A 144,179-nucleotide genomic window follows, 5' to 3' on the forward strand; every position below is an offset into this window, starting at 1 on the left:
ACAGGGAGTTATTTTTAAATCTGGAATTGTATTTATTTCTGATGGGGTGGTAAATGCATCTATGCAGCTATTTACATGTGCAGAGAATTCGGACGTAATTTATTTTGCATAATTAGTGGTGTTGTCAAGAAGGAAGGGACTTTTTTGAATTTAACGAGGACAGCTCTCAGTTCTAGTAGATTAGTCTTGGCATAATATCTAAATACCAAGGAATTGGAAGATGTTTCTATCATCAGTCATAAGGTGAATGGGACTAATCTGTGGTCTGATTTGACCAGGGAGGAAATTACAATTGGTGGAGAGGAAAGCTGCTACACATTGGTAAGGGCCAAGTCCAGGATTTTATCATCGGTGGTTGGGGTGTAGACTAACTGATCCAGAGAGTTTGTAGGGATGAAATTAAGAAATTGTTGGGCATACATGTTTGAGAATGAATAAGTCTTCCAATTAACAGGCAGTTAATTGAAGTCTCTTAAGAGAATGATGTTTGACTTAATGCATAGGGATGCCATACTGATTAGATAGGAAGTATGGGAGGAGGGGGACTTAGAAAAAGACCTACAGTTAGCTATGATATGATAAGGGTTTCTGTTAATAGTAAATTGGGCTTGGAGGCGTTCCGGGTCACTATCTTGTCTAAAGATTCTGGAGATTAGATGTGTTTAGAAGATTATGGAGACACTATTACCTTTAGTGCCTTTATCTAATGAGGTGGGCCTGAACATGTGGTAGGCACTGAAACCCTGCACTGATAGAGTGCCCTTATTGGTCCTGAAACAGGTCTTTGTGACAATGTATATATCAGCGTTTTCCTGAATAAGGAGTGCTTATATGGAGTGGATTTTTTTAGTAAGGCTCCTAACGCTGAGAAGCAATACCTTAATCCTATCCAGATTCTGCTTTGGTATGCTGGAAGCTTTTTAAGACTGACATTGATGAATAAAGCACTAAGGAGGTGAACCAAGATTTAGCCAACATATAAAAGCCTTAGGGAGATAGGTGCAGGTCATCCCTGGCAAAGCAGTTAGGACTGCTTATCATCTCCTCCCAGGCTGAAATATATTGCACCCCTTTAGAATGACACCAGAAGAAAATCCAATTGTTTGAAGTCAATGATCTTTAGTTCGTAGTGCAGCATCATTCTTGGCAATGATAGAATGCTGCTTAAGGCTAGATTAATACATGCCTCAATCACACATTCTAAGAGCTTCATCATGTCTTTCTTCATAGGTGTATACTAGGCTAATGATTACTAGGTCCCTTTAAGCTTAGCTGTGCCACCCAAATGTGACCCACAAATCTGATTTATATAGGGGGTGATTTATTGATTGCCTTTATCCATCACAGACATAGACAGCAGACCAGAGGTGAATTTGCGATTTATACATCCATTGTCCAAGTTGCTCTTAAATAGGGTTAGGGAGGAGTACTGCTTCAGATAGATGGGATGTCTGTCCCAGAGAATGGGAATTCTTTTTGAAACATATATGTCTCTCCAGCACGTTCTGTTTATGTTGCAAAAAAATGTAGGTCTTTTGCTCTAATAGTTCTGATGCTGTTTGTTTTGCAGATGTACAAAACGCTTATCAAAACAAGGTCCAGCATTTCCTTATGTTCTAGGCAAAGAGCACCTCTCAATAATATGTATGACACAGAGCAAAGAGACAGGCTTTGAGGTGAAATCGTAGGCCATTTTGTTTACTCTCTATATTCTTTTTGAGAGAAACTTTTGTGGACATTCCAGTTGTTGCATGTGTCTGGTCAGGTACATACCAAAGGGAGCATTATACTCTATGGTGAGTCTGATGAGGACCAAGTACAGTGGTAAGATGACCATTCTGGATCTGGATGCGATGTATAAGCTGAGCAACATAGAATGATTTTCTTACTACCTTGAAGACATGTTGATTGAAGGCTAGATTATTATCTACAAAAGTTTCCAGATCCCTGACTAGTGAATCAACTTTTAGGGGTGCTTTGCTGATGACATAGTTACCCAGGGTGGCTGATGTCCCAAAAGGTACTATAATGCATTTCTTGGCATTGAGTTTTAAGCCATGGCTTTGACACCAAGCATTTGTCTGTGTTAAACCTTCCTGAAGAGTGTTATCATCTTGAGGGGGATTCAATGACTGCTTCCAGTTTGCAATCATCTGTGAATCTGGTCAGCCAGATACCTTTGACACTGGCTTTGACCTCTAAGAAGTAGATGCCAAAAAGGAAAAGCCCCAGTACAGAGCCCTGATGTACTCTACTGGTGACTGGTCTCTTTGTGGAGGTGGCCTCACTGATCCTAACCTCCTGAGTCCTACCTGTGAGTCAGGAAGCTATCCAGCATCTTAGTTATGTAAGTTTGTTGACAACTATATAGTTCTGGGAGGTATGTGTCAAGTCAAGTCATTTATACCCACTTGCAGCATGACAATGTCATATGTGCACCTGTGGTGCAAGGACTTGAGTGCATGTGTGATGTGGTGAATCTTGGCACCTGAAAGGCAACTGACTGTGACCCTCTTCTAGCACTGCATGGTGAGTCATGCATCTGTGTATCTCACTATGAAGTCGCTTATGACTATGATATTGTATTGTGTGTCGGTTTCCCTTATGGACTTTTGAAAATAATCAGTGTGACTTTTAGATGTTTGTTGCATGGTAGGTGCTGCCTGTTTTCTGTTTGTGAAGATGCTGAGGGTACGTGTTTCATATGTTACATTTAGGAGGCCATTGTGGTTTGCTTGTCAAGCCACAGTTGGTTAACTCTTATAAGGTTTGTTTAAGTTACTTCCTCTGTATGTCAGCTACCCAAGGATGTAATAGTAAGCTTCTAATCAGAAGTTTATGATCATCACTGTAAGTCTAATAAATATTAAAAATAAAGTTTTACTGGCAAGAAAATGTAGTGACTTTTAAGACTTTCTAAAATGCCTTTAAAACATATTTTGCAGGGAGACTCCCCCACCTCACCCCCAAATCCTCCAACATGGAAGGATGAATCATCAGTACCCCTGCTATGTGTCAGTACTATATCCAAGATCATAGTTCCTTGAACATCAAGGTGCTGCAACATCAAACTTAGTATATATCTACCATAGTCACACGTTCCGTCACTCTTTTTGAGAATCATGATGCATTCTTCAGAATTTTAATAGGAACCAATACTATAAAGACCATTTTTTGATGAGATTAAGTTTTTAGAAGTGCTGGGAATTTGTTGTTATTAATAGCTGGTACATCTTTTTTCCTTCTTCACTGAAATTCCTCTACCAATCATATTTAGGTCTTAGAAGCTTATTAATCATGACTGACCAGTGTTTGGGGTATGGTTTACATCACTATGGCAGGTGGCCTGTATAAAAGGACCAACTGTCTGCTATAATCATCTGTCTGAAAATTGTCTCACATCCCTTTGGTGCAGAACAGGTGCAGATACTCTGAGAAAGAATACCGGTATTCTAACTAATCAGTCTGATAAAGGACTCAAGGCAAGCACTGAATATCACATTGATTAGGCACTGTATAAAGTGAATTACTTTACTCTGTTTCCATGAAGTGGCAAAATGATGAGCATTTCACTCTTTACAGTAGTTATCTAAACACATAAACCCACACATAGATGAAAATGAATTAAGTACATACCATTTTTATTTCAGTCATTTTGTTTTCTAGTGTTCCTGGTCATAAGCAAATTGAAAAAGATACCATTCTTTATTGTTTGCAAGTCTTTACTGACAAAGACTACATGACATCATTTTATAAAGCCTTTACATAGTAGATAATTCCTAACTGTGATGATTAAATACTTAATCATTTAAAGGAGTTTGGCAACCACTTAATATCAGATCATGCAGTGTATACATAACAGAGGGAATACTGTTTAATATAAAGCTTTATCATTCTCACAAGACACAGTACTTTCACAAGTGTTTTGATGCCCACGTCTATTTATATCTCAAGCACTAACCAACTACTAAAATAAGGATGGATGGTCATAGCAATGCCACAATTTCATGTCAGTTCTGTAAAACATATAACATCAAGGAATGAAAATATGTTAATTTTAAGCTATACATCTAACCCCTAAAAGAAATTTAACCTGTATAGGTTCCTAATCCCTATAACCCTCCAATTTTATAACTGTCATATAATGGGTATAATTACAAATGATCTAGCTACAGGAAGCTTTGTGTCGTGTGGTACCCTTTCTTCTAGAGTATTCAGTCTAATTAAAGACATCTTAGAGGTTAGACAACATTTGCAGAGTCTCTGTGTTGTTTCCTTGTCATTCTGACAAGCCCGCAGATATTGCATGTGTCAAAGTGGAGAAATATGTGTAGAAATTAAGATATATATTTGCTTTAAAGAATTTATAAATTTGAAGGCAAATAAATTTTAAAGGAAAAATGTTCTAAATGTAACCACCAGGAATACTCTCCCTTCAAAGAAATGTGATAGTGTAGAAAGCCAAATGTGCTTCTAAAATGTAATATTATTATCAACATTTTCGCTATTGTTATTAGTTGTTACCCAGTTCTGTTTTTGTCATACATTACTACCTACTCATTAATGGTAGGCAGTCCCCTCATATACAATATTTTGCAATATATAATAATCCTACAGTAACTGAAATGAGTGTTATTTACTTAACTATATTAAATGCAGGGTTCATGCTGCATAAACATAATTAATTAATTAATTAATTAATTCTTAGTGTCTCTCCTGTTTTACATTTTGCTTTATTGTGTCCTTGTCTTCAACTAAAAGGGACTACAGCATGTGAAATATTTCAGCTCGTCCAGAAATTGCTTTATAGATTGGATATTGACATTCCCAATATAATGCTGGTTAAAGACTAGCATGACATGGGAGGTGACAAAAAAATCAAAATACATTGAAATATCAGGTTTACAGAAATTATGGAGTAATCCAAAACAAGACTGGATATCTGATCTAAAAATAACTTAAGACTCCCACATTAATTAGCTATCAGTGATAGAGATATGCAGCTTTTCTGACAACAGTTAAGGTTAATTGTCTCCTTAAATCTTGCATAAGCTTTTTCCTTTTTCCAAATATTTATATTGCTAGGAGAAAAGGGTCAGTAAGACTTTCACACCTAACAAGATTGCACACACATACACATACCCATACTCACAATATTGCTACCGTCTACTGCATCATACACAGGATGAACTCATCAATTTATTGCTCTGAGCTGATGTATCCATTAAAGCAAAGAGAGGAGATATATCTACAGCAAAAGAGGCAAGGTTGTTCCAAATAAGTCATTATACAATGACCCCCCCCATTAATATTCAAAAACGTGCACACTGATTGGCCAGCCCAACCAGCATGCCTGTTGTAAATCCCACAATATACCAACGAAAAAAGGTCCAGTTACCTGGACTTCTTTCCATTGGTATATTGTTTAAATTTTATTTTTATTTCTTAAAAAATAAAAATAAAATCTCTAGCCCCAACTCCAGACATACCAGAGAGGCAACTTGGACAAAATACTAGGGAAATCAGGCTGTTGTTGTTGTTGTTGTGTCTTTCGGCTTTTACCGGTTAGGGGTCGCCACAGTGGAACTCCGGTCCGCTAATGATTGGCAGTAGATTTTTATGTGCAGAGTTGCCAGCCCTGACGTACAACCTTCAACGAAGGTGCGCCCATTCACGCATGTCTCCACACAGAAGACGCTCTAGCTGAGAATCGAACAGGACAATGTCTTACTGTGAGACGACAATGCTACCGCAGCACCACCACCACAGTACTAGGGAAATCAGGTACGTTATTTAAAATTAAACACACATACCTGATATTCCTTGTATTTCTTTCATGTTGTCTCTCTCCTACCCCTAAACTGCCCTAAAGTTTTTTTTTAATTAAAAAAAAAAAAAAGCAAACAAAAATGGAGCAACGAAGACTTTCTTTTCTCTGTTGCTTCCATTTCAAAGCATTGATGTACTGGGTATGCATGGGAATGTAAGTCCCATACACATGCACACACATCAACACAAGGAAGCAGTATACCACTAGCTGCGGAAGAACAGTAATGCACCATTATGCAAAGACATTATTTAAGAAATGTAAGTATTTTTTTTCTTAAATAATGTCATTGTATAAAAGCAATAACTGACTCTGTGGTTATGGTATATTGAAATTTACCCATGGTTGGCTTTATTTAATCACTTTGACTTCACCCTCATGATTAAACCATGCCAACCATGGGTAAATCTTCAATATCAAACAAAGTCCTATGCACGGGGGAATGCACGGTCCAAACCATGTAAACGAAAAACAAAAGTAGACCAGCAAGAGCAGACACAGATGTAGAAGTAATTCAGTCCTTTATTAACAGACCGGTTTCGGCATAGGTTACCTTCTTCAGTGTAGGACAAACAAAAAATGCCCTGTAAACATATGTAATATATACATAATGTAAGCCAATAGGCAAACAGAAATCATAAATATTCATGAGACACTGATATTGTGGAATACCAAAGAATGCCTTGAAAATTTTCTTCACTCAAAAACAGGGACTAACATAAAAAAGTCAGTGTAACACACAAAAATATTCATGAACCATTCATAATGTGAAATACAAAAGATGCCCTAAAGCTTTGTGTACTTCACAAAGAAGATTAATGCAGAAAACCAAAATAGCACCAAAGTACCAAATAAATATATGTAAACATATTTTACTAAAGGGAATGCACCAAAAAAAGACTGATACCAGTGGTAGAAAATTATGAACCATATAAAAATTCAATATTGTAGGTTGCAGGTTAAATATTCATCAATGTAATGGTAAAAAATAATTTGAGGAATTAATCCACAAAACTGTCATACATTGGATGTATACATCGTGATAAATAATAAGAGCCCACAAAATGCAATACAATATCAATATATCATAGAAAAGAAACTGCAGATATTCATAATATAAAACTGGACATACATTATCCATCAATGTTTTAAGCTGAGGAACTCAGTAAAATGACTCACTTTAGATGGTCATTGAGGCCAGGAGAAAAAAGGCCCCCTAAAGTGATTATCCAGTATTTCTCTTTATGATCCAAGAGACCATGCCAACCCTGTTTGTGACTACGATCGCCTGTGATACGATCAATAATCATAAAACTAAATTTGGCTTGTGGATGTTTGAGAGTATGTTGGTACAGGGCATTAGTAGTTTTGTGATTTCTAATATCACTGCGATGTTCATTAATTCTAGATCTAAGGGGCCTGGAAGTCTGGCCCACATAAAATGCCCCGCAGTAGCAGGTTGCTAGGTACACAACCCAATCACTACCACAGTTACCAAATGTTTTAATGTTGTATATTTGGCTGGTATTGCGGCTTGAGAATTCCTTAGATTTGTTCATCAGTGAACAAGACCCACAGTGGCCACAGGGAAAGGAACCAAATAACTCCACCCCATGTAATGTAAGTTGTTTATGGGTGGTCCCCCCACTACCTATGTTTTTTTTTAGTGAGATAAGTATGAACCCAATGTTTTGCCTCGTTTATAAGCAAAACGACATTTTTGCCCCAAAAGTGATCTCAATTGATCATTGGCAAGCAAGATATTCCAGTGCTTATCAATGGTATTCCTTATCATATTGATGTTTCTGCCAAAGGTAGTGATAAATCGTAGGGGGGTTCCCAATGTAGTATTATGTTCCATTTTGTATTCCAACAACTTTTCTCGGTTGATCTGGTTGACCCGGCACCTGGCTAAGTTTACATCTTTGCTGTCATAACCCCTGCTGGCAAATCTCTGACATAAGTCAATAGTGGCTGATTCATATTCAGCATCATTGGAACTAAGGCGCTTAATACGCATGAATTGTGACACCGGAATACTCCTGATAGTGTGGCGTGGGTGCATGCTGGAAGCATGTAGCAAGGTGTTATATTGTGGGTACTTACGGAAAACCTTACTCGATAATGTGAAGTCCTGGTTTCTGGAGATTGTGACATCTAAAAAATTAATCGTATTCTGATCGTATGATAACGAAAATTCCAGTCCCCATATATTGCTATTAAGATATTCAACAAATTCAAGTAAGTAGCCCAAATCCGCACGCCACACTAACCAGCAGTCATCCAGATAACGTCGCCAGATGTCCATTTCAACCTGATAAATGTTGTGTGAATTGTCATAAATCATGTACTCCTCAAAATAAGCCATAAAAAGGTCAGCATAAATGGGAGCGAAGGATGCTCCCATTGCTGTACCTTGCAATTGCTAATAACACTGGCCTTGAAAATAAAACACATTTTTATTGAGTACATGTTCTGACAAACAAATGAGTAGGGTATTGAACCCTGGTGTGTACAAATTTGCCCTGTTAAGCCAATATTGAAGCGATTGTAGGCCTGCCCAATGTGGAGTACTGGTGTATAAAGCCTTAACGTCTAAGGTACACATATACCATCCAGGTTCTAACTGGGTATCCTGGATAATCTGTAAGAATTGGGTTGTGTCCTGCAACCTAGCCCTGACCAAACCAAGCAAAGGTTTGAGGTATTTCGTAAGAAAGGCTGATAGAGGTTCCGTAAGTGATCCTATTCCAGAGACAATGGGCCTACCAGGAGGTTTACTAAGTGATTTATGAATCTTTGGCAACAGATATAAAATCTGTTTACGGGGTTCTGATACTGACAAAGACGAAAGACATTTTTTAGTAATGATCCCCTCCTCAAGAGCTAGCTTTAGAAAAGAATCAATTTCCTCTTTGAAATGAGGTGTGGGATCTATAGGCATATGCATGTAACAAGTTTTGTCTGATAGTTGTGACAACCCCTCCTGTATGTAATCATCTGTATTAAGAACCACCACAGCACCTCCCTTATCGGCTGAAAGTACTGTTATATCCCTATTATTGCATAGTTGATCCAATGCCAACCTATCACTTGAGGTGAGATTATTTTGTAACATAATATGACCATAATTCTCAAAATGAAGGTCCCTCAATATAGATTCCATAAAAATGGAGACATGTTTATTCATAGGTGGTTGAAACAATGATCTACCAAACCTAAATTCATCCGATATATGTGAACTATCATCAGCAAAAAACAATTTTAAATTAAGGTTACGACAAAAAGCCTGCAGATCCTGGATAATATGATATTCTTGGGAGAAAAAAGCTGGTATGTAATTGAGTCCCTTGTTCAATAAGGCTGTTTGTTCCTCAGTTAACAATGTTCGTGAAAGATTCAAGACATTTTGATTAGGTACCTGGGCTAAAGCTAACTCAGAAAATTGTTGAGTAGACCCTGAAAAGAGACGTCAATATACCACACCACATCATCGGTTATTGCTTAAATAAAACTCTGCCAGCCATACAGCGAGATCCTCAGTCTGGACAGCTACAAGAAGTCCTGTTTTTGCCAAGTTTCCTTCAGGAAAGTGGATGCTATCTTCTGAAGACCACTTTCCATTTTGTAAACTGAATGAAATGGAAAATAAATTTGGTCTCTTCCCAATTCATATGCTTCAGATGCACCAACTCATAGGTTTAAACTCTCTAAATTTTGGACATTAAATTCAGGTACATAGAAAACTGGTTAACTGTAGAGCAAGTGTATTTCTTTTGTAATAATTGCAAAGCATAATTATTTAAATAATGTTCATAATGACAATTTTAATAGTGCAATAAACTATATTTTTGTATAAAAGCAGCATGGTGAACAGGCATTTTTTAACTTAGATTGTTATAAAACATACAACAGCACTGGAAAAAGAGCAAGAATATGTACTGAGCCATAATTATTTTTCCTGAACCTTATTTACTAATACTTTTGGTATGGTCCTGTGACAATAGGGACATAACTGCTGCTGAAACATTACCATTATGTTTTATTTGTTGTTACAATAGCATAAAATGGGAAGCTTTGGATCCAGACATTTGATCAATCCTCAGTGAGAGTGTATATTGCCAAGAAACATGAAAAAGTAGTGTGTGCTATATTTCTGATTGCCACTGTGTGAACAGGTATTGGAAACATTTAACTCTTTTACTTTTGATGAACAACAGAATGGTAAAATAATAGTAAATACAAAAAAAAATTCAGGAATTATTCTAAACCTCAAAAAAATTGCCTTGTATGCAACATCGTGCTTTACATGGCAAAAGGTCCTTCAGACACCATAAAATATTTGCTCTCCCATTGATTCATTAACAGCCCCAGTGCAAGCTAAATGGCTTGCACTAAAAGGCACTGCTCCCACAATGTGGTACATTGTAATTCACAGACAAATTAGCCTCAATGGGAAAGACCTCATTATGGGTTAATCTGCATGCCTCTGAATCAGTTTACTTTCCACAAAGTGCAGATCAACACTTCCTTTGTGGAAGCAGAAGCACCCCCATCACTCTCACACACTGTAACACACACAGACCCACACACATACACACACACACACACACACACACACACACACACACACACACACACACACACACACACACATACCATGGACTCCATGCCTGTTTTTGTGTCAGATTGTCCATAATGGCTCCTTTTCTCCTGCCCTGGTAATTCATGGACGATTACAGCAAAATATATATTTGTACAAGTGTGCAATGGATCCATGTTGCAAAACATCAACAACATGTACATACAAATGAGGAATTGAGGCATTCTTCATAAATAAAGTATTCACTCAGTTTACCTTGCATATACAGGAGTTGTCTTAAGGTGAGATTGTGTTAGCAAGGGGATTATATGAGAGAGAAAGGTAGGTATGGAGCTGTAGCTCAAGGAAGAAATAAGTTTGGCTTATAAGTAGAGAAGGTGTGTTAAAGAGTGTTAAAGAGAAAACGTATAAAGGTTATAATAGGGTGAGTGCAGGTAGTAATTTTTTTCAAGTAACATTTTTTTTCTCTAAATTTGGTGTATGTGGATATGTTGCAGGTATCAGTTTGTAGAGTGTCTCATAAAGTAGGTCCAAGAACTAAGAATGTGCTAACAGTACATGGAACAAAGTTTGTAGGACTGGGCAGTATAGCCCACTACTGGCCTGATAGCAAAATTCCTACAGATTATTATTTATAACAAGACTGTGGCTTAGTGAAGGAGTACTATCACTATAGTTTGCTTTTAATGTTTTTCAGTATTTCATTGGTATCAGAGATATTGCAAAGAACTGCATCACAAGCAAATAAATATATGGAATGTGTAGTAAACATAGCTGATACTGCATTAGTTTGGATTAGAAACAAAAAAACAGTATCAGAAGAGACTGATATAGCTGCTAAATACATTAAAACAACATAATTTCAATTTAAATAACAGAATGTGCAAATTAAGAGTAACATATCTGGGATACAAGGTCATATTTTAATGTCACAGGGACTAAAGCCTGAAGCAGAAAATGTCAGAGCAATTGAGCAAATGCCAAACCCAGAAAACAAGCAGACATTATAGAAGTACCTAGAAATGATATAATCTTTGCAAAGCTTGTACATAACACACCTGGAATAACTATTTCTCTAATAATGTTGTTAATCAACAAAAAAAAAAAAAAACTGGAAATATAGCAATGAAAAAGAAAATATATTTGAAATATGTCAAAGCTTAAAAAAAGACCCGTGGTCATTAGCCTAGTATATACCTATGAACTTATACACCTATGAAATGCTTAAGAATTACATGTTAAAATACTATTATGTGAAAGATACAATAACTCTGATTTTACAAGAGAATAGACCAACTGATTATTGGTTATATAGATTTATAGATTTATAAATGAGAGCTAAAACAGTGAATTTCTGAAGATCCATAAATGCTAGGAGCATCAGACTCTGCAAGCTACTTTCTCCAATAGTATACTTCAGAACAACATAACTCAGCTGTTAGCAATAGTGGGTAGATTTGTGAAGTCCCATTAAAATGTGTATAACAAAGGCATTCATATGAAAATAAGCCATAAATTATTGGAATTATAGTCATAAAGTCTTTAGAAAAGGCATCTCTGAGAAAGTAGAGGATGTTACTTAAGAGAAATATTATTTGAGAAGTCAAGTACAGAGCAGGCAAGGAACTACACATAGCAAGCATTTCAGTACAACATATTTAGCAGAGATGCAAGAAAAAATTCTAGAAAAGGAATTATAGATTTTCAGTAATATTGCCATAACATTTCCTTGAAGAAAAGTAAAAGAAACCCAAGGAAGTACTAACATTGAAAGATGCCACAATAAGAGCTGCCCTAAGAAAGCTTTATAGCTAATGAATAACATTGAAGGGATTAATGTTCAAGGCTGACAAAGTAAGAAGTCCAGATCAAATGAGAAGCTATATGCTTAGGGGACAACAGAATTACATACAGGAAAAGCAAAACACAAAAACAGAAGGGGAGGTATTTTGTACTAGCCCACAATATTGACTTAGATAAAACAAGCAGATCTGGATCATCTGCAGTGCACATTATACCATTATAACAGTTAAGAAAAAAAATGTTAATCAATGTAGTCTAGGAACATTCAAATAAGAAACATCATATGTGTAGAGTCAAGTGGTCACTGATTTGTTACAGTTCAAAGAAGCCATGTATCACATATGATTATTAGTTCAAAGTTCCCTGAAACACTCAGACTGACAGGCACAAGTACTAGTGTGATTACAGCATTAAATCTGATATTCCTTAAACAGAACATTATATCTGGCAATGGTGTGTAATGCAAAAGTCAGGAACTCAAAAGATTTTGGATGAGTGGAATTCAAACATAAAACGTACAGTCTGTTTGACTGGGAGGAACAAAGACATATAAAGAGAACTATCAAAACATTTACACATCTCATGCGAAATAGAAGAAGCAAGATCTATGAAGATTGTCATATTATAATCTTGGAATAGATGAATACTCCATTGCAAGAACTTTATATCTCACCAACTCAGTTGTTAATAGGCAGAGGACTGAATAACAAATTACCTACTTCATCTGCATTAGTCATGCCTGAAAATCAATGCCATGTAAAGAAAATGCTGGAGAGAAACTGATACAGATAGAAATGATATTACTGTGACAGACACCATAGTAACCTATGATATTTACAACCTGGAGGCAGAGTTAAAAATAGAAAAGGAATGGGAAAGTCAACAGTTTGAAGCTGAAGTAGATAGTGAAGCAGCCAAGCCAAGAACCTATGTTGCCCGTGAGGAAAAATGGAACATATGAGGAATCATAGACATATTTATGAGAAAAATATGTCAAACCCCAGAGAAGATGAGCAGTCAGAAGTGCCAGAACCAGAACTGTTTCAAGGGAAGAGAGGCTGTGAGAACTATAATACACGAGTTGTGGAAAGACTCATTTAGTCATTTCTTCAATGAAGGTTCTAGTGCAGCAAGAACTGCCCCAAAAGAAAGATCAGGTGCTCACAGTGAACAGCCCTGTTAAATCCTGAAGACTTGTGAGAGTACTGAAGAAACCAAATATATGGATAGTTGGTGACTTGATCATAATGCCAAAGACTAAACATAATATCTAATAAAATATATTTTGAATATATACAGCAATATTTCACTCAGATGTAAACATCTCATAATATGCTTAGTTAAGCTTAATTTAAAATTATTAGTATAATGTATATAATCTCATTTGTAGATATATATATATATATACATACACATATGTGTGTTGTGTTTGTGCATATACATATACACATATATCCAAGGCAGGGCTAGCCATCTGGTGGTGTGAACCTTCGCTCTAAATGATTGCCACTGTTGAACTGACACCCTGATCCCATGAGCAAAAAGAGCAAACATGGGGATAAGGGTTGTGGCTGGATGGATGGACACACACACATACACACACACACACACACACTACACACACACACACACACACACACACACACACACACACACACACACACACGTGTGTATGTGTGTGTGTGTGTGTACACATATAAAAAGTGTACACACCCCTGTTAAAATGCCAGGTTTTTGTGATATAAAAAAATGAGACCACAATAAATAATTTCAAAACTTTCCCCACCTTTAATGTGACCTATAACCTCTACAATTCAATTGAAAAACAAACAAATATGTTAGGAGAAAAAATATAAAAAATAAAAAACATACAATAAGCTGGTTGCATGAGTGTGCATACCCTTAAACTAATACTTTGTTGAATCACCTTTTGATTTCATTACAGCATTCAGTCTCCTTGGGTAGGAGTCTATCAGCATGGCTCATCTTGACTTGGCAATATTTGCCCACTCTTCCTTGTAAAAGCACTCCAAATCTGTCAGATTGCAAGGGCATCTCTTGTGCACAGTCCTCTTCAGGTGACCTGACAGATTTTCTATTGGATTTAGGTCTGGGCTCTGGCTGGGCCATTCCAAAACTTTAATTTTCTTCTGGTGAAGCCACTCTTTTATTGATTTGGATGTATGCTTGGGGTCATTGTCATGTGGAAAGGTGGAATTCCTCTTCATCTTCAGGTTTCTAACAGATGCCTGAAGGCTTTGGGCCAAAAGTGACTGGTATTTAGAACTGTTCTTAATTCCCTCCACCTTGACTAAAGCCCTAGTTGCAGCTGAAGAAAAGCAACCCCAAAGCATGATACTGCCACCACCATGCTTCACCGTGGGGATGGTGTTCTTTTGGTGATGCAAAGTGCCGTTTTTGCGCCAACCATACCTTTTGGAATTGTGCCCAAAAAGTTCAACCTTGGTCTCATCAGACCATAACACATTTTCCCCACATGCGTTTGGGAGACTTGATGTATTGTTTTGCAAATTTTAGCTGGGCCTGGATGTTTTTCTGTGTAAGAAAAGGCTTCTGTCTTGCAACCCTACCCCATAGCCCAGACATACAGAGAATATGGGAGATTGTTGTCACATGTAGTACACAACCAGTACTTGCAGAAATTCCTGCAGCTCCTTCAGTGTTATTGTATGTCTCTCGGCAGCCTCCCTGAACAGTTTTCATCTTGTTTTTTCATAAATTTTGGAGGGATGTCTAGTTCTTTGCAACGTTACTGTTGTCCCATATTTTCTGCACTTTTTGATGACTGTCTTCACTGTGTTCCATGGTATATCCAGAGCTGTGGAAATTTTTTTTGTACTCTTCTCCTGACTGATACCTTTCAACAATGAGATATCTTTGATGCTTTGTAATCTCACTACAAACCATGGCTTTTGCTGTAGCAAGCAACTGAGAAGATGTCAGGAAAATCCTACTAGGACAGCTGAACTTTATTTGGGATTAATCAGAGTCTCTTTAATTGATGGCAGGTGTGTATCCAAGAAGACTGAATTCTGTAATTAAAGCAAAAGATGCTTCAACAAAGTATTAGTTTAAGGGTGTGCACACACGTATGCAACCATCTTATTGTATGTTTTATTTTTATTTTTTATATTTTTCCCCTAACAGATTTGTTTGTTTTTCAATTGAATTGTTCAGGTTATAGGTCACATTAAAGGTGGGAAAAGTTTTGAAATGATGTATTGTGGTCTCATTTTTTTATATCACAAAACAACTGGCATTTTAACAGGGGTGTGTACACTTTTTATATCCACTGTACATATATAAATATACATATATGTATGCAAATACATATATAGGTTCCCAGAAATTCTTCATGAAATGAACTTCTCAAAGTGAAAAAAATGCCAGTACAGCTGACTGAAAATCAGCCAGTTGCATGTACCAGCGTTTTCCTCGGTGTGAGATTGTGGTACAGTAGGACTCAGGGAATTTACTATTTCCTAACTGTATTGTAATCTTAGAGTTGGTATATATAATTAGCAGGGGTTTGGGGGGGGGGGCTTGTCCCACTATAAAAGAGTAGATTTTGTTTTTCTTTGAGTTTTTGGGATTCAAAGTATTGTATATTTGAATTTTTGGGATTCGAACTGTCTTGAGTGTATAACAAGCATTCCAAGTTTTGATACTGTGTGCATGTGTGTCTGTGTGTATCTATATATATATATATATATATATATATATATATATATATATATATATATATATATATATTATTTATTTTATTTAACATTTGTTAACCAAGAAAGTTTTACTGGTACAGAGCCTGTTTTCAGTGGAGGTCTGGGGAGAAACGCTCCAGATGCATGTCTTTGGAAATATATCATTAAAAGGGTTATATCATACATGGTATTTTTGCTGTTGTATCCTTTATATCCTGTATACATATCCTGTATATAGCTTTAAATGATGATGAACTAGCAACAAAACACTGTATGTCATGCAGTATACTTTCATCTAGACTGTATAGTCTGAATAAATACTTCATGGAGGTATTCACACATATACAATATCCATCCTACAAACCCACATGCATCACAATATTATTGTTATTGTGGGACTACAGACCAGCATTCAATCAGTAGCATCTGTCTGCAAATAAACCCACTACTCACTACAGGCCCGACCAATCCCACATAATACACTAATTACTTGTAGGTAATAAGATTCTGTGGTGGGATATGACAGCACAAATAACATTCTTGTAATAATCATTATTAAATACAGCTAAATATTACCTTTCAGTCATGTAATGGACAAACTCTGTAGTGTTCTGTGATTAATCATATGTATTTTAAGTGGACTGTGTAGAAAGGCCAGAAATGAAAAAGTCTGCAGCATATACAAAGCTCAGCAGGCATGGCTGTTTTGAGCAGATATCACCTTTCAGTCAGGCTGAACATAGATCCATGATGGAAGGAGTATAGTATATCTACATCTAAATGCCTCCCATTCGGAAAATTATGGAAAGAACAACATTTTCTAACAGCAGCCATTTCACTGGTGATTCACTCATAACCCTTGTGGCCAAACTGAATGGTAGAAATGAGCCAACTCATAGTCAAAAATAGTCTTACCTAACTATGCTAACTAACTCATCTAACTATGCTAACTCATCTAACTATGTTAAACCGCTAGTCCTTCCATTACTGAATTAATTGTATTTACAGGTTTCACCCCCTAGTACTGGAAACCAGTAATCTCACATAGCACGTTACCAGCTGTATGACTTGTTTAGATTTCATTGAATAAACATGTCTTGTGTTTAATCATCTTTACAGCCGTTACACAACCAACAGCCTCTGCCATGGTAAAGTCTACCTAACTTCCAGCTCTTTGGGATACAAGAGCATGGTCAGTCAGCCTTACACACAGGTGAGCTAGGCAGCCACCTAGGGTGCGATTCAGTCAGAGGTGGTGTTCTGACTTTTCTTTTTCTTTTTACCCCATGAGAAAAAAAGTGATATCTGTTCAAAACAACCATGCCTGCTGAGCTTTGTGGGTGCTGCAGACTTTCATTTCTGGCCTTTCTCCACAATCCACTTATAATACATGCTATGAATCACACAGCCCTACAGAGTTTGATGCTGTGTGAATCATTGTATACTTCATAGGTGGGTAAGACCAAGCAGAAACTTTGAACAATGTAAATTAATAGCTAGAAGAGTGATGGGACTTTGTAGTCCACAATGGAGTGAGGATCTGCAGTTTGGTAGGTCTGGAAATCGAATGCTGTGGTGTGGCTTGCTGTTGAGTTCTCTCTATTTTTTTTTCTTTTTATCCCTGGAACCAGCAGGAAAACAGATTTATACTCTCAACTGTTCCTGATTTTGCTGCCTGCAATGCCCAAAATTATTTCATACTTCTTATTCTTCAAAAGAAAACCCCTGGCAGGAAATCAGATTCATGTTCTAAACTTTTCCTGATTTTTGCCACTAATAATACCTGACAGTAAGGGATTCATACAGTTTCTGAAGGTAAGGATGCAGCATGTGTATGTATATTTGTGCATCTTATGACAGACCTAGCTTGTAAGAGGCAGTGTCAGTATGTGTGTGAAATATTTGTGCATCTTGTGATAGACCTGGATTCAGTGTCAGTGGTTCAACAGGTAGCATACTTGCTTGTGGTAATGGAAAATTAGAAGACTATGGTTGTGTTTCCACCCTCAGGTGATTGGATTATTTTTCCATTACTGACACTGCCATGCAGTATTGGGGGGGGGGGGGGGTTGTACTTCTAAGTGTGCCATCCTTTAGATGAGATATTAAAATGTGCCATCCTTTAGATGAGATATTAAACCAATACCTCTTGTGTAGGAATTGCTGACAGATCAAGTGGATGTAAAAGAGCCCATGGCAATTACTACAAAGAGTAGGGGATTTTCCCTAATGACCTAGCCATATTTTCCCTAGCCAGTGTAAATACCATCTTGGATTTTTTCTGAAAAGAACCTACTAGCCTAATGGGACTAACCTGGCCCCCGAAGGATAAATAAATGGATAAAATTGCCAGGGGCAATGACAGTATGTGTGTGCATGTGTAAAACTCAGTGCATCTGTTTTAGACCTGGATTGTCAGGGCCAATGTCAGTGAGTCTGTGAATGCTATTGCAAAACATATCACTCGTTTATATCTGTGGACTCACGTATTATTCACAGGCATGCACAGAACTCATCTGGGTAGCACCTATTTTTTCACAAGTCATTCCCTAGGATTCAGTAAACTCCATGTAAACTTCAAGCAAAGCCAACACGGAATTTACATGCATGTGCGGTGATGCATGGTGAGCAGCAGTGCTCACTGAATATTCATGCCACCCCCTCATTTAAACATAAATAAGGGAGGTTTTGTGGCCAGCAACTCTGTTGCAGGCCATGAAACCATGTAAGTGAGCACGGATAGCAATCCTCTTTAAGTCAGAGCACTGAAGGTCTGCTGTTTTGCTGGGAATGCTACAATGATCACCAGGGCTTAACAGGTAGCTCTCAATCTCTTAGTGCAAGACATCTGGACAAAGGTCAACATAATGGGAGGACAATGACCCAGAAATAGGGACATATTTGACATATTTGCTCTTTAGAAATGTGCTAGAATAACCAGGGTCTTGTGTTAAGATACATTCTCTGAAGGATTTGAAGTGTGAAACTCAAATGTATGTAATTATAGAGTCATATCAGTCCTGAGATCATCCAAGTGATATTGCACAAAACCACAAATTTAATAAGGAACACACCAAAAGATATATAAGGCAACAATCTGGACATTCTGTGAAAATCTAGACAGTTGAGAGGTATGATTATTAAGTATATGGTCCAAACACAGTACAGGACAGTGTATCTACAGTGTAGAGTATTATGAAATCCCATTCCTGGCATTCTGTACTGAAGTTGTTGTGTAAATGATCTGTAAGGGTACATGGACTGCCATGTGAAATAAATACTCAGGGGAAGTGTGTACTGAATAGGGGCACACAGATGAATTTTAGGAATGAACACAGGGAAAGAGGAAAGGTGAAACAACCTAATGTACAGCAGATGAGGGCATGCCAATAGAAGAAGGCTGTAGCAGCAACACTAATCACATATCAATCTTGTACAGTAGGAACTGTACAGTGAAAATGTGTATTATGTGACTGTCACACAAGGTAACATAACAATGGGGAGGATGTCAGTGTGAGATAAGCATCCTTACATGAATCATGCAGAGGACATTTATCAGGGATGTTACATATAAACTGGGGTAGGGTGCATATTGTGAAACTGTGCAAACTAATTTGCCTGAATATGTGTAATCTCAGCAGAGGTCCCCATCAAGTGGGATACAGGTAAAGGCTCATGAACAACATTAAAAGATGCACACATAATCGTGGACAATATCAGAATAATACCACCAGTAATCTCATGCCTGTGACATTACATATGTGATTTAGTTATCAGAGATGATTCTGCACAAACACACTTGTACAACTATTACAATACATCCATACTCTATGAGGGTAATCACGCACATTGCCCTGGCACTGTAACATCTGCTGGAGGTGTTAAGAGGGACACTGCTATACCTGTATGTGACATTATGATCAATACAGGCTAGTTGACTGGTTTGCATGGCATATATACATGGCACAATCCACACTGTCATGAATGTTACCTATTCCATTAATGTTGCACAACAGCTATGTATGTACTGTATGCATCACCAGAACAGGTAGCACACATGTATCTGGTGTAACAACTTGATGGGGGCACCGCACCATCAGTAAGGTTTATGCCACAAAAAGAATACCTAGGTACGGCCAGTAAGATGTGTGAAAGCTCACTGTGACAAAGCTAATACACTTCAGTTACACATCACTGGAAAATGTGTAGGGAGGTACATGAGGAAGGATACATTGTACTCAGTTTTTGGTGTGATGATGGCTGTGAACTATGCAGGTATTATGGCCTCTCATGTGGATGTCCTTCACATACTCAGTATTTATGCTAGACCTTCCCAGGGGTGTGTGTGTGCGTGTGTGTGTGTGTGTGTGTGTGTGTGTGTGTGTGTGTGTGTGTGTGTGTGTGTGTGTGTGTGTGTGTTTGTGTAAAAAACAAATCTCCAAGAGTATGTGTGTGTCATCTACTTAGGCAGGGACATGAAGCACTGGTTGGACAGAGATAGTGTTGGAGGACTTGGCTTGGAACCCTGACTAAGGACTCAACTCTATAGTTGTGCCATCGGGGACTCTTACTGGGGATCTGGAGAAAGAGGGTGAAACCAGCCCCAGACTGACTATGGTCTGTGTGCTCTTAAGGGAAACTGCACTTGATGCAGAGAGCTGCATCTGGAAATACTGTGTGTGCACTTATCCTTCCAGTGTGCATCCCCCACTGGTGCCAGTGGTGAGGATTGAGGCTCCTTGACTACTGGTTCAGTGGTGGAGCGTCACAGTCCACACTTACAACAGTGTACTCTTGGTCAGTTAGGATGTATTGAATGAATGCTAGAAAAGGCAAAGTTGGAGAGTATATGCTGAAATTTTCATCTTGCTCATAATTTGTGTTTAGACCATTACTGGATCAAACGTTTGGAAAAAACAGCTTTAAAATGCACCTCAAAGCTTCTATAACCATGTGGCTTCTTGTGATCTATTGACCCCTAACCTCAGCTTAATTTAATTATTCATTACACCATTATTACTGTGTATTCTTGGCTAGCTAGGGTGTGCTGAAAGGATGCAGAGAAAAACAAAGTTGAAGAGTAAGACTGTATTTTTTCCTTAGGCATGATTTTTGTTCAGGCCATCATTGTATCAAAAGGTTTTTGTGTGAAAACCTCTAAAATGCCCCCCAGAACATCTAGAAATTTCATGCCTAGTGGCTTTCAAACCCTCAGTTTAATTCAGTTATTTCCTCCACAGTTATTGCTGTAGCATGTGGCCCAGTCAGAATGCTCTGAAGGCAGGAAAAAGCTGAAATGTAAGACAAACTGGGCAAAAAGGTAGAAAAAAGTAATATGAATAAGAAAAGAAGGCCACAGGGGGACACCACAGATCCCTTTCACCTAGTGTGCCATTTCACCAAAGGCTAGTCGTGTAGTGGAATTTAGTTGTGAATACATCCCAGCTCTCCTGGATTCAGCTATCAGCTTGGTCACTAGAGGACCTGGCCAGGGACAGACAGAAATAATGAGGCAGGGCTTGCTCACTTCTGCCTAGAGGAGAAATGTGGTGTACATACCTGGGGGGTGCAGACTCTGTAGACTCCTTTCTAACTGCAAAGGAGGGGGACAAAAGCTATTAACATGACACCTATCATTATAGTCAGAGACACACTCATTGTATATAGTCATTGCATGACAACACCTTGCAAGAAAATAGGCCCATACAGTGAAACTGGTTAGGACTTAAACTAAAAAAAAACATAATTCTCCAAAAGGAAAAGCACCATTTCTGCTATGTATCCCTTGCTCCTAGGAAGAATAAATGGACCATACTGCCTTTGGCTCCAGGAGAATAAATGAGCTGATTGGGCAGGTGGGAGAGGCTTGATGGTAGCAAAAAAAAGTTCAGCAAGTCCTATATATCATTATCACCCCTCTGTCTTTCAGGAAGCATCTCCACTCAGGAAAAAAAGGTCAAGACCACTTCTTGCTAATAAACTGATGTACAGATTTGCAGTAATTGATTCTACATACATCATATGCAGTGCTACTCTACTACATGCCATTTGGGTATATTTCCTCTAATCAGTGTAAGGGGTGATTCTTAAAATTGTAATGTTCTGCATCAGAATTCAATATAATACAGTCTCTGCATTTAGGCTGATCAAAAGAAATGGCCCTCTGCATTGTAGGGAGCAACCCTACCACCAAACACACACACACACACACACACACACACACACACACACACACACACACACACACACACACACACACACACACACACACCCACACACACACACACACACACACACACACACACCTACCCAACTTAAATATATTAACTCAGAGGTGGTACAAACTTGAACAAAAAGAGGAATAGCTGGATTGGGAAATAAACCAGTCTACCCTATTTCTTCATTGCTGTGCAACATCTCTGTTGACAGAACCGCTGAATCAAAATATTTAATTTCATACAGCTGCAGTTCTAAGAAAAGAAATTCAGCAAACTCCATTCAAATAACCAATTGCAGGCCACTCTAAACTATTATCTAAGCCTGGAATTATGCTGATAACCTGCTGAATGCTGAAACTTATGTCAAGAAATAGCTGTAATGTCAAATTACCTAGGAATACCACTTCCTGTTGGTCTAGGAGTACTCAGTTTTCTACCATCATTACAAACTTTTATCCTAATGTACATATAGTTCATAAGTATACAATTTATGATTCTCTCTCTATTTCCCTCTCTCTGTCTTTAGTATTAGACCTATAGTCTGCATTCTGAATATTATGCAACAGTTGACATTCGGAAAATAGAGGATTATGAGTGGGTTGATGATCATAACCTGCTTATTATGTGCTGAAGACATGGATGCCTAGAAATTCATCTCAAGACAGAAGCTTGAGAGGTCAATCTTAGCATCCATGTTGAGGACAAATAATAAAGGATTATGATCAGAGACCCGATTGTAGTGTGTGGAGCTTTATCTGTCCCACATATTACTATTTACAGGAAAAAAAACTCAAGTGTTTTGCTTACTTTCAAAGCTGTATAGCACTTAGTGAATGCTGTAACAAACACAGTATAAAAATTGTATCATGCCCTTTATCTGTCCAGATTTTTGCTTCCTATTTTTGGTTTGCTCCTCATAAAATCTGTGGCTTTCTGAGAAATCACTGAGGAGTGAACTTACTAAATAATGACGTACGTTTCAGTTTCAGACTTCATATCCTTCACGAAATACAGGCTAACATACATCCTGTTATTCTATCAGTTATCTAAGTTTATAAATCAGGGATAAATTATCAGCACAGACAGCAGGCAGAAACAAATCAGTTTTTATTCTGCTGCTGTCGTTTGCTGGTCAGTAATAGAATATTTGACTGTCTAGCATGAGACCCAATCTTAAGTTTATCAGAGGGGTGCTTAAATTTTTTTAAGATCAAGTCTCGCACTATAGTAGTACTTAACTGATTTGTCTTTTTCCAAATATCGGAGCACAATCACCATGCTCCATGCACTACATATTTTTGCACAATCCTGTTAAGTACATTTCCTTTGTCCATTTCAGAGAGATCTTTTTCAAACTTCATGGGCTTCATATGGAAACACTTAAATGTTTCAAGCTTTTAGTTCCTGTATTTACTCACATAAAAAAATCTCATTGGACTAATGTGCCCTACTAAAAGGAAAAGGTAATTTACTTACCTTAATAAGGAAAATTCAAGTGAAGTCCTTACTACAGGAATCTATCATAATAAGAAATGATTCAGCTAAAGAGACAAGGCTACTAATATGCAACAATCTCACTGTATGCTTCAACAAAGAGAGAGGATAAAGGCAGGCTGTTAAGGGTAAGATCTACCATGTTTAACTTCAAACTGATATACCCCAATAAAGATGGCACCACTAAACTGTAAAATGAAAATATGATGGCACCCAGCTTATGGTGTGCAATTTCCCTCTTCAAACAAGACAGTAATAATAGCAGAGAGACCAGTAATAACTCCCAGTTAGACCTTTAGAATATGAGACCATATTGAATCTGTGTATCAGTTCAAGTGTCTGAGACCTGCTAAAGATTTGTCAGCAGAAAAGCAGCCTAGATTCTCAGAAGAGTGGTGTTTAAAAATTTAACTGCACTCACCCCTCAATTATATTAACAATACAGACATATAAGATAGATAGATAGATAGATAGATAGATAGATAGATAGATAGATAGATAGATAGATAGGTTATCCTTATCACAGTTGCTGAAATTTAGATATTATAGTTTTGAGACTGCATTTCACAAGTTATCAGATCACCAAACTTTTAAACATAAATTCCAACCTTCCTCCCTTCTTCATTCTTTATCTAGCATTTTTTGAAACTTCACAAATTCCGCATCTTGGATCCAATGTTTACTGCAGAATGTAAGACCCATAATTTTCTTGAAGTACTTCACTGAAATATTCCACTGGGTACAATTCTTACAAGTTTTTAGAAGTTTTCCATGTTTCTCCTGAAAGGTGGAAGCATCGCTGAGAAAACACCATACACATACACACACACACACACACACACACACACACACGTGGGTATATGTGTATATATATATATATATATATATATATGTATATATATATATATATATATATATATATATATATATATATATATATATATATATATATATATATATATATATATATATATATATATATATATATATATATACATATACAAAATGAGAACCAATACACAGCAATTTCATAAATCTCTTAAATGTCTGTTACAAAACATTATAAATCGCAAAACCTCCACAGCATAAAACATGCAACCTATAATCCTAAGAACTTTGAAGAATCTTCCAGTTCAAGAGAGGAACACATCATTAGCAATACTGACTCTCTCACCTGGGCTCACTCTTATTTTATCAACATGGGCCTCCTGATTGATTGAACCTTTCACCAAGGTGAACACATAAGAGCTCAGATCCTTAGATTAAGACTGTTTACATATGATTTTAAATGTATTTAATATCTCAGGACAAACAAACTCACCTCAAGATTTTGGGAATCATACCATTAACCTGTCCTCAAGCTAGGAAGAACACACTAACCTAAAATCCTGCAGACAAGCTTCAATCTTTAATACATATTATAAAACACTTATGTTAATGCTAACATACAGACACTCATCATACATGTCTTGCCTACATGAAGCAATATTATGTTATCTCTCATGAACAATCACAGGACATTATAAAAAAACACTAGTCATGATGTCTGACACTCAGATTAATGGTATTGCAATATCTGACCTGATCGCAGATGCAGAAAGCTCTCTGGTACTAAGTAACTTCACCATCTACATGGTATATCTGGCAGTTTTCAGTATACCCCGTCAGTTTATTACTCTACTGCTATTGATGTGTCTATCTTAACATTCATATTCTTTTATTGAGACAGGCCCAATGTGTCTGGAAATGTTCAGTTTTTTCCAGGACCTCATTAAATTCAACAATATCATACCCCATTTCTATGACATTTCTACCATCGCCTTGCGAGAACTTTCACAGTATTGCAACAATCTAAAGCCTCTGTTCATGCATCTCATTACAAATATGCAGCTACTGCAACAGGATGCTAAAGAAGGCCAGCTTGCATCTCCCCACATCCGAAACTATAGCACGTTATCATATCTCTCAGATGTATCAATGTTCCCAGTGTGCTATCCTTTTTCCCTTGATTTAATCTTGTTTTACACAGTATGACTGAAAGCTGTCTTGTCTTATGCAAACCAATCAAATGCAGCAGAAATCAACCTTGTCAATGTAGTGCTGCTTAATGGCACCATATGTTGCTAGGCAGCACAGTCTGACATTACCTTTTCTACCTCAGTGCGTTCAGTGGGTGTTTTTGTAAGCAAAGACTTTTCCAATCCCATAGGCTGTCTCTAAAGATGTACTATGACCACTGACTGTGTTTTCTGCTGTTCAAGTAGAGGTAATTTCTTTATACTGGTTATCCCAAACTTTCTTTGAACCTGATCAACACCATCCTTCATGGGACCGTTTTGGGCTTTTGTTGGTCCTGCACTTCATCCACCTCCTCTCAGTCATTACAATATTCTAATACTACTTTATGAGTAACAAATTCGGGATCTACATCCAATAGTTTACTTACATTAATCTTCTGTCTTCTCATCCTGTTTGTGATATGCTACCTGTCAAGGGTTGCCTCCTGACAAAGGGCTTTATGCTTATGCTTCGGAATCACAATGGACTACACCTGCAAATTCCTAAATTCTCTACTGCTTCATTACTCTCGATAGCTGTACAGATGAAGAAGAGTCGTCAGAATTCCTTTTTTCCTCAATTATAGTGGAACAATGTAACCTGCCCACTCATCAACACTCTGAACTTGCTCTTGTAACAATTATGTAATGGGAAAGCTGAGCCCCTGCCATGGTGCTCTGGCTATATAACCTATAACTATACTGTGGGAGGGGAGATCCTCCCTGAGTATGGTCTAATTGTGCAAGAATCCTGCCAGGAGCTACTATTTAACTAATGCAAATTACCCAGGAATAATTCTCCACATCAGTAGCATTGCTGCTTCACAGCAAGAGGTTCTCCCGTTTGATTCTCAGCTGTAATGCGGGGAGTGCCTTCTGTGTGGAGTCTGCATGTCCTCCCCACGGTTGGGTGGGCATTTGAAAGACATGCGTAAATGGGCGTGCCTTCGTTGAAGGTTGAATGTCGAGCTGGCACCTTGGCGTTTGTGAAAATCTACTACCAATCATTAGCGGACCGGAGTTCCGCTGTGGCGACCCTAACCGGGAAAAGCCGAAAGACAACAACAACTTTACACTATTTAAGTAAACAGCTCCCATGTTCACTGTATAATTTAGATATCACAAGTCTGACTTAAAATTCATATTAAATGTTGTATTCCTTATGACCAACCTTAAAAGAGGAACTCAAAAGCCAAACATACTTGTTAAGTCTATATTTGCATTCAGCCATGTTAATGATCCAAATGTTGTCTTAGTTTCTAAAAGACTTTAGGTTCCTACATCCCCCCCCCCCCCAATTAAAATGTAAGTTAGAAATATGGACTTGGTGTCAGTTTAGGTCCACAACAGCACTGCATCTTGTCTCTACAGTCTGAGTGCCTGGTTAGAGTGAAGTGAGCAATGTCATATCATGACGGTCACTTATACAAACAGGCAGCAGAAAAGAAACATAGATATTGATGGCAAATAAGGGTCACATGGTACATCTAGTCTGTGTGTGTGTGTGTGTGTGTGTGTGTGTGTGTGTGTGTGTGTGTGTGTGTGTGTGTGTGTGTGTCTACATGCATGCGTGCTTGTGCATGTTTTTTTTTTATTACTGGATAAACTGTAAGTTGCACTTTTCTAATAACTGATTCCCTTGCCCATTATTAAAAGGATTGACAAATATCTGTCTTGCACAATTTTGAATTCACTCTTAGGAAAACCATTCCAGTCAGCCTCCACACCCTCTGCAATAATACTTTCCCAGATTTCCAGAAACCAGCATCCATATAGTGTGTTTTTGGTTTCATGTTTCATTTTCTTTGAGATATGATATTCATTTTGACACTATGGATTGCCCCACATTAAACAGAGGTTCCTGCCTCTATTTCAACCTTCCTTCCTCAATACTGCAAATGTTGAGCTCCTTCATGTTACTAGCTTGATATGCCCTTTAATGGAGTCCAGATACCATTTTTGCAAGGATATTACAATGATTTTGATCTAAATGTGTCTCCTTATTTTTTTTTTATCAGTGTTAGTATATGTTCGTACAGTGCCAGATATCCACTGATAATAAAGGTTTGCTAACAATATCTGACGAACTGATATGGTAATGTTTTGTTATATCCGTGTATTTCAGAAGCGGGATTATAACAATGTTATGCAATTTTTAAAATATTTGGAAAAAACAAAAGATCTGCAGTCCAGAATTACTCAATGTTTGCTGGCCAAATCTTATTCATTTTCCAATTATTCTATAACTGAGTCTGTCACTCTGTCAACTACCAGTCAGTGTATCTGTTTGTCTGCCCCTATTTTAGTCCCGTGATGGTGCTATGTAGAAAAGTGTACACAATGAAACAGCTGGGATGTTACATTTGATAGATGTAGATGATGTAGGTTCACTGACAGGACAAAGCTTGGAAGTGGATGGCATGATGGTAAGGAGGAGGCTGGACATCCTATGTATCCAGGACACAAGAAGGAAGAGGAGTGCAGCAAAGCCATTTGGCTTGGGATCAAGTCTACTACACATGAGGAGTACAGGCTAGAAATGGTGTGGGAACTGTGGTGAGAGAGATGCTTCAGAAGACAGTGAGGCCATGAGGGATGTCATCAGAATTAATGACAGACTCATGGCAGTCGGACTCCATTGTAATGATAGGGCAGTATTCATAATTTTAGCCAATGCCCCACAGCAGGGTTGTGATAGTGAGGAAACGAGTACATTCAAGTAACAGTTGCAGGACCGAGTAGATAAAGCAGGACAAAATGAATGTGTGCTGATAGTGGATAACCTGAATGCACAAATCGAGCCAGACAGAACAGGATATGAGGACTATCTGGGTCCACATAGATGGGGTGACAGGAATAAAGAAGGAGAGGCCATTCTAGACTTTTGTTTGGCAAACAGCTCAATGATAACCAACTCATGGTTCAGCAAGAGAGACAGTCACAAGATCACATACAACAGTGGCCAACATGCAACTTAGGTAGACTTCCTCCTAGTAAGGAAAGAGCAGTGGGGTATAATCAGCGATTGCAAGGTCATCCCCAGTGAAACAGTTGGCCGATAGCATAAACTACTGGCTGCCACAATCAGCTGCAAGCAGTGGTCAGAGAAGGCTCTAAGGTCAAAAGAGACTAGGCTGAAAACCTTGAAATTACCTGGAGACAAAGTACAACAGTTGAAGGAATTACTCAGAGCTCCAGCACTTCAAGAAGACGAGGAAATAGATGGAGTTGAAAAATAATAGCAGCAACTCAAAACAGCATGTGTGAGGACTACAGAACAAATATGCAGCTGAGCCAGGTTTGGAAATAAGGTACATAAGGAAAGCTGGTGGTGGAATACAGAAGTCTCGGAAGTCATCAAAAGAAATAAGGAGTGCAGGAAAAAGTGGGAGACAGAAAAGACCAACCAGGCTAGGAAGGAATACTGGTTGGCTAACAAAGAGGCTAACATATGAGCTGCAGTAGCAAAGAAAAAGGTATCAGAGGCACTCTACCAACTTTTGGAAAATGACTCAGTAGATGGCAGAAAGAAACTATATGAAGTTGCAAGGCAAAGACAGAAAGAAAAAGAAGATACTCAGGCACCCTTCAAAAACTGATGCCAGTAACAACCCTCTCACCAGTCCACTGGATATCAAAGGCAGATGGAAGGAGTACTTCTAGCAGCTTCTGAATGAAGAAAAACACACAGAAGCTGTACTACCCCAGAAACAGCCTACAATGCGAGAAGAAGATGAGATCACTATAGAAGAAGTAAGAACAACACTACAGAAAATGAATTCAGGGAAAGCAGATGCCTCAGATTAGGTCACAGCAGATATGATAAAAATGATGGGTGACATAGGGGAGAAATGGCTCCTGAGGGCACTCATAGCAGCATAGAAAGAAAGGCGTATTCCAGATATCTGGAGAATAAGTATACTAGTGCCAGTGTTCTAGAATAAAGGGACATTCACTGCTGTGGGCAGAATAGAGGTATCAAATTCCACTGCTCAAAAGTTCAGGAGAGGTGAGTGAGAAATGAATACACAGAGTAGCAGAAAGTAAGATGGAAGATGTGCAGTACAGATTCAGTTCAGGATGCAGCACAACTGACCCAAAGTTTGTAGTGAGACAGATAGTTGTGAAAAAGCTAGCGATGAGGAAAGAGTTCAACTGGGCATTCCTAGACTTGGAGAAAGCATATAACAAGTTCCCAAAAAAGCTGCTTTGGGCAGTCCTGCTGTGTTTTAGAGTCCCATAAACATTGATAGAATTAGTGGAGGCTATGCACAAGGACCCAATGACTCAAGTATGAATACTGCTTGGTCTCAAAGAGGGGTTCCCAGTGGGAGTGGGTATACATCAGGATTCAACTTTGAGCCCATTGCTGTTTATACTGATGATGCACTACATCAGAAAACAGGCTGGAGGGGACAGATCAACAAAGATGCTGTATGCAGATGATGTGGTATTACAGACAGACTCTAAGCAAAAACTTCAGCAAAGGACAGAAGAATAGAATGCAAAACCGAAGGCACATGGGATGAAACCTAGTACAGATAAGACATATGTAATGACATCAACCAGGGAAAATCAAAAGAAGCTGAGAATTCAGACAGAAGGGAAGACAGTGGAACAGATTAATAACTTCAAGTTTCTGGGAGGGGTGTTTGAGGGGAAGGTAAATCTGAATGAGGAGGCCAAAGCTAGAATCAGAGGGGCTGCAGCCAACTGGCACAGATTGTCAGAGGTAGTGTATAAAAGGAGAAGGTCAAAGAAGATGAAAAGTAAGGTATACAAAAGATGATGCAACCAGTACTACTGTATGGTACAGAAACCTGGGCAGTAAAGGCGGAGCAGTTGAGAATGCTAGATGTGATGGAGATGAGGTGCCTGAGATGGGTGGTAGGATGCACACTAAGGGAAAGCCAAACAAATAAGGATGTAAGAGCAGAAACTAAAGTAGCTCCAATTGCAGAAAAGATCAAAGAGAACTGATTATGATGGTTCAGGCACATGTGCAGAAAAGCAGAAGACAATCTTGTGAAGAAGATTTTGGACAGACAGGAAGACGGCAAGAAGAAACAGAGGCATCCAGTAAAGAAGTGAGGGGTTGTTTGAGAGAAGAACTGTGACAATCAGGTGTGAATGTCAAAGAATGTAAGAGAGTGGCACTGAATAAAGAGAGATGGAGACAGCTGGTACAACAACCCAACCTTGTGAAGAAAATGGGAAAAAGGGGGTCGATGATAATGATGACAGAGGAGAGAGCAAACACCATGCAGAAATTCTATGACATAGCTCAATTTCCTGAGGTAGTAGGGGGCCATAGACTGTACCCTCATTAACATAAAGGACACACTTAGTAAACTGAGAAGGAGGTATATGAACTGCAAAGGGTATCACTCCATCAACTGCTAGGTGGTCTGTATTGCTGTGTGCAGGCTACCCAAATAGCTATCATGACTACCACTTATATCAGACCTCTGACTGTACCAGTGGTTTGTGAGGGTTGATCTACCACAGGGGCATCTTGCTGGTTATGCTGAACATGCCCTGTAACACTGGCTAGTAACACCCATAAACAATCTACACAATCAAACAGGCCATAGGTGCATCGGTACTCAACTGCAAACAAGAAACATTACTGAGTATGTATATATACCACGTCTTAAGAACCAGTAACGCCTTCTCTTGAATAAAAATCTGTTTAATTCCACAGCGAATTCCACAGCAAAACAAACAATGAAAGTTTCACCATAAAATCTCCTGAATTCCACTGCAAAATGAAATAAAAATAAAATCTTTTATGGTGAAACTTTCATTGTTCATTTTGCTGTGGAATTCGCTGTGGAATTAAACAGATTTTTATTCAAGAAGAAGGCGTTACTGGTTCTTAAGACGTGGTATATATCTATTCTTTATCAGTGTGGTTCAATTACTGAGTATGTGTTTGGGCTGCTGAAGGCACACTTCTGCTGTCTGGATTCATCCATTGATGCCCTGCAATATGATCCTGGCAACTGTACAAATATAGTGTTAGTGTGTGCAATATTACATAGCATTGTACTTAGAAAGTTGTTATAGTAGGGCGGGCACTTGTAGGGCCAGCAGGCCCCAGCTTACCAGGCAGTGGGGGCTGAGTCAAGGCAGCAACCTGCAACAGGTGATAATCATGCCAGTGAGAAGTGGGCACAGTATGCCATGGCACTGGCAAAGAGGCAGCAGCTTACAGACACCTTCAGAGCCTAGCACACAAGAGTAAAGCAGATACACTACAGTAAACGTGATGTATACAAAACCAACACTAGGCTGTGCATTACATAAGCTGGCCACACTGTGCATCAGACATAGGCAAGCCAAATAACAGTGTACAAAGTGTAGGGCAAAGCTATCATCATTTGCACAGGTGGGGAAGGGAGCACAGGCATGGGTATCTTTCACATGGAAGTGTATAAGGGCTGACAAGTATAAAAGTAAAATGTGCTTTTCTGTGAAATGTCAGTTTAGGGGCAGTCTTTAAAGTAAAAGTCGTTGAGAAGGGTCATTGCCAGCATAGGCATGTAATGTACTGGTGGCTGTAGTGGTGAAAATGTGGGTTTGCAGGTACACATCCTCAGCAGTAGTTGCAGCACTGGGGGTCTGTCTGCATGGGCAGGTCCAGGTCATACATATTAGAGGGTTCAGTTTTTGTGCATGCCCTCACTCACAGGAGCTGGCTATACCAGGAGCAGCACTGGATGTACTATAAACTTAGCTAGATGCTGGTGTTCTGCATGATCTTGAGTGACATCTGCTATGAGATGTGCCACACTGGTGATGGCCACAACTACCTCAATGCCCTCTCCTTGGTGTAGACACCTCTTCAACAGATCTTGGCATGCAAGTGTTATGACTGCAGGAGTGAGATCTTGGTCATCCACGGCCAAGTAGGGTACAGTCTGTGGTATAACAGATGGTCATCTGTAACAGTCGGTGGATGTAAAAGCTGACCAGCTTATGAATGGCTTCTCACTCCTGGAAGGGGAGTCAAAGTAGACATTGCATGTTCCAATATGTGATTGAGCTTATCCAAACAATTACACATACGAGATGTGCAGTTTCATAGGTTATTGTGCACAACCTGCATCATCCTTAGTATCTCTGTGATGACTTTGGTGGTACTAGCCTGTGCCTCCACTCTGATCATGTACACATGCTGGGTTACAGCAGCTGACACTTCAACCACAGGAGAAGGGTGCTGACCATATTTCAGCAAACCCCATTACTCACTCCCCTGTGAAGACATTAATGCACATGTGTTCTAGGGGCAGATTCTGACAACTGTCTACTAGGAGCTAGCATACTTCCCTGACTAATAGTGCCCCCATTAACATGTGCTTCCTGTGAGCTGTGGACAACCTGGATATCTTCAGGCATATAAGCTGTGTCCATGGTCTGTGCTGTGGATGCAGTGGTCACATCCCCTGTGTCCAACACACACTCTGTACTCCCTGAGTGTGTCAGCTTATCCCCACTATCATTATCAGCGACTGCAGTCCCTCCAACATCAGGTGGGAGCAGTTTCACAGAGCTGGTGGCTGATAAAGAATAGCTGTTATACACCAAAGCACAAAACTGCCAGTGTAAGTATGACTCAGCACCAAAGGAATACAAGTAACTAATCTTTACAGATACAAAAATGATAACAGCTAGTACTTTATTTGCTGTGGATGTTGAATCCCCTGTGTGCCTGTATACCATAAGTCAGATAGCTTTAATAAGTTTGATATTAATGAATAGTCACTGAGGATTCACTGGCATCGATACACAGAAATAGACCTATATACCTGGGGCATCCCCACTGAATTGTCTCTGGGGTCTGTACAGCTCTGCTGCCATATCCAGCACTGCACTGCACTGTGAGACTCTGTAGGAGTACCACTCCCTCAGGAAGGCTAGGAACTCCTCCATCTCTATGACAGGTGTTACAATTGAAGACACCCCCCCACCTGTTTCCCTAGCTTCCCGTGACAGATGTGTTCTTTGTTGGGCAGCCATACAAATTCACTGGCCTTGCAAAGCACCATGCCATAATCACAGCTGTGGCCACAATCACATTAGCATTTGTCACAATATCATCTCAGACATACTCCCGGAAGGACTAGTCAGCTGCCTGTAGGCCAAATAGCTGTCTTCCACGAAGACAGAAGTACTGGAATAGCACCTCATTCTCTGCATCAGAGAAGTTTAGGATTTGGGTAGATGCCCCAGCAGATTCATCTGTGCTCTTCTACTTGGTCATTTTTTTGGTATTGCTTTACTGGTATGGAAAACAGTTGAATTATCAGCCTTGTTCCTGCATGGCCCTGAGAAATCCTAACACCACCAGTTTCCTCGGCCATATAGCTTGCTGTTTGTGTGTCTAACAGTTATCTATCTATATATATAATATTTAAGTAACATCAGTCACATCGGTTTACTGAGCACATGTCCCACACAAAAGAATCATGTATCAGTACAACTGACCAAGGTGACATGATTATTATTCTCAATGTTGCAAACAGTGCTGCTATTAACATATGTGCAATGTATACATTAGCCAGTTGTATTTTCTGAAAGCTGTATCATACATACTGTAGGCATTTTGTGAACTGTGCTCTGAGTATGTGCTCATGAGTCTGTCTCCCATTAAGCGCAACAATTTTTCAGTCCCACAAGTGCTTTACCCTTACAATCCCCTTGTCACTATACTTTGCCCAATACATGTACAAGTACTAACAAACATCTTACTATGACAACAGAATGAACAGCAGTTAAAAGCAGCTTTAGTAAAACAAATGAAATGTAAAAAGTAGCACTTACCTTGCACAAGCACAGATATGTTTCCTAAAAGAATCCTTTTAAATTCACATTTAGCAAGTCTCCAACCATGAGCTCTACAGGTTTCTTTCATAATACGATGAGGCTTTCTGCATGTCGACAAGCTTATATAGTGCATTTTCACCTAGCTGGGCATGATGAGTATGCTAATTAGGGCTGAAATCATGGCTGTTTCTGAATTTCTCAATCTTCATGCCGGGACAGCTGCTAACCATCATGCTCAGTTGTTCTCAATGTTGTACACATGCCTACATCCCTGACAGGGCAGCACTGTGAATGCATGGTCCACTCCATGCCTCTGGGGGTACTGTAATTCTACATATAACCTTGTATAAATGGAGTTACTGTAGTGTTTGGTTTCTTACCAACATACACAAGAATGCAGGACAGCCATGTTTCACACTTTAAAGTGTCAATCTGAACCATGATATATCTGCTTTATTTAGGCAATGCCAAATTGAAAGTACTTCCGACAGCAAATTACAACCAAGAAAATGTAATCATATTACTGCTCAGTGGTAGGAGTCTAACCAAGAAACCCCACTCCCTACAAGCTCTCTTCACCACAGAGAATGCTAACATCTGTGCAGTCAATGAAACATGGTTTAAAGCCAAGGAACACATACTGGCAGTGGAAGGCTATAATGTCTTCCACACACTAGACCAGCTACTACTCAGAAAGGGACTAAAGGTGGAGGTGTCTCGATTTACATAAAAAATAAATATACCTCAAGGCTGGTCCAACAGGATGATGCACTTGAGCTTCTCCATATTTAAATCACCATTGTCAAAATCCCATACCACTTCCTTGCAAGCCATAGGTCCCCCTCTGTGTCTCAGGAAACCCATAACATGTATTTAAACTGACTAGAAACACTCACCATCCCACCCAATTCCATATTTGTGGGTGACTTTAACTACCCTAATTATAAATATGACACCAAATGTGTAGGCACAGAGATTCCTGGATTTTGTAAATACAAACTCCCTGGACCAAATTGGCAATATGCCTACCAGGGGAGCAAACATACTGGATCTAGTCCTCATTAATATGGCAGAGCGCTGTACACCACCTAGTGTAATGTCCTGTCTGGTAAGGTCAAACCACAAAATGGTATTTTTTGAAGAAAAAATAAAACCTGGAAAAGCACCTAACCCTGGAATGTTCATGTGATAACCTGGCAAAATGTCAATCCCCATAAACCCTGAGAACACTGCTGCCTAAGTGGAACTGTTCACAGAAAGCCTGTATAAGCATGTTAATAGCTGCATATAGGTAGATGTACTCATCAGGAATAAGTACAGGACTAACTTTAAAAACAAGCCACCAGGGTGTATAACAGAAGAAAGAAAATCATGGCAAAAATTAGGAGGTGTGGCACCCAGCAGGATAAAAGCATTCCCATCAAACTAAACAAATAACTCAGAGGACAGATAGTCTACCAAAGCCAAATCTGAGATAAGTTCATCCTCCCAGGCCATGGACAACCACAAAACATTCTTTAGATATGTGTGCAACCTCAAAGGCAATACACAATTGTGTGTGGTGTCACCTATTCTTAGCCAGAAGATATAGCAAACCTACTGGCATTCAAATTCAACTCAAACTTTACCACTCTGCCCCCCCCCCCCAACCTCTCCTTAGGAAATACCATCACATATAACTCACCTTACTGTTACTAGGGAACAGATCCTCCATGTTTTCTCTAAGGCCAAAAATACTGCATCAATGGGCCCAAACAATATCCCAGAATGCCTTCTAAATAGCATGAAACATGACCTATCATACCTTCTGAAATTGCTATTTAACTGTATCCTCCAAACAGACTTTGTGCCTCACAAATGGAAAACAGCAACAGTCATCCATCTGCACAAAGGTGGGCCATCTACAGACTCTGGAAACTACAGACCTATAAGTTTCACTAGTCACATATGCAAATCTATGGAAAGAATTATCATGGAAATGGACCCAACCCAATTTGGTTTCAACAAGAGCAGGTCATGGATACACATCCTGGTGGACTTCTTTGAGATGGTCACCAAAGCGAAGGCTGAGGGTAAATGGTTCACACTGCCTACCTTGACCTGGCCAAGGTATTTGACACAATACCCACTCAGAAACTGTTGATAGATACACTGAAGAGGTTAGGTATAAACCCTTAAGTCACTAGTTGGATCGCCAGCTGGTTCACAGACAGGACCCAGGAAGTTAGAACTAGGGAGTCCACCTCTACAAAGAGGCCAGCCACAAGTGGAGTCCCTTGGGAATCAGTCCTGGGACCAATACTTTTGGGTGTTTAGTTTTCTGAAATCAAGGCCAAAGTCAATGGCCTCTGGCTGACCAAATTTGCAGTCCATTGCAAATTAGGAGCAGTCATAGAATTCCCCCACTGACACAAATGTTCTCCAAGAAGGGATGACACAGGCAAATAACTTGTATAAAAGCCATGGGCTAAAACTAAATACCAAGAAATGCATAACAGTATCCATTGGGTTGTCATCAACCCTAAGAGTCACCCCAATATTCATGGACTTGGAGACACTCACAGACAGTGATCTAGCCTTTGACCATCACATTTATAGTAGTGAGGAAATCATTTTATGTTGTGCAACTTATAAACAAAAGTATGGCATCTAGGTCCAAGGAGGTCATTGTTCCACTATATTCAGCATTCATCAGATCTATCACTGAGTACAATGTCCCCTTTGTTATGTACCTAATCATGCAAATCTTACAAATGGAACATCCATATAAGTTCCTTAATAAAAGAACACAAGGTGTGAGTAACATGCCTGTGTAGACTGCCTCAAAGCCATCTCCCTGTATCTGTCAACTAAAGGCTGTTGAGGGGAGTTCTATGCCTGGTATACACGGCATTGTCAAACCGCATCCTGATGGATCTCCTGCATATCCATGAAACAAACTGCACCAGAATTACACATTCTAAAGATTTAAACCTTGCCGGTGATATAAATAGGACCTGCTAAAATGACAGGTATGTATCCCAGAGAACTACCTCTTCTCTGGAAGAGGCTCCCCAGCTATGTGAAGCAGAGTTCCTCCCTAACCCAATTCAATTGTAACTTGGACAATTGGATTTGGAACAGGAAATTCATCCCTGGTTGGCACCTATGTCTCTAGTGGATGCAGGCAGAGTGAAAATGGCTTATCTCCCACGCCCTTGTTTGTAAAAGTTTCATCTCCCACACCCCTCCTTACACTTATTGATGGTACGAGAATTTGTCAGAGATTTAGGATGCATGGCTAGGTTTAAAAAGGCCCTAGCAGTCATTAGCCTAGTACACACATATGAGCCTATGAACATATTGTAATATGGTGCCTATATTTTATAAGCAAACCATGTGCTGTGCCAGTAAGGTGACCATTAATGCCCATCAGTGAGGGGGCAAATGGGAGATTAAAGACATATTTGTGCGCCATTTTTCACTGACATTCTTCAAGGTGAGACATCATTGCTGGAGAAGGATACGGTAGTGCTCCATTTAGAGTGCAGATGTGAAGACAGGAGGAGTCCAAAATATTTATCTTTTTCCTTCATAAAGATTATACCCTGAGGCTTCTGGAGGAGGGCTATAAAGGGTGTCACTACAGGACTGCAGCCTGGAATAGTTTAGTACAAGTTTTAAGCAAGTGGCTAGCACCTGAGACACAGGGAACAGTGCAATCAAACTAGAAAACACTGCTGGTTTGTCCAAATATCTTATCACATTAATCCTCTATCTGACTGAACGCGGATGATGATGGCTGTTGGATCAGGTCCCCCATTCAGTTCTGTATGGTAACAGCCATGTTAAATTGAGAATGGTTTGTTGGCACTTCAAGTACCTCATACTCAAAATATACATCAGCCTAATTTTTCTTTTCATTGCATTTGCACTTTTCTCTCTCTCCAGCCCTCCTTGTCACTATCCTTTCTATTATATTTTTTTTTATTTTGTTTCACAAGTTTGTCAGCAGCATCACAACCTGCACCCATCTCTCTGGCGAGGTCTGTCGAATCCCCAGAGGTGGCAGCAGCAGCAGCAGTATCACCACCAACACCACCAGAACCACCCAGAACATCTGGGTTCCAGCCTGCCACAGTTTCCTATAACACCTATTTTAAGTAGCCTGGAAATGGATGCTGGGACACTTGTACCCACTGCTAGCAGTAACAATGGAAGTGATACCTTTGTCACGTATACACAGTTGAAGGTATTGGGAGGGAGATTTTTGACAGGAGGTTGGATGCCTGAATTGTCTATATGAAGAACCTCCTCCTGTGAATCTTTGAGCCTCATCTCTCTGCAGCACTTTCTCCACCATTTGAAACAGGACCCAGTAGCCACAGTACTAAGGGTAATGAACAACTTCTCACTGGATTGCAGCCGGCAGAAACTGCAGCTGTGAACATCCATTTCTATCCTCCATTCTGGTATTCCTCTCCATTTTGTGTTCAAGTCCACTCCTGTTGGTTGTTCAGTCTTGCCCTCAACATTGTCATCCCCCTGTTTGTCTGATACCTCCCTCATTGACTTACTACACACCCTGTCAGTCACGGCTGTCTTCCCCTGCTACCCCTGCTACCTAATCTAACTCTGTTGCCTTCCTCTTATGTCCCTAACTTCCATCCCCAACTTACATTTTTTATGCATGAAAAAATGGGCATATGTCCGGCAAAAAAATATTTATACCACCTTTCCACCTCCATCCTGTTCATTCTTTAGTTCCTTATCTTCTGTTCTACCTACTACTTGCTTCCCCTTTTCATCTTTTCCTACATGCCCATTTCCACCCTTTAATCTGGTCAAAAATATATAAACACAACACCCAAATGCCCATCTAATGCTTCCATAGCATTTATTTTTTTTTCACCATACTTTATGCAATGGGTCATGCAGAGCACCATTAGGAATACCATCAATGCCCTTGTTGGTTCTACATGGGCACAGATGGTGTTCGTTAAGGTTGCACACAGGCATTGACAGTGTTCTTGTAGGCTGAACATGAGCATTGATGGGTCATGAAGAGCCCTGCCAATGCCAATGTAAGATCAGCAAGAAGTGACATAGATTATCAGACTTAAGATATAATTAGCAGGGTGTGAGGGGGGGTGCAGGGGGGGGTCTACCTCTAAATTTCGAAGTTTCAAAACTTCAAATTTCTTTTGGTCAAGGCCATAAGATCGAAGTTTTGAAATTTCAAAGAGTTTAATGGAGATTGCCATACAGCATGGAACGGTATATTACTGTTTTCTTCACTGTAGTGTGATCTCAGAGTTGATATATTTAATTAGCAGGGGGTGTGGGGAGTGCAGGGGGGCTTAAAGTAAAAGAAAAGATTTTTTTGTTTTTATTTTTTTTATTTACATTTCTAAGTTTCAAAACTTCGATGTCATGGTCTCAGCCATAAGAAATTTGAAGTTTTGAAACTTCACAATTTAGAAGTAGACCCATACACACACACACACACACACACACACACACACACACACACACACACACATACACATCATACACACATATATTTTACACACACACACACACACACACACACATATTTGTATATGTATGTATATAGATACACGTGTGTGTGTGTGTGTGTGTGTATATATATATATATATATATATATATATATATATATATATATATATATATATATATAGTTCCCCTTTAGAATCTCAAATTGCTGAAAGCTCGAAATTCTGAAGCTCGAACCCAGAATCTCGAGCTTTCAGCAACTCAAAATTCTAAACCATAGGGAAAAGACATTGCACAAATGTCTTTATAATTGTTTTTGCTGTGCCCCCCACACACCCCATACTTATATATACCAACTCCGAGACCACGCTACAACCGGGATGAGGGAAATCTCCTGTTGCACATTGTATGCAGAAGCGCACAATGGGAGAATTTCCATTCCTCTGTTATAGTGCAGTCACGGAGCTGAGATATTTAAGCAGGGAGCATGCAGGGGGACTCGGGCCCCCTGCAAACATGTAAGTAAACTTGTGTCTTTTGTTTTAGTTCCCTTCCCTTCACAATTTCGAGATAATGAAACTTGAGATTCTGGGCTCGAGCGTATGAGTTTTGAGCTTTCAGTAACTCGATCTTGTGAAGGGGAACCATATCTATCTATATATATATATATATATATATATATGTATATATGTTTCTCTTACAGCTTGTAAAGTCACAACTCAATGAATGCTCAACTGGACAAAAATAGCTAAATAAATCTTTAACTTGACAAGATGACAAGATATTTTTTATAACACATTTATTTGGGGGGGAGCTATCCCTGCTGCACTCCCATGTTGGGAGCAAGTCTCCCACACCTCAACTAATATATACCATGGAGAAAAGACAAACTTGTGACGAAAAGGAAATCATTGCCAACAGACACATACAGACCACAATGGCAGTGATTTCCTATGGAGAAATAGTGAGCTGGTAGTGCAACACCAAGAAATTCATAGGACCATACAATCATAGAATCATAGGAGGTTACTAGGTTATCAACCCAGAGATCATTTCAAGCCTAGCCGTTTCATCCCAATGTAATACCATAGATACTCTAGTCAGTACCCAAGATTGTATTTATTAATAACTGCCCATGTTCAACCAAATGGAACAGCCTTAAGTTCTAACTCAGTGAGTTGTAGGGAAGCCTATATTACATATATTTCTTTATGTGGATTTTTTGCCTCCAAGCCTGACAACTATCAGCCCCTCCACACTGGTCCTAAACCTATTCATTCCCTTAAAAACTAGATTAGTATCCTGTGTGGAGGCAAGAGACGACTGGCAGGGGCTATTTCCAGGCAGCTGTGGAAGTTGCTTATGCCCTCACTACATCAAATGATGTAAGCAATGAGGACAATACTGTATCTGTTTTTAGGCTCTAACCCTGCACCTGGTGGCTGAAATGAGTACCCACATCACTGTTGGGTACTATGCTCCCATGAGAGTAAGTGTACCTATCCAGAGTAAGTGTACCTACCCACATGCTAATGAATGGGTACCAATAATGGCTTGCTCAGCCATGCCGACATCTGTGGCTAATGGTTGCAACTTCAGTGGTTGCAGGCCTTCACTTGCACATGGTGAAGAAGACAACCAGACCAGCACTTCTTCCCCCACAGGGTAGTTGAGCTGGCACTAACTACCTATTCCCTCCCTCCCCTGCCTGTTTCTTTAAGCATATTAGCTGCTGGTTGAACTGCTTAATTTCTTATGTTTGACCAGACTTAAATAATGGCACAATTTATACATTCTTTTGGGGGGCTCTCCATTCAGACAATAAAAATATATCTGAGTTCTGCTCCCTCCAATGACTTGATTTTGCCATACTTCCAAATGGTACAAGAGTCAGGTCAAGGGCAAGCCATCATACCTGGGTGGCTCAGAGTTTTTTGTTGTCGTTGTCTCTTTTTGTTATGTCCTATTCTTAACATGCCTGCTCCACCCCTACACTGTCCAACATGCAAAGATGTCAAATACAGGCAAAACCATGTATAATCTTCCAGTCTGCAATCAAACTGCAGTAGAGTTGGAACTTTCACCCTCTGTCAAGGGCTGCTTCCCTTGCCTGAACCTCTTCCCCAGATAGTAAAGTTGTTTCTCCTTCTTACCCTGTGATTGACTCCTTATGACCCAGAATTAAACAAAATTTAAAGGTTGCCAACATTCTTGTGGATATTTTCAACAAATCATTGAAAAAATACCTGTGAGTTTCTTTTACTTTGCATGAGACAGGGACAAAATGCAATGCTTCTATATTAAAGGAAAACTACACTGCAAGAAAGATCCAGCCAAGTTAGAGTCTTCACATTGTAAAACCTTATACCTTCTGTAGTGTAGGCCCATGGAATATATGCAAATGACTCCTTAAAGGTATACCAGTGCTTCAACTACATGGCTTCTAAATACCCATGACATTTTACTATTTAAGTCTTTATGGGTACATTCAGGCCAATGACAAACCCCATTGGCATGACTGTAACTATAAAGATTTAAAAAGTAAAAAGCCAGGAGTATTCGGATGTCATGTAGCTCAAATACTGGTATGTCCTCAAGGGATCATATGCACAGAGCCGGATCAAGGTCAAATCGGGCCCTAGGCAAGGTAATGAATCAGCCCCCCCGCCCGGTCATTCTAGTGTCCCATTGCGTGCCTATTTCTCCCCAGTTACCATAAACACTGCTCAAAACTCCCAGTGCACATATTGTTTTCTTCTTTACTTCTACAGTGATTACAGATATTTAGATTTAATTTGAAACTTTCATTACAAATTTTATAGCACAAACACTGATAGACATTTGCTAAACAAAGCAATACAGTCTCACAATGAAAACAGTCTTAGCATTTAAAACTTCTCTGCCCTGGAAACTCACAATCACTGGAACAGCATTGAAACCCACATTCAAAGAAAATGCATCTGGCCAGTGGTAGATTAAGTTTACCTTTGGGCTGTTTTCAAATCATAGGCCCCTTGTACACATTTTTAGGCACATGCAAGGGTTCTTGCATTCACCTTCCTGTATATCCATTGTATAATATAGCACCACTTGTTAGAGCATGTTTTAAATTTATAGTTTTGAACAATTTTCCAGAAAGCAATGAAACAAAACATATAAACCAATAATGACAAAACTGCCCTATTCAGAACATTTGAACCATAAAAGGCAACTAAAACTTCTGTCATTACAATACACCAATATCAGTCAATATGCACAAATCTCTGAAGAAGTAAAAGTCATCTGAATAATTCCACATTAAAGAGATCTGTAACTAATGAAGAGGTTGCTGCTAGCAAGCAACTTTAGATTTCAGTGTTTCATCTACAAATTCAGTGCCTGCTGACCTTGAAGAATAGGTTTCCTATGTTACATTAAAAAATGGTAAGCTGGTAATATTGCAATAGGGAATGGATGGCAAAGTGAAAACAGGTTCATAGCTACTAGGCATCTAATCCAAAGGTGGACATCAGGACTGCAGCACTCCACCACCCTTAAATTAGCAATCCATCTACATGCTATGGTAGTAGAACCCACAGCATTCTGCTTCAAAACAAGTATGATACCTGTTGTGCTATTAACACTGCTTTTAAATTCTGTACCACAATAGATACCATTTACTAAACAAAACAGTTGCACATTGTAAACAGACTTGACATGAGCAGCAGTAAACTTCTCTTCCCTTGAAGCTCACAATTCCTTGAAAATGCACTTGAAACTCAGTTCCTTGAAAAATGCACCTGAAACTATGTTCCCTAAAAAATGCAGCTTGGTAATTGGGACAGAAGATTCAGGGTCTTGTTTCCTGCAACTAAGATACAGGGTTTGTGCCTAAGCAAATTACTAGCCACCTGCTATCCCTGACTAGGTCATTTCACTCTCACACACACAGACACCTCAACCTGTTAGTGCAAGATATCTAGACAAACCCTAAAATAAATAGGAGCAGATTATAAATATTGCTCTCATGAACTTAGAAAACTGCTAGAATTACACGATTTGTGATAGCATGCAGTTTTCTAAAGGATATGAAGTCTGAAACTCAAATGTCTGTCATAATTTAGTAACTTTATGAGGAACAAACCAAAAATATGGGACAAAAAATCTGGACATTGTGCAAAATATGGACAGTTGAGTGTTATCCTACCTACCCACCTCTTACAGACACACATACACACACACACACACACACACACACACACACACACACACACACACACACACACACACACACACACAGACACTCACACTTACATCCCTCTTACACACACACACACACACAAACACACACACACACACACACACACACACACCATGCTTCTCAACCTCTTAGCACAAAAAGTCTGGGCAAAGTCAAAAATAATGGGGGGGGACAAATCCCCAAAAATAGGGACAATCTATAAATATTGCTCTCACAAACTTATATAGTTGCTAGAATAAAATGTATTGTTTTCTCGTGAATTTTCTGAAGGATGTGAAGTCTGAAACTCAAATGCCTGTTATTAGTTAGTGAACTCTGTCCTCACTGACATAACCACAATAAACTCAGAAAACTACAAATGTTATGAGGAACAGTCTAAAAATATGAGGCAAAAATCTTGATAGTTGACAGACACCTCCCTCACTTTTTTAATCACATACACACACACACACACACACACACACACACACACACACACACACACAGACACACCTACCTACTTCTTACGCACACATACACACACACGCACACACTCTCCTACATACTTGTTATACACACACACACACACGCACACACACACACACACACACACACACACACACACACACACACCTACCACTTAAACACACATCTGCCTTTCACTTGTCCATTTGTGGTCCACATTTCAAATGTCTTATGGCATTCAAATTCTACTTGCGTGGAAGATAAAGACGCAGAAGATGAAAACAAATCACACACACCTATCGAGTCTGTGAGACTGGACACAAAGGGCAATCTTCTTAAAGAAGAACACCCTTAAAATATTTTTTTTAAATTAAAAAATATATCTCCCAGCCAACGGCCCCTTTCCCAGCCAGAGGGGGCCCTCTCCCAGTCAGTGAGCCCTAGGCGACTGCCTTGGTTGCCTAGTGCAGGATCCAGCTCTGCGTATGCACATATTCCATGGGCTTCAACTACAAGAAGTTTAAGCTATGACATAGTGGAGACTCTAGCCTGGCTGGGTCTTTCTTGCAGTTTTTTACTGAATAATTTGTTGATGTGACCTTTCTAACCTATGTTTTGGGGAAAAAAAAATATTATATATATATATATATATATATATATATATATATATATATATATATATAAATATATATATATATATATATATAAAATGAGCTCACAGAAAGTTAGTAATAACTTTTAAAATAAAAATTACACTTTATATCTTCATTTCTGAAGGTGAACTCACCCCTGCACACTCCTTTTGTGTGACGGGGGGCTTTGTCCTCCTTACTTCAAATTTATAAATGTTCATCTTTCTCGCTGCTGTAATATGGGTTGCATCTTGCCAAAGATACAGACTTGGACAGCTTCTCAAAGCTCTAACCCCCTCCCACATAGCCTTTCTGGCTGCCTATAGGCTAATCCTTTGGGGGGTATAAAAGCAGCCAGAGTGACAAAAAAATCTTCAGTTCTTTCTTACCATCTCATGCAGATGCATCTCTGAGACTTCTCTAGTGTATCACTCTGGCAAGACTTCCTATGAGACAGATAAGACCACTTCTGGGGACCTCTACCACATATACAAATTAGATTTTGAATATTTTTTTGTGTTTGTACTGGTTTTTTTTGTGGTAAATAGCAGTATGTCACTTTAAACAATGTCCCTTCACACTATCAAATTAACAACAATACCCTATGTACCTACAAAGTGGTAAGAGATCTGGGATCACAAGTAGAGTGCGACCTTAAATTTGACAACCAATATGTCTACTGTTGTAAGGAAGGCTTTCTACATAGCACACTTGATTAGCAAAGGCATCACCTCTAGAGCAAAGGAGGTTATAACCCCTCTATAATCGTCACTAATCAAGCCCATAATTGAGTATAATGCCCCTTTTGACATTGACCATACAAAGCACCTGCAGCAATTGGACAGACCTCAGAGGTTTGTAACTAAGAAGCTCAAAGGACTCCAGCAAGTGCCTTACACAGACCGACCAAAGTCCCTGTCACTATATTCTGTACTGTATAGATTTCTTAGGGTAGACTTATGCCTGGCTCACAGAGCAATTTCTGACACAAACCTAATGAATTTGCTGCACATCCATAAATCAAACAGGACTAGAGCTATCCATTCCAAGGACCTAAATATAGTCTGTAACTTGGATAGGACATGCTGGAGGGGGCATATTTTTCTCCCAGTGGCTGCCACTTCTTTGAATAGGCTGCCAATTCATGTGAAGCAGAGCGCCTCTATGACACTGTTCAAAAGGAACTTTTACAGGTGGATGGGGCACCGTAAATTCTTATCAGGAATAGCACCCACAACCCTCCTGGACATGGGCAGTCATTAATAAATACAATCATGGGTATAGACTAGAGTATCTATGGCATTACATTGGGATGAAACGGGTAGACTTAAAATGACCTCCAGCTCAATAGCCGAGTAACCTCCTATAATCTTATAAGAATACCAGCTTTTTGGGCATGCCAGTACACATTCGCAAATTACCATTACTCTCTCTCTTAGCATTCCTTTAATTTGTCTGTTATTTAGTGTCCTAGGCCTACTTTTAAGTGTTTTTCTTGTTTCCAGAGTGTTTTTGGACAGCCAGGAAGTATTTTCTGGGGGTATTGGGATTATATGTGATTGCTTCTGCTTAAATTTGGTTTGCTTATGTTTTATGTGATTTTACAGGGCAGCTAATATATTTAATTCTGTCTATCCTTTGACAAGGAATTATTGAGTGCTGCTTGTGTTACTTTATGTTGCAGGTAAATTTGATTGCACTGGAAGGGTTGTGTGCTATTCATGATTTCTAGTGACAGCCTACCTCCCAACAGACCCCTCAGGCATACATTACAGCAAACAGGCTTCTTCCTACAATACAACATGGATACTTAGTCCACTTCTGGTCCTTCTCTTAATATCCCTAAAAATAGAAAGCAATTGAAACACGTCTGTGTCTCCCATGTGGACTATTACCGTGTCTCAGCCCATGGTGGGAAACTCTGCAAAGGCCATTGCTGATTCCTCAGACCACTTACCTATTCCCTTGAATTTCTCTGGTGTAGCCTTGCTGGCCACTATGGACCATGGGATAGAAATGTCCTCTGCAGCTGTTCAATTGCCCTGCCTGGGCATGGGAGAACCATCCAATTTGGGTACAGGAAACACTTTGATAGGATCTTCTTGAGGTGTCTATAGAAACAGACCTCTTATTTGAGATGTTATGCTGTCGCCTTGCCATTCACCCCTTAGGAATGTACCTAGAGAAAGGAAAGAAGGAAAGAGAATGTAAATTATAATGAAAATAGAGAAATAGCTCCTGTCTGTAAAAATGATGCTATTATCCTAGCCAGGAGTTTATTACACTCAGTTAACACTAGGTACCGTATGCCTTCTTCTAACACTGCTGCTCCTCTTTATGAGGAAGAGAATGACATTTCTGATTAATCTAATTTTGATAGAGACAGGATTTACTCACCCAAGGATTCTATAGTCCAAGACTCTGATTCTGTGGATAGTGAGCTTGAAGTGGTAACAATGGAAGCTTTTTCTTCAGCTGAGACTACTTCCAGATTGAAGAACATATTTGCTTGGGAACATACAGAAATTCCCCCAGACTTGGGCAGATACTATAATTTACTTGAACAAGAAATGTCTATTTTTGCACCCATTCCTCCTAATTTGCCGGCTTTGAAGGATGCATTAAAAGCTGCTGGTGATGCTCCTGATTCCCTCTCATCAGTTCCTAAAAAGCAGAAAAATTGTAAAGAGTTTCATATGTAAATACGTTTCTCTAGTCTCGTTTTACGGTTGATCTTGCTGCAATCGCACAAAGCTTGAGCAGCAAAAAAGCACCTTTCCTCCTCCAAACTAGTTCCTGGATAAAGAGGAGAGGTGGTTGAACAGACAGGGTAAGATATTTTTTTTTTCTTTTGCCACATTAGCCTTCAGAATCCTGAACTATCAAGGCTATATGTGGAAGTTCATTTTGAAGTGTGCTAAAAGCTTGGAAGAATTTTCATCTTCCCTGACACCTGAATCAGATTGTGTCTAACTTGTCTCAAGTTTTTAAACATGTCAGAAAGAGTGTGTATGGTTGTGATGATACTGTTTCTAGGCCATACCTCTCAACTGTACAGATTTTTGCAGAATGTCCAGATTTTTGCCTCATATGTTTGGTCTGTTCCTCATAAAATTTCGATTTTTTTGGCAAATCACTGAAATGAGCTGAGGACTGAAGTCACTAAATAATTACACACATTTGAGTTTCTGACTTCAAATCCTTCAGAAAATGCATGTTAAGAAAAACCCTGCTATTCTAGCAACTTTCTATAAGAACAATATTTAAAATCTGTCCCCATTTCTGGGCTTTTGTCCCCCCCATTTTGTAAAGCTTTGTCCAGATTTTTAGCACTAAGAGGTTGAGATGTATGCCCAGGACCTCTGCTTCAGCTACTATTTTGAGGAGATTTGCTTGGGTACATAAATAAAACTTTTCAGATGACTTAACTTTTCAGAAGTCTCCTAAACCTGATTGACTTCTTTGAAGCAGTCACCAAAGCCATAGATCAGGGTAAAATGGTTCACACAGCTTATCTAGATCTCGCCAAGGCTTTCGACACCATCCCCCACTCTGGAATTATAGATAAGCTCACTAAACTAGGTATAAATCCCTATGTCACAAGATGGGTTGCCAACTGGCTCATGGACAGAACCCACACTGTGAAAGTAGCGGATTCCAAATCCGACATCAGACCAGTGACAAGTGGAGTACCACAGGGTTCAGTCCTGGGTCCTCTCCTGTTTGGTATCTACTTCTCTGAAGTGCAGGCCAACACAGAAGGTCTTTGGCTAACAAGGTTTGCAGATGACTGCAAACTAGGAGCCATAATCGAAACTCCTAACGATGTGGACAAACTACAAAAGGGCCTCAATGAGACAGATACCTGGTGTCAAAGCCATGGCCTGAAGCTCAATGCCAAAAAGTGTATTGTCATCCCCTTTGGTAAAAACTCTGTACTCATGAACTACAACATAGCTGGTAGTCTACTTAATGCCGAAAATGTGATAAGAGACCTTGGGACACAGGTGAACAGTAGTCTCTCCATTGATAATCACATTGCCACAGTGGTCAGGAAATCCTTCTACGTGGCTCATCTCATCACAAAAGGATTCTCATCCAGATAAAAAGAGGTCATTGTTCCCCTCTACTCATCACTCATTAGACCCATTATAGAGTACAATGCCCCTTTTGGTATGTACCTCACAAGACATCTACAACAACTGGAAAGACCACAGAAATACCTCACAAAGAGGATTACTGGCCTCAAACATATGCCCTATGCAGACTGTCTCAAAAAACTCTAGCTTTACTCCATCGCATATCGCCTATTCAGGGGCGATCTCTGCCTAACATACAAAGCTATGTCAAACCCAGAGCTGTTGGACATGCTCCACTTAAAGAAATCCCAACCCCTCTGAGCTACACGCTCTAGGGACCTTAACCTTGTCACCACAATAAACAGAACATGCTGGAGGGATAGATTCCTGTCCCAGAGACTTCCCATACTCTGGAACAGACTACCTATCTATGTCAAACAGAGCTCCTCATTAGCACTCTTCAAGAAAAATCTTGATGATTGGATGGGAAATGGGAAATTCACCCCGGGGATCACTTCTGTGGCTCTGCTCGACAGGGGCACAGGAAAATAATTTTCTTGGGTGGCGAAAGCCAGGGTACATTTTTTGGCTAGGCTTGTATGGGCCCTAGGGCCGATAGCCTAGTACCTACCTATGAACCTATAATAGCAAGCAGGCCCCAAAAGAAAATGGCAGGAGGGTAACAACCCTAAACCATAGAAATAAGAGAATTTCCCAAAACAGGGCCAAGCACCAGCTATAGAATAACTATACCAGTGACCGGATCACCTTCCCCCTCCTCCTCCTATTCCTCTTCCACTTTCAAATCATCTGTCCCTCAGTGCTCCAGCTTGGTGTCAGGTAATTTCAGACAGATGGGTTTTAAAAGTGATTCAGGAGAGTTAATGCTAGCAATGGATAGATTCTCCACCACCTTTCAGGGGGATTCCCCCACACTCTCTAGACCAAACAGACTTGGTTTCTCAATTCCTCTAACATAAATGCAGATGTCATACAACATGTTCCTGCAGAAAACTTAGGAACAGACTTTTATTCCAGAATGTTTATGGTCCCAAAAAGCAGCACTCATGAAGACTTTTGGATTTCTCCTTTCTCAATCTCTATGTGAAACGTTCTATAATTCAAGATGCTGACACTCCAGTCAGTGTTAGTCCTCCCAGATGACTCTGTTATGGTAACCTTAGACTTGAACATCACATGCCATTAACATACAAATTCAGGAGGTTCCTAAGATTTCCTGTATATCTGAGTCACATTATCAGTTTTCTGCAATACCATTTGGGCTATCTGTAGCACCAGGAATGTTTACTAAGTGCCCAGATCTTGTGGTGGCTCAATGCAGGCTGCAGGGTATCCACATTTCTCCTTGTTTAGACAACTTACTTTTTTGTGCAAGGTGTTTTCCCAGATGCCAGAAGTCCTTAACAAAGGGTTTATTCCTCCTAATACATGTAGAATTTCAGATAAAACTACAGAAACACTTCCTCACTCTGACACACAGGATTGTGACTTTAGGGTACCTTATAGACAATCTCATGCAAAAAAATGTTTACCTCAAGACAAAGTATAAACTTATTGGGAAGTATTCCTGAACGTCTTTCATTTGATTCAGGCTTCAGCCAGAGGATACCTCATAACTCTAGCCCTCTTGACTTCTATGATTCCAGTGATATTATTTGCCAGGTTACACATGAGAAAGAGTCAGTGGTTCCTAAAATACACGTGGACCCAGCATCTTCACCTCTTAGATTTTCAATTCTCAGTGCTGGGATTTATAAAGCTAGAACTACAGTGGTGGAGAGATTAGATGTCTGTTAATCCTGGACTGCCTTTCTCTCTTCCTTCCCTCAAAGCAATTGGTGTTGACAGACTCTTCAGATTTGGGTGCCTGCTTGTTATTAGGTTGAGTTCTCTGCTTGAGGTGCAGTTTTTAAGGGAGTAAAGATGAAAGGTCTGTGAGGCAATTCAGACAGACAAAAGCATATAAATGTCAAAAAATGCTGGCTTTACTTCAGGCTGTAAAAGCCTTACATCATCTTTGGCAATCAGGACCTTTTCAGATAATTACAGACAATACTACAGTGATGCGGTACTTAAACAAATGAGGGGGGGGGGTGCCAAGTCATATAACTATGCGACTTGACAATGATGGTTGGGGAGTTGGCTCTTTAATACTACCTAACTATTCAGGCCTCTTGCATACCATCAGAGCAAAACAGGGTATCAGAAAAAAACTCAGCAGATCTTAGACAGACCCTCGCAAGTAGAAACTCAATCCAAACATATTTCAGTAACTGATTCATATGTGGGAAACTCCTCAAGTAGATCTGTTCACATCCTTTCAAAACCAACAACTAGAAAAATACAGTTCCAGGTAATCCTTGCTAACAAACTTGAAGAACAATGCTCTCTTATTCCCCTGTTAAATGATATTCCTCTCCATAGTTTCCACTGATTTCTGAGGTACTTCTTATGATTCAAAATTGTTTGTTTGTTTGTGTCTTTCAGCTTTCCCTGGTTAGGGGTTGCCACAGCGGAACTCCGGTCCGCTAATGATTGGTAGTGGATTTTTACGTACCGGGTTACCAGTCCTGACGCACAACCTTCAATGAAGGCACGCCCCATTCACATATGCCTCCACACAGAAGACGCTCTAGCTGAGAATCGAACAGGACAACATCTTGCTATGAGGCAACAACGCTACCACAGCACCAATTCAAAATGATTTACCAAAAATAATTGTGAATACCTTTTGATTCAGGCAAAATTGATTCCCCCTTTTGATGGGATTGGCCAAGGCCAATTACCACAAATTTCCTCATAGATTGGATCTACTCACACAGGACAAGGGGAGTTTGATACACCCTAACATCAGGCAGCTGAAACTGACTGACTGACTGACTGACTGGATGATTCAATTTTGATATAATTTAAGCATCTTTTAAACAAGGAAGTGCATCAGGTACTAAAGGAGACAAGTAAGTTTGCGATTTGAAAGTCACATATTGGCAAATAAAAAAGATTTTTCAGTTAGTGCTTAGTCAATAACCAGGATCCCATTAAGTGCGTGTGTGTGTGTGGGGGGGGGGGGGGTAGAAGAATAGCTTGTAGAGCCAGAGTGAACATGGGGCACTGGGTGGGCCAGGTCAATAATGATGAGGTTCAAGGCAACCAAAAAATAAAAAAATATAATTAGAAAGGTTAACCCATGTCTAAACAAACTATCTCTAGATGCTTTTCCTCTGCTATTCTGTTTTGTTGTTCCCACCATGTCAAAATAATTCCAGCCAGGGTTAGGGCTCACTCTGCCATGGTCCACGGCATATTGGAAAGGGGTAGACTCTAAAAGTATTCTAGAAGCATCCAGTTGGTCCTCCATCCATACATTTACAAAGCACTGCTGGATTTCTCCTGTAGGTCCAGAGCAGGCTTTGCAATGAGCATTTTCGAGGGGCTGTTAAACCCTTATCCTTTCTCCTCCAAGGTTGGATAATCTTTGGCAATCTAGGAATCATAGTCTATTGCACCACTGAGAATGATGAACATAGTACAATTGTGTAAGCTACACTTACCCTTAACAACAGATGTTCAAATTCCCCATTGCTGCAGTAGCCACATGCACACTTGTTGTACATTGCTGCCATGGGTTACAACTTTTATTGTTAAGATTGTTGTTGTTTGCTATGGTTTATCTTTCACTGGTTTCAATAGCTGTGGTTGTTTCAGGATGCATTCCCTTTTTTTGCTTTTCCGGCAAAAAAGTCCTGAAGATTTTTGATCACTCTGGCTCCTTTTATATTTGCTTCCAAGAGAGATTAGCCTGTAAGCAGCCAGAGTGACTGTGTGGGAGGGGCTACAGCTTTTGGAAGCTGGTCAGGTGCTGTAGCCTTGGCAGGATACAACCCATAAGCTTCTGAAGCAGTGAAGAATTCTAATATCTACTGTTAATGGGTAAGTATAAGTTATACAACTGTACTTTCTCACTCCAAGATTGCATCATTTCAGATAAAGTGCATTTCTGTGTTTGCGCTTTTTTCAATGTACAACAGTCTTAGAAAGAGACAAAACAAAATATGAGTTTAGAGAGGGTAAAGCCTCTCCACATAGGAGGTGCATGGGGGTTAATGCAAAGATGACCAGACCCCATAAAACCATGTTTTTAACTTTCAGCAGTTGATAATTTTATTAAATGTAAAGTTTACTGCTTAGCTCGCTTCCTCATCAGTTATAGAAAATCAAGCAATGTTGTAGTAAGGAGAACAGAAATAATGGTAGTCATTTTTGAGGGACTCTGTTAAAGAGAATGCAATTCCTTCAGCTGAACTACACCATAACATATGGGAACCAATGAAGTTACATTGCTTTGTTTGGAAGGCATTATAACAAAGCAGCATTCAAAAAAATGACACCTCTAGATGACTCCAAGCTAATAATATTTTTAATGTTCAGTCATGTGAGTTATGTATGATAATTTGTGGTTTACCATATGCCTGAAAACTGGCTAAGATAGTCTAATTCATTTACATTTACTTGATTTTTGCAGGGAGAAAAGGTCCATAAGCTGAGCAGTTATTAAAGTGGTTAAATGGAGCAGAGATTCTAGTATAAGATACAAGCCTGAAACGTAAGTGGTTTTAGAGGCACATATGTTTGGGTGGGTTTAATTAATGCAAGTAGCAGCTTATGCATGACAGCATGATTGTGGCAGTGCAGGAGCTTAATGTGAGTACAGGCAATGGGAAGAATTAATGAAGTAAAGTAAGTAAACGGAGAGGGGGAGACAAATATAATGCTGTGGTGATTATTTTATAACAGTGCAGAAAATGAAAAGTGCAACTTCTTTTTCACATTATAGGCCACTCGACTGCGAGGAGGATATGCAGACTCCACACAGAAGGCACTCCAGCCGAGAATCGAACGGGAGAACCTCTTGCTGTGAGGCAACAAAGCAACTGCTGTACCACCACGGCTTACTCCATAAAGCTAGCAGTTCTCCAGAACTTTTTAAACAAAACTGTTAGTTTTTAAGCAAAGGATAAGATTGTTAAAAAAACAGAAGGTGATGTGTGTATAATAAGACTATGAGATAAAGGTGAAACCATCAATGATTTTGTGTCCTTCTTTTAATTATAATGGAGGCTGGGGATAACATAAAAATAAAAAAAAATCTACCGTTTTTATCTGGTTAAATTTCTTAAGCTGGATAAGTCACTTAAGCCTGTTCACTTAGTACCTGGTGTGGTACTCCACCGACAGAGGAGGGATGGTCATGTCTTTACTTGAACAAAAAAAAAATCTGTGCAACAGGTTCATTCCATTTATTTATTGTATATACTTATAACATTGAGATCTTTCCTCTAGTTGTATACCTTGGCTAAGTCTGAAAATGGTCAGCTGAGATTAGTACAAGTCTGAAAATGGTCAGCTGAAATTAGTACCCTACATAGGTCAAGAAAAAAAAATAAATAAAAATGTATGCATGGTATACCTTAATTACCTTATTTCTCTGAAAATAATACCAGGCCTTATACTTTTTCTCCCGCCGAAATACGCATTAGGGCTTATTATCATTGGATGCCTTATTTACCCCCCTGTACCTGCATTTATTCATGTACAAAAATCAACATTTATTCATGTACACAAATCAACATTTATTCATGTACAAAAATCAACATTTGTTCATGTACACAAATCACCATTTATTCATGTACACAAACTGACATTTATTTGGTACTTTTCCATTATTGGGCAACAGTTCTAAGTAATGCATTAACAGTGCAACAAACATTTCAACTTCAGAATATCTACACCTTGGCTTTCACAGTGCAATATTTCATGCTTAACAGAAAGTGCAGAAAAATCTCAATACATGTGTATATTGGAGGAAGAGAATAAAACAGGTGAATAACTGGAACTTTTTGAGTGGTGATGCTTTCTTTATTCCTTACCCAATCTGTAAGACAGAATGATGGAAAGTCATAAAAATGAAGTCTGGGAACTAGTGACCTTACTTTGTAATTACCCCTTGATAATGAAATGTTAACTTAATACAATAAAGTCAAAAACTTACAAGAGCTTGCTGGCAGCTGAAAGCAGAAGCAATCCATTCTGTTGCCCCGATAATGGAAATGTTATTTAAATACAATCATGTCATCTTCTATGTCTATGATAACCTCAGTCAGCAGGTGGGAAGACTGGTAGAGAAGGGTGAAGGCTGCCAGCCTAGCCAGATAGAATTGTGCAGATAATTCTATCATTTGTAAATATGAATGTAAACTGCAGGCTTGTTGTCTTAAATGTAAAGAAATACTGTTACATGTGGAACTGGAAATAAATGTGACAACAGTGCACTCTGACCAAAGTAAAGCCTGTGGTGAACCTTTGAAGTGACAGTGGTGCCGAAAAGTCTAGATGAAGAAATTATTTCTATTGTTTTAACCAAGAGTTAAATTGCTAGATTTAAACATGCAAATGTATTGTTATTGCTCTGTCCCTGATCAGCTGCAAGATAACAAAAGGGAGATGTTAAGAATGTAAATGTAGTTAATGTGTAGCCTGAGAACACCAGGAAAGTGTAAAAAGATGATGTAATGTTTATCAGAACTGCAATAGCAATTTAAACAGAGAGAATCAGAAGGCATTAAGCATTTTTGTCTTGAACATCCAACTCAGCACTGCCTTATGCTCTATGTAAGTAAGTTATTTTAGAAGTGTGTTTTCTTGTAGCAATAGCTAGGTGTTAGAAAGTTTAGACTAAGTGTTTTTCTGTGATGTCAGAACTGTACTAAAGATTTATTTTAAGTATTTCTGTGTGATCTCTGAACTCTCTTAACTAACATTGACTGTGTAGTAGAAAGTATTTTCTTGTGGTTTTAGTTATTTATTATTAAATATTTTAAAATATTTTAACTGTGGCTGGTTTGTGTATAGATAAGTTAAGCTCTAAGAGTACATTGCATGTATATAAAGATCCTGTACCAAGTCACTCTAATAAGCCTTGAGACTGTTTAGTCATACTACCAATTGGATAATAATATTGCACAGCAATAATTGGACACCCTTTTAAGGGTCTTTGAGTAGCTGATAAATATTAGCTGGGTGGTGGCAGAATTACTACCATATAGTCTGGGTAAAAGTGGCACAGCTGGATGGGGATACTTTTATCCTTCACCCTTGCTAAAAAATGGAATGCCCTACCCACCTCTGTTAGATCCTGCCACAACCTAAACAACTTCAAAACATTACTTCATTCCCACCTCTATCTAAATAGAATTTGCAACTGCACTCTGTGCCATCCTTCCCCAGAAGTGTCTGTGTGGTTGTATAACCTATTATCTCAAAGAGAGTGTGTCTCAGCTACTTGGGCAGGGACACGAAGTACTGGTTGGACAGAGAGGGTGCTGGAGATTTTAGCTTGCCCAGCTAGGCTGAGATCTGGACCCTATAGCTGTGCCAGTGGGGAGTCTTATTGGGGACCTGGAGAGCAAGGGAGCGACCAGCCCCAGAGTGACTGTGATCTCTGTGTGCTCATAAGGGAAATTGCACTTTACTGTGTGTATTTGTTGTCCTTTCCTCATATATGAGATGCCCTCTCTGGTGTTAATGGTGAGGATTGAGGCTCCTTGATTGCTGGGCCAGGGCACGTGTGTCACAACAGGTGTCAATAATATTATTATTTTATAATTCAACACGTCCTTCATGTGTTGTTGACAGTCTTAACTGGGGCTTATTTTTTGGGTAGGGCTTATATCATGACCACTCTGGAAAACCATGCTAGGCCTTATTCTCTGGTTAGGTCTTATTTACTGAGAAATTTGGTAGTTGTGTATTAGTTGAGGTTGCAAAGCATTTATTTATTTATTTATTTATCTATTTATTTATTTATTTATTTCAGTTTGATTACCGGGGAGGTCCACTGGGCTTTGGGGCCCATTTTCAGTGGAGGCCCGGGGAGAAAAGTTCCACAAAAACAACAAACAATACTGATTACAAAAGAGTTCAGACAAAATATAACAATAGATGAAACAGGATTTTACAAACAGCCTACAATAGAAACGTCTAGTGGCAAAATAGTAAAATTAACATTTTTAGTTAGGTTTCAGCACAGAAAGAAAAAAATGAGGTAAAATATTTTAGGTTAGAGAAAGCAGGAGGTAATAACTTGAGCTAGGAATATAGGAGAGAAAAGGAGAAAAAGAAGGCCAGCCTAGCGTGACTTAGCAGTTGATTCATCAAGTAAGAAATATAAAAGTGGCCTATAGAGCTAGTATTTAGGAGAGACAAAAGAGAGTTTAGCAGAGAATGAAAGTTAGCCAGGGGAGAAGGAGGAGGATGGTTTGAAAGGAGTAGGTTGAAGAGTGCAGTTGCAAATTCTATTTAGATAGAGGTGGGAATGAAGTAATGTTTTGAAGTTGTTTAGGTTGTGGCAGGATCTAACAGAGGTGGGTAGGGCATTCCATTTTTTAGCAAGGGTGAAGGATAAAAGCATTTGGCCAGCTGGGCGCTTGGGTTTTTGTACAGTGATCAAGTTTTGATGAGAAGATCTAAGGGATCTAGGAGGGCTATAAGGTAGAAGAATGTTGGAAAGAGCAGGACAGCTAGTTGGATGGAACAGTAGTTTATGGGCTATGGTGAGTTGGGAAAAGGTCAGTTGATTGGGGAGTTCAAGCCAATTTAGAGAGTGGAGGGGAGAGCAGTGATGAGTGATGGACTTGGCATTAGTAGCAAATTTGGACATTTTGTTATAGCATTGTTCCAATTTGGAGGAGAGACAGGATGATAGATTAGTGAGCAGAGGAGCGCCGTAAAGTAGAGAGGGAAGGAGATAAGTGGAGGCGAGGGTTAGCCTAGTGGAAGGAGACAGAAAGTGGTTATTTCTGTACAATAAGCCCAGTTTTATGTGTGTTTTTTGATGTTTTGCTGGATATGATGATTGAATTTCAGCTGGTCATCAATTAATATACCGAGAAGTTTGGTGGAGGTTACTATTTCGATAGTGGAGTTGGAAAGGCTGGTAATATGAAAGGAGTTTTTGTCTAGTGGTGAGGATTTGGAGGGTGGGAAGAGGAGGATCTTAGTTTTGTTGGCAATAAGGGAGAGGTGATTTTGGAACATCCAGTTTTCGGTGGTAGAAAATGCAGTTTGGGTTAGGGCTTGGAGTTCAGTTTGATTAGTGGCATGGCAGATGAGGGTGGAATCATCAGCGTATTGAACAATTGTGGTGTTGGGGATAGCTTTATGGAAGTCATTAATAAAGATATTGAATAGTAATGGGCTAAGAATGGAGCCTTGAGGTACTCCGGTAGGTGAAGGAAGGAAGGTAGATGTAGCTAGGCCCCATTTCACAGCTTGGGATCTGTTTGAGAGGTAGCTAGTGAACCAGGAAAGAGCCTTTTGGCTAAGGTTAAGGTTGGAGAGATGGTTTAGAAGGAGGGAGTGGGAGATGGTGTCAAAAGCTTTAGATAGATCTAGTAGAACAGTTGAGACTACATTACCAGAGTCACGAGCAGAGTTCACAGAATGAAGGAAAGAGAGAAGGGCAGTGGTGGTACTGTGTCCAGGGTGAAAGCCATGTTGGGTGGGGGAGAGTAGTTGATGTTCAGTAAGGAAAGGCAGGAGTTGGAGGTGTATACACTTTTCGAGGATTTTGGAAATAGGGGAGAGGATAGCAATGGGACGAAAATTAGAGACATTATAGTTCTTACCACCTTTGTGAAGTGGATGAATGAAAGCAGAACGCCAGAGTTTGGGTACATAGGATTCAAGCAGAGACCTGTTTATTAGGATGCTGACAGGTATGGCAATGGAGTCAGAAGCTATCTTTAGGAAGGAGGAAGGGAGGTTATCAGGAGCATTTGAGCAAGGTTTGAGTTTATAGAGAAGTTTCCTTATTAGGTAGGTAGGAACAGGTTTGAGTTCAAAAATGGGAGGGTGGCAAGGGAGAGTAAGATTAATGTGGGTGGGAGGGTTGTTATTAAATGTCTTGGTTAGGTCAGCAATGGAAGAAGTGAAGAAGGAATTGAAAAGTGAGGCAATTTCAGGGTCAGATTTGCTGGTATCAGGGCAGGGGTTGTTTTTAGTACCAGGTGTAAGGAGGGAGTTAATGGAGTTCCAGAATTGTTTTGGATTTCTGGTATGGTTTTCTTGTAATTTGATGTAGCATGACTTTTTATCTCTAATGACTAGTTTTTTGGCCAGGTTTCTCAGTTGTTTAAACTGAAGGTAAATATCAGGCAGTTTGTGTTTGAGCTAAGCTTTCCAGGATTTGTCTCTTTGGTGCATAATCTTTTTTGTGTCTTTCGTGAGCCAAGGGGTGAGTTTAGATTTAATTATTTTTCTTCTCATAGGAGCTTGGGAGTTAAGGATATTTAAGAATGTAGAATTAAAATATTCAACGGCTTCATCTAGTGGCAGTGTTTTTAGGGGGTTCCAATTAGTTAGCTTAAGGGAGCTAGAGAAATAGTCTTGGTTAAACTTGGTTAGGTTGCATGTTTGAATGAAATGATGAGAGTGAGGAGAAGTGGGAGTGGCTCGAATAGAGAAGGCGGGGAGGTGGTCTCCTAAATGGTCAGGAATTACACCAGATGAAGTGATTTTGTTAGGATGGGACACGAGTATCCAGTCAAGTATGGTGCCGGGGGGGTGGTTTTTATTAGGTCTGTAATGGAGTTAGTAAGTTGAGTGAACTTGCCTACCTGTTTCTTACCATCTCTTGTTTTTTTTTTCTTTTTAGCACTGCTGTATTAGCATTTCACCTTAACCCAGTTATATTCCTATCTCATCTTACCATAATTAGTTATGTGTGGCAGTTTAGATTTTATTTTCAGTTCCTGCTCTTAATCTGTATATTTTGTTCTGATGATTCTTTCTGGACAGGCCACATTCCTGAATGTGATTAAGTAGAAATTCATGCCCTTAAAATATTAAACACTTTAAATGGTCTTTCCGGTTTTGAATCTTGGATGTCATACTCTACTATATTGTTACTACTACCAGTGATGTCCATTTAATATACGTATCTTATTCTTCTTAAAATGTATGCACTATCCTCATAATCTCTAGGGGACATGTCTGAGACTAAGTTCTGAACTGTTCATTGTGTTTACCTGGTATAGTTCATTATATATACTTGGTAAATAAAATTACATTAAAAAAATGAAGAAACTACTATATTAACAGGCAAAAGATAATAATTGGGGCATTTCCTAATGACAAGAAAGCTGTACACTCTCTCTTGGCATTATTTTTGGGAATGCTCTCCAGAAGTCATTGATTGTTCTTTGATTACAAGAAATTCCTTTCCACTATTTCTGTATCACTACCAGTAACTTAAAACATATTGGTTTCCTGTCTGCTTTGTTAACAAGATACTACTACCACTGAGACCAAAACATACTAGTGATTCTTTGGTTGTAAGTGATGTCAGACTGGCAGGGAAAAAAAACAACATTTCAGTATATAAAATGAAAGCTCACAAAAATATTTCCTTCCTGGCTAAGAGAGAGAAAAACTACTTAACTCCGCCACAGAGTGGTTCTGAGCCACAGTGATTTAGATGTTTATGAATCAGAAAAGAAAGTATAAACATGCAAGTTTTTCATACCTGGCATGACTATATTCTTACAACACACTCTGAGAAAAACACTTTCAGGGAACTAAAGTGAGGTTGTATCTGATTACAATCATTTTCTAAATTCAAAGTTCCATTCACATCTCCTTTTGTTTCAAAGAACTTTTTTTATATCACTTTCTGCTTGAAAGACATTCATTCATTCACCTGATGACTCGTCACAAATGGAATGATGCTCTGTCCATGTGGGCACGAGAGAGCTCCCTTCATGAAGGAAGTGCATGTGCAATAAAATGCTGACCAGACTTGTTTGGCCAGTCTAAGTAGCATTCCAATGTACATTACAACTATGTGTCCGTCATCTTCCTTCCTTACCACTGTGCCCTTCTGTGCGTGTTAAGACAAGTAACAGCCTGGATTCACATATGGAAAGGACCGCACAGCCTTTTTTCCTATTTCATCATGAAATGCATAAATGCTGGTTAAACACTATTAATAAAATTTGAATAATATAACTGTGGATGTATTTCCACAGGTAGCAGCATATGAGAATTAAATGGACCGGGTTTGTGATACAGGACCCCATCAAACAGAGGAACAGAGAGAAATTTTCTCACTTTAATTTATTCTGATCTACACATCCCATGCTGTGAAAAGTTATAGTTTAGACGTATGGCTTGCAGTCTTAGAATCATCTGTTATTATTATTATTATTATTATTATTATTATTATGTTAGTAGTAGTAGCATTCAGGGCAATATTATTGAACTAATTTGACAATGATTTCAAAGTTACATATTTTTTACTGGTGTTATTACTATATCTGTCACTGATGTTTGAAAATGCACTTCCTGAGTTTCTATATCTCAGAACCACTTCTTTAAAAGCTTAAGAGGACACTGAAATGTGTGATAGTGTTCTAACTATCATAGTTTGAACTACTGTTATTCCGAATACCACAATACTACCTTGTAAAAAATCCCTATACATGTTTTTTTCTAGCCGTACATTTAAATTTAGTTTAATTTATATTTCTTTTAAGGGGAATATAGTAGATATTTATGGCATTCAATCTAATGTAATACCATTCAAAGACTCACTCACAGAGACAGTGACAAATCTTGACATTTCAAATTAGTATTGGTAATAACCAGCATGGTTTAGCTAATACCACAACATAAAGGGCTAAAGTCATGACTCAATAATCCTGGGTTTATATTCTGGTCCCAGCACTGGAGAGGCTGCTGTTGGAGTGCAGGAGGTATGATATGGCAGTTACCCGCCTACCTCTCTTGGCGGGGGTGATTCAGGAATGTATTCAGGGTGCATAATCCACACAAGATCCCTAGTAGAAAGGAATAGCATGGAGACACTTGCCTACAACAGAGGCAAAGATGTCTGAAGGGGTTGCATCCTTGCAGAAGTGGGTGATACATCTTTGTAAAGAACCACTGTGTATCTGCAACCTTGGGCTAATATGGGCATGTTTTAGGGAAATATTTGGGGCTGAGTGAAAGCTTCTCTCTTGATTGCTTGGATGAAAGCCTCTCCACAGCTGTGCTCTTGCTTCCTTAAGGCTAATTAATATATACAGCACAGGTCTGAGGAACAAAATCACACAAAAAAAACCAAATAAATGTGCTTCTACAATGAATAACCTACGTATTTTGCTTATTTTGTTTCAAGGACATTATTTATTTATTTATTTTACATTTGTTTACCAAGAAACTCTGAATGGGCATGGATCCCATTTTCAGCGGAGGCCCAGGGAGAAAAGCTCCACAAAGATTAGTACAGCAAATACAGTAAATACAGTACACATGTTAATAAAGTATAGTGCAGAGTCAAGGCCAAGAAAGGAGCAAAAAGTAAATATACTATAAGGAGCACAGTGTGTTACAATAAACAATACAGTTGAAAGGACATTTTGTTCAGTCATTTGGTTATGTTCATTAGTGGCTAGTACAGTAAACACACATTTATTGAGTAAGAGCATAGAAAGGAGTTGTTGCAAGCTTTCATAGTAGGTTAAAGTATGATATGATCTAATTAAGTGGAACTACCCAGGGTCAAAACAATTACATAACCAAGAACTATGTATATGAGACCAGAGGTGTTTTTTGAAATTATTTTTGTTTTCAGTGGTCCTAATATCTGCGGGGATGGTATTCCATGCTTTTGCAACAGAAATGGAAAACGAGCCCCCAGAGATATTGTTGCTTTTGCCTATGTCAGCCAGTGCTTTATTGGTGGATCTTAATTGGCATTTGTTAGAGTAGATATTAAGTAGACCTTGAAAAGCAGGAACTCTGTCGGGATAATATAGAATTTGGTGGGTGGTTGTAAGCTGGTTTGATTGCTATGCAGTGATGTGTCTTGAAGGGTGAGTCCAGTAGCAAACCTAGCTATTTTATTGTAGCAGGTATTTAGTTTGTTAAAGTCTGCTTTCTTTAGGTTGATGAGTATGGGGGAGGCATAGAGGAGTGTGGATAGTAGGTGGGTTCTTGCAATGGTGGCTTTACTGTCATTGGTGAGGCACTTTTTGATCTATATAAGGTTCCGAGTTTTTTACGGACTTTCATTATTGTTTGTGCAATGTGCATATTGAATGTCATGTTGTAATTTATGAGAACCCATAGAAGTTTGATCTGTTGAACAGTTGTGATAGGGGTATTATTAGCTGAAAGTATTGTGAATGTTGGTATGGTGTCTAAGGCTCTGGCGGGATAGAATATCATCAGCTGTGTTTTATTGGGGTTAAGTATTAGTTGAGAGTTGGCTAACCAGGTTTCAACAGCAGTAAAGGACTCTTGTTTCAATTCCTGGATTTGAGGGAGTGATGACGCAGAGCAGATTAGAGTGGAGTCATTAACGTTCTGGACTAGAGTGGCATGCTAGGTAGCTTTGTGGAGTTGATTGGTGAATATGTTGAAAAGCAGAGGTATAAGAATGGATCCTTGGGGGGACCCTAGGGTGATGGGTAGGAGGTGAGATAAAGAGTTGTGCCATTTTACTGCTTGCTGGCAGATTAGGATTAAGGTCAGAGAGAGCAGAAAGGAGTTTGGGATGGCAGACAGTGTCAAAGGCCTTGGAGAGATCTAAGAATACAGTGGATACTAGGTTACCATTGTTTCGATGTTGGTTTACTGGGTTGGTAAAGCTAATAAGGGCTGTGTTAGTACTGTGATTGGGGTGGAATCCATGTTGGGTGTTGGTTGGCAGTTTATTAGTGAGGATTTTAGATAAGGGGGATAGAATGGCAATTGGACGGTAATTAGATAGTTCCACAAAGTTACCTCCTTTGTGAAATGGTATTATATACAAAATTTTCCACAGAGAAGGAACACATTGTTCTGATAAAAATGATTAATGAGCATGGGGACTGGATAAGAAATGGCTTTGGCTGTGATCTTTAGATATTCTGCAGGTAATCTGTCAGCAGCCAGGGTTGTGGGTTAAAGCCTATTTAGGTATTTATATATTGTGCTAGTTGGGACAGGCTGTAAGGAGAAGAGGTTTTGGTTTGCTGGTAGGGTAGACAGGTTTGGATGTGAAGTGGGAGAACTATTACTGGTGAGGGCTAGGATGGATTTGGTGAAGTGTTCATTGAATTGGGTGGCAATTTTATTGGTGATGCTGTCAATGTTAGGGGGTGGAGTACTGGTATTTCCTGGTTGTAGGATTGTAGATTAATGGCAGCCTAGAAATTTTTGTAGGTAATTTGTGTGTTTGGTTTGAATGCCTATATAGTGGCTCACTTTCTCTGTCCTAATTTTTTTTTTGTCTTTGTTCCTTAGTTCCTGGTATGTCTGTCTATTAGTTTGAATTTTATTCCACCATGAGTCCTATGCTTTATCTCTTTGTTTTAGCAGTAGATGAGTATCTCTGGTCAACCAGGGGGCATAGTTGGATTTAGTTCTGACAGTTCTGATAGGGGCAAGATGATTTAGAATGCTCAGAAAAGTGTTACTGAAGTAGTGTAGAGCACTTTCAAGGGGGAGAGATGAGAGTGATCTCCAGTTGCACTGATTAAGTGCAGATACGATGTCATGAGTTTTGAAATTCTTGTGTACTGGATTTGTTGGAGGGTGGATGATTTTAATGGATTCACTTAGTGTCTAATTATAAAGGTGGGAAGGTGGTCACTGAGGGTGCCTGGGAGGGAGCCTGAGAGGTAGGATTGAGATGATCTGTTATTAAGGATACAGTCTAGGATAGACTCTTTTTTTGATGTTTTATCTACTCGTGTTGTGGTTTTGATTAGTTGGGTGAAACCATGTAGGTTAATGTGGTTAGTGGGGTGCAGAGAGTTATAGGAGGACCAGTAAATATTAATGTCACCTAGTTTGATTGTTTCTTAGTGAAAGTTTTGGGATGCCCAGTCTAGAATGAATTCTACTGTGTTAATGTTATTGCTGGGGAGGCATATAGGTACCTATTACATGTAAGTGGGTTTATTTTAGTTGATTTTTAGCTAAGTGAACATAGTTTGTAGTTCGTAGACTAGTACTAGGATAACTGCCCTTGTGGGTCATTTTAAGCCTAGCCAATTACCCCATGTGAGAATCAAACCCTGCACCTCATGTTTGCAAGGTAAACACTTTAACCATTATGCCAACCCCCACCCTAAAAGTTTGGGACTGACAGTTTCAAACTCACATACCTACTGCTCAAAGGCAAAAATCCTACCACTAGACCAAAGAGGCACAGTATAGTTTCTGTATTATTGAACTTGGGTTGTTCATTGACTAGCATTTCAATGGTAAGGTTGTTTTTGAAGAGGAGAGCAATGCCTTCACCTCTTTTGGATATTCTATCTTGTCTAAGAACATTGTAACCAGGTGGTACAAAGTCATTATTATTGTTTAGTGGTTTTAGCCAGGTCTCTGTGAGAAGGACTATGTCAGGGGAGTAGAGGGCCAGGGTAACGTGTAGCTCTGGGATTCTGTTCAGTATGCTCCTTATATTTATGTTGAGTATAAGAAGGTCTGTTGATTTCCTGGAGGAGGTTAGAATGTTATTTGTTTGGTATGGGGGTTGTTATTGTTTGTAGGACCAGGGTTTGGGAGCATGTCTCCACTAAATATGATTTGGGATGCTATTTGGATTATAGTTTTTAGGCAGTGGGTGGCCTAATGGTTAAGGTGTTTGCCTTACAAACACAAGGTACAGGGTTTGAATCTCACAGGGGATAATTGGCTAGGCTTAAAATGGCTCGCAAGGGCAGTTAGCCAAGTACTAATCTATGAACCTATGAACCTACAGATGTGTTATATTTTGAGGAAATGTGGTTGTTTAGTTGGTGTGGGATTACTTAGAATGTGGAAAGGTCAAAATTTGAGATGTAGATACAAGAAGATATTACTGAAAGGGCTGGTTTGTCTTGTAAATGGGTAGGGCAGGTAGGGATTTAGTCTGAAATTTTAAGTTGCTAGTGGTAGGAGGTTAAGTGTGAGGTGATGGCAAGGCTTATTATTAATGTAAAGGTTAGGGGGCACATTTTGCCTGAACAAAGTGTTGATGTATTGTTGTGAATTTTTAGTAGGTATCTTTACAGGACTGAGTAGGGATTTAGGTGTGGCTATACTTTATGTAGGTTGTGGTTAGAGTGGGAGGATTAGGTAGGGGGTATTGTACAATTTGGGTATTGTATGAGTTAGGTGATTTGGAATGAAGGTAGATGGTGATGTGGATTGAAGAGAGGGAGAATAGGAGTGGCTGTATAGAAATGAGGTTGGAGTGAGAGTGAGGTTTAAGGGAGTGGCTAGTTAGGTATAAAGGTCAGGAGCCTGAGGGTGTGTGGGAATGGGGGTATGGTAGGGGAGCAGAGTGCCCAAGCATAGCAAATGGTGAATGGACCGGGAAGAGACAAAGTCCAGGTATGTGCCAGCAAAAACAATCAATTGATCTGAATTATTGGCTGCTTAGCAGTAAATTCATTTGTCCATTAAGCTATAACATGTTATTGCAGATATTAGTAAGACTGCCTTGGTATGGGCAGCTGGGAGCCTACATAAATTTTTATAGTAAGAGGGGTATGGTTAAATAGAATGATGGAAAAAGTGAAACAAAATATATTTAAGTTGGGAAGGGAGTCTACAGGGAAGATATAACAATTCAAAAGACATCTGATGACCAAATTACTATAGGGACTAGAGGAAAAAACTATAATCCAGTACCATGTGCAAGCTATTGTAATAATATTGGAGGAGGTAGAAATAAAGTAAAGAAAATCCCTGCTGCTGGTTCAAGCATTTGTATTCAGCAAGATAAGGATTATCATAAAATACAGCTTTCAAAATAACCTTAACGTGGTGAAACATGCTTATAATAGTGTTTGGTTCTTCAGGGCAGCATAAACTCCCAATATCTTTTAGTTTTCACAGAGCTGGATTTTTGTTCATAGGTTCATAGGTAGGTACTAGGCTATTAGCCCTAGGCATATAAGCCTAGCCAAAAAGGTGCCCTGGCTTTCGCCACCCAAGAAAATTATTTTCCTCTGCCCCTGTTGAGCAGAGCCACAAAAGTGATCCCTGGGGTGAACTTCCTATTTCCTATCCAATCATCAAGATTTTTCCTGAAGAGTGCTAATGAGAAGCTCTGTTTGACATAGATAGGTAGTCTGTTCCAGAGTATGGGAAGTCTCTGGGACAGGAATCTATCCCTCCAGCATGTTCTGTTTAGGTCCCTAGAGCGTGTACCTAGGAGGGATTGGGATTTCTTTAAGTGGAGCATGTCCAACAGCTCTGGGTTTGACATAGCTTTGTATGTTAGGCAGAGATCGCCTCTGAGTAGGCGATATGCGACAGAGTAAAGCTGGAGTTTTTTGAGACGGTCTGTGCAGGGCATCTGTTTGAGGCCAGTAATCCTCTTTGTGCAGTATTTCTGTGGCCATTCCAGTTGTTGTAGATGTCTTGTGAGGTACATACCAAAAGGGGCATTGTACTCTATAATGGGTCTAATGAGTGATGAGTAGAGGGGAACAATAACCTCTTTTTTTCTGGATGAGAAACCTTTTGTGATGAGGTGAGCCATGTAGAAGGATTTCCTGACCACTGTGGCGATGTGATTATCAAAGGAGAGATTACTGTCCACCTGTGTACCAAGGTCTCTTATCACACTTTCGGCATTAAGTAGACTACCACTTATGTGGTAGCTCATGGGTACAGAGTTTTTACCAAAGGAGATGACAATACACTTTTTGGCATTGAGCTTCAGGCCATAGCTTTGATACCAGGCATCTGTCTCAGTGAGGCCCTTTTGTAGTATGTGCACATCTTTAGGAGTTTCGATTATGGCTACTAGTTTGCAGTCATCTGCAAACTTTGTTAGCCAAAGACCTTCTGTGCTAGCCTGTACTTCAGAGAAGTAGAAACCAAACAGGAGAGGACCCAGGACTGAACCCTGTGGTACTCCACTTGTCACTGGTCTGAAGTCAGATTTGGAGTCTGCTACTTTCAAAGTGTGGGTTTTGTCCATGAGCCAGTTGGCAACCCATCTTGTGACATAGGGATTTTTACCTAGTTTAGTGAGCTTATCTATAATTCCAGAGTGGGGATGGTGTCGAAAGCCTTAGCGAGATCTAGATAAGCTGTGTGAACCACCTTACCCTCATCTATGGCTTTGGTGACTGCTTCAAAGAAGTCAATCAGGTTTAGGAGACATGATCTGCCTTTTACAAACCCGAACTGGATAGGGTGCAGAGTTTGGAGACTACCAATGTCTTTGTTTATGAGTTTCATGGTAATACGTTCCATGGCCTTGCAGACCAGGCTCATCAGGCTAATGGGGCGGTAGCTCCCAGGGTCCGTCATGGCTCCCCCTTTGTGGCATGGGATAACCGTCGCGGTGTGCCATTCAGTAGGCACAAAGCTTGAGGTGAGGCTATGAGTGAACATGGTACTTAGGTAGGGTGCCAGTTCATTCTGTAGTTCGTGTAAAATGCAGCCTGGGATATTGTCAGGTCCCATGGATGCTGTGTTCTTGGCTTTGGAGAGTGTGTTTTTTACCTGTGCAGCCGTGATTACAAGAACTTTGCATTCTTCCAGTATAGAGATGGGCACTCTAGGGGGTGTGAGAGGGGTAAAGTTAGCACTGAACCTATCTGCCAGGATGTTGGCAATATCAGTTGGTTATGTATATTTAGTGCCATTGTGCTGTAACTCAGAGCAGATCTGAGTGTTGCCATTGAGATTCTTGACATAGCTATAGAATGCTTTGTGATTGTCTTTAGAGTCAGTGGCAATTTTGTTTTCATAACTAGCTGTGGAGGATTTTATGTGGGATCTCAGCTTCTTACTGAGGTTGACCAGGGAGTTCCTCCAGTCATGGGATTTTACTCTTTTTTGCAACAGTTTCTTTCTTCTGTTGTAGAGTTTGTTTATGGCAGAGGACCACCAGATTGGCTTCCTTTTTTTGGAGGATAGCATCTTGGTTCTATTAGGGATAGCATGATCCATGCACTCGTTTAAGTGCTTAAAAAGTGCATTTGTGTAGGATTCAGCAGTTGTACCTCTATTGTCCATCAGCATGGGTGTCATGAAGTTTGCCATTTCTGTCTTAAGAAGTGTGAACTTGGCTTTGGAGAAGTTTTTTACGGTGGTTTCCCTAATTGGGGGTGGGGGCGGGATGTGGATGTCTAGGGTGATTAGCTTGTGGCCGGATCTGACCAACGAAGAATTGACCTCTGGTGTGGAATACCGGTTGCCCATGTTGGTAATGACCAGGTCTAGGATATTGCTGCCCTTGGTGGGGGTGTGAATAAGTTGATCCAAGGCGCTGGAATTTATGAATTCCAGAAAACGTTGAGCTGTAGCAGTATTGCGAAAGCCAGGAATGCACAGCAATTTACGGGTAAGGAAAAGAGCAAGAGGGAAAGACAATGGTAAGAAAACACAGGAATAAAAATAAACAGTAACTATGTAGAAGAGCAGTATCATCCACTAAATAAACAGTGGTATTATTTATAGACTATTATGTCGGTTGTAGGAATTAATATAATGCAGCATGTAAGAAATATGTATTATTGGCTACAACCAACCTCTAGGCACCTTAAGGCAAAAAAATAGACAAATTCAGTGTCGCTAAACCCAAGTCAGTGACTCAATAAATTGAACTTAATGAAAACACACAGCCTCCGGTATATACAGTGAGAAATAGTACTTATACAAACACACTCCAGTTCAGTAGAATACAGAAGCTGCTAACTTAAACAGATATCATTTAGAACAGTTCTGAGGCAGGTAATTTTGCAGAGAAGTACACACTGACCAGCTGCAAACATTTGCATAAAGCGTAACTGCATAATAATGCATGTCAGGTGGAAAATATGATAACACTACTAAACAATGACCATTTTAAACAACTCAAAAGTAGAAGTACACACGGCAAGTAGTAATCATTCTCATAAAGCAATTATTTGTGCAATGCACAACAGATAGCTGAAAACAATGCATTTACAGTATGTACAATCACACCACAAAACAAACTGTTGAAAGTAATACACTTACAGCAAGTGGACACTGTGAGGCCAGGAGGGGAGGACTACCTATTTAAAAAATGGTGCCCATAGGTTTGGAGGTAAAAGTAACCTCACAGCGGACATGGGTTGGGGAGGGGGGGTCCAGAGGAGAACTAGTAAGAAAAAAAGCAAATGTTTGTTACTAGGCAGATATTTGGAGGGGGGGGCGGAACAAGAGGAGAACCAGTAGAAAAAAGCAACATGTTGTTGCCAGGCCGATATTTGGAACAGCCAAATTCTAGGTATGTGCAAGTAAAAAAGTACAGTTTTGTACCTACCATAAATGTAGATGTTCGAAGATCCACATTGCTGCAGTCCTTACACTTGGGTAGTCCGCTGTCCTCGGTCGGCCCGAATATCAAAGTATTAGGCTGACGTCGGTCAAGGCGCTTAAGACTGACATCAGGACGTCAGGGTACAAATGCGCATGACCGACGTCATATCCTCAGTCTTTTCTTGCCCCAGATGTCAGAAGACCCTAAAAAGAAAGGTCAAAACCAAAAGACAGCAAAAACCAACCAACCACCCTTGCACTAATTATATGTACAATATATACAATATACACAATATTTACAACCCAACCCACACAACCGCCTCTAACTACAGAGGGGAAGGAGGGAGGGTAAATTGGACTGCAGCAATGTGGATCTTCGAACATCTACATTTATGGTAGGTACAAAACTGTACTATGTTCTTCATCTCACATTGCTGCAGTCCTTACACTTGGGTAGAATCCCAAAGCAGAGGTAAGGGAGGATGGCAAAACTATAAAGCAGCAGGAGCTGCCAAAATGCCCTGTAAAATAGCAGTGGCAAAACCAGCCCTAGATTTAGAGTAAAGTGGAAGGTGATAATGCTTAGAGAAAGTATGCACTGAACACCAAGTAGCTGCCTCCAAAATATCTTTAGTTGCCACCCCCCTTAAAAAAGCTGTAGAAGTGGCAGTAGCCCTAGTGGAATGAGGCCTAATCCCAGCTGGAATCTCCTTACAATGATGGGAATAACAGAAAGCAATGCAAAACCCAATCCACTTAGAAATAGTTTGTTTTGACACAGGCTTGCCCTGAGAACTCAAAGCAAAAGAAACAAATAACTGCTGAGACTGCCTGAACCCTTTAGTTCTGCTCAAATAATATCGCAACTGCCTGTGTACATCTAAAGTGTGCAAAATCGTTTCCCCTTTATTTTGGGGATTTGCATAAAAAGTAGGCAAATGAATAGTTTGGTTTAAAGCCACACTAGAAACCACTTTAGGCATAAAGGAAGGATTAGTACGCAAAGATACCCTATCCTTATGGAAAATTAAGAAAGGCTCAACCGCCATAAGGGCCTGTAATTCAGAAACCCTTCTTGCAGAGGTAATGGCCAACAAAAAAGCAGTCTTCCATGATAAATATTTCAACTCGGCAGTAGCTGCAGGCTCAAAAGGTTGTAGAGTGAGTTTCTCCAACACAAAATTGAGATCCCAAGCAGGAGTAGGAGCTCACGTGGAGTCTTATATTCTTTGCCCTCTAAGGAATTGCTTGAACAAAGGATGAGAAAACAATGGTGGGTCACAGTCATAGTGAGCAGAAATTGCTGCAGCATGAACCTTAATAGAAGAGAAGGACAAACCTTTGTCCAGTAACTCAGTAAGATATTGAAGAGCCACACTTAAATTAGGCTCAGAAACATCAAATTCCTTTGCTGTACTCCAAAATAAAAATCTCTTCCATTTATCTGTGTACACTTTCCTTGTACTAGGCCTTCTGGCCTCCAAAATAACATTCAAAACTTGCTGTGGAAGCTGAGACCCTCCAGGGTTCAAAACAGAATATGCCAGGCTGTTAGGTGAAGAGAGTGAAGTTTGACATTGAGTAAATGACTGTTCTCCTGAGACAGCAGGTGTGGAATCGAAGGCAAAGGCCATGGAGGCTCCCGTACCAGACTTCTCAGTAATGGGTACCAGTGCTGTCGAGGCCAATCTGGAGCTATTAAAATCATCTTTGGCTTGTCCTGTCTGACCTTTAGGAGTACCTTTGGGAGGAGAGGCAGAGGTGGAAAGGCATACACATGAAGATTGCTCCAATTGAAAGAAAGAGCATCCACTTTCCAGGCTGTGGGATGAAACCTTTTTGTGCAAAACTTTGGCAGCTGGTAGTTTAGTGGAGAAGCGAACAGATCTATGTCTGGAGTTCCCCATGACACTGTCAATTTCTGAAATACATGAGGATCCAATTTCCACTCGTGGGGATCCATAATTCGTCTGCTCAACACATCTGCTAAGGAGTTCTGTGCTCCCGGCAGAAACCTTGCCTGAAGATTTAGCTGTAAACTGAGAGCAGTCTCCCACAAAATCATTGCTTGCCTGCATAGAGGATAAGAATGTGTTCCCCCTTGCTTGTTGATGTACCACATGACAGTTGTGTTGTCTGTTAGAATCAACACCTGCCCTGGAAGAAGTAAATCCTTGAAAGCTATTAATGCAAATTGGACTGCTAACATCTCCTTCAAGTTGATATGTAGATGTTGTAGTCTGGCAGGCCACGTGTCTTGTATCCACTTTCCATTTAGATGAGCTCCCAAGCTTTGTCTGAGGCATCTGTCGTTAGAATCTGACTCGCCTCTGGCCGGGTCACAGAGAGTCCCTTGTTTAGGTGACATTCCTGAGCCCACCACAAAAATTCCTTTTGAATGCAAGGTATTATCTGAATGACAGTGTCCATATCCTGGCAGTGCTGTGTCCATACATTTTGAGATACCATTGTAGCTTCCTCATATGCAGTTTGGCATTGGGAAGCACCAGAATACAAGATGCCATGAACCCCAAGGCTTGAAGGACTGTCCTTGCAGTCAGCCTGGACTGATGAGACAATTGATGGAAGTAAAGGGAAAGATTCTTTTGTTTGTCCGGGGTCAAAAAGGCCATCTGGGATGCTGTATTCAGTCTCACACCCAGAAAGCACATGTCCTGAGAGGGTACTAGACTGGACTTTATTTCGTTCACAGAATACCCCAGGCATCTTAGCACTGCTATCACGTATTGCAAATGATGAAGAAGTTCGTCCCTTCCTTGAGCCAGAATCAGGCAATCGTCCAAATAAGGATAGATCTGTATTCCTTTTAGCCTGAAGAAAGCTATCACTGGAGCCAGAACTTTCGTGAACACTCTGGGCACAGTAGATAAGCCAAAGGGCAATGCAGAGAACTGATAATGAGAAGTCCCAGCCAAACGCAGATACTTCCTGCAACTTAGCCTGATAGGAACATGAAGGTAAGCCTCCTTGAGATCCAGAGTTACCATCCAGTGATCTTTGCCCAGCAGAGGTAAAAGCTGTTGTAACGTCAACATTTTGAACTTGGGAATGTCCAGATAAGTGTTGAGGATAGATAAATCCAAAATTGGTCTCCACGTGTTCCCCTTCTTTGGTACTAGGAACAGGCGAGAATAAAATCCTAGGCCCACTTCTGGCAGAGGGACCGGCTGTATGGCCCCTATTTGAAGCAGCAGAGAAATATGTTTGTGAGCCTCTATTCTTTGCTGAGGAGGAACGTCTGGCATGCCTTTGAAAGGAGGCAAGGTATGGAAATAAAACTTGTAACCTTGGTGTATGATATCCAATACCCATCTGTCTTGGGTAATTAAACTCCAATTTTCCTTGAAGAGTGCCAACCTTCCTCCCAAAGGTGCTGCCAGACGAGAAGGCTCTGGCAGCTGAAAAGGTAGGTCATTGGGCCTGTTTACGAAAGGACTGACCCCTGCCCTCACCCGAAGACTGTGCAGGTGAACTCCCTGTTCTAGGCCTGAAAGAGCCCTGAGCTCTGCCCCTACCACGTCTAGATCTACCCCTAGACTGTGAATCATAAGAAGGATACGTCCACCCCTTGGCAGGCCAATTCCTACTAAACTTCGGAGGCTGAACCTGCAAAAAATCTTTAACAGTCTGCATAGACTTAGCCTTGTCTTCCATTTTCTTTAAGACTGCCTCCACAGGTGAACCAAACAACACATCAGACTGTAAAGGAGCATCTAAAATCCTTGTCTTAACATGGTCAGATAAATTCTGATCCCTCAGCCAGGCGTGCCTGCGAAGAACTGACCCAGTGGCAGCCACCCTAGACGAGGCCTGTACAGCATCAAAACCACATTGCAAAGAATGCTTACCCACCTGTTCAGAAACATGTACCAAATCTTGTAATTCTTTACACTCAATACCTTCCGCCAGAGCATCTACCTTAGACTTCAATTGAGAAAGTAGATAGTTTTGATATTTCAACATGTGAAACTGGCAATTCAAAGCCCTCATAGCTAAGGTGGAAGAAGTATAGACTTTCTTTCCCCATCTATCCAAAGCCCTGGCCTCTTTATCTGGAGGAACCGGATTTTTTACAACAGAGGCCTTGACACCCTTAGGCCCCTGACTAACCGTTTCTGGGTCCGCCCTAGGACTCTTAAAAAGATATTTATGAGCTTCAGGCACCCTGTAATACCTATCCGGTTTAACAGGAGCAGGAGGCAAAGAATCAGGATTAAGAGAAGCCTCTGCAAACACATCTTCCACAACATCCAGAACAGGTGGTATAGCCAAAGGCCTATGCTGGGGTAAAAACAAAAATTCCCTAAGCCTTTTCCTGGAATCAGAGAAGTCCTGACCTTCCCACTTAAAATGTTCCCTCATGGAATGAAGAGTCTCTGAAAAAGAAAAATCCTCTGGAGGAGAAGCAGAAGGAGTAAAATCATCCACATCAGAATCAGAATAAGGAGAATACTCCTGCAAGTCTTCAGCCGAAGACTCTGAAACATCCGAAGCCTGCTCAAAACTCCCCAACCCTGGTTCCACCCTAGGCCTCTTATCAGGAGGGGGCAAAGAACCTCTAATCAAAGTAATTAAATCTTCTGCCATTTTAAGCATGTGCTTCTTGGGCACAGATCCTGATGAACTAGGAGTGACACCAACAGAAGCTAAACCTGGCCTGCCTCTGAGAGAAGCCTTGGAAACAGAAGGAGAGGGCCTAACCACCCTAGGAAGGGAGGGGAGTACAGTAACCTGAGAAGCCCCTTCAGCCTGACCTGCCTCCTGAGAGGCCACATCCTGCAATAACAAAGTCCCCCCCTGGGACTCCAGAGAAACCTCCGGCGGAACCACCGGTTCCACCGACACCTCTAAAGAACCGGCGTCCGCACGGACTCTTCTTGCCTGGGTTTAGCTGCTTTGTCTTTGCGCTTCTTCGAAGAAGCGGGCGTCGGAGCATCCAACGGCATATTATAATTGCACCGCTTCCCGAAGACCAACCTGGCACAATCTAACCTTCGCTTAATAGTGCGCTTATTGAACCTAGCACAAAAGCGACACCCAACAACGTTGTGCTCAGGCCCCAAACAAGGAATACACAAAGTATGATAATCTCTATGCGGTATCTGTTTCCAACAAGAAATACAGTTATTCACTTTTTCTGACATCCGGTAAACCACTGAGGCAAGAAAAAACTAAAATATTCCCCAACGGGGTACTTAGCCAACTTTGACTCGGTCTGAAACTCCGAATTCGAAAAATTTCAGAACGCCGAACGGCACTTGCAACGCTGCTTCTGCATCGGACCATGCGGCAAAAAAGACAGAGGATATGACGTCGGTCATGCGCATTTGTACCCTGACGTCCTGATGTCAGTCTTAAGCGCCTTGACCGACGTCAGCCTAATACTTTGATATTCGGGCCGACCGAGGACAGCGGACTACCCAAGTGTAAGGACTGCAGCAATGTGAGATGAAGAACATCAATCAATTGCTCTGAACTATTGGCTGCTTGGTAGTAAATTTGCTTGTCCATTATGTTATAACACTTGTTATTGTAGATATTAGTAAGACTGCCCTGGTAAGGGCAGCTGAGAGCCTAAATAAATTTATATAATAAGAGGGCTATGGTTAAAAAGAATGGTGGAAAAAGTGAAACAAAATGTATCTAAGTTGGGAAGGGAGTCTATAGAGAAGATATAAAATTCAAAAGATGTCTGGTGACCAATCAAATTACTACAGGGACTAGAGGAAAAAACTATAATCCAGTACCATGTGCAAGCTACTGTAATAATATTGGAGGAGGAAGAAATAGAGTAAAAAATCTCTGCTGATGGCTCAGACATTTGTATTTAGCAAGTTAAGGATTATCATAAAATACAGCTTTCAAAATAACCTTTATGTTGTGAAACATACATTTAATAGTGTTTGGTTCTTCAGGGCAGCATAAACTCCCAATATCTCAGAGAGTTGGATTTTTATGCAGCAAAAAGAGCTGTAGCAGTGTCATGAATGCTGGGAATGCACAGCAAATTAGGGATATAATAGTGTTTGGTTCTTCAGGGCAGCATAATCTTCCGATATCTTTTAGGTTTCACAGAGCTGGATTTTTATGCAGTAAATGGAGCTGTAGCAGTGTTGCAAATGCTGGGAATGCATAGCAGTTTAGGGACTGAGTGGACAAACACACAGTGAGGGCAGCAGGAGAGGACTGCCTGTTTTAAAAATCAAATAACTCAATTTCATTGTCACCTTAACGCTTTAGCATTTCATCAACATGTACCAAAATGTTGTTCCTAGATGCCCCAGAAAAAGGGATCATCTTTCCTTTGTGCAGATTTTTTTGCTGTGGAACACCTTACATGTCTCTATCAGACAGGAAAAGAATCAGTAAAACCCGCATTTGCAAGGTTTTTCTGCTTGTATACAGCTCAGCAAGCTCCTGCCTGGTGCCCTGCAGAGTTCTACAGCAGCAGAGAGACATAAAAGAGACTTTGGAGTGATTAAGTATCATTTTCCTGCATTTTCTTGCTGCCTTTAGCTAATTTCACCTAAAACGCCAATTTCTTAAAGTTTCTGTGATTTAAAAAGCTTGTTTCAGCTACTTATTGTACTTATTTTACTGCCTGCACTTTAACAAAGTCATTTGTGTGTTTAAATTACCTGTTTAACTGTTGTAGGCTACACACTCAAGTGTGATAGCCATTTCTGTGCATTTAAAGTGTTTTTTTGATTGTATCTGCTTTATTTTCTGAAAAAAAAAACAAAACAAAACCCCCAAAAATACTTGTTTTCTCGCCTTTCTAAGCTAGTATAGCCAGTTTTCAGGTTAATGCTGAATTCAGGGCTGTGTTACAAGTTTCTGTGTTTGCCCATAGTTTCACTGTTCACCTGTGAGAGAGGGGAGCTTTGAGCAGCCTATCAGTCCCTGGAGGAGTGGTTTCAGCCCAGAAATTAGTAGTTTATTTGCCATTTTTGCTTAATTTCTATCTCATAGGTTCATAGGTAGGTACTAGGCTATCTGCCGGAAGGCATTTATAAGCTTAGCCAGAATGTGTTGGCTTTCGCTGCCCCCTTAGATTAGTTCCTTGTGCCTCTGTCCAGCAGAGCTATTGAAGTGATCCCTGGGGTAAACTTTCTGTTTCCCATCCACTCGTCAAGGTTTCTCTTGAAGAGGGTTAGCAAGGAGCTCTGCCTAATGTAGACTGGAATCTTGTTCCAGAGCATGGGAAGTCTCTAGGACAGGAATCTATCCCTCCAGCACATCCTATTTATTGTTGTGGTGAGGTTTAGATCCCTGGAGCATGTGGCTCTAGGGGATATGGTTTTCTTTAGGTGGAGCATGTCCATCAATTCTGGGTTGGACATGGCCTTGTTTGTCAGGCAGAGATCACCTCTGAGTAGGTGGTATGCAACCAAGTACAGAGCTGCATAGGGCATCTGCTTGAGGCCAGTGATCCTCTTGGTGAGGTACGTCTGTGGTCTTTCCAGTTGTTGTAGGTGTCTTGTAAGTTACATCCCAAATGGGGCATTGTACTCTATGATGGGTCTGATGAGTGATGCATAGAGGGGCCCAATGACCTCTTTCGATCTTGATGCAAACCTTTTTGTGATTAGGTGGACCACATAAAGGATTTTCTAACCATTTTGGCAATGTGATTATCAAAGGAGAAGTTACTATCTACTTGGGTCCCCAGATCCCTTATTACGTCTTCCGTATTTAGGAGGCTACCACCTATGTGGTAGTTTGTGGGTACTTTATTTTTTCCAAAGGGGATGATTATGCACTTTTTGGCATTTAGCTTGAGGCCATGGTTTTGACACCAGGTATATGTCTCAGTGAGACCCTTTTGGAGGATGTATGTGTCAGCCAGAGGGTCAATTAAAACCCCTAGTTTGCAGTCATCTATGAACTTGGTCAGCCATAGTCCTCCTGTGCTTGCCTGTACCTCTGAGAAGTATATACTGAACAGGAGGGGTCCTAGGACTGAGCCCTGGGGAATGCCACTTCTAACCGGTTTAGAGTCAGACCTAGCTCCCGCTGTCCATGAGCCAGTTGGCAATCCATCTCGTGGCGTAGGGATATATGTTCAGGCTGGTGAGCTTGTCTATAATACCTGAGTGGGGAATGGTGTCGAAAGCCTTTGCAAGGTCTAGGTAGGCTGTGTGGACCACCTTTCCCTCGTCTATAGTCTTGGTAACTGCCTCAAAGAAGTCCACCAGGTTTAGGAGGCATGATCTGCTCTTAAGAAAGCCCAACTGGGTAGGGTCCAGTGTTTGGAGGTTTCCAATGTCTCTGTTAATGAGATCCATGATGATGTGCTCCATAGCTTTGCAGACCAAGCTAGTCAGGCTTATAGGGCAATAGATCCTGGGGTCCGTTGTGGCTCCACCTTTCTGGAGTGGAATACCCGTTGCTGTGCACCACTCTCTGGGCACATAGCCTGTGGAAAGGCTGAGTTTAAACAGTGTGTTTAGGTGAGGGGTTAGTTCATCTTTGAGCTTGTGTAGGACGCAGCCTGGGACACCATCTGGTCCCATTGATGCTGTGTTTTTGGCTTTGGAGAGGGCTGTTATAACCTGAGTGTCTGTGATTTCAGGGGCACATTCTTCTGGTATAGTTATGGGCCCTTTTGGGGGTGAGAGGGGGTGATGTTTGCACTGAACCTGTCTGCCAGGATATTGGCTATATTGGTCAGTTAAGTGTATTTTGTGCCATTCTGCACTAACTCTGAGCAGATCTGAGAAATGCCACTTAGATTCTTAACATAGCTAAAGAATGCCTTGTGGTTATCTTTGGAGTCCATGGCAATTTTTCTTTCGAAGCTAGCCTTGGATGATTTCATGAGGGATCGTAGTTTCTTGCTGATACTGATCAGGGATGTCTTCCCTTCTTGGGATTTTACTCTTTTCTGTACTAGTTTCCTCCTTCTATTGTATAGCTTGTTTATGGCAGGGGTCCACCAGACTGGTTTCCTTTTCTTGGAGGAGTGAGTTTTGGTTTTGTTTGGGATAGCACAATCCATGTATTCTTGTAGGTGCCCGTAGAGTGCATTAGTAAAGGATTTTGCAGCTTGGACAGCGTTATCCTTTAGCATGGGGGCTTTGAAACTTCCCACCTCGGTTTTAAGTAACGTGAAGTTTGCTTTTGAAAAGTTTTTCAAGGTGGTTTCTTTGATCGGGGGTGGTGGCAGAATGTGGATATCCAGAGTGATTAGTTTATGGTCAGATCTAACCAGCAAGGGGCTGACCTCTGGTGTGCAACACCGGTCACCCATGTTGGTGATGACCAGGTCCAATATATTATCACCTCTGGTGGGGGTGTTGACCAGTTGATCCAGGGCGTTTGAGTTTATAAATTCTAGGAAATGTTGGGCAAGGGAGTTTGTACTTGAGTCGTTCTCCCAGTTAATGTTTGGGTAATTGAAATCACCCAATATCAGGGTGTTTGGTAGGACCTTTATGTTTCCCAGTGTTTCCAAGAATGCAGAGTGGGGGTCCTGGGACATGGTGGGTGATCTGTAGCAAGCTATAATTTGAGTAGCAGTTTTGCCCATTGTTAGTTGCACGTGGATGATCTCTGAAGCATCGTGCTGTGTCACTAACTTGGAGGTGTGGGTATCCTTGATGACTATGGATACTCCCCCACCTTATGTATTTCGGTCCAGGTTTTGTGGCCGAAATGTATGGTATGAGTTGTAGCCTGGTAGTGCTGGGTTGCTCTCTGGATCCTTAAACCAGGTTTTTGTTACTGCACATATATCAATTTTCTCCATACTGAGGAGTGCCTCGACTGTGTGCATTTTGAGGTTTAGACTTCTGGCACTGAGTAGCATTACCCACAGTTTTTTGTTACTTGTGCTATTTACGGCAGTGGGTTTGTCTTTTGACCCTTGCCTAAAAAAGGTGCTATGGGCACTAAGAGCCTTGGCCAGTATTCAAAAGCCTAATGGTGACATGTGCAAGTCATCTCTAGTGAAGCAGAGTGGCTTGTCGAGCATGTCATCCCAGGCTGACAGACACTGGATCCCCTTTGAATGACACCAGAAGCTTAGCCAATTGTTGAAATTGATAATTCTTTCTCTATACCATGGTATCATTCTTAGTGAGGGCAGGATGCTACTCAGGGTCAGGGTCATACCAGCCTGGGCTATGTGATCAGGGAGCTCCTCCATGTCTCTTTTCATGTAGTCCAGGGAGGTACGGCTCAGGTCATTCAAACCAACATGGAGAATGACAGAGTCGTATTTGTACTTGTTCTGGAGTGACCTGAGTGCTTGTGTTATGTGGCAGATCCTGGCACCCGACAAGCAGCTAACAGTAACCTTCTCCTTGTTCAGCCTGGTGAGTGGGACATGAGTGTGCCTGACTATAGAGTCACCTATTACTAGTGTGTTGGGTATGTTATTTTGCCTTATGGGGTGTGATTGTGTGGCACACTGATTTTGTGAAGTATGTGTTTCATGGTTTGTGTTGGGGGGGTGGAGGTTGCTTGGATGTCTGCTTTGGAGGTCTCTGTTGCTACTGCAGATTTTTATTTAGAGCCTCCAAGTATGTTTTCGTGTATTTATGTGTGTTTTTTGCCAGTGCTGGTTTCATAGGTCTATGTGAGACTGGTGTTGTGATGCAAGTAAGTCCCTTCTCCTCTTGACTGCCTGGTCCAGTCTTGAGTTGAGAGAGCTTAGCCTCCACTTTGGCTGTATAATTGCATCTCTCGCATGTATTAGTGTTTGGTGGAAGGAGGAAAGGGTTGTCTGTGTACATGAGGCTATTGTAACATTGCCTCAAAATGCCCAGATTCACCTGTTGGACCAGAGATTATACCTGAAACTGCCCTTTGGACATGCCTGGATAGGTACAGTGAACTGTTTTACTGATTGGCTGGTAAAGTTGAATAGACAGCCTTGTCCTTCTCTACAGTATAGGGGAGTCTAATACTAAGGTTTATTAGTCCTTGCTCTGAGTTTTGAGCAAGTGCCGGTATGAGAAGTGAATGGTTTGAGTGCTTAAGTTGAAAGTTTGTCTAGTTCCAAGGGAAAAATTGAAGAGTAGACTTTGTGCATCCGGGAATAGTTATACCCTAGCTAACTGGTGCTGCCCAGCATGCAAAACTGCACAAATGCAGGTTTTATAGCAGGGAAATGAAAGAGATAGAAATTAGCCCAAAATGGCCAAAACACTACTAATTTCTGGGCTGAAACCACTCCTCCAGGGACAGATAGGCTGCTCAAAGCTCCCTCTCTCAGAGTGAACAGAGAAACTTCCTTCTATTGAAGTAAGGTATGGGCAAACACAGAAACTTGTAACACAGCCCTGAATTCAGCACTAACCTGAAAACTGGACTATACTAGCAAACACAGAAACTTGTAACACAGCCCTGAATTCAGCACTAACCTGAAAACTGGACTATACTAGCTTAAAAAGGCAGGAAAACAAGTATATATTTTTTGTTTTTTTTCAGAAAATAAAGCAAATACAGTCAAAAAAACACTTTAAATGTACATAAATGGCTATCACACTTGAGTGTGTAGCCTACAACAGTTAAACAGGTAATTTAAAGACAAAAACGACTTTGTTAAACTGCAGGCAGTAAAATAAGTACAATATGTAGCTGAAACAAGCTTTTTAAATCACAGAAACTCTAGAAAATTGGCGTTTTAGGTGGAATTAGCTAAAGGCAGCAAGAAAATTCAGAAAAATGATACTTAATCACTCCAAAGTCTCTCTTTTGTCTCTCTGCTGCTGTAGAACTCTGCAGGGCACCAGGCAGGAGTTTGCTGAGCTTTATGCTAGCACAAAAACCTTGCAAATGCGAGTTTTATAGCAGGGAAATGAAAGAGATAGAAATTAGCCCAAAATGGCCAATAAACTACTATTTTCTGGGCTGAAACCACTCCTCCAGGGATAGATAGGCTGCTCAAAGCTCCCTGTCTCTCAGTGAACAGAGAAACTTCCTTCTATCCAAGTAAGGTATGGGCAAACACAGAAACTTGTAACACAGCCCTGAGTTCAGCATTAACCTGAAAACGGGACTATACTAGCTTAGAAAGGTGGGAAAACAAGTATTTTTTTTGTTTCTTTTTTTCAGAAAATAAAGCAGATACAATCAAAAAAACACTTCAAATGCACAGAAATGGCTATCACACTTGAGTGTGTAGCCTACAACAGTTAAACAGGTAATTTAAACACAAAAACAACTTTGTTAAAGTGCAGGCAGTAAAATAAGTACAATATATAGCTGAAACAAGTTTTTAAATCACAGAAACTCTAGAAAATCAGCATTTTAGACAGAATTAGCTAAAGGCAGCATGAAAATGCAGAAAAATATACTTAATCACTCCAAAGTCTCTCTTTTGTCTCTCTGCTGCTGTACAACTCTGCAGGGCACCAGGCAGGAGCTTGCTGAGCTGTATACTAGAACAAAAACCTTGCAAATATGGGTTTTACAGCAGGGAAATAAAAGAGATAGAAATTCATAGGTTCATAGGTTGGTACTAGGCTATCGGCCCTAGGGCCTATACAAGCCTAGCCATAACAATTCCCTGGCTATTTGACCTGAGCCGTACCTCCCTGGACTAAATGAAAAGAGACATGGAGGAGCTCTCTGATCACATAGCCCAGGCTGGTATGACCCTGTCGCTGAGTAGCATCCTGCCCTCACCAAGAATGATACCACGGTATAGAGAAAGAATTATCAATTTCAACAACTGGCTAAGCTTCTGGTGTCATTCAAAGGTCTGTCAGCCTGGGATGACATGCTCGACAAGCCACACTGCTTCACTAGACATGGCTTGCACCTGTCACCCTTAGGCTTTCGAATACTGGCCAAGGCTCTTAGCGCCCATAGCGCCTTTTTTAGTCTAGGCTCAAAAGACAAACCCACCGCCGTAAACAGCACAAGTAACAAAAAACTGTGGGTAATGCTACTCAGTGCCAGAAGTCTAAACCTCAAAATGCACACACTCGAGGCACTCCTCAGTATGGAGAAAATTGATATACGTGCAGTAACAAAAACCTGGTTTAAGAATCCAGAGAGCACCCCAGCACTACCAGGCTACAACTCATACCACACATTTCGGCCACAAAACCCAGACCGTAATACAAAAGGCAGGGGCGTATCCATATTCATCAGGGATACCCACACCTCCAGGTTAGTGACACAGCACGATGCTTCAGAGATCATCCACGTGAAACTAACAATGGGCAGAACTGCTATTCAAATTATAGCTTGCTACAGATCACCCACTATGTCCCGGGACCCCCATTCCACATTTCTGGAAACACCGGGAAACATAAAGGTCCTGCCAAACACCCTGATATTGGGTGATTTCAATTACCCAAACATTAACTGGGAGAACTACTCAAGTACAAACTCCCTTGCCCAACATTTCCTGGAATTTATAAACTCAAATGCCCTGGATCAACTGGTCAACATCCCCACCAGAGGTGACAATATATTGGACCTGGCCATTACCAACATGGGCGACCGGTGTTCCACACAGGAGGTCAACCCCGCGATAGTTCGATTTGACCATAAACAAATCACTCTGGATATCCACATTCCGCCCCCACCCCTGGTCAAAGAAACCACTGTGAAAAACTTTTCAAAAGCAAACTTCACATTACTTAAGACCGAAAGTTTCAAATCCCCCATTCTAAAGGATAATGCTGCCCAAGCTGCAAAATCCTTTACTAATGCACTTTACGGGCACCTACAAGAGTGCATGGATCGTGCTATCCCAAATAAAACCAAGACTCACTCCTCCAAGAAAAGGAGACCAGTCTGGTGGACCCCTGCCATAAACAAGCTATACAATAGAAGGAGGAAACCAGTACAGAAAACAGTAAAATCCCAAGAAGGGAAGACATCCCTGATCAGTATCAGCAAGAAACTACGATCCTTCATAAAAATCATCCAAGGCTAGCTTTGAAAGAAAAATTGCCAGATACTCCAAAGATAACCACAAGGCATTCTTTAGCTATGTCAAGAATCTACGTGGCAATTCCCAGATCTGCTCGGAGTTAGTGCAGAATGGCACAAAATACACTGAACCGACTGATATCTCCAACATCCTTGCAGACAAGTTCAGTGCAAACTTCATCCCCTCTCACCTCCAAAAGGGCCCAAAACATACCAGAAGAATGTAGTGCCCCTGAAATCACAGACACTCAGGTTAAAACAGCCCTCTCCGAAGCCAAAAACATAGCATCAATGGGACTGGATGGTGTCCCATGCTGTGTCCTACACAAGCTCAAAGATGAACTAACTCGTCACCTAAACACGCTGTTCAAACTCAGCCTCTCCACAGGCTATGTGCCCAGAGAGTGGTGCACAGCAACAGTTATTCTGCTCTGCAAAGGTGGAGCCACAACAGACCCTGGGAACTATCACCCTATAAGCCTGACTAGGTTGGTCTGCAAGGCTATGGAGTGCATCATCATGGATCTCATTAACAGAGACATTGGGAACATCCAAACATTGGACCCTACCCAGTTAGGCTTTGTTAAGGGCAGATCATGCCTCCTAAACCTGGTGAACTTCTTTGAGACTGTTACCAAGGCTATAGATGAGGGAAAGGTGGTCCACACAGCCTACCTAGACCTCGCAAAAGCCTTCACCACCATTACCCAGTCTGGTATTATAGACAAGCTCACTAGCCTGAACATAAACCCCTACGTCACGAGATGGGTTGCCAACTGGCTCACAGACAGAACCCAAATGGTAAGAGTTGTGGAGCTAGGTCTGACTCTAAACCAGTTACAAGTGGCGTGCCCCAGAGCTCAGTCTTAGAACCTCTCCTGTTCGGCATACACTTCTCAGAGGTACAGGCAAGCACAGGAGGACTATGGCTGACCAAGTTCGCAGAAGACTGCAAACTAGGGGGTATAATTGACTCTCCAGCTGACACAGACATCCTCCAAAATGGTCTCACTGAGACAGATACCTGGTGTTAAAACCATGGCCTCAAGCTAAATGCCAAAAAGTGCATAGTCATCCCCTTTGGAAAAAACAAAGTACCTACAAACTACCACATAGGTGATATCTCCCTAAATACAGAAGACGAAATAAGGGATCTGGGGATCCAAGTAGATAGTAATCTCTCCTTTGATAATCACATTGCCAAAGTAGTTAGTAAATCCTTCTATGTGGCCCACCTAATCACAAAAGGGTTTGCATCCAGATCAAAGGAAGTCATTGTGCCCCTCTATGCATCACTCATCAGACCCATCATAGAGTACAACGCCCCATTTGGGATATACCTTGCAAGACACCTGCAACAGCTGGAAAGCCCACAGATGTACCTCACCAAGAGGATCAATGGCCTCAAACAGATGCCCTATGCAGCTCGACTGAAGAAACTCCAGCTATACTCGGTTGCATACCACCTGCTCAGAGGTGATTTCTGCCTGACATACAAGGCCATGTCCAACCCAGAATTGATGGACATGCTCCACCTAAAGAAAACCATATCCCCTCGAGCCAAATGCTCTAGGGATCTAAACCTCGCCACAACAATAAATAGGATGTGCTGAAGGGATAGATTCCTGTCACAGAGATGTCCCATGCTCTGGAACAAGATTCCAAGCTACATTAGGCAGAGCTTCTCACTAACACTCTTCAAGAGAAACCTTGATGAGTGGATGGGAAACAGGAAGTTTACCCCGGGGATCACTTCAGTGGCTCTGCTGGACAGAGGCACAGGGAACTAATCTAAGGGGGCGGCGAAAGCCAACACATTCCAGCTAGGCTTATAAATGCCTTAGGTCAGATAGCCTAGTACCTACCTACAAACCTATGAACCTATTAAATCATGGATTTTTTTTTCTAGGTTAACAACCCAGGGACCGTTCTAAGCCTAGCTATGTTTTCCCAAAATGAATAATGATATCCTGGACTTCCAGGATGGCTGCACATTGAGTAACAGCTTAATTCTGGCTCTCCCAGTCTGAAAAAAGAAATTTAGCAGAGAAAGACAGTGGACCTAGATTTCTGGTTAAATTTCAGTAACTGGCTAGAAGTGAACTGCCTAGATGCCAGGGAAAAAGGAAAGGTAATGGACCTGGAGGAAAATCAACTACAAAAGTTGAAGTAAAAACACAGACTCAGGAGAGTATTGCAGTTGTTCAGAAAGAAGCAGTGCAAGTTCGACTTGACTTCCAGTAACCTAAAGGAAAGTGTAATGCAGCTGCACACAGACCTGGTTAAAATAAACAAAACACCGATGGAGTATATCAACACAAACAATACAAAGCTGGAAAACGTGAAAGACGTTTTGAACAGATATTCAGATAAGGTGACAGAACTGCAAAACTCTGAGGTTGAAATGAAGAAAAGTCTGGCTGAATATGAGACTGCACAAGAAGATGTATTTAAAAAAATAATAGAATTAGAGGACAGAGCACATAGGAAAACCTGAGATTTTCTGATGTACCGGAGAAGCTAGAAGGAACAGACTATATTAATTTTATGAAAGCACAAATAAGCAACTGGACTGGTATTCCACAACAGGAATGGTAAATTGAAAGGGCACATCATGTGTACCCTTTAAAGCTGGCTATGAGAAAACAACCTAGACCTTTAATAGTAAAAATTCACTCTTACCAGCAGAAGGAGTTGATTCTGACAAAACTGTGGCAGAAGTACAAAGTACTAAGATTGGGAGACAGCAGAGTGTTTGTAGAGAATGACTACTCATTGCACACCAAACAGAAGAGGAATAAATGTATTCCATTATATAGGGGATGCAGAGAAGCAGGCATGAGATTCAAATGGCTGTATCCAGCTATCCTCAAAATATTTTTCCTGGACGAACAAAAACATTTTTAATAAAGTACATGCTAAGGAAGAAATACAAGTTTGTCCAACAAAACGTGAGCTGTGAAACAGAATGAGATTTTGCTTCTTCTTCTTCTTCTGGTAATAAAGACCAGAGAGAAAGAGAGAGAGAGAGAGAGAGACTGTGCCAGTGAAACCTTTCCCAGTGTTTCAACAGAAACGGAAAAGAAACACAGAAGTTGACTATAAGAATTAAGAGTGCACTAGAGATGAAGCAGTTTGGTAGATGGAGATGAACAGGAATAGAACAAAAGTATCTGGAAATATTGAACTTTCTTGCACTTTGTTAAACTTGTAGGGGACTCTAAAACATATGCCCTACTTCATGTCATTAAAGTTTGGAGACGAAATTCAGTAACCTGGAACTATATTTATGAAACAGGACAGAATAAGAAAGTCTGGAAATATTGGACTTGTTTGGACTTTGTTAAACTTGTAGGGGACTCTAATGCATATGCCCTATGTCATGTGATTAATGTTCAGAAAAAATACTCAGTAGAGGGAAAGAGGAGGGGAAGAGTTAAATTTAAGTAAAACAATTTTTTTTCTTAACAGTATTACTTAAGTGGTGCATGATTTTCTCTGCAGGTTATAAAGTGAAGTTTTTTTTTCAGTTATTTTTAAGTGTAATGGGTATACTAATGTAAACAGGTGCTTCTGATTATTTTTTTCTTTCTTTCTTTCTTTCTTTCTTTCTCCCTTCTTCTCTTTTTCTCCTTGTTTATTTTTAAGAAATGTAGGCACTGCAATGTAAAAAAGTGGGATCTGGTTAAAACAGCATGACAAAAAAAAGTTAGTGTGCTTTATCTCATTCCTGCATAGGGCAATTACTGTAGTAAGGCCTTTAGCTTTATATAGTAACAAGTTTTGACAGAAAGCAAGTGGAATGAGAAATAATATTCAATATTATGAGGTCTTTTTTCTAATAAACAGTCCTATATCTGGTTCTCATGTCACTAGCAGACAATCTGATAAAGAGAAATGGCTTGGAGAAAAAGTTTTCTGAAAGCATTCAAGTGTTTTCCCAGCTGGGAGAGCTATAAAGATAAGGCAAAACCAGACAGCACTTAACAGAATCACAGGCTCAATCATACATCTTATAATGAATAAGCTTTCTTTCTGTTTAGCTCAATTCTGTGTGTGTGTGGCAGTCAGTTTGGAACTTGTGTTCCTATTAAGGGGTAAAACATCAATATTTGAAGATGTACATAGTTTTGTGTGTTATTATCAAGTTAGTATGTTTGGTGTGTGTGTATGTGTGTATATATGTGTGTGTGTGTGTGTGTGTGTGTGTGTGTGTGTGTGTGTGTGTGTGTGTGTGTGTGTGTGTCTGTCTTTATTTGAGGGTTTTCAATAAAACAAAAAGTTCTGCAAGATGACAAGAAACAGTTGTATAAAAGATCACCCTGCCAAACAGTGCAGGCATGTACACAGAAGTTGGAGCTAGACACTGAACAAAAAAGCTGTTATACATAAAGGGTGGGAAGAATAATCCCGCAAGAAAATGATTCTTTCTATAATGTATTTAAATGTTAATGGTCTCACAGATAAAGCCAAACAAGAAAGAGCAGTGAATTATATTAAAAAAATGCAGTGTGCAAATAACTATGCTACAGGAGACAGACTTGGAAAGAACTGAACATGTGAATTTGATAAAGGTTTTCAGTATGGTTATTCAGTGAAATACCTAGGGCAAATGAAGAGAGAAGTACTTATATTAATTGCAAGAGGAGCTCCAATAGTAATAGAAGAGGGAAAAAAGACAAAAAATGGTATATTTGTAGCACTGAAGGGCTACTGGCAAGGGAAGATGATTACACTGGCATGTATATACAGTTTCCACCAAAAACTTCTATAATAGAGCTCAAGAAAATTCTGGGAGAAATAATCAGCTTTCAGTAAGGAATATTACTTATAGGCAGGGACTGGAATTTGATTTGCAACAGTGAAGATGTATCTGGGGGGCCCAGAAAGGGAAATATAACAAAGGAGGGTAGATTTTTACAGAAATTTATGAAAATATTTGGCATGGAAGATGTGAATTCAGTACTAGGAATTTGGAATGAATTTACATATTATTCCCAAAATACAAAAATTGGGCTAGGCTAGACAAAATTTACATTTCACAGGAACATTTGCATTTATTTGAAGGTCTTAATATGCACCCAATAACTATTTTACATCATGCGCCAATAATAACTAAAATAAAAACACAGGGTAATGAAATAAAAATGAGACACTGGTGCTTTCCCTCCTATCTGTTGAAAAGAGAAATGTAAGGAATGGGTAGTGGAAATTATTCAGGAGCTATTAAAGAAGATAGAAACTTCTAAAAATATAGCTAATGAGTACAATAAAATTAAAATGGAATTTAAAAATAGGGTGGAAAGAAAAGAAAGGGAGATATGGTTAAGAAGTAACAAGAATTATTTAGAGGAACTGACAAATATTAAAGTATTGCAAAACAGGTAGACTCTCACATAACAAGAAGAAGAGCAACTACAGAATGCTAATCAGAAAATAAGGGACTACCTTGTCAATGTGTATGAATTTAGAAAGATTGCTGTTAGGCAACTGTTTTTTGATAATAACTCTAGAGCACAAAAACTTTTAGCACAATGACTCAGACAACAGAAAACTTAGGGAGCCTATTACAAGGAAGATAACTAGCGATCCTGTAGAAGTATTAGAAACATTTTGGAAATTCTATGAAAGTCTGTATAAAGCAGAGAAATATGGAAATCAATAAAAGGCACAAATGGAAACCTTTATGGAAGAATTAAATATGCCAAGGTTAGAGGTAGAAGAGGCTCAATTAGTAACATGATAGGAGAAGATGAGATAAAAATGGTTATATATAACCACTAAACAGGAAAGTCCCTAGGAATAAATGGCTAGGAGGGAAAAAAATGATAAAGATCTGGAAGGTTTTGTTTAACAGTATTTTGAGAGGAAGAGATGTACCAACATCCTGGAAGAAAGCAGTAGTAGCTGTATTACCTAAAGAGGGTAAAGATCCATCCGATCCAGCTTCATACATGCCCATTTCAATACTAAATAATGATTATAAAGTGTTTATGTCTATAATAGCTAAAAGAATGGCAAACATGATGTCAAAATTGATAGATATGGATCAATGTGGTTTTGTTGAGGGGAGACAAACATTTGACAACATAAACAGAACAGTGATGATCCAGATGGAGGCAGAATGTAAGAAAATACCACTGTTGTTGGTGGGTCTTGATGCAGAGAAAGCATTTGACAGAGTAAGCTGGGATTTTATGAGCAGAGCAATGGAAGCATTTGCATTCCCTGATAAAATTATAAGGTTGATTAGGAGGATATATGAAGGGTTGGAGGTGAAAATTAAAGTGGGTGGGGTCTTCTCTGATAATCTCTGCTTCAGCAGAGGAATCAGGCAGAGTGTTTTCTTTCCCCTTTGTTATTTGCATTATATTTAGAACCATTAGCAAAGAAAATAAGGGACTCAGAAATTCAAGGATATAATTAGTATGCTAGTCGAAGAAATCTGGCTCTGTTTGCAGATTACATTATTTTATGCATGACAAAACCAGAAAGGGACATTACAGTACTGTGAAACATATTGAGACAGTTTCAAACCATTTTGGGATACAAAATTAATGAAGCAAAAACAAAAGCATTTGAGGTAAATTATATACCCACAAATTAATTGGTTCAGCAATATTGATGGGGACATGATAAAATAAAGCATTTAGGAGTATGGATTAAAAATTATGCTGGTGTGGGAAGAGACTAAACAAAAGATAATACAAAAACTGAAAAAATGGAAGCACTGTAATCTGGATATTGACAGCAAGTTACAAACTGTTAAAATGTTTTTAGTCCCTTTAGTCTTATACACTGATCAGGCATATTTTTATCTACCAGAGGAGAATTTGTGGATAGCAATTAATAAACAGTTGAAGGACTTTATCTAGGAGGGGAAGATGACAAGAGTCAAGCGGGATAAGCTTATTCTTCCAATAGAATAGGGAGGATTTGGCTTACCTGAGTTGAAAGTGTATTTCAGAGCAACAAAAGTTAAGGCTCCTATACAGAGCACAAACAGAAAACTATATTTCAAAGTGGAAAGAGATGATAATGAAACAGGGGGGAAGCTCAAGTAACATGGAGAGACTGGTATTTTGGATGCAGACCTTCATAGTCATAAAGTAGCAGAAGGTCTTTTAAGAACTAAGCCAACAAGGGAATGGGGAAAAGAGATTCTGCCGATAGGGATGGCTGCAATTAAAGATACAGACAATAGGCAAGAGGTGGAAGGAATATATTGAAGAAAACTGGCAAAAGAGCCAAGGTACTGAGAGCAAATAAATAGACAGGGAAAGGTAACAGAACTGGAAGATGCCAAGAACGTATTTGGACTGCAGGCTAAAGATTGCTTGCCCTTTGAAGGATTGCTATTAGAGTGTAAACAAAAATAAAGAAATGGGGGGTCCTAAATAGAAGACCAGCACTGGAAGAGTTTTTAGTAGAATCTAGAAGAGAAGTTGCCATTGAAAAAGGAATAATTAGTAGAGCGTATAAAATATTGCATCATAACTATAAGAATCAATCAGAGGAGGTTAGGAAGGATCGGGAAGAGAGATTAGATAAGCAATGCACAAAGAAACAATGGGAGGATATAGGTATGTCTCCCAAATACACAACAAAATCTAGATGATTTTGGATCTTTGCCTGAAAGGGCTTACATGGGTATTTTATACCTCAAGCAGACTTCAAATAATTTTTCCTTAGGTAGACAGCAAATGTTGGAGGTCTGATGGGGCAGAAAGAGGTAATCAGGAACATATTTTCTGGGAGTATAATGAATTGGTAGACTTTAAAGATGCCCTGCAGAGTGCTCTGTTGAAGATGCTGGGTAAGCAAGTTGCAGAGACCAGAGGAATTTTATTTTTTTTTTGAGCTATGATACAAACTCGGAATTGCCTAGAGATGGTAAGGCCTTGCTGAGTCCAATTATGATGACTGCCAAAAAAAGCAATTACTAAAAAACTGGAAATTAAAGTTTAAACCAACTTTACTAGAAGTAGTGAAGATAGTAACACAGTTATTATAACAATTGGAACTTGGATCTTTAAAAAAGGGTAGGAGCAAATTACATAGGAAGAAATGGGAACTGTGGGATCAATACATACAGAGGAGGAACAAGGTTTAAAAGAAGGCAGGATTTGAATGAGTTATGTAGTGGTTGACTAACAATGAGTGAATGTGTTAAAAGTGATGTATAATGTTTGCAATGTTTGCAACTGAGATTGTGTCGCTATGGTTTATTGTCATTTATATAAACGTAAAATGACCTATGTCATACATGATAATTTAACAAAGATGTTTCTTGTTTTTTAGAAAAAAGAATAATGATGCCCTGTATCCAAATGGGACACCAAGGGCCAGGCATTAATAAGCAATCTCTGTCCATAATGGACATGGGTGCCAGCCCCCGTGTAAACTTCTTATCCCCCATCTGGTGTTCTACATTGTGCTTAAATTCTGGTAATACATGAACTCAGCTTCACATGGATGGGAAGCCTGTTCCATATGAGGGGCAGTCTCTGGGACAGATATCTGTCTCTCCAGAATGTACTGCTTAATTCACAGACAAAATTCAGGTCCCTAGGCCTTATATTTCTGGTACTATTTGACTTACAAATATGCAGAAGATTCATAAGTGTGGGGTTTGTGGATGCCTTATAAGCCAGGTATAGATCACCCCTCAACAATCTACAGGAGACTGAGTAGAGGGAAAGGGCTTTAAGGTGCTCTGCATAAAGCAAGTTTGTTACACCTTGTATTATTTTTGTAAGGAACCTCCATGGTCACTGTAGCTGCTCCATATGCCTGGTCAGGTACATACAGAAGGGAGAATTGTAATCTATGATTGGTCAGATGAGGGTAGAGTATAGTGGGATAATGATCTCTTTGGATCTAAATTGCATGTTCTTACTAATAAGTTGTGCAACATAAAAGGATTTCCTCACCACTGTGGCCACATGGTGGTCGAAGGTAAGGCTACGATCAACGTGTGTACCCAGATCTCTGACCTACAATTGGGTCAACTCTTAAGGGCATATTATCAATATGGTAATTAGTTGGGATGGTTGACTTCCCAAAGGGTAAATTATGCATTTCTTAGCAATGCATTTAAGACCATGGCTTTGGCACCATTTGTTAGTCAGAGCTAGGCCTTCTTGAAGAATGCTAATGTCTGCAGAGGACTCGATGATACTACACATCTTGCAATCTGTGAACTTAGTCAGCCATAAACCTTCAGTATTTACTTCTATTTCAGAGAAATAGATGCCAAAAAGGACTGGGCACAGTATCGAGCCCTGGGGGATTCCACTAGTGACTGGCCTCTTGGTGGACGTGGCCTCACCTATTCTCCTGGGTCCTATCAGTGAGCCACTTGCTATCCAGAGGATGATAAAAAGGTTTATACTTAAATTAGTGAGCTTGTCTATAATGCCTGAGTGTGGAATTGTATCAAAAGCCTCAGCCAGGTCAAGGTAAGCTGTGTGCCCCGTCTTGCCTTTATCTATTGCTTTAGTGACCCTCTCAAAAAAGTCCCCCAGATTTGGTAGGCATGTGACCTTCCTTTAACAAAGCCAAACTGTGATGGGTCCAGCATTTGTAGGTTATCTGTGTCCTCATTTATCATGTCCATGATGATTCCATGGCCTTATATAAGAGTTTGGTCAACCTTATGGGCTTGCAGTTACCGGATCAGTGGTTGGACCTCCTTTGTGCAGGAGAATGACTGTAGCCATCTTCCATTCCTTGGGCACAAAACCTGACTGCAGGCTCCAGTTGAAAAATGATTCAAGTGAACCAGAGAGCTCATGTTTCATGCTATTTGTTAAGCATCCTGAGATGTTATTGGTGCCCACTGATGCAGTGTTTCTGGCTTTGGAAAGTGCATTGATAACCTATTCCCTAGTAATAGTTGGGGGATTGTGGTATGCAGTATTTCCTTTGGACTACTGGGGGGAAATAAGGGGAGAAATTTGAGCTGAACCTGTCAGCCAAAAGGTTGGCAATTTCCTTTGGTTCAGTGTGGGTGATGTCATTTACAATAAGTTCTGTACACTGTTGCATATTTCCTATGAGGTTATGGACATAGCTGTAGAAAGCTTTGTGGTTGTCCTTTGTCTGAGAAGCTATTTTTTCTTCAAATTTAGTGTTTGGAGTATTAATTAACCCTCTTTACTGCCAGTTTGGATTGGTCAGGGGGCTTTTAGTATGTAGGGCTTTGTTCCTCCTATGCTTGGGCAAGATTTTTTTCTGTTATTGTATAACTGATTGATATTGTGATTCCACCAGGGTGGATTGTCTTTTTTATGTCTGTATTATTCTTAATACGAGTGGGCACAACACACTCTGTACAGAGAGTTTGTAAATATCTCAGTATATGCTAAGGTGTTTACTGGGTTTGGGGGTGCTTGAAATTTAGCAAAGGTGTCACTTAGTAGAGAGAGGTTAGCCTTGGAATAGTTCCAAAAGATTTTTGGTTTTGCTGGATCCCTGGATTTAATTTTTATTTCAAGCAATACTGCCTGATGTTCAGATCTGAAGAGTTAAGACATTACATTGGGTGAGGAACATCACTCCTCCATGTTCATGAGTAAAAGCTCAATTACGTTTGTACCCTTAGTAGGAGAATGGACCAATTGTTCTAGGATACTGGTATTAATGAAGTTTAGTAATCACTGGGCTTCAGCATTAGAAGTAGTGTAGGATTTCCAATTTATAGAGGGGGTAGTTGAGATACCCCATGAACATTATATTGGGTTGAATGGTGAGGGACTCTAATACATTGAGATAGGTAATATGGGTTTCCTGGGACATGGAGGGGAACATATGGTATGAGACCCTGTTTATGGTGAGTTGCACATGCAAGGGTTCCAGCAGGTCATTCACTTTAACTAGTCTGGTTGTGAGGTTAGTTTTAATATAGACTGAGATTCCTCCACCTTTAGTTTCCTCCTGTGCAGTAGCTGGTCTAAAGGTGTGAAAAGCATTATAAGCTTGCATTGCAGGGGTACTCTCCTCAACTTTAAACCATATCTCTGTTACTACAAAGATAACTACACTCTCCAAGCAGAGGAAGGTTTGCAGGGAGTAGAGTTTCCTGTTAAGATTTCTAGCATTGAGCAGTACCATCTTTAGATATTCCTTTATAGGGTTCAGTTAATTGAGTAGGTTTATCAGTTTGGCATTGCCTAAAAAAGGCACAATTTGGGTGGAAAAGGTCTTTGCCAATATCCTAGAGCCTAGATGGGATAAGTGCAGACTGTCCCTGGCAAAGCAGCGTGGTCTGTCAAACATGTCCTCCAAGGCCATTGGCTATTGTACTCCCTTAGACTGACAAAAGAAGCTAAGCCAATTGTTAAAAATCAGTCATTTTCTGTTGGTATTGTGGCATCATCCTTGGAGAAGGTGGTATACTGCTCAGTGTTTGGTTCATACCTGCCTGAGACACATAATCAGCTAGCTCAATCATATCTAGCTTCATATAGTCAAAAGAGGTACATCTCAGGTCATTAACACTCATATGGACTATGACATAGTCATATTGGTACCTGCAGTTCAATGAACTGAGTGATTGTGTGACATGACAGACCCTAGTCCCAGAAACAAAACTAACCATGACTCTCTCCTTACTCAGTCTAGTGAGGGGGACATTGGTGTGCCTCATTATAGAATCATCAATAACCAGGAAATTTGGCTTTGCGTTGGTTTACCTTAAGGACTTAGCAGTTGAGGCATTGTATACAGTGATACTATGTGTAGCTGTGGGTGGTGTTTTAACTGAGTATTTACATGATGGCTGAGAACCCTTTTTTAACTATGCTGTGCAGGAGATCTTAGTGTTTTAAGAAGGTTACCTGTAAGTTCCTCAGTATAGGTAATTTTATGTGTAGGGTCTTTACCCTGTGTAGTAAGTGTGGTGCAAGTGTCACTGACAACCTCTATAGGATTAGTTTTGGTTGCATAAGAGAGTTTTGTCTCCAGTGTTAAAGTGTATTTACACCTCTCACATACTTTATCTGCTTAATTAAGAATAAGTGGATTGTCAATGTACATGAGGCAATTTCTACAATGCCTCAGAATACCCATCTCAACCAGACTGGCCACAGAGAGAGTTGGTAAGTGCATATCCATGGCCACTGATCTACTAGGGAGGAGTGAGGGAAATGTAAATATTGAATAGATCAATAAGACAAGGAACTTGAGCAATGCTCAGCTATGTGCAAACTAGATGCTCTAGAAGTTAAAAAAATCTGTCTATACAGTAAGGGTATTTTAAAGGAAACTTAGACTGTGAAAGATCAGTGTCTACACAGATTACAAGAGTGAATTACATGACATCAATGACTATACAAAGCACTGCTAGGCACCTCCATGTGGAGAGCAGCAGTTCTAAGTGAATACTGTAAAAAAGGTAAAAAAGTGCAGACATTCAACACAGAAACAATTAATGCAACTGTGACAAAAACAATGTGAGAAACAAGTATCAAAACAGTGGATATGGTAACGTAGGTCTTAGTTTTTGTAGAGTTTAGAAGAAACTAGCAACATGCTTCTTCTCAAGTAGTCTGGTTGCCAAATGCCTTGGAGCTCCTAGGTGATCAGCCAGATGTTGTGCAACTAAGACACTTAAATAACAATAGAGATTAAAAAAAACACAAACAAGGGTCTGGTGCAAATCAAAAGCAGCACATTCAAACCAGAACACATACACTTAGAATAACAGGCACAATAAGCCTGCATCAACAATTCTCAGCTCAAAAGGGTGGAGGCTACCCTCTCCTCTCACAAGAGTGTAGACCACAAAACATATTAATGTAAAAATAACTGGTTTGGAGCCCAAGTGCTTAAACTACAACAGACAGTTTTAGAACAGACACAATAAGCCTTCAACCAGCAATTCCCAGCTCAGAAGGGTGCAGGCTATCCTGTCCTGCCACAACAGTGTACACCACAAGCCTTCCTAATATAAAATAACTGGTTTGGAGCCCAAGTTCTTAAACCAGAGCAAAGACACTTAGAATAACAGGCACAATAAGCCTTCAACCAGCAATTCCCAGCTTTGAAGGGTAGATGCTTCCCTCGCCTCTTCTAAGAGTATAGACCACAAACTTTCATAATATAAAATAACTAGTTTGAAACCCAAATGCTTAAACCAGAACTAAGAGGATTAGAATAACAGCTACAATGTAATCAGGCTACTAACAAGCACTAATAAATACAACAGATTCAATGTAACTGAACGCTTTAAGAAAGTGTAGCAAAAAGCTAAACAAAGTTGGAAGAAGCACAAATATGGCAAAAGTAGCAGAATAAATTTATTTTTTTGTAAGTGGGAAGGTTGGAAAGAGAAGATAATTCAAGTTTAAGACAATAAAGGAGAGGACCGTCCCAGTTAATCTCTCAGTGCTCAGTAGAATGAGCTGATGAGATGAGACTGGGAGGAGTGTCCAAACTAAGATTTATATTAGTAGCAGGTAAATCAAAAGCCACCAAATTTATAAGCACAACAGGAGTAGAATGAGTGGGTGGGAAAAATCAAATGCAGACAGAAATTAGCAATAATCAGGAAGAGAATGGCAAATCACACAGCCCTGCAGCTAAATATTTGAAGGTGATACTGAAAATACAATTCAGAATTAATCAAATTGTTTGAAGTATTGGCTCCTATAACCATTCTATGCATATACATTACAATGTCAGCTAACTCAAGGCTTGTTTTACTTTAAGTTATATATTTAGCTGCAACACAGCTAATAATTTTGCATATACTATAACTACATGATGGTGCCAACAGATCTTTTCCCTGCATATAGCTAGTCATCTGCTAAATCTCAAACTTATATCTGTATAATTTCACTTCCAGTCCAAACTACTATAATATCTCTGTCTGTAATACCCATACTTTTTACTTCTAGCTGTACTGATTGTGGCCCACTAGGAAATATTTAAGTTTGGTTATGTATGACATAAAACTCCATCTGTGTTTACTACATGTAATCTGCATTAGGTGCAGTATTTAACACTACTTCTAAACAGGCTGTCGATCAAATTCATATTAACTTGTTAATGTTTTGTTGTTTAGTTTTACTTGAAGACTTCCACAACAGCACACCTCCCAGCTGTCATTATTTTCACAGACTGTCCAGATTTTTGCCTCAGACTTTGTCTGTTTCTCATAAAATGTATGATTTTCTAACAAATCTATTGAAGAATGAAGTCACTAAATAATGGCATACGTTTGAGTTTCAGATTCTATATCCTTCAGAAAATGCATACTAATGCAAAACATTTTCTTCTACTAATTTTCTAAGTTTCTACGAGTAATATTAAAATTTGTCCTTGATTTTGGCTATGTCCCCCCATTATTTTTGGTTTTGTCAGATTTCTTACACTTACAAGTTGGAGAAAAGAGTGTATAGCTCAGTAGGGCATATCAGATAAACAAAGAATAGATAAATACATGCTGCCTACGCACCGCTGGCAAATTATGAGGTAAGTGTTATTACAGCAAAACGCTGACAAGTTGCTATGTTACATCAAAGTAAATGTATTCACTACTAATTTAGCACAAAGGTAGCAGAAAGGGAACAGATTAGAAGTAAACAAATTGACTCACTTTTAGTCTACTGTGAGATATTGTTAAGGGTAGATGTGTTGAGAAAACTTGGATGTCATTAGCCAGCAAAAAAATCTATAAGCAATATAATATTAAACAAAAAGCAGCAGAAACCAGATATGAAAATGAAGGGGAATAAAGGATGGACATGCCAGAAAGAGTAGGTTGGCATATAAAGATATAGTTATCTGTGTCCATACAGAATATGAGCAAACAGAGTCTGTGGGGAGCACATGGGAAGGATTATAAAGATGGCATGTAGACAGAGAAGTGAGACTGATAATTAGATGTAGAGAAGCTTATGTAGATGAGGCATAGCACATGCATACATTTCTAATGATTTGTGTTTTATTGAAGCAAAAAGTCTGGAAATGTCACATGCGTTCAAACAGAAATGGGAAGCAGCAGCTGCATACAAGATCAGCCTTTCAGGCATTAATATGTGTATGTACATTGCAAGGTGGAAACATACATTCAAAAGAACTGTCAGGCAGAGTATGTGAAAGGAGTAGCTTTTTACCAGAATGACTGCCTTATCAATTTGTATCATGCAATGCCAATGTCATTTCAGGTATAGACAAAAAACAGAGAGTACTGAATTTTATTGATAAGGTGGCAGTGAAGAGCTACCAAATAGCTGGGTAACTACAGCAGAGCTAATAAGGGAGATGGCTAGAAAGGTGCTTGGTATCACATCGGGACAGAGGAAGGATGACAAGGAGACATGGTGGTGGAATGAGGAAGTACAGAAGAGTATACAGGTAAAGAGGTTGGCAAAGAAGAAGTGGGATTGTCAGAGAGATGAAGAAAGTAGATAGGAGTATAAGGAGATGAGGTGCATGGCAAAGAGAGAGGTGGCGAAGGCTAAGGATAAGGCATATGAAAAGTTGTATGAAAGGTTGGACACTAAGGAGGGAGAAATGGACCTGTACCGATTGGTTAGACAGAGGGACCGAGCTAGGAAAGATGTGCAGCGAGTAAAGGTGATAAATGATAATGAGGGAAACATACTCACAAGCGAGGAGAGTGTGTTGAGGAGATGGAAAGAGTACTTTGAGGGGTTGATGAATGACGATAATGAGAGAGAGAGAAGGTTGGATGATGTAGGGATAGTGAATCATGAAGTACAATGGATTAGCAAGGAGGAAGTAAGGATAGCTATGAAGAGAGTGAAGAATGGAAAGGCTGTTGGCCCAGATGACATACCCGTGGAAGCATGGAGGTGTTTAGGTGAAATGGCAGTGGAGTTTTTAACCAGATTGTATAATGAAATCTTAGAAAGTGAGAGGATGCCAGAGGAATGGAGAAAAAGTGTTTTGGTACTGATTTTTAAGATTAAGGGTGATGTGCAGAGCTGTAGTAACTACAGAGGGATTAAATTGATCAGTCACAGCATGAAATTATGGGAAAGAGTAGTGGAAACTAGGTTAAGGGACGTGATGATTAGTGAACAGCAGTATAGTTTCATGCCGGGAAAGAGCACTACAGATGCAATGTTTGCTCTGAGAGTGTTGATGGAGAAGTACAGAGAATGTCAGAAGGAGTTGCATTGTGTTTTTGTAGACTTAGAGAAAGCATATGACGGTGCCTAGAGAGGAGTTGTGGTATTGTATGAGGAAGTCAGGAGTGTCAGAGAAGTATGTAAGAGTGGTACAGGATATGTACGAAGGTAGTGCGACAGCGGTGAGGTCTGCAGTGCGAGTGACGGATGCGTTTAAGGTGGAGGTGGGGTTACATCAAGGATCAGCTCTGAGCCCTTTCTTATTTGCAATGGTGATGGACAGGTTGACAGACGAGATCAGACAGTAGTCCCCATGGACTATGATGTTTGCAGATGACATTGTGATATGTAGTGAGAGTAGGGAACAGGTGGAGGAGACCCTGGAGAGATGGAGATATGCTCTAAAAAGAAGAGGAATGAAGGTCAGCAGGACTAAGACAGAATATATGTGTGTGAATGAGAGGGTGACTAGAGGAATGGTGAGGATGCAAGGAGTAGAGGTGGCGAAGGTGGGTGAGTTTAAATACTTGGGGTCAATAGTTCAGAGTAACGTGAGTGTGGAAGATAGGTGAAGAAGAGAGTACAGGCAGGATGGAGTGGGTGGAGAAAAGTGTCAGGAGTCATTTGTGACAGACGAGTACCTGTAAGAGTGAAAGGGAAGGTCTACAGGAGGGTAGCGAGACCAGCTATGTTATATGGGTTGGAGACAGTGGCATTGACAAAAAGGCAGGAGTTTCAGCTGGATGTGGCAGAGTTAAAGATGTTAAGATTTGCACTGGGTGTGACGAGGGTGGACAGGATTAGGAATAGGTGTATTAGAGGGTCAGCCCATGTTGGAAGGTTTGGAGACAAAGCCAGAGAGGCAAGATGACATTGGTTTGGACGTGCTGAGGAGGGATGCTGAGTATATTGGGAAAAAGATGCTAAGGATGAAGCTACCAGGTAACAGGAAAAGAGGAAGGTCTAAGATAAGGTTTATGGATGTGGTGAGAGAGGACATGCAGGTGGTTGGTGTGACAGAGCAAGATGCAGAGGTCAGGAAGAAATGGAAACAGGGGATCCGCTGTGGCGACCCCTAACAGGAACAGTCGAAAGAAGATGATGATGAAAGTGCAACTGACCAGAAGTGAACTTTTGAATTTGGATGGATACTAAGCAAAGTTCTGGGGACAGAGGAAAGTGGATGGATAATATTATTTGGAGAAGGGCTTCAATACTGACACAAGAGGAAAAGAAAGACAATAATGGTATATATGTGATAATAAGAGGTTACTAGCATGGGAGAAGGACTACACTGGCATGTATTTATATTCCACCTAAAATTACTACTGTGGAGCTTAAGAGAATTTGGGGAGAAATAATCAGCTCTTAGCAGGTAATGTTATTTATAGGTGGGGACTATAACATGATTTGCAATAGTGAGTACATACTGGGGGAACCTAGAAAGGAAATATAGCAAAAGAGGGCACATTTCTGAAGAAATATATGAGAATAGTTTGACTGGAAAATGTGAACTTATTAGCATCAGCTCAGACAGAATTTACACATTATTCATCAAGGTACAATAACGACATAGGCGCTAGAGTGGATATAAATTACATTTCACAGGAGCATGGGTATTTAATTGAAAGTGTTGAAACACTTCCAATAGCTATTTCACACCATGCATCAATAAAGACTAAGATAAACATGTAGGGCAAAGTAGTAAAGGGAGACAATGGTGGCTTCCTACTGATTTGTTAAAAAGGAGTGGACTTTATGGAATGAAAAGAAGAAATGATTCAAGAGTTATTAAGGAAGATAAGTATTTCTTCAGAGAGCCTAGCTAGGAGTGAGATAAAATGAAAATGGAGTTTAATAAATGGTAGAAGTAATAGCAATTATTCAGAAGGGTTGTCAAAGGTTACGGTATTGCAGAATAAGGGGAATCTCACTGAGCAAGAAGAGGAATAATTGTTGAGTGTTAAAGGGAAAATAAGTGAGTATTTGGATAATTTGCATGATTTTTATTAGGGTTGCTATTAAGTACACATTTTGGTGACAACTCCAGTGCAAAAATCTTTTAGCACATCAACTTAGGCAACAGAAAGTAGAAAGGGTTGTTGCCAGACTTAGGGGAATGTATGACAAGAAAACTAAGCAGAGATCCTATATAGGTACTACTAGAGATATTTTATTTTATTTTTATTTTATTTTACATTTGTTTACTGGGAAAATTTGACTGGAACGAGGTCCATTTACAGTGGAGGCCCGGGGAGAAAAGCTCCACAAGAACACAATTTACAACAGAAAAAATTCTGTACAGTTGTGCATATACAATCTAAGAGATTTCACATATAATAGTCTATACAATGTATACAATCAAAGGGATATAACATACAATAGATTGTTCTAAGGAAGTTTAGCTTATACATAGTAGATCCTGGATGTCAGTATTGGTAGAGCTAAACACACATGGACAGATGTAATCAATAACTGATGGCATGAAGGAGGCATCTGACAAGATAAAAAATAATTTGCTCAAGATAAAAAAATAAATTGCAAGATGGTGGACCCTGTGTGGGAGCATTTGAGCATTGTGTATTAGAGATGATAAGTAGTGAAGAGAGGAGAGCAGCAAGATTTGGTAGAGAGCAGGAAAGCCTTTATGTGATGCAAGGACAGAGCCATGATTGCAAGAGGTATGACTCTTTGAAAAGTGAGATAGATGGTGAAAAGTAGAGGACCTAGTATTGATCCTTGAGGAACGCCTATAGTAGTTGGAAGCAGAGGTGATAGTATACCTTGTCAGTTGACTGATTGTTTTCTATCAGAGAGATAGTTTTTGAATGAGGAAATAGTGGAGTGGGTGAAGGGCATGGTGGATAAAGTGTCTAAGAGTAGGTTATGGGAGACCATGTCAAATGCTTTAGATAGATCTAGGAATATGGCTGATACGAAGTTGTTGTTGTTTCTTAGTTGGTTAACCTGGTTGGTAAAGGAGAAAAGAGCAGTAGATGTACTGTGGTTTGGGCGGAAACCATGTTGTGTGAGGGAGAGGAGATTATGTGAGGTTAAGAAGTGCATTACCTGGGTGTGAATACATTTCTCTAGGAGCTTGGAAAGGGGAGATAGGATAGCAATGGGCGGTAGTTTGATAGTTCATAGGAGTTGCCAACCTGATGAAGGGGAATAATATATGACACTTTCCATAGTTGGGAGATGTAAGCTTCTTGTATAGAGCGGTTTATAAGAATTGAGACAGGGTAGGCTAGTGACTCTGCTGCTAATCTAAGAAAATGAGTGGGTAGACCATCTGCCACGAGAGTGGTGGGTTTTAGTTTAGAGAGTAGTTTTCTAACTGTGGAGGGAGGTACAGGTGAGAGGGTAAAGGTGTGGATGGGTATTTTGATTTACAGTTGGGGTGAAGTTAGAGTTATTGCTGGATAGCTGGGTAGATAATGAGAGAACAGATTCTATGAAGTGATTTTTAAATTGAAAAGCTATGATGTCATTATCGGTATTGGTGCTGGGAGCTGGAGTGGTAGTTTTGCCGGGTTTTAAAAGGGTATTGATACAGTTACATAGGGCACAATAAATAATCCTTTCAGATCTTATAACTGTGGATCTGAAAGGATTATTTATTGTGCCCTATGTAACTGTTGTAGCTGTTTTTACATTGGAAAAACTGACTGTAAATTAAAAAAACGAATTTACGAACATTTGCATGATATAAAATCAAAAAAAGATACAAATGCACTTAGTAAACACATTATGGAAAATACTGGTCACTCTTTTCATTTCACTGTCATTGACAGTATTAAAACAGAACCTCGAGGTGGTGCCTGGTCACTTTTGTTAGAAAGAAGAGAGGTTTACTGGCAACTGCGTCTCAATGCATCAAGTTGGCCAGGCTTAAATGAACACATTTCCATTAGCTCTCTGTTGAAACTAAATGCCTTAGAAAGATAACAGTGTTTCTTTTTAAAAAAAAAAATATATTTCTTCTGTACTATTAAATTATATATGTGATTATGTTTTTAGAATACAATTTGAATTTACCACATTTATTTATGCATTTTAAGCAGTTTTCATATATAAAGCATGTTTTTTACATGGTTTTTCTTTAAGGGGGTGTGTCATTTTAAATAACTTATCAACTTTTAATGATTATTTTACCCAGTTTCCGCTGTACTATATAAATGGTTTGTTTAAATTAATTCATTATCTGATGAAGTTCTGAAGTGGTCAGGACGAAAGCGCTTATCATTTGTTTTATTTTCTTCAATAAAGTCCAGAATTGGTTTTATTGAATTTGACCTGAATAGGTGCATTTTTTACTGTGGAGTGGCTCATCCTTTTGTTCCTGTTTGGCATCTTTTGTGTTTTGCAACAGTTTTTCCTTTTGTCTTTTTTCACTTTGTTAGAAGTGTTAGGAAATCAAATCATTGTAACAAAGGAAATTATTCTTTTGAGGTGAGATATGTGATCTGCATTGCCTAGATATAGTAAGGCCTTACTATGTTTAATGCTATTGGTTGCCAAAAAGCAATTACTAAAAAATGGAAATCAAAATCTAAACCAACCATTATTTCCTTTTAGAAAAGGGGGGCAGCAAAGTACATAGAAATGAATGGAATTTTGTGAGAATAATACATGCAGAATAATGTTGAGGAGGAATATTAAAATTTAATGGAAATCAGGACTTGAGTAATTTATGTAGTGGACAGAATGATATTTGTTACAAAGGAAAATATTTGTATATTGGTGAAGCTAAGACAAAATGTTTACAATAACTTATCTTCTTTTCTACAACTTGTTCAAAATGTGGAAGTTAATAAAGGCATTTAAATAGGTGAGCAGTTCTTCCATTTTGGAACTGGTAATAATCATTTCTCTTATCCTACCAACAATGTTATTCTTGAGAACAAAGTTTTTGTTTTCTATCACACTGCTGCCCTCAACTTTCAGGTCTTCTCTCTGACCAGCTCCATGATATTCCTGTCCTCAATGACACCCCAGGGGTGACTTGCACTAAGGGTATCAACTTCCCTGGAAAGCCCTATAAATGGAGCTCCTACAATTCCCCATGTATAGGTTTTGGTGGGTGCAAGCTGCCTCGTTCTGCCAAGTGGAGCAGGATCAAATGAATAGCCATCATACTGTAGTTTACAGTAAATCTTTAAATTTAAGCCCTACCACCTTGTGATGTGCTGGGCTGACATCAACAGATGTGTATGCAATGTCACAATGTAATCACCCCAACGTATGAAGTATCATATTCAGCATAAGACAGTCATCTACACTGTGGTACCATTTAGTGGAACAGTCTTGGTGTAATAACTGGATTTGTTATTTGTCCATGTGACCCTAGCACATTCTCTCATCCTCCCCTGGAATAGATAAGTAAACTCTTGCTTATCATTCTCAGGGCACTACTCAAACCTTGGTCATCTGGATTTACTTTACTGTCTTTCGGCTTTTCCAGGTTAGGGGTCGCCACAGCGGAACTCTGGCCTGCTAATGATTGGCAGTGAATTTTTACAGTGTCAAGTTGCCAGCCCAGCACCCAACCTTCAAAGAAGGCACACCCATGCACCTACTTGCATGTCTTTAAATTCACTCGACTCCAGAGAGGACATGCAGACTTTGCACAGAAGGCGCTCCAGCTGAGAATTGAACCGGAGAACCTCTTGTTGTGAGGCAACAAAGTCAGTATTTGAACCTTCTTTGCCATGCCCTCATCTTGAGAACATAGTTTATTGCCAGGATCTTGACACTGTTGCTAGAAACACCTTGTATTTAAATTATAATATCAAAAGATGCTGTTTTTGTATAGTAAGATCCATGTTGACAGCAGTAATGTGTACACAGCCATCAGCATTGTTACCAGTTTGTAAAAGTTTGATTTCATCCACTATGCAGTGTGAGTGGTGCAATAGGTAGCACACTTGCCTTTGGTACAAAAGTCTGTGGGCTCTATTCCTACACCAGGTAGATCAACTACTGACACTGGAGTGCAGCATAAAGGGGGTGTTGCACTCCTGAGTGTGTTGTCCTTTGAATGAGATGTGGAAACTGAGGCCCCATCTTCTTGAGTTGGTGGTAGCTGAGGTGAATTTAAAAGATCCCTCAGCACTTATTGAAAAGAGTAAGGGAGATTCCCCAACGCCCTGCCTAATTTTCCCTAGTAATATAAATTACACCTCAGGTCTCTCCTAAAAGGAGGCTATTAGCCTAGTGCAACTAACCCAGCCAACAAAGAATAAATAAAATAAGTATATAAATAAAAATGATTAAATATGATGCTTTTTTTGTATTTATTATTTGAAGATATTAAAAATTAGACAGTATTCAAAGGTGTTTCACTAAGCAAATATTAAATCTTCATGCTCTTCAGTATGTCAGTAGACTGAAGACTTTAAATCAGTATTTTGTAATTTACGGTTTGTTTACAGGTGGCATCATCTACATGTTTAAGGTCTCAAATGAAATTGTTAACCAAGTGCTCCATGGCTTAAATATGACAGATTATTTAGAACAAATAACAAAAGAATGTGTAGGTCCAGAAGATGTCAAACAAAAACTAATAACCACAAAACAATGCCCAAAGTCTGTGTAAAGAGTAGGTGACAACTATACTGCAAGTAAGCCACTATTTAATAAATTGATTAATTACCGTTTTCATCACATATGATTAGAAGGACTTCATCAGAACTAAACAGAATACCTATACATCAACCTTTTTGAAAACATTATCTTAATCATATGACAGATGTTAACCAATCAACAAATAAAAATCATTAAGCTATCTAAACTTCATCCATTCACACGAATCTAATCCAAAAATAAGTTTGTCTTAAAATAATAATTTTGTATATTTTGAGGGAGACATTTTTTGTCAAATGACAGGGGTGGCCACGGGTGGATGCATGTGCCCCAATATGCACAAATTTGATTTTCTTGCAGTACAGTTGTCACTGTTTCTTTACACAGACTTTGGGTGTTGTTTTATTGTTAATAGATTATTTAGAAACAAAAGAAGTCAGTTTATAAGTATATATTTCTAAACCCAAGCTAAAATCTAATTCCCTTGTGAAAGGCTGGCTAATTATTGACATGTTCTAATAGATTTTTAAGATTTTCACAGTCTATTGATGTTTTCATAAATACTTTTATATTTAACATTTGGTGTTTTAAAGTGTAACTCATTAGCACCAGGATAGAAACTTCCAGAGAGCCACTTGTGCATCTTAGAGCTTGTGAACCTTTAAAAGTGTGATACTGATATTATTAAACCAGTTGTCCCTTAACAGTATACCAGTAAGTCTCCTGATCTAGTCTACATGCAAAAGCTGGTGAAGGAAAAAGTAAAGTTTTTTTTTTAGGGTCAATATTAAATGAGCGAAATGACAAAAGAGCAAATGCTCTTTCACCGACACACAAAAGCCAAAACCATAAAACAGCAAAGTTACGGAACAGTGATTTTTTTTTTTCCCCAGGAAAAAAAATCACTGGGCCATTCTTGGGACTTTGTCGTTTCCTGCACTATGGTGTGATCTTGGAGTGGCTATATTTAAGTAGGGGGGTGGGGGGCGAAGCCCCCACTTTATTTTGTCTTTACATTTTTTTTTTTTGGAGCAGCGTTTCTTTTCCCTGGGGAAAAAAAAATCGCTGTTCCGTAACTTTGCTGTTTTGTGGTTTCAGCATTTATCTGTCAATGAAAGAGCGTTTGCTCTTTTGTCGTTTCGTTCATTTAATATAGACTCTTTTTTTACAATTAAAATGATCTAACCTGTCCAAAATACTTATGATAAAAACAGGGCATGATTGTATTGTAGTAACCCACATTGTCAGACTGCACATGAATAGGTGTGACCTGTGTAACTGACATGCCAAATGGCCATGATGTCATACGCAAATGATGCATGACTGACTGATGTGCAGATCTGTCAGTGACATCATGCATACATTAGATTTTTACACTTGGATGTTGGATGTTTTTAACAGCGAACTTGTCAGGAGCTGCTTAAGGATTTGCTGCTATTTTACAAAACCTAAATATCTACATTCGGTTTTAATTACCTAAATTAAATCACTTCTTCCTTGAGCTCAGTGGTATCATTTTTAAAATTATTTGGGATTCTACCACAGGAGAAAACCTGCCTTAAGTCTGGCTATAAAACAATGTATTTTTACTGTTATAAAAGTTGTTTGACTCACTAGACCAACTATTATGGTGTAAATTTATTTCAGTAGTAAGTTAACAGTAGTATTGCTGTTCATTTAAAATTAATGTAGTTATAGTACTGTTCCTTGAATAATCCATTACCAGTTATAGTGCTGTTCCCTCAAAATTAATTTTAAAACTTGATTTTAAAAAACAATGTTTTATTCACTGTTTATTTCCCTGACTCGACATGGTAATATCTGATAAAAATCAATGTTTCATTCAATGTTTATGTCCTTGAATCAACATGCAAGTTTCTAAAAACTAATTTTAAATCTTGAACATTCGAAATGCGAATAAATAAGAAATAATTAATTGTTGAGGACACCATCATGAATGTTAATTACATATCCATTTACATCACTGGGTGCTGGATAGTAGGCTGGTTTTGGGCAGGCCTTGCTAGTGCACATCCAAGTGGGGTACAGCAATACAATAACTCCAAAAACAGAACAAGGTGCACCTGTTTGTGAAATAATAGTGTGTCACTATCATAGTAAGAACAAATATTAATTTTGATATAACTTATGTATGTGATATGAAAAGGGAAATATTAAAAGAAAAGATTAATATACATAATGCAATCATAATGCAATCGATAGGCAGTTAGAGGAAATGGTTGGACTAGGATAGCTAAAGAATTCTACAAAACAGACGTGAAGCACTAGACACTCAGCTTTTAGGAAGCAAAAATAAAATGAAAAGCAGCAATCTTTGGGAATTAACTAATTCCTCAAATGCTTTAAAAAACTGGAGAGCGGGAACCTCTCCTTCAGCATTCACTGCTAAATAGAAACAGTTTAAAACAGATTAGGGTTTGCCAATGACTGATGTAGATTTGTCTATTTTTAAATTATTCCTCTAACTATGAGGGCAGTACAAATAAATAAAACCAATGCTGTACAAATATTTGGAAAGAAATATAAGAGATAAACGGATGTCATTTGAAATTAAGAGGTGTCCCTCCAGCAAGCTGGACAAAAGTACATGAAGTCACTCCTCAGGAGGGAGAAGCATCTGTAATGTTTTTATCCAAACTAGTGACTTTAAGCAATTTTCAGGTATGACCGATGCTGATAAAATGTATTATGTGTTTTAAAGTTAACAGATAAACTGAAACAATGCCACTGCATTGTAAAAGCCACCTTAAAATTGTAACCACATATAAGGAAAAGCTAAAAGCTCTAAATGATTAGTGTTAGAAAATGAAACTGAATAGAGAAAGCTTAGAAGTAAAGTTTCTGTGGCTGTCAAATGAGAAAGGTAGGCTACAATGTTCTTCATGTCATATTTGGATACATGGGGAAGGATGAAAGATTCTGGGAATGAAGGTGGAAAGTGTTGGCTACAGAGACAAGAAGAGGCCTGTTTAATGAGATAGATGAAAGCAGAGTGGGTCAGAATGACAGATTGTTGAGAATAAAATAGTGCTATATACTGGGAGACAATAAGGCTAGATCTGCAGTTATGAGTCACCAACCTTTTAAAATAAAATATTGAAGAATTTAAGACAGTAGAACCCAGTGCATACCAACATGAGGGGATGGGATTAGTATAACTAGGACACCTAACCCCTCTAATCATAACATTTCATGATAAGTAGGATTATGTCAAAATATTGTTCAAAGTATAGAATCAGTGGGTTCAAACCATTTTAGATACAGTGCTTGCCATGTTTGTTACAATCACCTAGTGGAAGTAGAAGTAGAAAAGAAAGGCAAATCCTTGGAGATACAAGGGAACATCGACTACATTATTGCAGTGAGCAGAACACTGATTCTGACTAGCCCAACAGGCTCATCAATAACAATGTAAACAATGCAACAATTGTTTTATCTACGCTTTGTCGGTAATGAAATTCTCATACCACAAGACCTGCATCTGGATTATTTTACTAAAAGATGCTAAAAGTTGTATTGTCTAAATTTTGTCAGTTTTGACATCATGACTTCAAAGAATAAAACTTTGTGTGATTTCCTCACTTTCTGTTGTATTTCCAGGCTGAGCCTAACAATAATCCAGCAAGAGCTACTCTAGTTAACAAGTTAAAAAAAATAAAGTAAAATAAAATTTAGGCTAAGTGGACTACAATATTCATGAAACACTGTAATAAGAAATTACTTAGAGAAGGATGGCTGATTTGCCTAAACAATAATATACACTGAAACAATTAGGGTAAACAGAATAAATGGTTTACTATTCCAAATACTTTATTTTTTCCCACTAAAGCAAATCTGAGGGAGAGATACCAGGTAAGGATCCTGATTTCCAACACAAAGGTTAACACCCTTTCCTAAGGAAGCAAAAAATGTGGTAAATTCAGTGATTCAAGAATGACAGCATTAGAACATGTTATACAGAGCTTGTTCTAAAGTGAATTTGCCTAGTTGTCAGATAAGAAGAAAAACAGAACTTGAAGACACCCAGTGATCGTAAGCATTAAATCAGATTACTCTTTTAGTCAACCTTGCAGTCTATACAATTCCAGAAATAAGCTCAGTATAATGTATATAGTTGGAGAACCACTTTAAAAAGTAGCACCCGTACGTCTAACCTACATGTGCAGAGTCCACTGATTCTTCCTGCAGTTCATGTAATGCCATGATATTAAATGCTACAGCTGTATCCAGACTGTCTCTTGTGTTTTTTCTTACTATACCTGGGCACCAGATCTGAGGTAGTCCTGAAAGAATTTAAACATCACATGCTGTATCAGCATGTCTGAGCAGCACTTGTACATTCAGCCTTTACCAATTGGTGCAGCAGAGCTGAAAAATTACTCCATCTAAAAACACATCCATTTCATCCTTGGTGCCATCAGTGGCCAGATGATGAGAAGAAATGGAGTTGACTATATGACCAGGAGGTGAAACGAGTAAACCCCAAAGTGAAATGAGCAAAAAATGGAGAACTGAAATAAATAAAAAGACAACTTATTCATTTATTTTACATTTATTTTGTTTTTGTTTACCAGGTTTTTCATCTGGGTTTAGTCAAAAAAAAAGCATTTTCAGTGGAGGTCTGTAGAGAAAAGCTCCAACATATTATAAATACTTTTAAACAGATATTCACTATAGAACTGAAAATGGCAGCAAAAGAGCAGACTATATTTAAAATAGTGCAACAAGAATACATTTGTTAAAGGCACAACAAGCCAATGAAAAAAGTCATAACACAATGAAATGACACATAAATTAACATGTCATAGATGAATAAACAACCGGACTTTGGACATTTACAGCAAACTAATTTTTGCCACCCTTCTTTCTGGCTCAGTGATAATTTCATCATGGCATCCACCAAAAACCTTTGTTTTACAAGGAAATTAGGCAAAATGAAAACAGTAATTCCAAAAATGGGATCTTACAGTAATGCAACTGACGCAGCTGAAAAAGTCAAGGAAGTGCACATTGCTTTATTTCCTTATCTTACTGGGGATTATTCCATAAAGGTACTTAATATCTTTAATCTTACTACAAGGGGCAACAGGCACATAGCTGTTATTAAGAACAAATTTAAGCAATACTGTAGCACTAAGATATCTGCCAAATATTCATAATTCATTCTTTATTAGCAGTTAAAGGCCACGAGAGTCTATATCAATGCCTAGGTAACTAAGTTAAACAACAGAAGTAAAGATCAAGAGTTTGGAGAGCTGCCTGATCCATTGCTGTGAGATGGAACTATCAGTGGCTTAAAGAATGATACAAGAAAAGCAAACGTCTGTCTGAATCTCAGTTAATGTCTGATAAAGATACACATATGAGTAAAACTGTAAAGCTGAATGTTCAGCCATTGGCATAATTAGTCTTCTTTCTACCTCAGAATGGTCTATGAATACAATTGATATATGTGTGCTGTGCATACTTTCTTCTTCTTTAGAGACACAAATACAGCACCATCATCACTTAAAATAATCACTGTAGCAAAAACTGTTTATCAAATAACAAAAGCATTCATTTTAAGCCTGATGCCTGTGCAGAGTATAATATCTTACCTAAGAGTACACTCAGAGAGTTATGTTTAAAAGACACTGTAAAAGAATCTAAAGGTATGCTACTGACTTATTCTGGTCATAAACTAACACCATTTTTGACAGCAGTAGTAGTGTTGCATTTATAAAAATAAACCTATAATTGCATATTTCAAATTTTGCCACTACGTAGCCAAATGTTTTGGTCAGAGTGCTTACAAATGGTTGGAAATTATTAAATTAATGAACAGTGTGTAGTTACAATTGTAGTATACTAGATCATAGGATCATAGGAGATTACTAGGCTATCAACCCAGAGGTCATTTAAGCCTAGCTGTTTCATCCTGATGTAATACCATAGAAATGTAGTCAATACCTACGATTGCATTTAGTGATGCCTCCCCATGCTCAGGAGGGTTGAACCATTCAAGAGAAATCCATGCACACTTACACAGTAAAAGAGTCATATAGTCACAGAGACAGTCTATCAGATGTTCATGAAACACTCAGTTTGTACATTCATTCAAAAAATCATTTGCTGGTTTCTGATGGTAATATGTTGCAGATTTGTTAAAAGAATGGTTCTCACACTTGTGCTCTACAGTCTATTAAGTCAAAGAAGCAAAATTCAGCATACAATGGCTCTGAAAATGAAACATCTATTACTAACCTAAAATATAAAGGTGGATGTTTCATTTGATATTTTGAGTTTTAAGCTAACTTATCCTTAGGCCTTGGCTGCATTCCAAGTCAATACAGTATAAAAATAAATACAGATACTTCACTATCTATTCATGCATCAAGAAGGTCCCTGCAACACTGAAACAGAAATATGAAAATGAAACTAAGATTAATAGAGAAATTGCTTTTTACCCACAATCCTGTGCTGGATGCAGACCATTTGGTCCCTTAGCCTTGGTGTGAGGGTGACAACTGTCCAGAGCGGTCCATTATTCAGGCAGCCATAGGTATTCTTTGTGCTCACACTGGTATCTCTGCCATGATAGCATTTATATCAGTCTAACTCCACCCCTGGGTGACAGGGGTGTGCTACAAATATCACCCCAGAGGCCCACTCACAATGACTTCCCCAGTGGGTTTATACTTGTGCACACCCACTTAAAGACTATCACCCACAGGTGGCTTGTTGAGCCTAATGCATCCTTCCAAGTTGTGTATTTGCATCCCAGCCCCTTCTATTTAGTATGTGATCAGCTCCAGCCCTCCCACACTTGGATGGGCACACCTATTATCTCATCCCAACTCCATCTGTTACCTGAACCACTAATTGGATGAGACATAGTAACAGCTTTATCCCCAAAAGGCCATGGAGTTGGCTATAATGGCAGTTTTCTGGCTGTTCAGAATGTATTTATTAATCTTCCCAGTCTTCCATTCATAAATTATGCAAATAGCTAAAATAATAAAGTCTGATATCTTTAGTCCCCCAAACAAATATCCAAAGAATGACAAATCAACTCACATTTATTGTCTTGCTTTAGAAAACAGAACTGGAACCTGAATAGCTTATAAAAGAAGCAGCATTTTGGTAAAGAATTGAATGTCATCAATAACCTTTCACTGGGCTAATATCAAGGTTCTCTAAGTAGGTACACTTTTAATTTAAAAGCCCTCCTTCTTGATGTTATAGTTATTCAGCACAATGGATTTCCAAGAAAAAAAATTAAATCTGTAACTGTAGACTCATAAGTAGGTAAGACAAAATCAGCTTCTTAAGCAAAAAAGTCAAAACATATATAAAAAAAAGTAAGTCTTAGGAGACCTGAACTACATTAAACCTACAGTAATCTATGTAGCTATATAAATGAAGCAGGGTAAGCTGTCAAGTCATAAAAAAGAAAACAAATGGGACCTTAATAGATAAAAATAGACCAGTAGCAAAACAATCTGTGACACAGAACTAGAAAAAAAAAGGTTCACACCCTTTACCTGGACTAAATAAAATACATTTGCCATCTTAGTAACTAAGAGTTTCTAACTGATGCCCTATTAGACTCTTAAAACTGGTGAAATACCACAGAAAACAAAACAACCATTAGCTATTAACTGTAAATCCTCTGATATGTCATTCTGAGGATGTCAAAATACTGAGAAACACTGGACAGTGGAAACATTCAGTATTGTGCCATATGTTGTAAAAGCATGAACCAAAGCTGTCTTGACCAGAAGGGAGCTATAAAATTATATTTGCTATTTTTCCTTTTTGCTTTCAGTAACCCTCAGGGAATACATAAAGTAAGCTGTGACCACAACTAATAGTGAAAGTGTCTGAATTTGTGATAAGGATGTTTTGTGTAAAAAAAAAAAGAAATGGCGGTTCTAAATGGGTGCACATACACATATTATTTATGCTTTTGCATTTCAGCTTAATATTTGTTAAAGTGCTTATCATCTAAGCACTGTACAAAGAAATACAATGTTAAAGCACAGAAAATAATATAAAAATACAAGTAAAAAATACATAGAAAAGAAAAGGTAAATACTAGAATGCATTTCTAAATACAATGAAGGTGTATAAGCTGAAGTCAAAAATATCTCTGAATAGTAAGAGTTAGGGATAAAACTATAGTTTAAAAAGAAGTATATAGTCACATGTTTAAGGATCATGGAACAGGCAGCGGTGGAAAAATACCAGAGCCAATACCCAATCGCACCATTCTGAAGTGTTGCCGCAACAAATCTGTGTAATTACAGACTGAAAATTGAGACAAACCCCAAATAAAACACACAGCCACAAAGTCAGTCCTATAGAACTAGCACCGCAGTACAGCAGCATATAATATACAGTTCTACCACTGAGCTGCCTCTAGCACCACAGTACAGCAGCATATAATATACAGTTCTACCACTGAGCTGCCTCTTTGACAAGCAGGTGAAGTAATCATGTCTACTGCCATACAGACACAGTTCAAGAGACATGGGTTAAAATCACAAGGCAGATCCTTCATTGAAAAAAATATATATATATATTATTTTCAAAGAAAATCAACTTGCATCCTGATTACTGGCATAGCAATCAGACACTGATATCCAGGAATATCATTAATGAACTTTCAAGACCCAGACTCACCAACATCGTAGTTCTGAGATTCAACAAAGGCAGCTAAGACTGCAAAAAATGTGACCTTGTCTAAATTGTTCAGAACACCAATGAAGGAACAAAAACTGCAGTAGACCACGTCCGTTAAACCAAAAACCAACAAAATAAGAAAAACAAACAATAGATACATTAAATAATTCAATAGAACAAAGCTTTCGGGTTTCCCCTCCTTCAGTGTATATGATATACACTGAAGAAGGGGAAACCCGAAAGCTTTGTTCTGTTAAATTATTTAACGTATCTATTGTTCATTTTTCTTATTTTATAAATTGTTCAGAACAGACAAGACTGGCACCAGTCTCCTTTTTCTAGCTATTATTTTCTCACAGAGCTAGAAAATCAAAGTAAATGGATATTAGACTTCTACAGTGAAATAAATCACCAGCTTTTGAACTATATTTGGATCTGTCACTGCTCTAAGCTGCACAGATGTGTTTTTTTTCCAAATTGGTTTTACATGGTTCCTCTTGTATTTGACATCTGCAAGGAGTTTAAATGACTGATAGCGTGACTGCTATTTCAGTCATTTTGTTGTAGCAGTCATTTGAGGTATTATGACATTAATATCTGTTTGAAGTCCCTTGTTTGTATTTCAGAAAAAGGAAGTCTTTTCTCAGCTCCATGCTAAAGTGGGATAAAGCCCTGACTACAAACCAGATGACTTGAGCTCAAGGTGCCGCTCACAAGCTAGAGGAGATTGGCAGAGAGAGATGAGAGTGAGGGGCTTACATCAGTTTTCCCACTCTAGGGGAAGTATGGTGATCTGGTGTCCTGCAATGTAAGTTTCCACTGGAGAAAGGGATAATGGCATGCAGCAGATTTTATTTTATTTATTTAACATTTGTTTACTGGGAAAATCCACCTTGGAATGAAGCCAATTTCAACGGAGGCCCAGGGAGCAACACTCCAGATGTATGTCTTTGTAACATGGGAGGAAACTGGAGCACCCAGGGGAAACCCACATGAATGCAGGGAGGACATGGAGACTCCACACAGAAGGCATCCCCCCCCAAAAATTGAACTGGAGAACCTCTTGCTGTAAGGCAATAACGCAACCATTGCACAACTACGCCATCTAATGATAGACCAGCAAAGTGCACTCAGCTTCTGCCAAGATGCTTTGGCAGTAGTCTTTTAGGGTAGGAGGCCTAGACCTTCTGGGGCGTGCATGTGCCAGATCATGCACATCTTCCACTCTGGAAGGGTAGTGTTACAGGGCCCTCGAATCAGTGATTGTGTATGTTACCTGCCAGGGGACAGGCAATTAGGGCATAACAGAAAACCCTTGATGGCTGTCTAGATGATGGTCTTTTGCTGTTGGCTCCTGCCTTGATTAAGGGGGAAGGAGTGGACCTAACTATTCATGGGAGGGTTAAAGCAGGCAGCAGAAGATAAACAGATACAATTATGAAGTATTTGATCTTTTGCAAATAATAGACATTCTTATCTGCTTTATGGTATTATTCTATAGGCTATTATTTGTTGTTTCTTTTTTTCTTGTAAAGATAGCCACATTTGATGGCAGCAGATTTTATTTGTATAATTACTTATTCATATTTTTATGATTAAGATTTTTTTCAATGGTGCTTAGGATGAAGTTCATAGGTTCATAGGAGGTTACTAGACTAACACCCCTAGAACCATTACAAGCTTAGCCACATTTATCCTGAGTTGCCCCAACTGTTAGTGGTTAGGTGAGTGAAGTTCATAGAGATAAGGGACTATGGTAGTTAATACTGATTTCCTCTGTCCAGGAAGGACATGGGCACCACCCCAGGAGTGAACTTGTATCCATTGATCTAGACTACGTTTGAAGAGGGTCAAAGAGGGATTCTGTTTTATGTGAATTGGAAGCTTGTTCCAGAGAAATGTCAGTGTCTGTGAGATGTAGCTATCTCTCCAGCATGACCTGTTCATGTCAGAATCTAGGTTAAGATCCCTGGAGTGAGTAACCTTCCTGCAGTTTGATTTACGAATGTGTAGCATTTCCATCAGGGCCGGGTCAGAGACCGCCCTGTAAGCCAGGCAAAGGTCACCCTTTAGCAACCTGTAAAAGACAGAATATAATGACAGGGCTTTCAGTCTTTTTGCGTAAGATTTCTTTTTGTACCCTGTAATTTCTTGGTGAGAAACCTCTGTGGTCTCTCTAATTGCTGCAGGTGTCTGGTGAGGTACATGCAAAAGGGAGCATTATACTCAATTATTGGTCTGATGAGGGCCAAGTATAATGGAATTATAACAACCATAGATCTAGATGCAATACCTTTACTTATAAAAGGTGCCACATAGAAGGATTTCCTTACTACTGTGGATACATGGAGGTCAAAGTTCAGATTGCTATCAACTTGAGCACCCAGATCATGTATCACTAAGTGTATACTTAGGGGGGTGTTGTCTATAATCTAATTAACAGGGATGTCACAATGAGCAAAAACAAATCCGAGGATACACCAAAAGCTGAGATGACACGATTTCACTGTATCAAATCCTTTATTAGAACCAAAATGCCTAGGACAGTTAGCGCTTTCACGTTGTAGTAACGCTTCTTCAGACTTCAATGGCATAATGAAACACAATTCACTTTAAATAGCTTATAGACACACCTATAATTCATTAACATTTCAATTAACAATTAACAATTCAATATTTGAATGAGAAGCTAATCTTTTGAGATTTTAAAAAAACACAAAGGAAAAAATGTGGAAGGGGGGGTTGTTTATAAAAAACACATGTACAAACTTTCTGTTTAAAACATATTCAACAGTTTAAAAAGTTAAAAACATCTAACACAAATATAAGAGCATCTGATATACTATGAATGCCCTGTGGATCTAATGTTTGAAAGGTTTAGCTACCAGAAATGGTTTCAAATTGATTCTCTCATTTAGCCCATACTGATGTGCCTGCAGCCTAAGGATCCATTTGCTCTCAACTTCTTCAGTATGGTTCCTTATATTACCTAATCTGTTGGTCTTCTTTACTACTTCTATCACCCTAAACTTAAAGCAATGCTGAGATCCATTGTCTATAATATGTCGGGCTAACGCATTAGTGGTGTTCTCTTTATTTATTGCGTAAATGTGTTCTCTTATACGCTCGCGAAGGGTTCTGTTTGTTTTCCCTACGTAATATTTCTGACATTTCTGGCATTGTGCCAGATATATTAGATCTCTGGTTTTGCAATCTGCATAGCAACTAAAAGTATATATACGTCCAGTGTGTGGGTGTGTGTATACATTATCATTGGCTATGTAGGGACATTGATTGCACGTCCGACATGGAAATGTGCCTTTTCTTTGGGACACAATGAGATGATCATCATTCTTTTCATAACATAAAAGTCTCTTAAGGGATTTCATATTCCTATATGCTATCCTTGGTTTGTCATCTACTAGAGAGCCAATTCTGTCATCCATAGCTAAAAACTTCCAGTTCTTTGTAATAATCTCACTAATCTGGCTGTTTCTGTTGGTATATGGGATAACAAGCCTATTCACCTGAGTCCGAGGCTTGTTGATTGCCTTTGGTTCTGTGGCCACTTTCCCATAGAAAAATGGTCTCCCTTTACCAGTTCTCGGTGTATCACTGGTGTCTATGGTAGCTTGTACCAAATCTCTATTGTAACCTCTGGTAGCAAAATCATTTAATAATCTATTTTTCTGTTTCACAAAAGTGGCATCATCAGTGGTCAGTTTTGATACTCTATGTAACTGATTAGTGATGATGTTAGAATGAATGTGTTTGGGATGCATGCTGGTACGATGAAGAAAACTATTTCTCCAGCACGACTTCCTAAACATTTCAGTATGGATCTCATTTGATTTTTTAATTAGCCTAACATCCAAGAATTCTATCTTAGTACATGAGTGGGCACTTTCAAACTCCAAGAAGTCTGTTGTCCCATTTAGGTATCTGATAAAATCTATAAGTTCTAACTCATTTCCTCGCCACACAACAAAAATATCGTCTACAAAACGGTTATAATATTGTATATGATCATGAAAGGGTGTATTATTAAGTACATATGTGTCCTCCCAATATGCCAATACTAAATTGGCGTAGGAGTTTGCGCACGGGGTCCCCATCGCTACCCCCTTTGTTTGTAAGAAGTATCCATTCTCATAGCATAAAACATTATTTTCCAGGACTACTTCAAGTAGTAGCATCCATTTAATGATGTTATTGTTACTGACCCCATTCTTTAACAAAAATAGCCTTACAAACTCCACACTAATATTGTTGGGTATGGATGTGAATAATGCTTTTACATCCAACGTCACAAAAAAATCATTCTTGTCTATGTGCCTTTGATTATTGCTTAGAGCAAGATTCTCCAAAAATTGTTGAGTGTCACGTAGTATGTAGTTTGTTTTATTAATAATAGGTTTAAATTGTTTATCTAAGTATATAGATATTGATTCTGTCAGCCAGCCTTTGCTGGAAACAATGGGTCTCAAAGGTGGATCTATCATTGTTTTGTGTATTTTTGGTAGACCTCTGAAGGTAGGTATCAAGGGGTTCTCTATGAGAAAATATCTATATAATTCAGCATCTATAACATTACTTAAAAACATATCATATAGATGTCCATGTACTCTAGTGATCAAAGTATTCAGCGAGCTCATAGTCAGAGGACAATAAGTATCAACATCGGCCAACATAGCCTCAATTTTATCTTTATATTCCTTCCTATCCATCACCACTATGGCACCTCCTCAGATTAGGTAATATAAGGAACCATACTGAAGAAGTTGAGAGCAAATGGATCCTTAGGCTGCAGGCACATCAGTATGGGCTAAATGAGAGAATCAATTTGAAACCATTTCTGGTAGCTAAACCTTTCAAACATTAGATCCACAGGGCATTCATAGTATATCAGATGCTCTTATATTTGTGTTAGATGTTTTTAACTTTTTAAACTGCTGAATATGTTTTAAACAGAAAGTTTGTACAAGTGTTTTTTATAAACAACCCCCCCCTTCCACATTTTTCCTTTATGTGTTTTTTTAAAATCTCAAAAGATTAGCTTCTCATTCAAATATTGAATTGTTAATTGTTAATTGAAATGTTAATGAATTATAGGTGTGTCTATAAGCTATTTAAAGTGAATTGTGTTTCATTATGCCATTGAAGTCTGAAGAAGCGTTACTACAACGTGAAAGCGCCAACTGTCCTAGGCATTTTGGTTCTAATAAAGGATTTGATACAGTGAAATCGTGTCATCTCAGCTTTTGGTGTATCCTCGGATTTGTTTTTGCTCATTGTGACTTTATCGCTACGAGGGTCCTTTACTCAGGAAGGAGGTTTGTTACTTGTTGTAACAGGGATGTCAGCTTTCCCAAAAGGAATTATAATGCATTTTTTAACTTTAGCTTTAATCCGTGCTTTTGACAGAAATCATTTGTCTGTGTTAACCCTGTCTGCAGTATATTAACATCACTGGGGGACTCAATGATTGCTCCCAATTTGCAATCGTCAGTGAACTTGGTCAGCCACAGGCCATCCAAGTTTGCCTGGACTTCTGAGAAATAAATTCTGAACAGTAAGGGCCCAGCACAGAACCTTGTGATATGCCACTGGTGACTGGTCTTGAGCTAGAGGTGAAGTCACCCACTATGTGTCCTGTTGGTGAGCCAGTTGGCTATCCATCTGGTAATGCAGAGGTTACTTCCCAACTCGGAGAGTTTCTGTTAAGAGAAAAAGTTTTAAAACATACTGTTATTTGTCTTTTTCCTCTTCTTGCAAAGTGAACATGTTATTTGTTGGGATATGCCTATCAAAGATGGGCCTCATCTGTGAACAAAATGCAACATTGCTTATGAACCTGAATAATAACTGTTTTCTGCATTTCAGAATAAAGAGATTTGGTTATAGCTTGGTGAAGCCTGGGATAAGGACGCATGGCCGAGTAAGAGTTAATTTACTGAAGCAGGCTGTGTGTCCTGGAAAATTTGAGCTACCATTGTTGAACTGAACATTCTGTACTTCTTGAACATTCTGTACTAACTGTTGGTTTGAGGTGATTTGTGATAAACATGTTTATACTATATGTTTTTCATAGCCAACTGTCAACGGTCAGAAATGTAACAAAATGTTGTTTTGCTTGCAGTATAAAAGTTGATGTCAGTAAACAAGTTGACCAGAGGAGATCATCTTGGCCAACATGCTGTGTAATCTGGTTAGCTGCTAATAAAGAAGTTTTTCATCACCTGAGGCAGATGTGACTCGTTTGAATTTTTCTTCTGACAGTTTCTCAATAATAGCTGAGTAGGGAATTGTGTCAAATGCCTTGGCTAGTGCAAGATAGGAAGTATGCACTATCTTTCCCTCATCCAGGACCTTAGTGACTTTCTCGAAGAAGTCAACCATGTTTAACAGGAATGATATACCTTTAACAAATCTGAACCAGACTGGGGCCAGTGTTTGGAGATTATCTATCTCCTTGTTAATAATGTCCATAATATTCTTTCCATGGCCTTGCAGATGAGGCTAGTCAAGCTTATTGGCCTATAATTCCCAGGGTTGGTTGATGGTCCCCCTTTGTACACAGGGATTTCTGTTGCTGTCCTCCTTTCGCCGGAACATAGACAGTTCCGACGCTGTGGTTAAACAGGGATCCAATTGGGTCTACTAGGTCATGTTTTAATTTGTTTAAATGGCAACCTGGGATGTTGTCTGGTCCCACTGATGTTGTATTTTTGGCTTTGGAAAGTGCTGAGATTACCTGTTCTCTTGAGATAATAGGCTGAGGAATGGTGGCAGGTATACTTTGGGGATGACTGAAGGGGACAGGGGGATGAAGTTTTCTCCAAATCTATTAGCTAGAAGGTTAGCTATTACCTCTGGTTGAGTACGGGTGGTGCCATCCATTTCTAGTTCAGCGCATAGCTAGGTGTTCCCTTTTAGATTTTGGATGTAGTTAAAGAATGCCTTGTGATTATCCTTAGCTAGGGAGATTATTTTTGCTTCATAATTAGCTTTGGAGGACTTGCCAAGATCTCTGCCTCTTCTGAGCCAGTTCCCGCTTGTTCTTGGCCATTAGTTTCTTTCTCTTGTTGTATAGCCTGTTTATACTAGTGGTCCACCAGGGTGGCTTGTTTTTTCAACAAGACCTGTGTCGAAAGATTTTACTCTTCTAACATATTCTGGAAGAATCACACCAAGTTCTTGTAAGCAAGTAAAACAGCTTTATTTTACATGCATGGAGACCTGCTACATGATAGTAGTATGCCAGCAGTCTGGCTACTTGTACTTTGAGTTCTGCTTTTATAGACCCTCCTGCACGTACATACACATAGCACACAGAACATTCATTAGAAGTGATAGTTTGATTACTTGTTTTTACCAGCCAGTACCACAGTTATTCTTGCACCATTAACTTTCTTATCAGCAGTTTAAGATTAACTTCTGCATTCCTCAGTGATCAACATTTTCCAGAACATTTCAGTTTGCACGCAGTGAACATTTTTCTGCTTAACCCTTTATATACAGAATACAAAATATGTTGAACTTCAGTATTTTTCCACATTTCCCCCCTTACAACATTTTGTACACTGTTTATTTTACACAATCCCAGATACATTTTATACCTTCTCATAATCAGAAAAATATGCTTTTGTAGCATTGGCAGAGATAACCTTCGATATTATCATTTTGATACATGGTATGCAACAGCAGCCAAGCAGCAAAAATATGACTGCACCAACACATACAGCAATTAAAATGTTCATCAACACAGAACCCCAGTTTCCAAACAGGTTTTGGAAAAAGTCAGTCAAGGGGTTTAGACCAGGTTTAGTCAGTTCAGAAACTTGTTGAATTATTTCAAGATGGCTCTGGATCACATGCTCGTTATCAGGAATGAACGAGCAGCACTCCTCGTGTATGAGAGCGCAAGTACCTCCCTTCACCGCTAGGGTGAAATCGAGCGCCATACGGTTCTGCAACACTACTGTTCTCATCGCCGTTAATTCGTCCGTCACCAATTCTAGCGCTGAAAATGTCGCATTACTCAGAGTCTCTAACAGTTTTGACAGTTTTCTCAGTTCCCAGATGGACTTTACTGTCCCATACGCTGGCAAAATACCAGCCCAAGCAATTACATCATCACCTAGGTCCATATGTGAGAGTCCTTTGCTGCTGACGTGCGCCAAGTCATGGTGATAAATCCATGACGCATCAATGTTACCTACGGGATTAATAGGTTTATTAAGAGAACGTGCATTTCGTATTTTACCTTGAGGTAATGCATTTACATGTCTGATAGCTGGTATCAGATATCCCAAAAAACAACTTCCTGACCAGCCATATGGTAACCATTTATATGCTTTCCTACCACAAATAAAATAACAATCATTCGTTTTGATGGTGATATTGGTTGGAAATTCATAACTCCCATTTGGCTTTAGCCCCTTAAATAACAGGCCATATACATACAGCATTTTTTCAACAAAACTAGTATCATTTACATTGATGTCTTTTTTATAGCTCCAAACTTGGTCTCACACTGTCCTTCTAGGGTACAATTATGAACTATTGTCAAATTACATTGGCTCAGCCCCACCTTAACTTTTCCAATCTTTTGAAAACACACTGTTCCGTTTTGGCGCCCCAGAAGAGGCAGCGCCACCTTGTCTCTCAGTGGTTTCAAACAACAAATTATTCCAAGTATCATTTATTCCCAGAGGGGCTGTCCCTAACATTAAGCCACTATGTACAATAGGTATTGCAGTACATACCCAACAATTTGAGACATTCATTGAGGATGGATATGCATATTTAATTGCTTGATATGTATTAAAGTTTGGATGCCAGCTGGTGTGTTTGTCTCTTTTTGAATGGCTAGCTTCATTAAAAAACAAAAATGGCCAAAACAGAAATATTACAATCACAATAGTTATAAACAATAAAATATTGCAATAGAACCATTTTCTCTTATTCTCATTATTGTCCTTCATGGTTACTGCTGTCTGTTTGTTCCCCAGGGGGATTCAAGTTTTTATCTAACTTAAAATGTTTTACAATTTTACAATGTGTTAGGTGGATCCATGAGGACCTTTCTTTAATCCGAACTGCCGTTGGAGCTGCGATCAACACCTGGTAGGGGCCCTCCCATTTGGGGGATGCCCAATTCTTTCTTCTAACGATCTTGACCCAGATCCAGTTGCCGGGTCTGATTTCCGTGATTTTGTCGTCTCTTGAACCTGAAAAATAATCATTCGTTAAACAGCTGTTAGTATTGGTCAGCATTTTCCTCATGTAATCTGCTATCTCCTCACCCCCCTCACATTCCGCAGGCAACAAGTTTTGCCACTGCGGGACGTAATAAGGTCTCCCGTACAATAACTCAAATGGGGTGACTCCTTTTGAGGTGGGAGTTGTCCGCATGGAAAGGAGGGCTAGAGGTAGACAGGTAATCCAAGACTGATGTGTCTCGGCCATGAGTTTTCTTAACTTGCCTTTTAGAATGCCGTTGTGGCGTTCCACCAACCCTGCTGACTGTGGGTGGTAGGCACAATGGTGTTTCAGTTCAATTTGGAAAACTGTAGACAGTTTCTAAATGAACTGATTGACAAAATGCGTGCCGTTGTCAGAGTAGATGCGTGTAGGAAGTCCAAAGTGCAGGACGATGTGATTGACCAAAATTTTAGCCACTGTTTGAGCATCCGGATGTGTCACCGGAAAGGCCTCAACCCACTTAGTAAATGCATCTACTATCACTAACACAAACTTCTTTAGTTGTGCCGGGGTCAATTCGATGAAGTCCATACATATTGTATGAAATGGATAGGGGGGTATTGGAAATGATGCCGGGGCAACTCTGACCCCTCCCCCATGGTATTTAGCACATACTATGCAGGATAGACAAAAACGTTTTGCATATGCAATGAAACCCTTGGTCCAAAAGGTAAGGTGGATAATTCTAACCATAGCTGCAGGGTCCAGATGGGAAGGGCCATGCACGACTAGTGCTGCATACCTAAAAAGATTAGTAGGCAAAACATATTTATTATCTGGTCCCACATAGATTCCTTTGTTCTGTCTAACACCATACCTAGTCCAGCGTTGTTTTTCCTGTACTGTGCTAAGTTCCTGCATGACTTGTAAGGTTTGTAAATCAAACTTATCTGTTGGTTGTAATTCTGTAGGTGTGGTTTCAAGTGAAAAGGTACTGGACATAGCTGCCTCTTTGGCTGCTTTGTCTGCTAGGGCATTACCAAGTGATACCGGGTCCTTAGCACGGGTATGAGCAGCGCATTTACAGATGGCCAAACCCCGTGGCCGTTGGACGGCTTGTAGTAATTCAAGGATTAGTTCTTTGTGCATGATGTCTTTTTCCGAGGTTGTAACCATCCCCCTATTTTTCCATTGCTGAGCAAACACATGTACCATAGAGAAGGCATATTGACTATCCGTATAGATAGTGACATTCCTGTCCTCCGAAAGGAGACATGCCCTTGTCACAGCAATCAGTTCCGCTGCTTGAGCGGATAAGTTCCCGGGGAGTGGTCTTGCCTCTATTATCTGAGTTGCAGTAGTAACTGCATACCCTACCTGCGTGGTGCCTGTTTCTGTTTTGCGTGCCGACCCATCTACAAACAGTGTCCAGTCCGCATGTAGTAAGGGTTGATCTTTAAGATCCGGTCTTGGTAGAACTTTAGAATGTATGAGATCTAAGCATACATGCGGGATACCGTCTTCAGCAAAGGGTAGCAATGTCGCTGGATTTAAGGTAGTGCATCTCTCAATTGTCATGTGTGGCTGTGATAACAGAGTAGTCATACAAGATAAATGTCTGCTAGGTGACAGAAATGTTAACTTGTCCTGCAGAAGGATGACTGCTACGGAGTGCGGGACTTTTAACGTAAGATCATGGAACAATACCAATGTGGCAGACGCTTGTACCGCCAAAGCGGCTGCAATTACTGCTTGCACACAGTGTGGTAATGCTCGTTCATCTGAGTCTAATTTGCTAGAGTAAAATGCCAATGGTCTTAACTTATCTTCATACATTTGCATTAAAACAGATGTCATAAATCCCTGCTTGCAATCTACAGTCTGTATAAAGGTCTTACTGTAATCTGGAAACCCCAATGTCGCTGACCCAGCTATCAGTTGCTTGATTCTAGTGAATGCCTGTACTGCCTTGTCTGTCCAGTGCAGCAAATCTTTTGCCGCCATCGGTATTGCAAAAATTAAGTCTGATAGCGGGTGCACTTCTTCGGCATAGTTGGGAATCCAACTACGACAGAAGTTCGTAATGCCTAAAAAGGACATCATTTCTTTTTTTGTAGTTGGCATGGGGGCTTGTAAAATAGCATTCTTTCTACTGTCATCTAATCGCCTACCCTTCCCAGAGATAGTATAACCCAGGTAACGTATTTCTAATTTACAAAATTGTAACTTAGACTTATTTACCTTATGTCCTTCGTGTGCCAGAAAGTGTAGTAGTCGAATAGTCTCGGACTTACAGAGTTCTTCCGTAGTCGAGGCCAGGAGGATATCATCCACGTACAGCAGTAGGTGGCACCCTTGGGCGGGTTGGAACTGAGCCAAATTGGTGGACATCTCTTTTGAGAAGATGGTCGGACTTTCACAGTATCCCTGCGGTAACCTGGTATAGGTATAACGCTTGCCCATAAATGTAAATGCAAACCAAAATCTACTATCTTCCTGCAAGGGAATAGAGAAAAAGGCATTACTGATATCAATTACAGAAAAGTAGTTATCCGTTGGAAGGATATCGTTCAGCAGAATAGACGGATCCGGGACTATGGGGGCCCGAGGTACCACCGCGGCATTTATTGCCTGTAAGTCTTGTACCATCCTCCATGTCCCATCCGCTTTTTTTACTGGAAATAAGGGCATATTACACGGTGAGTCTGTGCACATAATTAATACTCCAGCTTTCAAAAGTGCTGTGATTACCGGTAAAATGCCCTCCTCTGCCTTTCTGCTCAAGAGATACTGCCGTTTATGAGGTCTAAATTCTGACTTGGGTGTAATCTTTACCTGTCCTGCCATTCTAATCAGTCCGATATCGTGCTGACCCTGCGACCATAATGAGTTTGGAATCGTCTGCAATTGAGATTCCTCCATGGGGGTAAGGAGACATAGTCATAATGTCCCAGGGGATTGTATTGGTTCGTCTTCCCAGAGGTGCACGGTCGGTCTGGCTTGTGTAACCCAGTTAAGTTTTTGAACCTGAACGCCTTTACCTGCCAACTGTTCTGGTGTCCATCCTACCCATTCAGTTATTTTCTTACCCACGAGGTACCATGACATTCCTTCACCCTCCGTGACTGAAATATGTGTGGTTAATTCATTCTTATACAGCAGCTGCATATCCCTTGTTAGGCTACATGTGACTGCAGAATTACCTAGTGTGTCCCAAAAAAGGCTATGCAATACTAGTTTGGTGACTTTAAAACTAAGAAATTTATTTTCGTATTCTAAATCAGGTCCGGCACATCTTCTGTAATACATTGTGCAATGTAATGGATCTGACACCTTCGGATTTTTTATGCCGTATTTGCTTAATGCCAAATTTGTAAGATCCGTCACTACACTCTGGGGACCTGTCTCTATCAAATCATTACTATACCAGTAATGTAGATCTCCCTGCCCCTCTAACAGCATTGCACTATTTGGTTCAATTCTCCTTGCCACCATCCCAGTGGAGGTTGGGACGGCTGCTATGCTGAACACTTGCATTAAATCTCTTCCTAGTAAATTTACTGGGCAGATTTTTGAAATTATTACTCGGAACCGTATGGTTTGGTTCATCTCTGGGTCGGTAAACCACAGAGGTTTGGACAATGGCTCTTTGTAAATATGACCATTTGTTGCTTTTACAAGCACATATTCATCCGAGGTAACATCGGATGATATGGCAGTACTTCTGACTAACGTTCGTGAAGCCCCTGAGTCACAAAGGAATTCTATGTCTCGGCCCTCAACTTGCAATGTGATCACTGGTTGGGATTCCAAGTGCATAGTTGATGCTAGTGCTGTTAGATTTACCATTTGATATTCCTCATTTTCCGCCATTTCCTGTCCCCACCCATTGTCTTCACTTGTACCTACTTCCCCATTCTCACTTTCTTCATCTTCCTCATACCCTCCATCTACGTCTTTCTGACCGTCATATAGTCATGCGGTACCACCGGAAGCAGCCATCGGTTTCTCCGGTCCTCTGCAATCTCTGGCAAAATGTCCCTTCTTACCGCACTTAAAACATTCCCCCCTCTTTTGCCTACCTTCGAAATCCTCAGAATGACTTACACCTCCCCGCCCTCGTCCTCTTCCCCTGCCACGCCCTCTTCCGCGGTTTGCGGAACCTTGAACTAACATTAAAGTTCCATCTTCACTAACTGTAAAAGTCTGGGCTTGTTTATCTTTTTTTTCCTTCAGGTATTTCTCAGCATGTCTAGCATACTCCATAAGGGGCTGCAGACGCGCTGTCCTGTGTGTGATCATATGCTTTTGTATAAAGTTACCAATGGCTGTCTTGCAGCCCTTTAGGAATGCATTTTTCAATTGCTGTTCATAGGGCGAGTCATTTTCCTGATTATCTGCCTTAATCAACCCACTATGAGCATCAAAACATTGTGTGAGACGATGTAGATAACTGTCTATGGTTTCGTCATCTGATTGAACGCATTGATTAATGCAAGTCCAATCTGCTTTGGGCTTCCAATGTTCTTCTATTTTATCTAAGAGAGTCTTTATTCTGGTTCTACACACTTCAGAGTTAAACGGCAAGGCTCCTCCTTCCCCTGGTAGCAGGGGGTCCCAACTTCCACAAATAAGGTGCCACTCTGGTCCTAGGATTTGCCTTATTACTTGTTTAAATTCTACAGTGTTTAATCTATAACTCATTCTCATGCCCCCTATGCCTGTACGGAATTTACGCATATCTACTTTCGGATGGGGAATCCCCTCTACCGCTTTTCTGATGTCATCACGGGTCCACGGTCGGTAGACCAATATTGTAGGACCCTCGCCTTCTGCGCCTGCTTGAGGATTTGCCACTTCTATCAGCAGGTATTCCTCTCCTTCCTGATCTACCTTTTCCTTAATTTTCCAGTGCCCTTCTCTCCTAATACTTCCGCTGCGTAAGTCAAGAGTGTTGTCGGGCTCTCTCTGTAATATAATACTTGGCGTGGGGGGCCACCCACCGAAGCCTGGTATTGTGGTGGGTCCTGGTCGGGGGGGCACCTCAAGAACCTGTGCAGGGTCTGGATACTGGATGGGAGGGGCCGAGGGATTCTGGTGACTACGACTGACTGTGGAAGTTTCATTATCTTCCTTTTGAACAAAGTACACATCTCTTTCACTTGAATTACCACACCCTTCTTTTCAAATTTTGTTCCCTATGTCTCTTATTTGCTTCCTCCAGCCATTTCTGTGCCTGGGGAAACCCCACCTTCTTTTGATTCCTTCTCTTATTTCCTGCCTGTTTGCACAGTAATCTTACTAAATTTTGACATTCTGACTTATTTAAACATCCACTAAACCCATGATCTTTTTTCCATTTATCTAAATATTTTACGTTCTTTGGGTGTAAATCAAACATAAACTTTTCATCTTCAGTTTTGTCGTCGCCTTTGGCACAACTGGTTCCTGTTCCCATTTCTCTTACGAGAAACTATTCCTGTTCCTGAGATCTCTCGTATATGGAATCTATTCACATATACTCCTTATACTTTGAGAAAATTAAATTTCTCCCTTGACTAGTCCCTTAAAATTTAGACAAAAATTCCAATCAGAAACAACAAAAAAATGGCGTTTTGCTTACCTTTGTGATTCCTCCGCCCTGTTTCGCTGCCACCTCACGGATTGAATCTGGAAAGAGTGACTGGCCTCTAATTTCGACCTGTTTCAGTCGGAGGTCTTTCGTTCGAGGAGAGTCTGATCTCTCTCCACCTGCGCAGGTTTTCAGCCTCTCTTTGTTCAATTCGCACTGTGCAGTGGCCGCCCCAACGTTGGGCGCCAGTTATGTCGAAAGATTTTACTCTTCTAACATATTCTGAAAGAATCACACCAAGTTCTTGTAAGCAAGTAAAACAGCTTTATTTTACATGCATGGAGACCTGCTACATGATAGTAGTATGCCAGCAGTCTGGCTACTTGTACTTTGAGTTCTGCTTTTATAGACCCTCCTGCACGTACATACACGTAGCACACAGAACATTCATTAGAAGTGATAGTTTGATTACTTGTTTTTATCAGCCAGTACCACAGTTATTCTTGCACCATTAACTTTCTTATCAGCAGTTTAATATTAACTTCTGCATTCCTCAGTGATCAACATTTTCCAGAACATTTCAGTTTGCACGCAGTGAACATTTTTCTGCTTAACCCTTTATATACAGAATACAAAATATGTTGAACTTCAGTATTTTTCCACAACCTGGTTTTAATCCGGCCAGATACAGCTGATTCTATACAGCTGCTTAGTGGTTATACAGAGCATTGATGGACACCTCTGCATAGGAGTCTGTGTTATCTGCATTCGAGGGGGCAATGAAACTTCTTATACCATCTCTTAGTAGGAGGTCATTTGTCTTAGAAAAATTCTTAAGCATTTTTGTGCTTGGTGTGGTATTTGGTCTTATAATTACATCGAACGAGACTGATTTATGGTCCGATCTTATGCCTCATGTGGGTGTGCTGACCATCTGTTCCAGAGCATCTGTACTGACAAAGTCCAACAGCCTCTGAGCTAGCATATTTTTTGTCGTGTATGTTTCCCAGTCAATGATAGGATAATTAAAATCACCGATAAGTAAGGTGCTGGGCTCTATGGCAAGTGACTCCAGTAAGTCCAGGTATGTGATATGGTTTTCCTGTTTCATGGTGGGGGACCTATAGCTAGGTAGCTATGATGTGGTAGGGGGCTTTACCTAAAGTGAATTGGACATGGAGTAGCTCAAGACAGTCATATTGTTTAACCAGTCTCGAGGTCTACTTACCCTTAATAAAGATGGATACACCCCTCCTTTGGTTCTTTCACTCTCAGTTTGTGGTTTGAACTTATGGAAGACATTGTAGCCAGCACGGTCAGTATGCTTTCCATGCCTTTGAACCATGTCTCTGTGATTGAACAGACATCAACTTCTTCCAAAGTGAGGAGTGTTTACAGGGAGTGCAGTTTCTTGCTTAGACTCAGCATTAAGCAGCAGTATCTTGAGTTTGTCTAGAGAGGATTTTGTTATGTTGGGAGGTCAGTTATTTTGACACTGCCTAAAAAGGCACAACAGGGTTGGCTAGTGCCTTTGACAGTATTCAAAAGCCTAGAGGAGACAGGTGCAGGCCATCTCTGGCAAAGCAGCATGGCCTGTCGACCATGTCTTCTCAGGCTGACAGATATTGGATCCCCTTGGACTGACACCAGAAACTAAGCCAATTGTTCAAGTCAATTTTTTTTTTGTTTATATTGTGGCATCATCCTTGGAGCAGGTAGAATGCTGCTAAAGGCTAGGCGTACACCTGCCTGTAACACGTAATCTGAAGCATCAGTCATGTCTCTCTTCATATAGTCCAGTGAGGTATGTCTCAAGTCATTCACCCCCACATGGACTATGATGGAGACATACTGGTACTTGTCATTGAGTGACTTGAGCGCTTCAGTGACCTGGCATCTGGCAGGCAGCTAACTGCAACCTGCTCCTTATCCATCCTGGTGAGGGGAACATCCCTGTTTCTCACAATGGAGTCACCTAGGACCAATACATTATCTTTTATGGTGTTACGCCTTATGGGCTTATTTGTTGAGAAAGGAAAACAACCTCACAGATACAGCAAGTGCAGAGGCCTCATAAATGTCAAATCCAATTCAAAAAAGAGGACCAGCACAACAGTGTGGAAAAATCAACTGTTAAACACATAAAGGGTAGGGATAGATAAAAAACCCCCAAACCCCAAAAGACCAAACCGGTTTTGGCTTTGTCAGCCTTCCTCAGTGTGTGCACAGAGTCAATTCATATAGCTGCGTATACCCACAGCTATATATATTACTTAATTAGAGTAAATGCTCATTTAGTCCAAATGAGCATTTATAATTAACCAGTGGGTAGCTGTGGGTATATGCAGCTATGTGAACACACAGAGGAAGGCTGACAAAGCCAAAACTGGTTTGGTCTTTTGGGGGTTGGGTTTTTTATCTATCCCTATCCTTTATGTGTTGTTTTTTTATTTTTGTGCTTTTGAGCCTATGAACAAATAAACAGCTGATTTTTCCACACTGTTGTGCTGGTCCTCTTTTTTGAATTGAATCTTATTTGTTGAGACACTGGTGTGTGTGTGTGTGTGTGTGTGTGTGTGTGTGTGTGTGTGTGTGTGTGTGTGTGTGTGTGTGTGTGTGTGTGTGTGTGTGTGCATGTGTGTGTGTGTGTTTATGTATTGTGGCTGTTTTTTGCATTGTTATGTGTGTAAGTGGTTTCCGTTTTGGAGGGCTCTGCTCATTTTGGCAAGTTACTAGTGAGTCCCTCCGCATATGTGGGTTTATGTGTCATGTTCTTATTTAATGTTGGAAGTGTGTGTGTGTGTGTGTGTGTGTGTGTGTGTGTGTGTGTGTGTGTGTGTGTGTGTGTGTGTGATATCTCTCGACCTGTTATAACAAGAAATCTGGACAAAGCCATAAATAATGGGGCACAAACGCCCCAAAATATGGGTAAATAGGTTATGAGGTCGAAAACTCAAATGTCTGTCTATTTTTTCTGACTTCAGCCCTTAAAGATTTGCCAGAAAACCACAATTTTATGAGAAACAGACCAAAAATATGAGGCAAAAGTCAGAACATTCTGCGAAAATCTGCACATTTAAGAGGTAGCTCTGTGTGTGTGTGTGTGTGTGTGTGTGTGTGTGTGTGTGTGTGTGTGTGTGTGTGTGTGTGTGTGTGCGCGTGTGGTAGAGTGACCATTATTTTTCAAAGCTACAGGGAGCCACTGCAGAAGGGTGGAAGAGCCACATGCAGCTCCAGAGCCTCAGGTTACAGACCCCTGCCCTAGTAAATCCACCACTACCCACCAGTGTTTCTGGGACTTTGAGCCATCATAGTGCTGCCCAATTAAATTTCTTTGGACCTTGTTATATACTTTTTCCAAGTCTAGAAATACTCAGATGGACTCTGTCTCAAGCTTCTTCCTAACTATATGTCTCAGTGCAAACACTGAGTTGGTTGTGCTGCACCCTGATGTGAATTTGAACTACTCGCCTGCCATCTTATTTTCTGCTACTTTGCATATCTATTTATCAGTTACCCACTCCAGAACTTTAATGCAGTGTGACAGGCGTTTGATAACTATACTGCCTGCAGTTGTGAATGTCCCCTTTGTTCTTGTAAGCTGAAACTAGAATGGTTATTCTCCACTCATTTGGGATATGCATTTCTCTCCATACTGCTGTGACTACCCTCTGGAACTATTCCTCCTCTAACTCACTCAACATCTTGATCAAATTGGCTGTGACCTCATCTGACCCTGCTGCTCACCCTGACTTCATTTTCCTTAGTTCTGTTCTTACTTTTTAACTAGGGTGGGACCCTCTTCTGTTTCATCAGGCTGTGTCTGAGCTAGTACAATTTCTGTGGGGTTTTCTTCATTCAAAAGCTGTTGGAAGTATTCCTTTTATCTGCCCTTGATGTCCTATAGACTGGTGAGCAGGTTGTTGCTGGCATCACTTACAAAAGGTGTCTGATGACTATCTTCTTTGTTTCTTTCTTTGCTTTGCAACCTGATAATGTTTCTTTGTGCCATCTTCTGAATCTCTTTCCAGAAACTGGTAGAGCGCCTCTGATAACTTGTTCTTAGCTATTGCAACTGCTTCTTAGCCTCTTTGTTAGTCAAACCAGCTTTTCTTCCTAGCCTGGTCCATTTTTTTCATGCTTCCATTTTTCCCTAAACTCCTTACTTTTGATGATTCATGGATTAATGCATGTGTTGTTTTTTATTTTTGTGCTTTTGAGCCTATGAACAAATAAGCAGCTGATTTTTCCACACTGTTGTGCAAGTCCTGTTTTTCGAATTGAAACTTATTTGTTGAGACACTGGTGTGTGTTTGCGTGTGTGTGTGTGTGTGTGTGTGTGTGTGTGTGTGTGTGTGTGTGTGTGTGTGTGTGTGTGTGTATGTGTTTATGTATTATGGTTGTTTTTTGCATTATGTGTGTAAGTGGTTTCCGTTTTGGAGGCCTCTGATCTATTGGAAAGTTACTAGTGAGTCCCTCCGCATATGTGGTTTTATGTGTCATGTTCTTATTTAATATAGGAAGTGTGTGTGTGTGTGTGTGTGTGTGTGTGTGTGTGTGTGTGTGCGTGCGTGCGTGCGTGTGTGTGTGTGTGTGTGTGTGTGTGTGTGTGTGTGTGTGTGTGTGTGTGTGCTGACAACCTGTTTGGCATTTAATTTGTCCTTATGTGAGAGTCTTACCTCCAATATCATAGTGTAACTACATCTCTCACATAAAGTATTTGTTTGTTTCAGGAGTAAATGGTTGTCAGTACAGAAGAAACAATTACTACATTGCCTGAGGATGCCCATGTCTATCAGGATGGCCAGAGAGATGATGGAAAACTGCACGTCCATGATAGCAGGCTCTTACAGTAATGTTTTAACAGGGAAGAGAATGGCTTAAGTTGACAGGACTGTGCTGGTTGCATTGAGACTACAACAGGGACCTATGATTTGTGAAAGCTAAGGTTGATCAATAAGGCAACACTGCTCAGTGCACAGCTAAGTTGCTCCTAGAGCAGCAGAAAAGCTTGGAAGGGTTCACTGACAGCTGTTTAACAAAAAACTGAACTTCTAGGCTTTTGCATCTATACAAGGTCACTGCTAACCACTGGCTGTGCTAAGAACAGCACCACACAAACTTGAGGCTTAAATATGAGCAAAGAGAAACAAGTTTTAAGCTAACTACTAATCAGGAAAGTACTCAGTAGGCCTTTCACCAGCAACCCCCATTTCAGACAGGTTAGATCAGCACACTTCTGCCACAAGGGTGCAGAAAAACACCTTCTTATTGTAGAATAGCTGGTTTGGATCAACTTTCCTCACTTGTCTAGAGGAAAACAGTTTTTAGTACTTAATAAATAAGCACCTCTTCAGGCATGTCTAAAGGTCAGTTCCCGGTGTTTTCTCCTGTCTACCTGATGAATCTGGGCATCTTGAGACAATGCAGCAATTGCCTCATGTACACAGACAACCCTCTCCTCCTACCACCCAACACTACGACCTGTGAGAGATGCACTTATATAAAACAAAAGCACCAAAGCGAAAAACAGAGATGGAGCAGTAAAACACAAACTGAGATATTTAATGGGCGCTTTCGGAAAGGCTAGTACCTCTCCTTCTTCAGACATACAACTTAACAATTAAACACTATTTAATATAAAAAAGCAACGTAATTATTCAATTAAACTTTCTAAAAAGACATGTCTTAAAAGGGATATTCACCATAAAAACACATATACTAGTAGCAAACACAAATACGGAGCAAGCGGACAGCTTACAGGGCAACAAAATTCTAAACTTAAAATAAAAAGAATCATAACCTAGGCTGATGCAGTCACGCCAAATATATATTGAATATTGTTTTGGATAAACGTAATCCGTTTAAATAAATATAAATTAAGCTAGTAATAAAGTTCAAAAAAATATAAATAAATAATGACAGCAGCAATAGCAATGTCGAACAACCTAAACAAATGTGATAAACATATATGGTTTATCAACCACCATGCAGAGAATAATCAACGTTAAATTTAGCTTCTATGTAAATACGATACTTTAAAATGATGGATGGAAAAAGGAAAAATCTAAAACAAATACTGATTTTATATATTGTGATAAATAAGAATTACATTCTGATAGAAAGTGAATGGCATCCCCCTATAAATTAACCAATAAAGGCAGTACCAAAACATAATAAATTTAAATACAGGATGACTACCTCTTCAGGGCCAGATATTTTAAAATGCATTTAACAAACATATGGTCATTAAGCCCTGGGGGTAAATAAGCTGCCATTCTAATTTGCCAAAATAATTCTTCCATTTCTAATTTAAGTTGCCAAGGACCACCTCTCTGGTCAACTAGGACTTGTTGTAATATGACAAATTTGACCTTATGTTCTGGAAAGTCAAAAAGATGCAAGAGCATTTGTACTATCTTTCTTGCTAGTGGCATACTGGTGTTCATAGATGCGCTGCTTAATTTTTCTTTCTGGTTTTCCTATATAAAAAAGCAGCGCATCCTTGACAATAAGTGGAATAAACTACTCCTTTTGTTCCGCAAGTATACTTGCCATGAATTTTATAATTCCTATTTCGAATTTTAACCTGATTTTCAATACTTAAGTGCCTGCATTGTTGGTAAGCCCCGCACTTGAACATTCCTATGGCTCTACTTAATACAGCTTTATTTTGATATTTAAGAAGTGCTTTAAGATTAGTCCCTCACCTATAGGTTATTTTAGGTTTATCTCCAAATAGCTTTTTCAAGCCACCATCTTCAATTATTAGGGCCCAGTTTTATTGAGAATTTCTCTTATAAGAGAATAATCTAAACTATAAGTACACAGAAAGCTAATATGGAAACTTTGTGTTTCAGAGCTGGTAGTACTATGACTTTGGCCTTCAGCTTCATCTTTACTATTGCTGATGTTCACACACAAAAGGGGTTTAAAGTAGCCTATATGCCCCTTAAAAGTGACTTCATAAGAAATTTTTGCCACCACAGATGCGGGGTACTCTCTGTTGACAAACATGGCTTGCAAAAGCTCACATTCTTCGATGAAACCGGTCTCATCAGAGACCATCCTAACTGCCGTCACCATTTGGCCTTTGACAATGGCTCTTTTTTGATGGTGAGGATGGCAGCTAGTGAAATGAAGGAATGACTTGGAGTAGGTTGGTTTCCTGTATATAGTGCTTTTAAACCTAGAGTTAAGTGCATCTTTACACAAATGAATGTCTAGGAAATTAATATTGTTCTGTTGTAAATTATAAGTAAATTCAAAAAAATCGATCAAAGCAGAAATAGTAGTGATGAACTCCTGAACCAAATCACTGGGACCTTTCCAAACCAAGAACATGTCGCCTTGATAACGCGTGTACCAAGCGACATTGTTCTGGAACAAACTGTTTTTAAAAAGTAGTGTCTTCTCCCAGTGTGTCATGATGCAGTTAGCAAAACTCCCTCCACAAGGTGACCCCATAGCCACCCCAGTTTTCTGTAGATATATTTGTCCATCAAACAACATATAGTTGTTTGTCAAAACAATCTCCAAAAGTGTTTCAACTACATAAATGGTGTTTTCACTAACTTGTCTCTGCATCATGAAATCCCTAATCCATTCCAAACCTAAGCTTTGGGGTATGACCGTGTAGAGGTCCTTAACATCTATTGTTAAAAACCTATATTCTTCGTGAAAGGGAATATTACTTAGCTCAGTTAGAAAACTCCAGGAGTCCTTACAAATTTGCGACTCTTGTTCGACTAAAGGTCTTAAAATACTATCAACATATTTTGCACACCCATAAGTAATGGAACCTCGCCCATCAACAATCAGTCTAAAAGGGGGGGGGGTCTATGATCTTCTTATGAATTTTGGGTGTGCCAAATAAAACTGGAGTTCTAGGAGCTAACATAATCAAATAATTATACAGGTCAATATCAACAGAACCTTCCAAGAAAAGGTCTTCAATGGTGGCCTTGATTCTTCTATGTGCAATATTTAGCTCATTAGAACTAACTAGTTCATAAGCTGTGGTGTTGAGATGTTTCTTCATATTTTCCACATAGGTGTTGTAATCCATAAAAAACAGTCCACCCCCTTTATCTGGTTTCATAACTCTTATATTGCAATCACGTAATAACTTAAAGAAGTCACGTTGATTGTTATTGATATTACTATTGACATTTCTATTGGTGACATTATTGGTGCTTAACGCTCTAAAGTCAATCTCGCCCATCTTCTCAAAAGAGTGTAGGTGAGAATGAAGTGGTGGGTTGAGCAAACTTGAAACTCTAAGTGAGTTAGTAAGAGTGGAGCTTGCCCCCATTAGGGCATTCAGGTTAAGTTTATGAACAAAGAGTTTTAGATCTATTATTGTTTTTACAAGGTCCATGTTGTTATCCGGAACAAACGTCAAGCCCTTGGAGAAAATATCAACCATATCATGGGTATATTCAACACAGTATAGTTGTAAATATGAAAGTCCCCTCCTGAACTTGAAATAATTTGCAGACTACCCAAATTTTGTTGAATTATCTCCTGCGCTGGTTCTGTCTGTTCCGTGTATGACCCTGATTCCTGTTCATCCGCGACTTCCCATGTTGGTTGTTTTGATTCATAGGAAAACCCTGTTGGTAACTTGTCCCTGGCTGGTTATTGTCAACACCCTCTTGCTGATACTGGATGTGAGAATTATTGTTATAAGATTTATTATTATTTGAGTTATTGTTAATTTTCTCACTCCTATGGAGAGCAGGTGCTTGTTCTATACTAGTATTAGATTCTCCGTTTTGAGAGTGTTCATTAAGCTCTTGAATGTTACCAACAAGTTCTAAGGGGGCTCCATTTAAAACAGGAGACTGAGAAATAAAGGGTGGATGAGGGTATGCATTCTTATTGGCGTACTGACAAATAAAGGGTGGATGAGGGTACACATTCTTATTGGAGTACTGCTGTACATCTCTTGGAATTTTTTTTCTTTTTAATATTCAGCATTTTTGCCATGGTGGCTTCAATGCTGGTAAAGATCCGCGTATAGTCATACTTATAGCGAGGAAAATCCACACTGGTTTTAATTGCAAGTTCCAACTCGCTTTTAAGAGTGCCTACCTTGGTTTTATAATGATTCATCAGTAAGATGATAAATTCGAACCCTTGTTTATCAAAAAGGTTCAAAAGAGCATTATGGAAATCAGACCCTTCCAGCAAGCCAACTGGATACCTCCATTGTCAGAGCCCCTTTGGGATGAGTTTCTTCCCTAAGCATTCCTCCAAATACGTTATTTCAATTATATGCACTTATATAACCAAACTTGAAGCAAAGCTCTCTTTACCAAAGACAGGCCTAGACAGTCAAGAGGAGAAGGTAAACACTTGCACCGCACCACACTCATCACATAGTCCCTCAGAACCTACACCACCAAAACACACACACAGAACCACAAAACACACACCTACATTCGCGGAGGCTCTCTGTACTAATCTGCCCAAACAACAGAGACCTCCAAAGCAGAAATGCAAGCAACCTCCACCCCCCCAACACAACCCAAATGACACATAGTCCACATACTCATTGTGCCACTCAATTACAGCCCATAAGGCATAACGTACCCAACACTCTAGTCATAGGTGACTCTATAGTCAGGCACACTGATGTTCCACTCACCAGGCTAAACAAGGAAAAAGTTACTGTCAGCTGCCTGTCAGGTGCCAGGATCCGCCACATAACGCACGCACCCAGGTCACTTCACGACAAGTACAAATATGACTCTGTCATTGTCCATGTTGGTGTGAATGAATCTTGTAGCCCAGGCTGGTATGACCCTAGCCCTGAGTAGCATCCTGCCATCACCCAGAATGACACCACAGTACAAGGACAAAATGATTGACTTTAACAATTGGCTAAGCTTCTGGTGTCATTCTAAGGGAATCCAGTATCTGTCTGCCTGGGATGACATGATCGACAGACCACGCTGCTTTGCCAGAGATGGCCTGCACCTGTCGCCCTTGGGATCCCGGATACTGACAAAAGCTCTTGCCACCCCTATAGTGCCTTTTTTAGGCAAGGTTCAAATGACAAATTCACCACCGTAACAGGTACAAGCAAGCAAAATCTGAGGGTAATGCTACTCAATGCTAGAAGTCTAAACCTCAAAATGCACTCACTCGAAGCACTCCTTAAAATGGAGAACATTGACATCTGTGCAGTGACAGGGACCTGGTTCAAAGCTCCAGAGAGTACCCCTGCATTACCAGGCTATAATTCATACCACACCTTTCGGCCACCAAACCCGGACCGAAACACTAAAGGTGGAGGCGTGTCCATATTCATTAAGGATACCCACACCTCCAAGCTAGTTGCTCAGCATAATGCATCCGAGATTATCCAAGTTCGACTAACTCTGGGCAAAAGTGCAATCCAGATTGTAGCTTGCTACAGAACCCCCACCATGCCCCAGGATTCCCACTCCTCTTTTCTTGATACACTGGAAAATATTAAGGTACAACCCAACACTCTAATAATGGGTGATTTCAGCTACCCTACCATTAACTGGGAAAACTACTCATGTACCAACTCTTTTGCTCAACGTTTTCTGGAAATCATCAATTCCAACGCTTTGGATCAACTTATCCACACCCCCACCAGAGGCAGCAATATCCTAGACCTGGTCATCACCAACATGGGTGATCGGTGTTCATCACCAGAGGTCAGCTCCTCGTTGGTCAGATCCAACCACAAACTAATCACCCTAGACATCCACATCCCGCTCCCATCCCCCATTAGGAAAACAACCGTAAAAAATTTCTCCAAAGCCAACTTCATGCTTCTTAAGACAGAAGTGGCAAACTTCATGACACCCATGCAGATGGACAATAGAGGTACAACTGCTGAATCCTACAAAAATGCACTTTATGAGACTTACACGAGTGCATGGATTGTGCTATCCCTAACAGAACCAAGATGCTATCCTCCAAAAAAAGGAAGCCAATCTGGTGGTCTTCTGCCATAAACAAACTCTACAACAGAAGAAAGAAACTATTGCAAAAAAGAGTAAAATCCCACGATTTGAGGAACTCCCTGGTCAGCCTCAGTAAGAAGCGGAGATCCCTCATAAAATCCTCCAAAGCTAGTTATGAAAACAAAATTGCCACTGATTCTAAAGACAACCACAAAGCATTCTATAGCTATGTCAAAAATCTCAATGGCAACACTCAGATCTGCTCTGAGTTACAGCACAATGACACTAAATATACAGAACCAACTGATATTGCCAACATCCTGGCAGATAGGTTCAGTGCTAACTTTACCCCCCTCTCACTCCCTAAAGGGCCCATCTTTAGACCAGAAGAATGCAAAGTTCCTGTAATCATGGCTGCACAGGTAAAAACTTCACTCTCCAAAGCCAAGAACACAGCATCCATGGGACCTGACAACATCCCAGGCTGCCTTCTACATGAACTAGAGAATGAACTGGCACTCCACCTAAGTACCATGTTCAATCATAGCCTCACCTCAGGCTTTGTGCCTATTGAATGGCGCACCGCGACAGTTATCCCACTCTACAAAGGGGGGGCCACAACAGACCCCCGGGAACTACCGCCCCATTAGCCTGATGAACCTTGTCTGCAAGGCCATGGAACGTATCATCATGGAACTCATAAACAAAGACATTGGAGATCTCCAAACCCTGGACCCCACACAGTTTGGGTTTGTAAAAGGCAGATCATGTCTCCTAAACCTGATAGACTTCTTTGAAGTAGTCACCAAGGCCATGGATGAGGGTAAGGTGGTTCACACAACCTATCTAGATCTCGCCAAGGCGTTCGACACCATCCCCCACTCTGGAATTATAGATAAACTCACTAAACTATGTATAAATCCCTATGTCACAAGATGGGTTGCCAACTGGCTTACTGAAAGAACCCACACTTTGAAAGTAGCAGACTCCAAATCAGACTTCAGACCAGTGACAAGTGGAATACCACAGGGTTCAGTCTTGGGTCTTCTCCTCTTTGGTATCTACTTCTCTGAAGTACAGACCAACACAGAAGGTCTTTGGCTAACTAAATTTGCAGATGACTGCAAACTAGGAGCCATAATTGAAACTCCTAACGATGTGGACATCATACAAAAGGGCCTCACTGAGACAGATGCCTGGTGTCAAAGACAAGGTCTCAAGCTCAATGCCAAAAAGTGCATTGTCACCCCCTTTGGTAAAAATTCTGTACCCATGAACTACCACATAGGCGGTAGTCTACTTAACACCGAAAGTGTGATAAGAGACCTTGGGACACAGGTGGACAGTAGTCTTTCCTTTGATAATCACATCGCCAAAGTGGTGAGGAAATCCTTCTACATGGCACACCTCATCACAAAAGGTTTCTCATCCAGAAAAAAAGAGGTAATTGTTCCCCTCTACTCATCACTCATTAGACCCATTATAGAGTACAACGCCCCTTTTGGTATGTACCTCACAAGACATCTACAACAACTGGAAAGGCCGCAAAAATACCTCACAAAGAGGATTACTGGCCTCAAACAGATTCCTTACGCAGACCATCTCAAAAAACTCCAGCTTTACTCCGTCACATATTGCCTACTCAGAGGCGATCTCTGCCTAACATACAAAGCTATGTCAAACCCAGAGCTGTTGGACATGCTCCACTTAAAGAAATCCCAATCCCTCCGAGCTACACACTTTAGGGGCCTAAGCCTTGTCACCACAATAAACAGAACATGCTGGAGGGATAGATTTCTGTCCCAGAGACTTCCCATACTCTGGAACAGACTACCTATCTATGTCAAACAGAGCTCCTCATTAGCACTCTTCAAGAAAAATCTTGATGACTGGATGGGTAATAGGAAATTCATCCCAGGGATCACTTCTGTGGTTCTGCTTGACAGGGGCACAGGAAAATAATTTTCTTGGGTGGCGAAAGCCAGGGTACATTTTTGGCTAGGCTTGTATAGGCCCAAGGGCCAATAGCCTAGTACCTACCTATGAACTTATGAACCTATGAACAAGACCACACAAACTACTAACAGCAGCCCTACAACAAACAAATACAGTGCAATTAACTACTTAAAGCAGCAACAGACAATACAGTTTTTTTAAACTGCTAAAGTACAGTCACAGTATATAAGAAAAGTGCAAAACGATACTTAGCGCCCTTTTGTGTGCTTTCCAGCTCAGCTAGATCAGGTAAACACCTACTGCCACTAGATGAATAATCCCAGTCATCCTAATGTAAACGCAGTGTAAAGGAGTGTATCCGGAGTGAAATGCTACCACATACAAATTTAAAAGACAC

The sequence above is a fragment of the Protopterus annectens genome, chromosome 2.part2, assembly GCF_019279795.1.
Source record: "Protopterus annectens isolate FY-2018-M chromosome 2.part2, PAN1.0, whole genome shotgun sequence".
NCBI classification, from domain to species: Eukaryota; Metazoa; Chordata; order Ceratodontiformes; family Protopteridae; genus Protopterus; species Protopterus annectens.